Raw genomic sequence first — 144179 nt, 5'->3', positions numbered from 1 at the left:
ACCCTTTTCGGTTCTACCTGTAACCAAAAATGATTCTACCTGGAACCAAAAAAAGGTTCTCCTATGGGGACAGCTGAAGAACCCTTTTGGAACCTTTTTTTCTAAGAGTGTACATTTCATGAATATCCCAATGAATTGATCCATATGTTGAAGTCAACACTATTGGTTTCTGATGCAGCTGGAATCACTTAGTCACTTGTCAGTACACTTGTAAAAAATATAATATAAAACACAATTATATACATATGTACACTATCTAGCAATATCTATACCACAATGCAGTGTTGAGCATAATAGGCATTCATACTTATACTACAACATCAGTCCAATTGAATATGGATGTTGTGTTTGTTTAATGTTCCAGGCAGGTTCCAGAATGTTCTTCAGCTGGTGAACCTCTTCTTGTGTTGGGTAATGGCAGCTGGTTTAGCAGGCTTTGGCACTGTGGCGATGTTGGCAGGGATGTTGAGTTTGGGGAGCTGTGATTCAGGATCCTCGTAGACAAGCGTCCTTTCTGCACTCCATAACCAGGCGGACAAGCCTCTGGTACACTTTCTTCCCCACCCACTGCTTGGACCTCTTGCAGAAGATTTGTTTGTACTCTCTTGGAAAGACATGAAGACTGATCGCGAGGATGTGTAAAACATGAAGACTCATCACGAGGATGCGTAAAACATGAAGACTGATCACGAGGATGTGTAAAACATGAAGACTCATCACGAGGATGTGTAAAACATGAAGACTGATCACCAGGATGTGTAAAACATGAAGACTGATCACCAGGATGTGTAAAACATGAAGACTCATCACGAGGATGTGTAAAACATGAAGACTGATCACGAGGATGTGTAAAACATGAAGACTCATCACGAGGATGTGTAAAACATGAAGACTGATCACGAGGATGTGTAAAACATGAAGACTGATCACCAGGATGTGTAAAACATGAAGACTGATCACCAGGATGTGTAAAACATGAAGACTGATCACGAGGATGTGTAAAACATGAAGACTCATCACGAGGATGTGTAAAACATGAAGACTGATCACCAGGATGTGTAAAACATGAAGACTGATCACGAGGATGTGTAAAACATGAAGACTCATCACGAGGATGTGTAAAACATGAAGACTGATCACGAGGATGTGTAAAACATGAAGACTGATCGCAAGGATGTGTAAAACATGAAGACTCATCACGAGGATGTGTAAAACATGAAGACTGATCACGAGGATGTGTAAAACATGGAGACTGATCACGAGGATGTGTAAAACATGAAGACTGATCGCGAGGATGCGTAAAACATGAAGACTCATCACGATCACAATCATCACGATCACGATGCGTAACCATACAATCAACCATGTTCTTTAAACAAAAGAAGGTACAGTAGACTGGCATTTGTTTTGCTACACAATGGAGCATTGAGATGGGCTGTTAGCAAAGATGTGAAAAGTTTGAGGGGGGCTTGAGTTGTAGACAGTATAGTCATGCATTGCTGTGTAAGAGCACCTTCAGTTGTGCTGTTGAGAACACAAGCACTGCCAACTATACAGTGAAAGGCTAGAATAGTGTACTAACAGCCTCTCTCCCCTATGCCAAAGAACTGACTGCAAAGGTGGGAAAAGTTTGAGGAGCTCTTGTCTTGTTGACAGTTTAGTGTGTTGGTGATTTTGATTTCTCAAGAGGGTATTGCACTTTCATAAATACTGTTGGCTGTGCGGGTAGCCTAGTGGTTAGAGCATTGGGCCAGTAACCAAAAGGTTGCTGGATCTAATCCCTGAGCTGACAAGGTAAAAATCTGCCGTTCTGCCCCTGAGCAAGGCAGTTAACCCACTGTTTCCCAGGCGCCGAAGACGTGGATGTCGATTAAGGCAGCCCCCCCACACCTCACTGATTCAGAGGGGTTGGGTTAAATGCAGAAGACACATTTCAGTTGAAGGCGGTCAGTTGTACAACTAACTAGGTATCCTCCTTTCCCTGTCCTGGCTTGTTTAAAAGTCAGATGATGTTGTTCTTGAGCTTATTCCAGGCTGAAAGCTTTCATCCAATGGGTCTACAAGCTCTGTACTACTAACGCTGATGTCAAGATCATCATCAACAGCAGCAGGATTAGTAGTCGGTAATTAGCCAACATTTGACTACTTTGTCCCCATCAATACACACTCAAACAAGGTACTATATCCACCCACACCCCTCACTTTCACACGCAATACCCATTCCCAACAGACACCAGTCAGTCACCAACACCATCCCCTCCTCACTAATACCTCCCTTTCTCCAATTTAGACTACAAGCCTGGCAAGAACAGAGAAAACTACAAGTAGAAGTTGTAGCCTACTTGTAAACACACCAACCATGACAGCAAGACACGGACCATGTTTATGCCTAGCTCCAGTATAATGATTTGCTCATCATGGAAATATTTAGTAGATTTTAGTAAGATTTTAGAAAGTGTCTTACACTAGTCACTGGTGCTGAGCTTGATGTTGATGGGATAGGGCACTAAATAGAACACATAGTCACGTTGACCTCTGCGGTAGGTAGTTAGCTAGTTTGCTAACGGTTCGCTAACGTAATCTAACAAAGCTCACGCTAGCTTGCAAATTTACAATTCACATCGCCAGATAGCAGCTGACGAGGTACATTGATATGCTTTTGAATGTCTAGCCAGCATATTATGAAAGCTAGCTAGCTAGATTTTGGTTCAGCTAGACAAATGTAGTTTGCTAGCTAGTTATCTATGTAAAGTTACCTTCGCTTGACTTATTTTCTGCTGTTCTGATGCCTTCCTCTTTGAAGTGAAGGGGAAAATCTATGGGATAGCATCACTTTTCAACATTTGACGACATGGCAACCCCATCAGTTGAGACAGCCCCATCTGTTTTGAAATCCTCTGGCTGACAGTGCTGGCTACACACACAGACATTTTGATATTTCTCGCATCAACTGGATACACAGCCATGGGGCGGTACTATGTCCTGAAATCGCTATGAATTCTGGATATTGTGGTATGCCTATAACCTGGAAATATAACTGTCCCATTTCTGCTGGTGAAATGCAGGAACGCTCGTATTTGCATGTTGTGAGGAAAATTCTACATTTTTGTGACACATATGATATGTTAATAACATATTAATGGGTAAATATAGTGGAATAGAGCAGCGGTGAAATTTCCCTTTAAGCCAATCACAGTCTCACCAATTGCAGTCCGACCGTGGATCGCCAGTGGGGTCATCTGTACATATGCTAGCCTGCCCTGTTGCCTTATGGGTAGATGAATGTGCTCAACTCCAGGAGGTGTGGCTCAGCCAACACGCCGAGTCATCACTCTAACATGGCTGGTCTCTATGGAGGTGTGTGTGTGCACGTGTGAGCGTGCAGGCATGTGCGTGTTCTTTGTGCCTATCAAAATCTGTGTCAGTCTGTCGATATCTGAGGATGATGCCTTTCCTTCACATGATGTGTATGATTTTGTCATTTGGGTTTGTGCTGTGTGCTGATACTATGAACATGTAAGTGTGTGTGTGTCCTGGCAGGGCAGTGGCTAGCAGGGCCGGAGTGATTGAGATATAGAGCATTAGCTGGTGTCAGGAGTAAATGAGGGGCCAGATCTGTTTTATAATCAGAGCACAAGCAGCGTGTTAGAGGAATTAGGGCGACAGCTGCTGGGAGCTTTTTATTCCTCTCTCTCTCTCTCTCTCTCTCTCTCTCTCTCTCTCTCTCTCTCGCATCTCTCTCTCTCGCTCTCTTGCTCTCTCTAGCTCTCTCTCTCTCTTGCTCTCTCTCTCTCTCTCTCAGCCAGGGACAGGCAGAGCCCAGCTCAGGACCACCTCTTTACTGGAGCCACCTGTCATCACAACGGAGTGTGTGTGTGTGTGTGTCTGTGTTCCACTCCCATTTGCATGCACACACTCTACACATGCACGTATGGTTACACACACACACACACACACACACACACACACACACACACACACACACACACACACACACACACACACACACACACACACATATTAGTAGTTAGAAGCTAGCGCATGTGCATGGACGTACACACACCATGCCGATATGCATAAACGTGCGAAAACACCCACATACACCGTCTGCTGGTACACTGACCTCCCTCCAGCTCTTACATTAATGACAGTGCAGGTTTGGTGTGTGTGAACCCATTGGTTAGTTTATGTTTTATGTACAGTATGTGTGAAAGGACCTGGTTCAATTTCAACATGGTAGTGTAGTGCGCGACCTTGCACATGTCGGTTTACTATGCAGATCAGGACATAATGCAATGTGAAATTTGCTATGGTTTTATACTGCTCTATGGGGCATTTGATATTGGCATCATCCCTCTGCGTGCCTTGCTGCCCACTCACTCTTGTGGAAGCCCTTACTGTCCGTGTCCAATCAGGGGAAGCATGCAAGAATGCCTGCTCTGATTCCCTCCAATGACAGAACGTAGAGATGCAGTGACTGAGAGAGGCGCCTCAAAGTGACCAGGTGGAACTGTAAGGAGGTAAACTCCTGGCCCCATGCACACATGCACACACATAACCTAACATACCCTAATCTGTCTCATTTCTTTCTTTCCTTCTCTCTCTGCCTCTCTCCCTCCCCACCCCATGTCTCTCTTTTGCACATCCCACACACATGCCCGGCCACACACTCATTCATACACACATCTACAATCAGAGGCCTGGAGAGGAGCCAGGTCTGCAGCAGCTCAGGAGTTAAATTATTAACACCAACAGGGAGAGAGACAAAGAGAGGAGAGAAGCAGGGAGGAGATGAGAGCAGAGGAGGAGAGGCAGGGAGGGAGAAGAAGAGAGGAGGAGGAGAAGACGGGACATATAGGCAGAAGATGAGTGAGAAAAAAAGAGAAAAGAGGATTGATTCATAAAAGGGGGTGATTAAAAGAAGAGAGAGAAGAGAAGAGAAGAGAGAGAGGGGTGTAAAGATGAAGAGAATGTGGGGATGTTGGTTCTGATCCAGAGAGTTAATGTTGCGATCACTGATGGATAGAGTGCCAGCCGCGAGGCTCCTTACCCACACAAGATGGATGGAAGACCAGCCTCTCTGTCTCTCTTTCTCTCTGTCTCTCTCTCTCTCTCTCTCTCTCTCTCTCTCTCTCTCTCTCTCTCTCTCTCTCTCTCTCTCTCTCTGTCTCTCTGTCTCTCTTTCTCTCTCTCTCCACCCCGGCCCTACCAAATCTAAATAACAGAAAGAAGATCCAGATCAAAATCAAAACCTCAATCACAAATCACACTCAAATCCTTCTCGTGGACAACACCAAGTGCAGCATTTGTGTGCATGCTTCGTGCAGCTTTGCAAAATGGAGTCATGTATTCTGTCTGTTTCACTGTTTTACTGTGTTCTGTGTGCGTGCGTGTGTGTGTTTGCGTGAGAGACTGTGTGTAAGAAAGAGAGAGTGAAAGCTTGAGAATTTTGTACGTGTGTGCCCCCCCCAGCACCCCTCATTTCTGGCGGGGGCATCAGGGGTGAAGTGATCTGTGCGAAAGCCTCCTGTTCTGCTGCAGCGTGGGGCTAAGGCAGAGGGGGATTGTGGGTAGCTGTCTGCGGGGGATGGGGGGGGGCGAGGTTGCAGCAGATGGCATGCCACACTGTGAGGGCCGTCGGCTGGCATCCAGAGGAGGGGGAGGGGGGCACAGGGATTGGAGGGGCACTGCTTCCAAAGTGCCAGCAGGCATCAGGAGAGAGAGAGGCAGAGAGAGAGAGAGAGAGGCGAGAGGATTGGTGGGAGATAGAGTGACAAAGAGACAGACAGACAGACAGAGATTGAGCGGGAAGCGGGTGACAGCAGCAGGAAGCTGAACCCTGAAATGAGGGATTTACTAGAGCTTCAGTGGAGGATTTCAGGGCTAATTGCCTCCACTGAAGGAGAACAGAACGACAGATCTGATCTGCCTGGAATCCAAACTCACCAGTGACTTTTGACCTTCTCAGCTCCGTACAGAAAGTCAGGTGTCTTAAACCCCCACAGAACAAGTGATTTACATACCCACGTACCAGATTGGGAGAGAGGAGGGGTGGTGGTGGGTGCTCTGGCATAGGATTGATATAGGACTGCCATTAAGGGGGCACGAGGTTGGCGTGTGTGTGGCATAGGGATGGCATGTGGAGGGTATGGATTTGACACTGGGTTTGTTTGGCAGAGGTCTGGTGTTGAGGTGGCATAAGATTTGCCCAGAGTTGGCACAGGGTTAGTGTGTGTGTGTGTGTGTGTGTGTGTGTGTGTGTGTGTGTGTGTGTGTGTGTGTGTGTGTGTGAACTCTCCCTGTCACTTGTCACTCAGGAGACAGCACACACAACAGCAGCTGAATATTTCATGGTTAAAACTTTGCCTGTAATTTCACATACAGATGTGAACTCACGTACGCACACATCTATCGTTGCGTCTCTCACCCACTCTAGCTCACACACACACACACACAAATAGACTTACACACTACCGCACTTATGTGTTGAACAGTTGATTTAGGCTAAGAAATGAGATAATCAGTCAAGACATCGAAAATAACTACAGGTTCTGGTCTGATGTCTGTCAATGGGGTTGTGGACTCTGTTACAGAGGTGATCCCAGTGTCGTGGTGTTGAATGGTACTGTTTGTATTCTCTTGGTGTGTCTGAGAAGCACTACAGATTACCTGGTGTTATTGTTGAAAATGAGTCTCTGTCTACCTCTCATTAAAGATCCGGTATCAGAACGCAGAACACACACACACAAACGCACACACATACACACACACACACACACACACACACACAAATGACCAGCTCCTACTACCGAGCTCAGCAGAACAGATGTTGAGGAATTTAATATGCAAACGGCAACTGGGACTCTCCCTCCCTCTCCACCATCTCTCCCCACCCCACGTCTCACACATACATACATGCACAACATTATCATACATACATAACACAGAAAGCACGCAGATGCACACGGTCCGTCTCTCATAAACACAAGCACGCACGCACGCACACACACACACACGCCCCTCACCCCTCTCCAGACTGGCCCTGCTCATGGGGGCACCATGTGGCACTCCATTCCCCCCTGGCACCATGCTCCCACTCTTCCAGCTTTTCATTGTCCTCTGCCGACTGGAGAGCAGGCACCCAAATCAGGCCTTCTCTACTCCACTGTTATTTTCCTCCCTCTCTCTCTCTTTCGCCTTCTCTCTCGATCTCTCTCTCGTTTCCCTTTCCCTTACCGAGATGGATGGCTGTGGCTTGCTTTTGGTCTCTGAAGTGCAAAAAGTTTAGATATATATGCGTGCGTTACTATGTGCTGTTGGGGAATCTTGTTCCCATGACGATGATGCCAGTAGCTCATTGTTTCTTTTGTTTTTTATTTTCCCAAACGGCCAAAATGAATCTCTGCACTTCCTCACATAATTGATATGTATGTCTCTATTAGTACAATTCAATACTATACCAACATTACACCAATATTTACTTTATTGTGAGCTGACATACTCAACTGATTCATTAGGATAGACAAAAAGAGGACATTTTCAAAGTTATTTATGCTGGTTTGTTCATTGAGGTAACAAGAGCAAAAATAGAAACGTTTTGGTTGTTCGGTCATCATCGGTGTGTATGCCTACTCAACTGACATTGGGCCAAATCACATTGAATCACAACTTGAAATGCACTCACTCACATAACCTGAATTTATGTGCAAATATCCCACTGACATTAATGTTCCGTAGGACAATACAATTCTTCAGCCAATGGTGCTGGCTTGGGTCAAAGAAACCAGGACCAGTCTGAAAGAGCAAGAGAACGCAATGGAGAGAAACTGACAATAAGGCACCAAAGTTCCCATGATAGTAATGCATTGAGAATGAAGGCTGTTGGTTCCCTGCTACCCTGGAGAGTAAAGGGGACATGCTCTATCCCATCACAGATGTCGCTGTGCAGAGAGGGTCCATGGGGCTCGGGGTAGTTTAGCTAGTTTAGCTCTCTGTGTCTGGGTGAGAATTAGCCAGCTTTACCACTTCGCCTTGCTCTCTAATCTCTTAATCTGGCCTTCTGAAGAAGAGAAGGGCTGCAGGGAGATGGGGTGTCAATCCTCGTCTCCACATCATTCTCTCAACCCATTTCTCTTCCCTGTCCTGGCTGGCAGTAGAGACACAATGGAGGGAGGAAAGTTTACAGAGAGAGAGGGGAGGGAAGATCCAGGTTGTGCCCTGTTTTTATTTACAGAGAGAGAGAGGGGAGGGAAGATCCAGGTTGTCCCTGTTTTTATTTACAGAGAGAGAGGGGAGGGAAGATCCAGGTTGTGCCCTGTTTTTATTTACAGAGAGAGAGGGGAGGGAAGTTCCAGGTTGTGCCCTGTTTTTATTTACAGAGAGAGAGGGGAGGGAAGATCCAGGTTGTGCCCTGTTTTTATTTACAGAGAGAGAGGGGAGGGAAGATCCAGGTTGTGCCCTGTTTTTATTTACAGAGAGAGAGGGGAGGGAAGATCCAGGTTGTGCCCTGTTTTTATTTACAGAGAGAGAGGGGAGGGAAGATCCAGGTTGTGCCCTGTTTTTATTTACAGAGAGAGAGGGGAGGGAAGATCCAGGTTGTGCCCTGTTTTTATTTACAGAGAGAGAGAGGGGAGGGAAGTTCCAGGTTGTGCCCTGTTTTTATTTACAGAGAGAGGGGAGGGAAGATCCAGGTTGTGCCCTGTTTTTATTTACAGAGAGAGAGGGGAGGGAAGATCCAGGTTGTGCCCTGTTTTTATTTACAGAGAGAGAGGGGAGGGAAGATCCAGGTTGTGCCCTGTTTTTATTTACAGAGAGAGAGGGGAGGGAAGATCCAGGTTGTGCCCTGTTTTTATTTACAGAGAGAGAGGGGAGGGAAGATCCAGGTTGTGCCCTGTTTTTATTTACAGAGAGGGAAGGGAGGGAAGTTCCAGGTTGTGCCCTGTTTTTATTTACAGAGGGGAGGGAAGTTCCAGGTTGTGCCCTGTTTTTATTTACAGAGAGAGAGGGGAGGGAAGATCCAGGTTGTGCCCTGTTTTTATTTACAGAGAGAGAGGGGAGGGAAGTTCCAGGTTGTGCCCTGTTTTTATTTACAGAGAGAGAGGGGGGAAGTTCCAGGTTGTGCCCTGTTTTTATTTACAGAGAGAGAGGGGAGGGAAGTTCCAGGTTGTGCCCTGTTTTTATTTACAGAGAGAGAGTGGGAGGTGTGTGAGTGTGTGGGTGGGGTGAGAAGAGAGCAAGAGGGAACAAGTATTCATTGGTGCCTTGCTTGTCTTCTTTAATATTACCCCAACACACATTAGGTGTATTAACATGTTACGATGGTCGTTGGATTCTTGAAGTTTGCCACTGTGAAGTCTTAACCCTTTTAATCTAATCACTTTAATCCTTTAATCTAGAAATGTGATCAGGTAAGGACTATAAACGCCTATTATATTTAGGGCTGTGAAGATACTAGTATTGCAAGATTTGTTCCATGGCAAAAATTAAAAACACCAAGCAGACCAAACCCTTTGGTCCTTTACAAACCTGCTGGAGACTAGAGCTACCGCTTTCGAGCAGGACACTAATCCATACGCTTAGAAGTTATCCCACTACGAATGACCACCGACACTGTGGCAGCGCTTGCCTACTATCACGGATTATGAAGGGAAACTCAGCCGCGAGCTGCCCAGTGATGCGAGCCTACCAGACAAGCTAAATGCCTTCTATAATCGCTTCAAGGTAAGCAACACTGAACCATGCATGAGAACACCAGCTGTTCCGGATGACTGTGTGATCTCACTTTTTATAGCCGATGTGAGTAAGACCTTTAAACAGGTTAACATTCACAAGGCCGCAGGGCCAGACGGATTACCAGGATGTGTACTCCGAGCATGCACTGACCAGCTGGCAAGTGTCTTCACTGGGATTTTCAACCTCCATGGCCCATTCTGTAATACCAACATGTTTCCAGCAAACCACCACAATCTCTGTGCCCAACAATGTCAAGGTAACCTGTCTAAATGACTAACGCCCCGTAGCACTCACATCTGTAGTCATGAAATGGATACGCCCACTCCAATTCGCATGCCGCCCAACAGATCCAAAGATGATGCAATCTCTATTGCACTCCACAATGCCCTCTCCCAACTGGACAAGAGGAACATTTACGCTGCATTTGAGGAGGCAGGTAGCCTAGTGGTTAGAGTGTTAGACAAGTAACTGAAAGGTTGCAAGATCGAATCCCCGAGCTGACAAGGTAGAAATCTGTTGGTCTGCCCCTGAACAAGGAGGGTTAACCCACTGTTCCCAGGCTGTCATTGAAAATAAGAATTTGTTCTTAACTGACTTGCCTAGTTTAAAAAAATGTTTAAATAAAAAATTTGGAAAGTATTCAGACCCCTTCCCCTTTTCCACATTTAGTTACGTTACAGCCTTATTCTAAAATGTATTAAATATATAACAATTCCTCATAATTCTACACACAATACCCCATAATGACATAGTAAAAACAGATTTTATAATTTTTTGCAAATGTATTAAAAATAAAAAATATAAATTAAATATATATATAAATATAAAACCTTATTCAGACCCTTTCCTATGAGACTCGAAATTGAGCTGCATCCTGTTTCCATTCATCATCCATGAGATGCTTCTTCAACTTGATTGGAGTCCACCTGTAGTAAATTCAACTGATTGAACATGATTTGGAAAAGGACACACCTGTCTATATAAGGCCCCACAGTTGACAGTGCATGTAGGAGCAAAAACAAGGCCAAGAGGTCGAAGGAATGGTCCGTAGGGCTCCAAGACAGGATTGTGTCGAGTCACAGATCTGGGGAAGGGTACCCAAACATTTCTGGCCAGATGGAAGCCACTCCTCAGTAAAAGGCACATGACAGCCCCTTTGTAGTTTTTCAAAAGGCACCTACAGGACTCTCAGACCATGAGAAACAAGATTCTCTGGGCTGATGAAACCAAGATTGAACTCTTTGGCCTGAATGCCGAGTGTCACGTCTGGAGGAACCATTGCACTATTCTGTGGGGACGTTTTTCAGTGGCAGGGACAGGGAGACGAGTCAGGATCGAGGGAAAGATGGGACATGTCCAATGGGACAACGTCCCTAAGCACACAACCAAGACAACGCAGGAGTGGCTTCGGGACAAGTATCTGAATGCCCTTGAGTGGCACAGCCAGAGCCTGGACTTGAACTCGATCTAACATTTCTGAAGAGACCTGAAAATAGCTGTGCAGAAACGTTCCCCATCATACCTCACAAAGCTTGTGAGGATCTGCAGAGAAGAATGGGAGAAACTACCCAAATACAGTTGTGCCAAGCTTGTAGCGTCATATCCAAGAAGACACAGCTGTAATTGCTGCCAAAGGTGCTTCAACAAAGTACTGAGTATAGGGTCTGAATACTTACAGTTGAAGTCGGAAGTTTACATACACTTAGGTTGGAGTCAATAAAACTCGTTTTTCAACCACTCCACAAATTTCTTGTTAACAAACTATAGTTTTGGCAAGTCGGTTAGGACATCTACTTTGTGCATGACACAAGTAATTTCCCAACAATTGTTTACAGAGAGATTATTTCAATTATAATTCATCGTATCACAATTCCACTCGTTTAGAAGTTCACATACACTAAGTTGACTGTGCCATTAAACAGCATGGAAAATTCCAGAAAATGATGTGATGGCTTTAGAATCTTCTGATAGGCTAATTGACATAATTTCAGTCAATTGTAGGTGTATCTGTGGATGTATTTCAAGGCCTACCTTCAAACTCAGTGCCTCTTTGCTTGATATCATGGGGAAACAAAAGAAATCAGCCAAGACCTCAGAAAAAAATTGTAGACCTCCACAAGTCTGGTTCATCCTTGGGAGCAATTTCCAAATGCCTGGAGGTACCACGTTCATCTGTACAAACAATAGTACGCAAGTATAAACACCATGGGACCACGCAGCCATCATACCGCTCAGGAAGGAGATGTGTTCTGTCTCCTAGAGATGCACCTACTTTGGTGTGAAAAGTGCAAATCAATCCCAGAACAACAGCAAAGGACCTTGTGAAGATGATGGAGGAAACAAGTACAAAAGTGTCTATTTCCACAGTAAAACGAGTCCTATATCAACATAACCTGAAAGGCCGCTCAGCAAGGAAGAAGCCACTGCTCCAAAACCGCCATAAAAAAAGCCAGACTACGGTTTGCAACTGCACATGGGGACAAAGATGGTACATTTTGGAGAAATGTCCTCTGGTTCAATGGAAAGAAAATAGAACCATTTGGCCATAATGACCATTGCTATGTTTGGAGGAAAAAGGGGTAGGCTTGCATGCCGAAGAACACCATCCCAACCGTGAATCACGGGGGTGGCAACATCATGTTGTGGGGGTGCTTTGCTGCAGGAGGGACTGGTGCACTTCACAAAATAGCTGGCATCATGAGGGAGGAAAATGATGTGGCTATATTGAAGCAACATCTCAAGACATCAGTCAGGAACTTAAAGCTTGGTCTCAAATGGGTCTTCCAAATGGACAATGTCCCCAAGCAAACTTCCAAAGTTGTGGCAAAATGGCTTAGGGACATCCAAGTCAAGGTATTGGAGTGGCCATCACAAAGCCCTGACCTCAATCCTATAGAAAATGTGTGGGCAGAATTGAAAAAGCGTGAGCGAGCAAGGAGGCCTACCAACCTGACTCAGTTACACCAGCTCTGTCAGCAAGAATGGGCCAAGATTCACCTAACTTATTGTGTGTGGGAAGCTTGTGGAAGGCTACCTGAAATGTTTGACCCAAGTTCAACAATTTAAAGGCAATGCTACCAAATATTTATTGAGTGTATGTAAACTTCTGACCCACTGGGAATGTGATGAAAGAAATGAAAGATGAAATAAATAATTCTCTCTACAATTATTCTGACATTTCACATTCTTAAAATAAAGTGGTGATCCTAACTGACCTAAGACAGGGCATTTTTACTAGGATTAAATGTCAGGAATTGTGAAGAACTAATTTTAAATGTATTTGGCTAAGGTGTATGTAGACTTCAGACTTCAACTGTACATAGTATTGTTTTTTGTTGTTGAATAAATTGATAAATGCTAAAATATCTAAAAAACTGTTTTTGCTTTGTCATTATGGGCTATTGTGTGTAGATTGATAAGGAATAAAAACTATGTAATCGATTTTAGAATAAGGCTGTAACGTAACAAAATGTAGAAAATGTCAAGGGGTCTGAATACTTTCCAAATACACTATATGTGAGAACGCTGTTCAGCTCAGCATTCAACACCATAATGGCCTCCAAGCTCGTCACTAAGCTCTGAGGTTGAACACCTCTGCCTGCAACTGGATCCTGGACTTCTTGACGGGCTGCCCCCAGGTGGTGAGGGTAGGTAACAACACATCCGCCATGCTGACCGTCAACACAGGGGCCCCTCAGGGGTACGTGCTTAGTACCCTCCTGTACTCCCTGTTAACCCACTTGTGGCCACACACGACTCCAACACCATTGTTAAGTTTGCTGACAACACCATGTGGTTGGCCTGATCACCGGCGACGATGAGACAGCCCATAGGGATGAGGTCAGTGGCCTGGCAGTGTGGTGCCAGGACAACAACATCTCCCTCAATGTCAGCAAGACAAATGAGCTGATCGTGGACTACAGGAAACCGAGGGCCGAACAGGCCCCCATTCACATCGGCGGGTTGTAGTGAAACGGGTCGAGAGCTTCAAGTTCCTCGAAGTCAACATCACTAAGGAATTTTCATGGTCCACACACACCAACATAGTCATGAAGAAGGCACGACAATGCCTCTTTTGGCATGGGCCCTCTGATCCTCAAAATGTTCTACAGCTGCACCATTGACAGTATCTTGACTGGTTGCATCACCACTTCATATGGCAACTATTTGGCATCTGACTGCAAGGCTCTACAGAGCTCCCTGCCATCCAGGACATCTATACCATTTGGTGTCAGAGGAGGACCTTAAAATTGGTCAACTTCAGGGCCTACCGGGTGGCGCAATGTGCCACCAGAGACTCTGGGTTCGAGCCCAGGCTCTGTCGCAGCCGGCCGCGACCGGGAGGTCCATGGGGCAAATGCACAATTGGCCTAGCATCGTCCGTGTTAGGGAGGGTTTGGCCGATAGGGATATCCTTGTCTCATCGCGCACTAGCAACTCCTGTGGCGGGCCGGGCGCAGTGCACGCTAACCAGGTCGCCAGGAGCACGGTGTTTACTCCGACACACTGGTGCGCCTGGCTTCCAGGTTGGATGCACGCTGTGTTCAGAAGCAGTGCGGCTGGGGCGGAGCTAGCATGTTGGAGTGAACGGCTGTGTGTGAGAGGCTCCTGCAACTTTTTTGTTGCTATAGCTGAGGATCTTAAGGCCACTATTGCTGAACTGGACACCAAAAAGAGCATCATTCGAACGGTCGCTTCGCATGGCCAGAGTATTGTGGACCTTGAGCAAGCTTCTGAATTCAACGCTGGTAGGATCGACGAGTTAGAGAAGCTATGCACGTCATTGCAGGATAGTGTGCAGAGGCAATCTGTGAAAGTGGTGGACTTGAAGGGCCGATCCAGACGTAATAACCTTTGCGTTGTTGGTCTGGCAGAGGGGGTGGAGGCGGGCTCTCGCCCCACCGACTTCTTCGCCAAGGTATTGAAGGATGCAATGGGATCGGATGTGTTGGCTTCGAATCCCCAGCTGGACCGTGCACATCGCTCCCTTGTCCCAGTGCCTGGACCGGGCCAACGTCCTCGCCCAGTAATCATCTGTTGTCACAGTTTCAAGACCAAGGATCTTCTCCTGCGTGAAGCTCGAATGAGGGGCAACCTGTCGGATAAAGGGCATCCATTCCGTGTCTATGAGGATTATGCACCCGATGTGGCAAAGCATCACGCCGGCTACAGAGATGTCATGACCAAACTCCTTCTTCGCCCAGCCTTGCTCTTCCATGCAAGACTAAGAATTACCCCGCCTTCCGGTGAGAAGATTTGGCTCTCCTCGGTTTTGGACGCAGAGAAGTTTATCCGGGAATATACGCCAATTCCCCATACAGGTTAGAGTGCCTTGTCATTGTGTGTTAGGGTCTGCTCATGGACTCGAATCCATACTATACCATAATGGGTGAAACCGTATTAAACGGGCTCAACGAGGGCTATCGTACATGTAAGACGCTGAGCCGGCCAATAGATGGCGGTCAGAGCTCTCATTTAACGTTAAATTCACTTTCATCCCGGTTGTGCTCAGAGCGATGCATATTTTTACTTCCAGGTTTGATCACTGACACCTTCGAATGGATATACTTATATTCCTCCATTTTTGTTTTGTTTCGTTATTTATTTTACAATACTTACATTATTCTTATTATCATACCATTTATTTATTGCTTGCAGGGGACTGGGGGTGATGAATGGGAAGGGGCAGACGCAGACACCTGGTTAGCAAGTTGATGTTTTGTGCCGTTCTGCCTTTGTCTAGCCGTGGGCCGCTCTCCCGACTAGATTCCCACTAGCCCCCTGTAGTGCTTGTGTCTGTGTAGGTGTGCGTACATATAATTACTATTTGTACTTTATTACTACTTTCTCTTAGCATTTTAGTATTATGTATGTGTATATTTTAAATCAGTGTAGATTGTTATTCTGGGGTATGAATGTTTGTATGTGTGTATATGTATATGTGCATATGAATGTATATACATATTTTTTAAATATATATTTTTATATATGCATTTTTTTTGTGTGTGTGTGTGTGTATGTATGTGTGTGTGTGGGGGTGTGTGTGGATGTGTATGTATGTGTGTATATGTATGTATATAATGTGTATATATATAAATATATATATATATATATATATATATATATACACTGCTCAAAAATATAAAGGGAACACTAAAATAACACATCCTAGATCTGAATGAATGAAATATTCTTATTAAATACTTTTTTCTTTACATAGTTGAATGTGCCGACAACAAAATCACACAAAAATGATCAATGGAAATCAAATTTATCAACCCAATGGAGGTCTGGATTTGGAGTCACACTCCAAATTAAAGTGGAAAACCACACTACAGGCTGATCCAACTTTGATGTAATGTCCTTAAAACAAGTCAAAATGAGGCTCAGTAGTTTGTGTGGCCTCCACGTGCCTGTATGACCTCCCTACGACGACTGGGCATGCTCCTGATGAGGTGGCGGATGGTCTCCTAAGGGATCTCCTCCCAGACCTGGACTAAAGCATCCGCCAACTCCTGGACAGTCTGTGGTGCAACGTGGTGTTGGTGGATGGAGCGAGACATGATGTCCCAGATGTGCTCAATTAGATTCAGGTCTGGGAAACGGGCGGTCCATAGCATCAATGCCTTCCTCTTGCAGGAACTGCTGACACACTCCAGCCACATGAGGTCTAGCATTGTCTTGCATTAGGAGGAATGCAGGGCCAACCACACCAGCATATGGTCTCACAAGGGGTCTGAGGATCTCATCTCGGTACCTAATGGCAGTCAGGCTACCTCTGGCGAGCACATGGCTGTGCGGCCCCCCAAAGAAATGCCACCCCACACCATGACTTTCTGTCCAAAAATGATGCAGAAAAATTAATCCATGCTTTTGTCACTTCTAGGTTAGACTACTGCAATGCTCTATTTTCCGGCTACCCGGATAAAGCACTAAATAAACTTCAGTTAGTGCTAAATACGGCTGCTAGAATCCTGACTAGAACCAAAAAATTTGATCATATTACTCCAGTGCTAGCCTCTCTACACTGGCTTCCTGTCAAAGCAAGGGCTGATTTCAAGGTTTTACTGCTAACCTACAAAGCATTACATGGGCTTGCTCCTACCTATCTCTCTGATTTGGTCCTGCCGTACATACCTACACGTACGCTACGGTCACAAGACGCAGGCCTCCTAATTGTCCCTAGAATTTCTAAGCAAACAGCTGGAGGCAGGGCTTTCTCCTATAGAGCTCCATTTTTATGGAACGGTCTCCCTACCCATGTCAGAGACGCAAACTCGGTCTCAACCTTTAAGTCTTTACTGAAGACTCATCTCTTCAGTGGGTCATATGATTGAGTGTAGTCTGGCCCAGGAGTGGGAAGGTGAACGGAAAGGCTCTGGAGCAACGAACCGCCCTTGCTGTCTCTGCCTGGCCGGTTCCCCTCTTTCCACTGGGATTCTCTGCCTCTAACCCTATTACAGGGGCTGGGTCACTGGCTTACTGGGGCTCTCTCATGCCGTCCCTGGAGGGTGCGTCACCTGAGTGGGTTGATTCACTGTTGTGGTCATCCTGTCTGGGTTGGCGCCCCCTTGGGTTGTGCCGTGGCGGAGATCTTTGTGGGCTATACTCAGCCTTGTCTCAGGATGGTAAGTTGGTGGTTGAAGATATCCCTCTAGTGGTGTGGGGGCTGTGCTTTGGCAAAGTGGGTGGGGTTATATCCTTCCTGTTTGGCCCTGTCCGGGGTGACCTCGGATGGGGCCACAGTGTCTCCTGACCCCTCCTGTCTCAGCCTCCAGTATTTATGCTGCAGTAGTTTATGTGTCGGGGGCTGGGGTCAGTTTGTTATATCTGGAGTACTTCTCCTGTCCTATTCGGTGTCCTGTTTGAATCTAAGTGTGCGTTCTCTAATTCTCTCCTTCTCTCTTTCTTTTCTCTCTCTCGGAGGACCTGAGCCCTAGGACCTGAGCTCCAGGACTACCTGACATGATGACTCCTTGCTGTCCCCAGTCCACCTGGCCATGCTGCTGTTCCAGTTTCAACTGACCTGAGCCCTAGGACCATGCCCCAGGACTACCTGACATGATGACTCCTTGCTGTCCCCAGTCCACCTGGCCATGCTGCTGCTCCAGTTTCAACTTCCACCTGACTGTTCTGCCTTATTATTATTCGACCATGCTGGTCATTTATGAACATTTGATCATCTTGGCCATGTTCTGTTATAATCTCCACCCGGCACAGCCAGAAGAGGACTGGCCACCCCACATAGCCTGGTTCCTCTCTAGGTTTCTTCCTAGGTTTTGGCCTTTCTAGGGAGTTTTTCCTAGCCACCGTGCTTCTACACCTGCATTGCTTGCTGTTTGGGGTTTTAGGCTGGGTTTCTGTACAGCACTTTGAGATATCAGCTGATGTACGAAGGGCTATATAAATAAATTTGATTTGATTTGATTTGATTTGATGACTGACCCACTGCCAAACGGTCATGCTGGAGGATGTTTCAGGCAGCAGAACGTTCTCCACGGCGTCTCCAGACTCTGTCACGTCTGTCACATGTGCTCAGTGTGAACCTGCTTTCATCTGTGAAGAGCACAGGGCGCCAGTGGCGAATTTGCCAATCTTGGTGTTCTCTGGCAAATGCCAAACGTCCAGCACGGTGTTGGGCTGTAAGCACAATCCCCACCTGTGGACGTCGGGCCCTCATACCACCCTCATGGAGTCTGTTTCTGACCATTTGAGCAGACACATGCACATTTGTGGCCTGCTGGAGGTCATTTTGCAAGGCTCTGGCAGTGCTCCTCCTTGCACAAAGGCGGAGGTAGCGGTCCTGCTACTAGGTTGTTGCCCTCCTACGGCCTCCTCCACGTCTCCTGATGTACTGGCCTGTCTCCTGGTATCACCTCCATGCTCTGGACATTACGCTGACAGACACAGAAAACCTTCTTGCCACAGCTCGCATTGATGTGCCATCCTGGATGAGCTGCACTACCTGAGTCACTTTTGTGGGTTGTAGACTTCGTCTCATGCTACCACTAGAGTGAAAGCACCGCCAACATTCAAAAGTGACCAAAACATCAGCCAGGAAGCATAGGAACTGAGAAGTGGTCTGTGGTCACCACCTGCAGAACCACTCCTTTATTGGGGGTGTCTTGCTAATTGCCTATCATTTCCACCTGTTGTCTATTCCATTTGCACAACAGCATGTGAAATTTATTGTCAATCAGTGTTGCTTCCTAAGCGGACAGTTTGATTTCACAGAAGTGTGATTGACTTGGAGTTACATTGTGTTGTTTAAGTGTTCCCTTTATTTTTTTGAGCAGTGTATATATGTATGTGTATGTATGTATATATATATATATATATATATAAAATATTTTATTTTATTTATTTAATCTTAAAAAGGAAAGAAAATGTTTATGTATGTATATATATATATATATATATTTTTTTTTTTGGTGTGTTTTTTTTTAATTTTTTGTTTCTCCTGACCCACAGTATGTAAAGATACGGCTGTCTTGTTTGCGGATGGTTTATGTTTTGACCGGCATTTCTTAGCAATATATCTTGCTTATCTCTGGGATTTACCCAGGATGACGCTTAAGCGCAATAAAGTTGCAACTTATTCTGTTTAGGTTTATTAGATGCTATCTGAACACTTTCTCCTGAGCCCTCAGTTCAGTTCTAGGATAGTGAGAGGTGAAGATAGTTGAGATTTTATTTTTATTTTACCTCTTGTTTGAGGTCATGTCTTCTTTGGCATCGGCCACACAATGTGTTTATTATTTTTATTTTGTATTTTTCTCTCTCCTGTTTGTGCATGCCTGTTAAATGTGGGTTGATGGGGGGGTGTAAGTGTTGGGGAAATTAGGGAATATGGTGGGAAGTAAAGGTGCTTGCAGGGGGAGGGGTGGGTTGGATACTGCTCGGGTGTAGGTGCTACATATGCTGATCGTGTTGGCTTGGTGCGCTTTCTTACCTGTTTATCAAGTTACATGTTATGCAGGCCACCATAGGAACTAAAAACGAGAGGAGGGCGGGGCTTGCATTCCCTTCCTGGAATGTCAAGGGTTTAAACGAACCAATTAAGAGAGGCAAGGTCCTAGCCCAATTGAAAGCACTCTCGTCTGATATTATATTTTTGCAAGAAACCCATCTGAAAAATTACTCTCATAGCAGACATAATTGTAGGTGGGTGGGGCAAGTGTATCACTCTAACTTCTCTGCCAAAACGAGAGGCACAGCGATTCTGGTACGGAAAGGAATTCCCTTTCTACATAAAACCACTATTGCGGATAAAGAGGGTCGGTATGTGATCGTAATAGGAGAAATCCACTCTACTTCAGTAACTCAGTAATATCTATTGATAACCCCTCTTTTTTCAAAAGAGTCCTTGCCCTGATTCCAGATATCTCCCATACTAACCTGGTCATTGGAGGGGACCTTAACTGTGTGCTAGACCAATATTTGGATAGATCCTCTACCCGGCGAACCCCTACCTCCTATTCAAGCGAATTCTTGAATACCTACATAAAAAAATTCTAACTTATTTGATATATGGAGGATCGTTAACCCTACGGGTAGGGAATACTCCTTTTACTCTCATGTTCACAATGTTTACACTCGAATTGACTACTTTTTGGTGGATGCTAGACTACTCCCCTATACCTGTAATGTATCATGATATTATAATCTCGGACCACAGTCCACTCACCTTCTCCCTGAGATTGGGTGACATTGTACCAATGTTGGAAAAGGAGGGAAGCGCCCTCTACCAAATTATGGCTCAGTGAATTGGCAAACACTGTACACTTAGAAAGAATTAGATATATTCTGAACAATAAATGATCAACATTTGATCAAATCTGGCAAATCTGGCAAATCTGTATTATTTGTTTTGTACCCAGAACTCTGGGTCTTGTTGTTCCTGTATGCTCTTTTATGTTTAGATAAGAATTGTATACCTGTCTTGTATACCTATACACCATTCTTGTGTGAGTTCAATAAAAATATTTGAAACAGAAAAATAAAATAAAAAAAAGAAGCAGGCTTGGTTGGGTTGTGTTTCAGAGGACGCATGGCTTTCGACCTTCATCTCTCCTGAGCCCATACGGGAGTTGTAGCGATGAGACAAAGATAGTAACTACTAACAATTGGATACCACAAAATTGGGGAGAAAAAGGGGGTAAAAAAAGAAAGAAACATTGGTCAAGTCAGATTGTTCTCTCTTCTGCCGCACGGCAAGCAATACGGATGCACCAAGTCTGGAACCAACAGGACCCTGAACAGCTTCTGTCTCCAAGCCATAAGAATACTAAATAGTTACCTGGACTATCTGCATCGATCCTTTTTGCATTAACCCTTTTGACTCATCACATATGCGGCTGCTGCAGTTTACTACCATGTAGGACGACAACATAATGATGTTTATTTCCAACATTATGGCTGTTTTCCTAAAGAAGTTAAATCTGCTTCCTGTTTTGTTTCCTTGCCACAGTACTAATGAGTATCGTGATACTGGTATCGTCCCGGCCCTAATTATTGTCCTTTAAGGGTACTACCTGTATCATAACCCCTCTTCTTCTTCTTCATCACCTTCTTCATCATCTTCTTCTTCTTCATCTCTCTCATGTTGTCTCTCTTTCTCTCACTCTCTCCGTTCCTCCTTCTCTGAGACACATGTGACATATTGAGTGCCTGCAGCGAGATTCTTCCCCTTGAGCGACATTCCAGAGCAGGCCATCCCATGGGAGGAGGAGAGTGGGACTGGACAGGGGGGGGAGGCTCCTTAGAGTAGATGGGGCCTGAGTGGAGGGAGAGAACCCCATTGATGTACCCCATCATTACAGACACACACACACACACATGGGTACGTGCACGTACACATACATAGGCACGCGCACACACACACACATAGGCAAGCGCGCACATACACACACACTGTCAGTGAGTGTGTTCTGGACCAAGCTAGGGAAAGATGTCCCAACTCCCACAGTGTTTGTCTGGTATGGTTGGTGCTTGCATCAGCCTCAGTCATGCCAAGCAGGCCTCTCTCCAGTCCCCCAGTCTGCAGAGGGAACATCAATTGAAACAGATCCTATCCACCTATAGGAAAGGCCTGTAGCTGGAAGAAGTAGGTAGGAGAGGCCCAGTTCATTGTAGTGTCTCTCTGTTGAGCATCAGTCACATGTAAATTAGTGTGAATATGAATGATCATGTGAAAGCAAATCAAGAACACAGACTGTATTTTAGTATTTTCCGTCCTTTGTTCTGTTTCAGTCCACGCTGGCCTGTTTTCACCACAAACCGTAGTGTATGTCCTGACTCATCACATCATACTGCTCATATGGGAGTGTGTTAGGGTGACTTCTGGATTTGTCAGACTCTGTTCCTTGCTTAATTCAGTTAGAACAGGGACTTTGAGTGTGCGTGGCCATGCTTATCCGCGTTTGTGTGTGTGCATTTTTGTCACATATTATCTTATCATGTCTCTCGTTCTTTCCTTTCGTCCTCGCCTCTTTCTTCATTCTTTCTGTCTGCCTCTAAATATTTAATTTGCTGTGCAGTAGAGGCAGGCTGCTACATTAACCAGAGGTGCCAATTGAGCTCTCTGCTTGTGGCTCGCTGTATAAAAATAAACACACTCTACTTGTAATGAACAGATGTCACAGAATTTAAACGTGCACTCACCCCATCCTCTCCCTCTTCCTCCCCACTTCCTGCACATGCACATGTACACACAGCATACATACAGATACACTGGTGCAATCACACACACACACACACACTCACTCTTACGCACATAGCGCAACTCGGTAGCCATATTCACATGAACACTGTCTGAAACACACACATGTACGCACACGCGTACACTGACAGGCAAATGTAGAGCACACACACACACCTACTCCCATGTGCACTTTGCTTGGCACAAGACTTGGTATGATTCTGCCAGCTATGTCTCCCCTCTTCTCTCTCTCTCTCTCTCTCTCTCTCTCTCTCTCTCTCTCTCTCTCTCTCTCTCTCTCTCAGAAGGTAACACAGCATGTGGGCCTGTTGTTGAGTTATTGCATCCGCACTGTTTTCCTGTGGTCCTCCCATCTCTCTCCCAGGGCCAGCCAGCCAACCCAGAATCCCTAGCGACAGCATCGGCTCCCATGTCTGTGCTGAGGGGAAGGGTTGCGTGTGTGTTTCCCGACCCCCTGTTGTTCCCACCCTTTTCCCAGGGAGTGTGTGCCAACTCTCCATGTTTTCTGGCTGATAAGAGTGAAGGAGAGACTTGCTACGTACCTGTAGACTCCCGGCTGCCAAGCCTGGGCATGGCTTCCTCTAGCTGGGGATGAGCCTTGAGACTGCTCATAGCAAACCTTCACGACCTGTCTGTATTCAGAGAGCTGAGACGTCGGTATTGGTCCAGTAATACATGGAACATTAATTTCACGTTGTTTAAATTATTGTTAGTGACCTACATGTAACTGAACACTAAGGAGTGGAGAGGTGGTAGAGGACTAGGAGGAGAGTTGAGATGGTAGAGCCGAGGAGAGGAGTGGAACGGACAGGTGGTGAAGGCTAGGAGAAGATAGGAAAGGGAGGAGACGAGAGGAGGAGAAGACAGGAGATGAAAGGAGAGGTGCTGGAGGACAGGGGGGATGGAGACGAGAGAAGAGGAAGATAGTGGAGAGGTCGTCAGGGGGGTGATCAGTGAGGTGGATGGGATGCTGTCTGACAGGTCCAGCTGGGAGACTGCCCGCCCCCCAGCACTGCAAACTGGTCAATATGGAGGCCAATTACTGCTGCCCATGTGACCGAGGCATCATCCAACCCTATCACACACACACACACAAACACACACACACACACACACACACAAACACACAAGCAAGCAAGAGCACACTCCTATAACACATGCCATCTGTGCAGACCAGCAACAACCCACAGCTACCCCTCTGATCCAGCAGTGTCCCCATGCACACTCCTACTTAACCTCCTAAACATGGTTCAAACACGCCCATCTCAGGAGGGTCTCACTGGTGACCAGCCAGAACATAGCTACACTGCCCTCGACAGAGATGACTGACAGTTGTCAGATGGAAGCATCCATCTGCAGAGAGTAAACAATAAACTATAGTTACCAAGCCATTGTCCCCTATAGGCCTCACCCTCCCTGGTGTCTTCCTAATCTCCACCCCTGCCTGCATTGTCCCCAAAAGCGCAAAACCCCAATACATGGCAACCCCAAAACCTCTAAACCTATGTGGCAAGTGGCAACCCCCCCAAGGTTCCAAACCTACCTGGCACCCCTCCTAATCTCCACCCCTGTCTGTCACCCTTCCTGTGTCCCCCTCGTTCCTCCCCTGGCATTCAATCCAACAGTAGCAGATTCTCCGTTTAGCTTCTGCCTCGCCTGCCCCCGTCGCCCGTGCCCCACCGCCGTGCCCCATTGTGCGATAACTAACAGATGTTGTGGAATTTCCATGGAATCGGCCTGCCAGTGACAGCCTTGCCTCCTTGTCTGGCGTACAGTCTGGCACTGGGGTTGAGCAGTGCATGCATGGGGCTTGCTGTGTCGGATTGTGTGCTTGCTTGTATTCACTATGTGAGGCAAGATATTTAAAGTAAGCTTACTCTCTCTCCCTCTCTTTTGTGTGTGTGTGTGTGTGTGTGTGTGTGTGTGTGTGTGTGTGTGTGTGTGTGTGTGTGTGTGTGTGTGTGTGTGTGTGTGTGTGTGTGTGTGTGTGTGTGTGTGTGTGTGTGTTTGTTCAATGGCACTAGATATGACCTGATGTTGATTTACTTTACTTACCGTCGGCATCATGGTCTCTTCTAAAAAAAAAGCCCTCTCCTGTAGCTTTTATGATAATGACATAAAACAATGATTTATATGTACATTTGTATTTTATTGATACACACTGTATTATAAGTTTAAATGTTTCCTGTTTAATTTGCATTTCTAATATTTAGACATGTTAATTGGAATTCACACCAGTTAAGGATACTTGTGACATTTTGATAATCGCACTACATTGACTGTTATGTCGGACAAACACTTTTCTTTGATATCTTCCACCAAGTTTAGCGAGAAAAGAGTGGGCACACACGATAATTTAAACAGCGAGATGTATTCTCTCACTTTGCAGAGGGCACGGGAGTACTGTGCGTTTGGTATGTGAAGTTCGTAGCCTTCAATACGATCTCTATTTCATTTCTGTTGCACTGACTCCCTCCATCTCTCAGAGCTGAGGATTGTGCTGCTGGTGGTCAACAATAAACACCATCCTGGGCAGAGAGGAGTTACTGTAAGTCCACAGTTTACGTTGGCCTTAATATTTTCATACATCATTAAAAAAAGATTGTAATGCAAAGTTTTAGCCAGATACCACATTCGTTAACAATCCCAACATATAAATTCATGCTATGTCAATTGATAAAAACACAGCATGAATAAGTTTTCACCAGTCGAGCAAATCCCAGAGGATTTGTTCAGCATTTACTCAGTGTGTGTGTTTGTGTGTGTGTGTGTGTTTTGAAGTCAGACTAAGAACTTTCGTTTTAAACGTGCTGGATAATGAACAGATGCCCTGAAATTAGGAAAGAAATACAGACTCCTCCCAGCAGCGCCACTTTGGCCGGGCAAACTGGCACGAGGCAGCGGCGAGGCGCGCGGGTGTCCTCTCCAGAGCTCGTGCTGGTGCCGGGGAACATTAAGGAACTTGGCACGCACAGCTCTGCACGGCTGCCAACTTCCGCCTCTGGAAAGCGCGCACCTCTCGCCGGACGAGGGAATATTTTGATAGATGCCCTCTCCCACTGGCTCGAGCCTGCTCCTCCGCCTGCACTGACTCTAGAAACATACCAGCAAACTTGGGTTTTTGCTGATTTGCCTAAAAATGCATTTTAAAGAATAGACTACGCCTATAGCATTATCATACGCTATTTAACCTTGTTTTATGCAATACATCATGCGGAACTAAACTTTCTGCACATAACTTTTTATTCAATGTGTCAAGATAGCCTAAATCGTTCCGGTAGTTCTATTATCCCAAAGTGAGTGAAGGCACAATTTAGTCACATCACAATCACGTGTAAGGGAATGCATCAATGACCACGTAGCCTAGACTTGAGTTTATTTCACATCCTCTCGCATAATGAAACGCTCGAGTGAATGGTGCTCAGTGTTCAGTTTGAAACGAGAGAAAGGAATAGACTAGCCTAAAAAATAGCCTAGATGTTTTTAGTCACATATACTGTATAAGCAAACTCAAGTATTACTGAGATAAATGCATGGATTGAGCCTAGACTAATTCCTATTTCATCCACCTGAAAATCTCTTGCGTGCAAAATAGCCTGCTTTTGGGATTAAGTAAAATTGTGTTTATTTTTATAGGCTGATGTCCGATAAGTAGTTATGTTCGTTTTTATATTTAGTCTATTGATGTAAAATGTAGCTAAATGTTCAATTTTTTTGTCAAACTTTCAATTTAGATTGCTGTCCAAATGTCACACCAGTTTTAGTTTAGCCTCTAATGCAAATGGCCAACAATAAACTGGGGCTACAAAATGAATTTCGTCCATATATATGTTGTTTTATTTATTATATTTTTAACAAGGCTGTTCTCAATTTATACTTTCGGCTTTGCTGGCCTACATTGCTGCCGGTCATCATCACTCCACGGTCCAAGCCCAGCTCCATTTCTTCTGTGAGCCGGAGTGTCCTCAGCTAATCGCACCCTGGACATTTTGAGGAACATATGGGTCCCGGGGCAGCGCTCCAAACCAAGCCGGGGTGGCATCGTCTCGTGTACAATGGAGGGCAACTGCTGCCCCTTGCATTGTGCGCCTAGAAGGCTTGCCTCAAAATCATACGTGTGTGTTCAAGAATAATACAAATGAATGTAATTATTTTTTTCTTCTTCACGTTTATCATGGCATTGAATAAGCTTCATGAAGAGTTCAAGAGTTGCGACGACAATATTAGACCGCCCGAGCTGCCTGACACGATCATATTGGGACTAAGGCCTGTTGTCTCTTAAATTACATTTTATTTTCTCATTCCGATATTTACATTGCAGCACATGTCCGTGTGTTTTTAATTATAGTTGATAGTCAGGAAGTAATCCCCTCGGTGAATTTAGTCGATGTCTTATATGCTCCATGAAATCTTGAGAGATATTATCCATGAAATCCCTAGAGATAGTATCTAGTGGTGGAGACATGTGAATTTAAAAATATATCTATTTAGGAATATGAATGTTTTACTGTTGTTAATGTGCTTATGCTATAAACTAAAATGTATAAATATTTGAGTGCAGTCCCGCACGGGAGGCCATTCAACTAGTTGATAGTACATTTTGAAAAGCAAGTTTGCACATTCATAGACACGTTCATTCAGTGCATTTTTAATCAAAATCCCCCCATTTTGGTCATAAGAATGCACCATATACATATTTTAAAAGTGTCAAATCAGGTTAGTGTAGAGATTCGTTAAAAACAAATCATTTCAGTTGAAACAATAATCCTACTGTATTTTCAGACAAACAAAAATCCGACGAAAAAAGTTTAGCATCAAGGGAATTACAATCACACAATACACTTTTGATTAAAGTAAAAACCTGTAACTGTGACCTAGAGAATTAGCTACGCCTGGCAAAATAAATTATAAAATTCAAGCAAAATTGAAATCTCTCTCTCTCAATTCAATTTAAGGGATTTATTGGCATGGCAAACATGTGTTAACATTGCCAAAGCAAGTGAACTAGAGAATAAACAAAAGTGTAATAAACAATACAAATTAACAGTAAACATTACACTCACAAAAGTTCAAAAATAATAAAGACATTTCAAATGTCACATTATCTGCAAATAGTTAAAGTACAAAAGGGAAAATATATAAACATAAATATGGGTTGTATTTACAAAGGTGTTTGCTCTTCACTGGTTGCCCTTTTCTTGTGGCAACAGGTCACAAATCTTGCTGCGATGACCCAATAGATATGTGAGTTTATCATTATTGGGTTTGTTTTCGAATTCTTTGTGTATCTCTGTATTGAAGGAAATAAGTGTCTCTAATATGGTCATACATTTGGCAGGAGGTTAGGAAGTGCCGCTCAGTTTCCACCTTATTTTGTGGGCAGTGTGCACATAGCCTGTCTTCTCTTGAGAGCCAGGTCTGCCTACAGCGGCCTTTTTCAATAGCAAGGCTATACGCGCTGAGTCTGTACATAGTCAAAGCTTTCCTTAAGTTTGGGTCAGTCACAGTGGTCAGGTATTCTGCCACTGTGTACTCTCTGTTTAGGCCCAAATGTCATTCTAGTTTGCTCTCTTTTTTTTTTGTTAATTCTTTCCAATGTGTCAACTAATTATATTTTTGTTTTCTCATGATTGGGTCTAATTGTATTGCTGTCCTAGGGCTCTGTGGGGTCTGTTTGTGTTTGTGAACAGAGCCCCAGGATCAGCTTGCTTAGGGGGGAATCTTCTATAGGTGCATCGCTCTGCATGTGATGGCTTTGTTATGGAAGGTTTGGGAATCTCATACATCTTTATCCAAATAGCTGACGAGAAAACACATTGAATTGCATGTGCAAGGCAAGCAAATTGTAGAATTGAATATCTATTTTCTGGATTTTGATAATTAGCGGGTATCGGCCTGATTCTGCTCTGCGTGCATTATTTGGTGTTTTACGTTGTACACGGAGGATATTTTTGCTGAATTCTCTCTCTCGCTCTGAATTCAATTCAATTCAACGGGCTTTAGTGGCATGTGAAACATATGTTAACATTGTCAAAGCAAGTGAAATAGATAATAAACAAAAGTGAAATAAACAATATAAAATTAACAGTAAACATCGCACTCACAAACGTTTATTTCTCTCTCTCTCTCGGTGTGTGTATGTGTGCGTGTGAGAGTTATGGATGTTATGACGAGTTATGATAAGTTATGATGTCCTGCTTATTCCATCGGGGTAGGCTACCTGTGGAGAAATACAGGTGGGATTGAAGAGAAGCGCTGTGGAAAATACATGACCGTCACTGTCAATGTCCATTGAGCCAATGAGCCTGAAGTCAAGGTTGTCATTCCAATATGGAGTACATGGGCTGGATTAAGGTCCTCTGCTGCCCGCAATATTTGAGCCTCTTTCCAATGCCGTGTTTTAATTACAAATGATATCTTTGCTAGTTAGGGATCCCTTATGTTTCGTGCTTTTTTGGGGCTACAATTATCGATGATGTAATGTCAGCGAATAGGGCTATAGTCTCTGTATTTCTTCCGCGTTTCAAAAATCATCTCATATACACCGGTTTGTCTCTATCGCTCTATCTCGTGCATTGTGATCCTTGTGTCCGTTCGAGTCAAGTTTACCTTTGATGCCATGAATATTCTGGCATGCGCTCAAATGGAGCAGGAGCACGGTTGCTTGTATGTACAGCCAAAAAAGTAGCCCGAAAAAAAAACACACTCATGATCTAGATCCGGGGATGGGCAACCATTGATCATCAGACCGCAAAACTGCAAACATTTGTCATCACCCCATGGAATAATATTTGCAGCTAACTTGCTTTAAAACAGCAACATTTTTTCTACCCGCCTGGCAAAATGTGTAAAATTGCAGGAAATGAACTCTAAAACGTCAAGTGTTTCTCTTCGCTTGACAAATGTATTGCTCGCAAGGTGGGAGGGCCCCCAAAAGAATTCGACCGGCTCTGACTGCATCTGGGTATGGATGTGGGTACGCAGACCCGCGAGCCACTGCGGCCCCTCATGATGAGTTCCGATGTTTTGTGGCCCTACCCACATCAAAGTTGCACACCCCTGATCTAGAAGTTAGTTGTCATAGCAGGCCCTCTCTTCAAAGGAATTCGTTAGGCTTATAACGGCTCCCATAACATTTGAACATCCTAGAAATCCCCGAAAGCTTCAGACAGGCCCTTTGGTAACTGTTAGGGATTTTGGCTCGCCTGCAGAACCGGGGGGCCTTTTCCCAATCTGTCCAGATCCTGCTGTTCAACTCATTAGAGTCCATTGCAGGGCTTCTTTGTTGACACGTTTGTCTTTGTAATATGTTCGTTGTGTTCCGGAAAGATGGTGTTGGCCTGTTGATTAGATCCTAGAATTCCCGTTTGTGCCTCTATGCCGAATCATTAGAAATGTTTTATCGTCTCCCACAAGTGGAAGTCTTTCGAATATGGCTTTCGAACTCATTCTACAACACTTTTTTTGCGGGCTCAATTGAAGAATGTGATTTACTGCAACATATTGACATAGCTTATAAATCTGCTATATTAAACCTGTTAGAGTCACGTGTCAAGGGATGCTACTTCTTCCAATAGCCTGACGCACTTCCCGAAAGCAGAGCGATATGGGGATGTTTGATGTTAAACCCATCCCTTTCCAGGCCACACTGAATCACCATGTCATAGAGCATTTCCAATGATACGAATAATCATAGGAAGAATATAATATAGCCCTTACATAGTTGATGATCATACTGATAACTTAACCATCGAGACAGCCGATACTTTTTTAACATTATGTAATGGTTCTGGATTTCAACGAGAAAGGACAACGTTTACCGAGTCACAACTTGGATATAGGTTTAAAATGAAATGATGTAGCACAATTTAATGGATTATCCTTTTATTTTACCACACACACACACACACATTGTTTAAATACAAAGTTTTCATTTTCGCTTTCAATGAAAAATGCAACACATGTTGACGACTCGGGGGACCCTTAGTGGAAATATTTGCATTGATTTAGTTAGTATAGACAAAATGATGCATGGAATAATACTGTTTGTAAATAATAATAACGATAACCATCCTGTCATTTCAGTGCAATATATCGACCTTCTGATATAACTTCGACTATTTCGAAATTGAGTGCTAAATCCTGGCCCTTGCACTTTTAGAAATAGGCCTATTCAACAAGTCAATGTGTTCGATTGATTAGAAAGTTACTTGACTTGCCGTATTTATTCCTGTGGCATGACATGAAATATTGTGTTAATTTTATTTTCGGCATATCCGATTCTTCGTTCCGTCACTGACATGATTGTAGATGTACAAAAGCCAAGGGCTATTGGCTTACATTAAACCCTTTTCAATTGCATTTTAATGACATCTAAAACATAGTGCAAACTTGCAAATCCATGAAAGGTAGCCTAATCTAATGAACGTAAACACTATCGAATCGTTTACATAAGAAGGACTTGACCAGCCGGAGCTGGTAGCCCAATATCTGCTTCTTTAGAATCACTCATTTTAAATGTTGGCTTTAGCCTTATAGGCCTAATCTGCCAAATATTCTTTGCTTTTCCTTTGCTTTTCCTTATCCATTGGTGATATTCTAGGGCTCGAAAATTGTATTCTCTGTGTCATTATGGTGAGGACATAACGTTCCCACTTGAATCTATGTCCCTCAATAAAATAAACAAATAGACGTCAAGCAATTCCTCCCGTGTGTGTTATGGTAAGTCAGAATAGGGGCCGAGAAGCAATGAAATGATATTGTTGAGAAGTGTTCAATTCATTTAATGTAATTTAATTTAATGTACACTATTTTAGATATAGCCTGTAATTGGTCCTTGTATAATTGTTTGGCGTAGGCTATTTCTTGCATAGAGGTGAAATATGTTTAATGTTCTGACATAGCTGTTGCCATTTGTCGACATTTGAAAATATATATCTTCCTATCTCTTCGACATGCTTGCTTTTAAGTGCACTGCTTGCTTCTTAATTGAATCCTCTATTTCCAAATTAGTTACAGCATCATCGGTTGTTACAATGTTATAAACGTGACTATGGGGTTGCATTTTAACTCTGTTTAACTAGCTATTTCAATAATAATCCATACGTCAATCACCGTCAAATCTGTACACATTCCATTTCAAATGCAACATTTTCACAGCATCCCATCGTCACAGAATAGATACAAAATAAATACAATTATATAAAAGGACATAGAAAAACAATAAATAAAACGTTTTTTCCACAATGATCCGTGTCTGGTGTCATAGTCCTTTGGGACTAAGTTTTAGGGGAGGGGGTGTGACCGTGCACGCGCCTTGCCAAAGGTGGGCAACTAATTGATTGTTGATTGCAAGAAGACTCCCACGCATGGCAAAATTACTGCTGTTTCAGTTGTGGAAAAACGCATTGAGTTCATCGTACACGGGGACGGGGGCCCTTTCGTGGTGCAGGTGCATGTCGTGGTAAGGCGATACGTTTTCGGAGTGGATGCTGCTCCGCACCCCTGAAGAACCGTATATGTGGCCAGCAGTGGGGCGAGAGCCGGCCAGGCCGGAGTAATGCATAGAGTAATGATAGCCTTTCTCGGCTACCTCGGGGGACGTAGTGCCCTGGTGCTTCAGAGAAAAGTTGCCATTGATGCACACGGGAGGGGAGATGGGCCCCTCATACTCTGGGCTGTTGTATTCTGGAGATCCACTGCCACCGTACAGCGAATCGTAGGCTGAGCAGTACCCGTGTGTCCGTAAGGGATGCGAGTTGGAACCAGACTGGTACTGAGGGCTGGAGAGGCGGGAGCACTGGTAGGGGTAAGGATGCATGGAGAAGGAGTTGGAGCTGGGATACCGTCCCCCCTCCGGACACTGCTCCGTTAGGAAGTTTCGGGAGTTGAGCTGCAGACAACCCGCAACCAGGTTGGTCGTGGGTTGGGACAGTCCTTTACACAGCGTCTGCACGTAAGACACAAGATCAGGCTTCTTCCCGGAGCGCAGGATCTCAGAGAGGGCCCAGATATAGTTCTTGGCCAAACGGAGAGTCTCAATTTTGGAGAGCTTCTGCGTTTTTGAGTAACAGGGCACGACTTTACGCAGATTGTCGAGCGCAGAGTTCAGGTCGTGCATGCGTGTCCTCTCCCGTGAGTTTGCCTTTTGACGACGCAACTTGGATCGCTCGATACGCGCAGGTGTCATTTTACGCTTCTTAGGGCCCCGTTTTTTGGGCCCGTCCCCCTCTGCACCGTCCTCTCCTTCGTCCTCATCCGCCTCGTCGTCGTCCTCGTCTTCACCGCCGATCTCAGAATGTGCCCGGCTGCTTCTCAGGTCGGGGACATCCATGTCGTCATCGCCCACGCGGCAGTGATCCTCATCATCCTTGGTCTTCGAGTCCTCGCTCTCGCTGTCCTCTGCCCAGGCCGAATACTTATGCATGTCGGGAAGCAGCGACGGGTCACTGAACAGCCTAGTCAACATTGCGGCACTGAAAGAGATAAAGAAAGTTGTCTGAGGAGTGAGGACATTTCAAATCAGAAAAGGGCTGAAGGAAAAAACAAGAACGTAATGAAATGCATTCAACAACAATGGGATAATTCTCAATCAAGTTTGGATTAATATCTCTTCATGATAAAGGCAGAGGACATGAGTAGCATAATAAGACTGAAATTAGACGTGTTTGGGAGGAACTAAAACAGCATGCCATCAGAAACATTTCAGTGAACACCCGGGTCTATCGCCCAACCGGTCCCTTATTTAATTCCCTGCTGTTGTCCATGTGCCCCCCCCCCTCCTGCCCTCGCGCAGCGGGTCTCAACAGCACAGGCCACATTACAGATCCCGTGGGGCGCACTGTGAAGCAACGTGCCCCTACTTTCACTCCCCCCGACGCTCACATACTTCTGGCTACATTCCAGCACTATTCCACCGCTCCACCCACCTCCACAAAAAGCACGGCAAGAGGACATGCACATTTATACTCTTGATTTTAGTTTCTCTACCTTGGTGTTGCTCATCGTGTCAGAAGGTGATCACAAAATATTGTGTGTGGATATCGGAAGTTATTTTAATTAATAGGCTATCCTATTTTTGGTCACATTTGACATTGAGATGACTTCTACCACACCTGCAGAGCCACTGTTGTCTTAACACGCTCAGCCTTATAGCCTATCAGGTACTATAGGATCACATGGGTTAATATTATCCACAAAGATCCATTTTGATAGCCAATAAATAATAATAATAATAATAATGATAGTAATAAAAAAGAATGTACATTGTTATTATGGCACTCAACAAAGATTTAATTTGTAAATATCTTACCCAAACACCAATTAGAATATCATCCAAATGTTATAATCCTAAAATACGAAGTTGATTGAGCGAGGCCTTTTTGAAAATAGCATCAATTATCCGAAAAGGAGAAACGAGATGGTATTTGAATGTAAATAGCCAGTGCAAAGATATGATAGATGGACAGTTTAAACCATCTCAAATCAGTAACATATTGTCACCCTAAATCACTGTAAATCTCTTGTATCTCTGGTAGGCTGGAGAACTGTGGTTGGGCTACGTGATGTGTGTGGACCCAAAGTCAACCAGGAGGAATACGGTGCTAATTATCTCGAGGGTGTGCCAGAGGCAAAATCTCGTTTGGAAATTTCAGGCTCAGGAGATTTGCTCAATTAAAAAAAAACGAAAAAAACGTTTAATTAACAGACCATGTAGACTACCTTACAAGAAAAACATTTCACACATAATTCAGTATGCACGACTGAGCGATTCCAAACCCCTTTTAGTTGGAGAGGTTTGCATTTACAGACGGAAATGGCTTTGTATCCTTTTAGCAGTCCTTAAAAAATATATAAAAAAATGCATTTCAGAAAACTATTACTATTATTTAATTGCAACAATAAGCTCCTCTTGCATGGCCGGTGCTTGCGTGATTTAGGGAAGCCATCGATGTATTTGGAATGTAACATGTTGAAAGAATAATTGTGGAAGATAAAACTACACAAACACAAATAAATAATGTCCGCATTAGCCTACTGTACATTCGCTTTCAATAACGCCCCATCCACCCTTTCCTTTTCTCCAAGATGAACACTCAGATAAAATCATCGATAAATCTTCTATCTAAGCCATGAGACGCAGAAATAATTAGCTGACAGTGAATAAGAATTCTGCCTCCCCTCTCTCTCCCTCTGTATCTCTCTTTCTATTAATCTCTCTGTTTCTCATGTTTCCATGTATTTTTCACTAATCAAATGAATGCCTTATACTGTCTGACTATTGAAATTAATTAAATTCCGGAGGAAGGTTGTCTATTTTTTTTCCGATTGTCCACAGAGATAGGCTGTAGACTAGAGCTTGCCTTTGTGCATAGCTGTTTTCTGAACAAAATAAGCAAGAAATATTATATTGCACTCCTAGCCTATAATTAACACACAGAATGGAGGTCCGCGCTGTTAAAAGTTGAAGGACAAATGGAGTATAACATCGTGCCAAACGAAGAACCATAGCTACACCATAATCCAAATGTTCAAAAATGGCATTTAGCTGAGTGAACTCAAAACAGACGTTTACAAGGAGGCACAAACATCCACCAAAAAACGGTCACGAATTATCCTTGCATTATTAATCTCGATTTATTAAATTAATTACTTTCCATATTGGGAAGGTCACTCGTCGATTTGTTTACACTCCAACTTACCTCCGCGAGAGCTCTTGAAGGGGTGGAAAGCGCGTGAGTTCAGACCATCTTCTGGGACCGCGAGCAAACGCTCCTATAGGTGCGGCAGGGTGCTCAGTGTGCTATCCGCGCGCGCGCTCTGAGACAGTGTGGGCATCGCTACTAGGCAGGGTTACATACCAGCTATGATGCCAGGCCATATGGTTGGCACGTCACTGGCAAGAGCCATCACATGAGAGCCGGTGATTGACATGCGCCCGCATTCGGAGAGATTGTCTTCCCGAGGGAAGAGGGCCCCGCCATCTGTCACTGCGCTCACGCTCACACAGCCAGAAAAAGAGAGAAACTGAGACGAGGCAATACGAGTGAAAGAGAGGGAACAGAAAAATGGGCGAACAAAAATGTTTGTTGTAGACAACGGATATTATTGGTGTATTTGCCTTTATTATTATTTTTTACATTTAACCTAAGGGTTAAGTTAAACGATAGCATGCATAAAACAACGGTGATCAAGGAGAGGGGGTTGGGATGCATTTGCAGACCTGGGAACAGAAAGCGATATTGTTTATCTATTTATGTACCTAATTGAATAGCATTATAGTGATCTATTCAGGGGGAAAACAATCCAAACAAATAGCATTGCGCGCAGACTCTACGGGCAGAACGATCAATGACACTCACTCTCAATAAACACGGATAGACAGATACATTTCGGCTATTGAGACCCTATTGATTGTTTGTTGTTTTACAGGTGCTCGTGAGATGAGATTAGACGTGGGCACAGGTAGGAGGGATGACGAGATTGCTTGAGCGCTGGTGTTTTCAGAGTGAGACGCTGAGGGGTGCCTGCGGGGCGAGCAAGCGCCAGTCCTCCTGCACAGCAACAACGATGGGGGCCCAGGTGTGCAACCCCACCAGGGACGGGATAAGGGCGGGGGTCCGTGAGGGAGGGGATCGGGGGTGGTTGGAGCTGGCATCTGTGCGGTTGCCCAGAGTGGGAGGAGCGTTGGCACACTAACCAAATCAATGGCGATATAAAGAAGAGTGCTGCAAGCCAGCGAATTCCTGCTTTCCTCTTCCCCACTTCCTGTGTCATCGGTATCCCTGAGTTATCTCTATTCCAAGTTCCAACTCCAATATCTCACCATTAGGCAGGCATTAGTGAAGTTAATCTGGAAAACGAGCTCTGTGACCACCAGGTCCAAGTTGGCATGCATGTGTCTGTCCTTTGGCACAGCAATGACAGACAATTGAGAGGCAAAGGGACATTTTGAAGCAGGGAAATAGCACCGTGGGTTCATGTCCTTGGGCCAGGTTCTCCTCCAACTCCCCAGAGATCCCAGTCAGACAGTCACCAGGGGAGGGTCACCTGCGGGGTCAGCAGTAGTGTGGCAACAGCTGTGGCTATGGGGGTCATGATTCTGCACATTCAGTAATGTGTCCCATCCAGTCCCCGGCGGGCTGAGAGAGAGGATGGCATCCTGGCACCCCTCCAAATGTGGGGGATGGAAGGCATCACGTCAAGCCCTGCTGCCAGCCAAATTGGTGCCCTACCTCAGCAGTACTGGGCACTGGGGAGGCGGGAATGGAGGACGCTGGGCACGGGTTGCCTTACCCGTGCATTTCAACAAGTCCCAATCATCCTTCAAATCACCTTGCCAAAATAAATGGCAAATGTCAACAGCATCGTTTTGGCCAATGACAGGCTAAAGGAGACAACAAACATGGCGGCTGTAGACTGGAATTAGAATACTGAGAAGAGTTTATGCAAAATGATGCGCTTGTGTGTGTGTGTATGGATTTTGCCAGATCAAATCAAATCAAATTTTATTGGTCACATACACATGGTTAGCAGATGTTATTGCGAGTGTAGCGAAATGCTTGTGCTTCTAGTTCTGACAGTGCAACAACATCTAACATCGAACAATTCCACAACAACTACCTAATACACACAAATCTAAGTAAAGAAATGGAGTAAGAATATATACGTAGACATTTTTTTTAACCTTTATTTAACTAGGCAAGTAAGTTAAGAACAAATTATTATTTTCAATGACAGCCTAGTAGGTTAACTGCCTGTTCAGGGGCAGAATGACAGATTTGTACCTTGTCAGCTCAGGGTTTGAACTTGCAACCTTTGGTTACTAGTCCAACACTCTAACCACTAGGCTACCCTGCTGCCCCTGATGAATGACGACCAAGCGGCATAGGCAAGATGCAATACACGGTATAAAAAACAGTATATACAGTGGGGCAAAAAAGTATTTAGTCAGCCACCAATTGTGCAAGTTTTCCCACTTAAAAAGATGAGAGAGGCCTGTAATTTTAATCATAGGTACACTTCAACTATGACAGACAAAATTAGAAAAAAAATCCAGAAAATCACATTGTAGGATTTTTAATGAATTTATTTGCAAATTATGGTGGAAAATAAGTATTTGGTCACCTACAAACAAGCAAGATTTCTGGCTCTCACAGACCTTTAACTTCTTTCTTTAAGAGGCTCCTCTCTCCTCCACTCGTTACCTGTATTAATGGCACCTGTTTGAACTTGTTATCAGTATAAAAGACACCTGTCCACAACCTCAAACAGTCACACTCCAAACTCCACTATGGCCAAGACCAAAGAGCTGTCAAAGGACACCAGAAACAAAATTGTAGACCTGCACCAGGCTGGGAAGACTGAATCTGCAATAGGTAAGCAGCTTGGTTTGAAGAAATCAACTGTGGGAGCAATTATTAGGAAATGGAAGACATGCAAGACCACTGATAATCTCCCTCGATCTGGGGCTCCACGCAAGTTCTCACCCCGTGGGGTCAAAATGATCACAAGAAGGGTGAGAAAAAATCCCAGAACCACATGGGGGGACCTAGTGAATGACCTGCAGAGAGCTGGGACCAAAGTAACAAAGCCTACCATCAGTAACACACTACACCGCCAGGGACTCAAATCCTGCAGTGCCAGACGTGTCCCCCTGCTTAAGCCAGTACATGTCCAGGCCCCTCTGAAGTTTGCTAGTGAGCATTTGGATGATCCAGAATAAGGTATATGGTCAGATGGTCAGATGAAACCAAAATATAACTTTTTGGTAAAAACTCAACTCGTCGTGTTTGGAGGACAAAGAATGCTGAGTTGCATCCAAAGAACACCATACCTACTGTGAAGCATGGGGGTGGAAACATCATGCTTTGGGGGCTGTTTTTCTGCAAAGGAACCAGGACGACTGATCCGTGTAAAGGAAAGAATGAATGGGGCGAATTAATGGAGTGAAAACCTCCTTCCATCAGCAAGGGCATTGAAGATAAAACGTGGCTGAGTCTTTCAGCATGACAATGATCCCAAACACACCGCCCGGGAAACGAAGGAGTGGCTTCGTAAGAAGCATTTCAAGGTCCTGAAGTGGCCTAGCCCGTCTCCAGATCTCAACCCCATAGAAAATCTTTGGAGGGAGTTGAAAGTCCGTGTTGCCCAGCAACAGCCCCAAAACATCACTGCTCTAGAGGAGATCTGCATGGAGGAATGGGCCAAAATACCAGCAACAGTGTGTGAAAACCTTGTGAAGACTTACAGAAAACGTTTGACCTCTGTCATTGCCAACAAACGGTATATAACAAAGTATTGAGATAAACTTTTGTTATTGACCAATTACTTATTTTCCACCATAATTTGCAAATAAATTCATAAAAAATCCTACAATGTGATTTTCTGGATTTCTTTCTCTAATTTTGTCTGTCATAGTTGAAGTGTACCTATGATGAAAATTACAGGCCTCTCTCATCTTTTTAAGTGGGAGAACTTGCACAATTGGTGGCTGACTAAATACTTTTTTTGCCAAACTGTACATGTGAGATGAGTAATGCAAAATATGTAAACATTATTAAAGTGGCATTATTAAAGTGACTAGTGATCTATTTATTAAAGTGGCCAATGATTTCAAGTCTGTATATAGGCAGCAGCCTCTCTGTGTTAGTGATGGCTGTTTAACAGTCTGATGGCCTTCAGATAGAAGCTGTTTTGCAGTCTCTCGTTCCCAGCTTTGATGCACCTGTACTGACCTCGCCTTCTGGATGGTAGCAGAGTGAACAGGCAGTGGCTTGGGTGGTTGTTGTCCTTGATGATCTTTTTGGCCTTCCTGTGACAATGGGTGCTGTAGGTGTCCTGGAGGGCAGGTAGTTTGCCCCCGGTGATGCGTTGTGTAGACCGCACCACCCTCTGGAGAGCCTTGCGGTTGTGGGCGGTGCAGTTGCTGTACCAGGCGACGATACAGCCCGAGAGGATGCTCTCAATTGTGCATCTGTACGTGATGTGTACGCCGAGGAACACCTTCTCCACTGCTGTCCCGTCGATGTGGATAGGGCGGGTGCTCCCTCTGCTGTTTCCTGGAGTCCACGGTCATCTCCTTTGTTTTGTTGACGTTGAGTGAGAAGTTGTTTTCCTGACACCACACTCCGAGTGCCCTCACCTCCTCCCTGTAGGCTGTCTCGTTGTTGTTGATAATCAAGTCTATTACTGTTGTGTCATCTGCAAACTTGATGATTGAGTTGGAGGCATGCATGGCCACGCAGTCGTGGGTGAACAGGGTGTACGGGAGGGGGCTGAGAACGCACCCTTGTGGGGCCCCAGTGTTGAGGATCAGCAAAGTGGAGATGTTGTTTCCTACCTTCACCACCTGGGGGGCGGCCCGTCAGGATGTCCAGGACCCAATTGCACAGGGCGGGGTTCAGACCCAGGGCCTCAAGCTTAATGATGAGTTTGGAGGGTACTATGGTGTTGAATGCTGAGCTGTAGTCAATGAACAGCATTCTTACATAGGTATACCTCTTGTCTAGTTGGGATAGGGCAGTGTTCTGTGTGATGGTGATTGCATCGTCTGTGGACCTATTGGGGCGGTAAGAAAATTGAAGTGGGTCTAGGGTGACAGGTAAGGTGGAGGTGATACGATCCTTGACTTGTGACTAAAAAGCACTTCATGATGACAGAAGTGAATTGCCATGGGGCAATAGTCCTTTAGTTCAGTAACCTTTGCCTTCTTGGGTACAGGAATAATGGTGGCCATCTTGAACCGGGGGACAGCAGACTGGGATAAGGAGAGATTGAATATGTGCGTAAACACACCTGCCAGCTAATCTGCGCATGCTGTGAGGACCCGGCTAGGGATGCCGTCTGGGCCGGCAGCTTTGCGAGGGTTAACGCGTTTAAATGTCTTACTCACGTCAGCCACGGAGAAGACCTTGGTACCGGGCCTCAAAGCGGGTGAAGAAGGTGTTTAGCAAGAAGTTGGTGTCGGTGACGTGGCTGGTTTTCCTGTTGTAGTCCGTGATTGTCTGTAGACAATGCCACATACACCTAGTTTCTGAGCCGTTGACTTGCGACTCCACTTTGTCTCTAAACTGACATTTCACCTGTTTGATTGCCTTGCGGAGGGAATAACTACACTGTTTGTATTCGGCCATATTCCCAGTCACCTTTCCATGGTTAAGTGCGGTGGTTCTCAAGTATGAACCACCTGGGTGTTATCCTTGTCTGTTGACAACCACCCAATATAAACTATAATTTAGAGACCCTTCAATGGCGTAGTCCTTTAGGTGCAACACTCACATGTACATCAACACTGTGACTCTCATTGGCTGCAGTGGATTGGTTGGTCAGATTGTCTACCACAGGGGTGTCAAAGTCTTTTTGCCTCACCCCTGTACCTGTCACCTCCCAGCGTCCCACACTACCACGATTCTGACCAGATTACACGTATTTACACACACACATACACACACACACACACACACACACACACACACACACACACACACACACACACACACACACACACACACACACACACACACACACACACACACACACACACACACACACACACACCCTCCCCCACCAGACTCGCAGACCCCATCTGCACTCTCCTCTCTCCAGCCTCCTAATTGCATATGCACAAATGCAAATGCCTATTAATTAATTACTTGACTAATTAGTGCAGTGGTATTAGAGAGCGATAAATCAAGTGGAGATGGGGCCGAGGATGAAGGGGCAGGAGGAGGTCTGTGTGCAGCCAGCATCCACAATGAACACACACCAGGGGGAGTGCTGCTACTGCTCATCTGTGTGTGTATGTGTATGTGTTTCTATGTGGCCATAAGAGTGTGTGTGCACTGGAGCTTCGTAAAAATCATTACAAGATTGAAGAAGTGAAGAGAAAAGAGCAAGTTCATGAATACAGTCAGTTTGTGGTTCAGCTCATGTATCAGGTTTGAAGCTAATGGCAATGTAGCCTAGTTGAGAGGCAAACAGCAGCCCTGGCAGCTCTGTCTGTGTTTGTGTGTTTGTAGGTCTGCCAGGACACATCATAGGTGCCCATAGAGATCTCTGGTCTGAAATATTCATCCCTGTGCGCTCTCCGCTCACCAAGACAGTGTGGTCCTAATTGCAGCATCAGACAGCTCCACCTCTCTGTCTCTGTGCTGCCTGGCTCTGGCTGCCGTGGATACCAGCCACATTGGTCTGTGTGTGGGTCCATGTGTGTGTGTGTGTCTGTATGGAGGTGGAGAAAGGTACTCACACTACTTTGTGCTTTGCTTACGTGTCTCCCAATCTGTCTGTTTATCTGTCTGTCTGTTTGTCTGTCTAGTTAGACTGCCTGACTAACTGGGAGTCTGTGTGTGTGTGTCTCTGTGTGTGTGTGTGTCTGTGTGTGTGTGGCTACAGGGTGTGCGTGGCTCAGGGATTCTTCATCAGTTCCCGTGCCAGACCATGCCCGGCCAAGCTGAACCATCTTGTGGGATTTCTGCCTTTTAATTATAGTAACGATAGAGGATTAATTGTGGCAGTGGAAACAAGGGCCCATATATTATTGATGATATGAGTGAGGGGCTTGGGGGTGTAGAGGGAGGGAGGGAGGGAGAGATATTTCAAGAGAAAGAAGGAAAGAGAGAAAAAGAGAAGAAGAGAGAGAGAATGAGAGAAAGGGGAGAGACAGAGGGAGAGATAGAGAGGGAGAGAGAGGTAGGTAGAGAGAAAGAGAGAGGGAGAGAGAGGTAGGTAGAGAGAAAGAGAGAGAGAGAAAAAGAGGAGAGAGAGAAAGAGAGAAGGACAGAAAGAGGGTGATAAAGAGGGAGTGAGAGAGGTAGAGAGAAAGAGAGAGAGAGAAGGGTAGAGAGAAAGAGAGAGAGAGAGAGAGAGAGAAAGAGAGAGCGAGAGAGAGAGAGAGGCCTAAATAAATCACTGCCCTAGTCATAGCTACCTCCTCTCCTGTCATAATGTCCTTCATCTGCTACAGTACCATGTTTAGATGTCAGTGTCAGGGGATTATTCACATGATAAAATATGAGGCAAGATCGACATCTATAGGATATTAAGTGACACTGCATCCCGGCATGCTTTCTGTTTGTTTCATTGCTGCATCTCCTTTTCTACCAGTAGATGGTGGACTTTGGACACAAAGAGTTCCTACCATGGATCTTTTCATCACTTCTTCCCCCTGCCTCTTCTGTAATCCACCTCTCACAGTGGACCTGGTCCATGTCAACATGTGCTTTGTGATTCTCTCTTTTTCCCTACTCTGTTCCTCTCTCTCTCTCTTTTTCTCCATCTCCCAGGGATTATCCCATCATTTGGTGAGTGTGCCTGTTGTCCTAACACATTCCAGATGGATGTAGGTCCAGGCCAGAGCCAGAGTACTCACTTTCTCAGTATGCTCAGTGTCTGGCATTGTCATCATCATAGTCCTTATGGTACAATAATCTCTCTCTCTCTCTCTCTCTCTCTCTCTCTCTCTCTCTCTCTGTCTCTCCCTCCCTCTTTCTCTCGCTCTGTCTCTCTCGCTCTCTCACTCTGTCTCTCTCTCTCTCTCTCGCTCTCTCTCGCTCTCTCTCGCTCTGTCTTTCTCTCTGTCTCTCTCTCTCTCCTTCTGTCTCTCTCTCCCTCTTTCTCTCGCTCTGTCTCTCTCTCTCTCTCCCTCTCGCTTGTCTCTCTCTCTCTCGCACGCTCTCTCTCTCTCTCAACCTCTCTTTCTGTGCGTGTGTTTCTACTTGCACGCATGACCGTATGCATATTCATCTGGTTCCCACAGTGCCATCCCATACCCTATAACCACTACATGACCAGAATCATTGTATGATGTGAACACATAGTTAGTATTTGCCAGCTGTGATGTGTCAGCGAGGTAACGCAGGTGGAGAGCGGAGGGATGAGTGAAGTGAGGACTGATAAACACTCTCTTTCTGTGTGACCTGCTATGAATTACGAGAACACCTGCTGTCCTGGGACAAAGCCTCTCTGTGATCCTTATAAATGAATGATTTCACATTTTACGTTGCTTTTGACGTCCAAACCCCAGATGCTTCAGCTTATTACCAACAGAACACTTGGCTGGCGCTCATGAGGAATTAGGGTGGGGCAGGATTGGACCCGACTGAGTGGGGGTGTGGATTATAGTTTCAATGGTCCATTACCTTTCCAAAGCCTTGCCATCTCCATGTACGTAGGCACCTACGTTTCTTTACATAGTATGATCGTCTCTGTAAATAGGACCAGCCACAGAGGTTCTATAGTTGACTATTACAGTGTCTTGCACAGTATTCACCCCTTGGTGTTTTTCCTATTTTGTTGCATTACAACCTGTAAGTTAAATGGATTTTTATTTGGAGTTTACAAAATAGTCCAAATTGGTGAAGTGAAATGAAAAAAAAAACTTGTTTCAGAAAATATATATATATTTTTTAAATATGGAAAAGTGGTGCGTGCTTAAACTCAGCAATAAAAAAAAGTAATCTCACTGTCAACTGCGTTTATTTTCAGCAAACTTAACATATGTAAATATTTGTATGAACATAACAAGATTCAACAACTGAGACATAAACTGAACAAGTTCCAAAGACATGTGACTAACAGAAATGGAATACTGTGCCCCTGAACAAAGGGGGGGGGGGTCAAAATCAAAAGTAACAGTCAGCATCTGGTGTGGCCACCAGCTGCATTAAGTACTGCAGTGCATCTCCTCCTCATGGACTGCACCAGATTTGCCAGTTCTTGCTGTGAGATGTTACCCCACTCTTCCACCAAGGCACCTGCACGGACATTTCTGGGGGGAATGGCCCTAGCCCTCACCCTCCGATCCAACAGGTCCCAGACATGCTCAATGGGATTGAGATCCGGGCTCTTCGCTGGCCATGGCAGAACACTGAAATTCCTGTCTTTCAGGAAATCACGCACAGAACGAGCAGTATGGCTGGTGGCATTGTCATGCTAGAGGGTCATGTCGGGATGAGCCTGCAGGAAGGGTACCACATGAGGGAGTATGATGTCTTCCTTGTAACGCACAATGTTAAAATTGCCTGCAATGACAACAAGCTCAGTCCAATGATGATGTGACACACCGTCCCAGACCATGTCGGACCCTCCACCTCCAAATCGATCCCGCTCCAGAGTACAGTCCTCGGTGTAACGCTCATTCCTTCGACGATAAATGCGAATCTGACCATCACCCCTGGTGAGACAAAACCCCGATTTGTCAGAGAGGAGCACTTTTTGCCAGTCCTGTCTGGTCCAGCGACGGTGGGTTTGTGCCCATAGGCGAAGTTGTTGCCGGTAATGTCTGGTGAGGACCTGCCTTACAACATGCCTACAAGCCCTTAGTCCAGCCTTTCTCAGCCTATTGCGGACAGTCTGAGTGCTGATGGAGGGATTGTGTGTTCCTGGTGTAACTTGGTCGGTCAGTTGTTTTTGCCATCTTGTACCTGCCCTGCAGGTGTGATTTTCGGATGTACCGATCCTGTGCAGGTGTTGTTACACATGTCTGCCACTGAGAGGATGATCAGCTGTTCTGTCTCCCTGTATCGCTGTCTTATGCGTCTCACAGTACGGACATTGCAATTTATTGCCCTGGCCACATCTGCAGTCCTCATGCCTCCTTGCAGCATGCCTAAGGCACATTCACGCAGATGAGCAGGGACTCTGGGCATCTTTTTTTGTGTGTGTTTTTTAGAGTCAGTAGAAATGCCTCTTTAGTGTCCTATGTTTTCATAACTGTGACCTTAATTGCCTACCGTCTGTAAGCTGTTAGTGTGACTGTGACCTTAAGGACTGTTCCACAGGTGCATCTTCATTCATTGTTTATGGGTCATTGAACAAGCATGGGAAACAGTGTTAAAACCCTTTACAAATGAAGCTCTGTGAAGTTATTTGGATTTTTACAGATTATCTTTGAAAGACAGGGTCCTGAAAAAGGGCCGTTTCTTTTTTTGCTGAGTTTATGAATTCACCCCCTTTGCTATGAAACTCCTAACTAAGATCTGTTGCAACCAATTACCTTCAGAAGTCACATAATTAGTTAAATCAAGTCCACCTGTGTGCAATCTAAGTGTCACATGATCTGTCATATGATTTCAGTATGTATACACCTGTTCTGAAAGGCCCCAGAATCTGAAACAATAAGCAAGGGGCACCACCAAGCAAGCGGCACCATGAAGACCAAGGAGCTCTAAAACAGGTCAAGGACAAAGTTGTGGAGAAGTACAGATCAGGGTTGGGTTATACATTTATTTTCAAAACTTTGAACATCCCACGGAGCACCATTAAATCCATTATTAAAAAATGGAACGAATATAGCACCACAGCAGACCTGCCAAGAGAGGGCTGCCCACCAAAAGTCACAGACCAGGCAAGGAGGTTATTAATCAGAGAGGCAACAAAGAGACCAAAGATAACCCTGAAGGAGCTGCATAGATGGGAGTATCTGTCCATAGGACTACTTTAAGCCATACACTCCACAGAGCTGGGATTTACGGAAGAGTGGCCAGAAAAAGCCATTGCTTAAAGAAAAGAAATAAGCAAACACATTTGGTGATCACTAAAAGTCATGTGGGAGACTTCCCAAACATATGGAAGAAGGTACACTGGTCAGATGAGACTAAAAGTGAGCTTTTTGGCCCTCAAGGAAAACGCTATGTCTGGTGCAAACCCAACACCTCTCATCACCCTGAGAGCACCATCCCCACAGTGAAGCATGGTGGTGGAAGCATCATGCTGTGGGGATGTTTTGTATCGGCAGGGACTGGGAAGCTGGTCAGAATTGAAGGAATGATGGATGGCGCTAAATACGCCAAATTAATGCTTGAGGGAAACCTTTTTCAGTCTTCCAGAGATTTGAGACTGGGATGGCGGTTCACTGTCCAGCAGGACAATGACCCTAAGCATACTGCTAAAGCAACACTCGAGTGGTTTAAGGGGAAACATTTAAATGTCTTGGAATGGCCTAGTCAAAGCCCAGACCTCAATCCAATTGAGCATCTGTGGTATGACTTAAAGATTGATGTACACCAGCCGAATCCATCTAACTTGAAGGAGCTGGAGCAGTTTTGCCTTGAAGAATGGACAAAAATCCCTGTGGCTAGATGTGCCAAGCTTATAGAGACATATACCCCAAGAGACATGCAGCTGTAATTGCTGCAAAAGGTGGCTCTACAAAGTATTGACTTTTGGGGGGGGTGAATAGTTATGCACGCTCAAGTTCAGTTTTTTTGTCTTATTTCTTGTTTGTTTCACAATAAAAAAATATTTAGCATCTTCAAAGTCATAGGCATATTGTGTAAATCAAATGATACAACCCCCCCAAAAAAATCAATTTTAATTCCAGGTTGTAAGGCAACAAAATAGGAAAAATGTCAAGGAGACTGAATACTTTCGCACGCCACTGTATGTCATTCTATGGGACCAGCTTTCAAACTCTGCTTAGTCTGAGCTCATTGAGCCAGAGCAGATCTGAGCCCGGGCTGAACTTGCCTCTGGGGGGCTGTAATAACTTTGGGGAGAAGCCCTGTCAACCCCTGCCCTTTTGACTGTCACATGGACAGAGATGCCCCATTTAGGAGAGGTTAGAGTTACATACTCCAGTCTGTCATAGGAGATGCAGTCTTCTCTCTCTGTGTGTGTTTATGTGTGTGCCCTGCAGCTGCCAGAGTCAATTCCAGGAGTTTTATGGCGTGTTTCTGTTGATGTATTCTCTTTCCAGGATGTCTGGCTCTTATTCTTCCAAGAGCCCCAGGCTTTTTCACTCTTTCACTGACACAGGAGGTAGATGTGTGCAGAGAAGGCGATGAAGCCAAACCCTCTAAAGCCATGCTTCTCAACTTGTTTCGCCTCGGGACCCAAATTGAATCAGGTTCTCAGTTGGACCCCAATATTCGCTTCACGAAAAATAATCATCAAAATACAACCTGGAAAATGATTTGTAATGCTATATTGATAGTAATGTAGCAATTATATGACATGGGAATAACGTTCCCACCTCTTTCATTGCCAATAATACAAGTTTGCTGATATTCTTGATGAAGAATGTTAATCAACTCAGGGCCGGAGTAATGCAGGGGCTCACCGGGGCTGAAGCCCCTGGGCCAAGGCCTGTGAAGCAGCAACAACTAAACTTCAGCCATTGAAGGGAAGTGGGACAACATTCCAAAGGCCACAATCAACAGCCTGATAAACTCTATGCAAAGGAGATGCATGAGGCAAATGGTGGTCACACCACATGCTGTCTGGTTTTCTGTTCCACGGCGCCACCTTTCTTTCAAGGTATCTGTGACCAACAGATGCATATCTGTATTTCCAGTCATGTGAAATCCATAGATTAGGGCCTCATTTATTTATTGCAATTGACTGATTTCCTTATATGAAGTGTAACTCAGTAATATCGTTTTATATTTTTGGTCAGTATTTGTACAGTATATATATTTCTATTTTCCCTTTCCCTGACCCACCAGTTGAGAATCGCTTCTCTAAAGCCCACTGATGAACTCCCGATCTGTCCTCCCACATGTAAGCAAGTCAGAGTGAATAACACGGCTGGCAGGCTTCCCCCTCCTCTGACCAGCCTGCCTGCGGGATAAACATTCTCCCTGCTGTTTAAAGTTTGCCCCTCCCCCTTTCACCTAGTTGCACTCCTCCTCCACCAACCGCTGTGCTGTCTCCCTCATCACAGCCACACTCCCAGCCCAATAAAGCCAAAGCCCTTCCCTGACCAGGGGCCAAATCCATCCAACTCGACTCTCCACTTTCCAAAGCCCCTCCTGCCTTGCGAGTGAAATTGCAGAATGGCCCTACAAATAACCCTGGGCCAGACTGGGACTGCCCCCTCTCCCTCCTTTAATTTTGTTTTCCTCTCTCTCTCTCTCTCTCTCTCTCTCTCTCTCTCTGTTCCTGTCCTATGTGTCTCTTTGGCTTCAAGTTCCTCTCCTCTCCCCCACTCTGTCTATTTCCCTTTCTCCTCTTGGGCACTGGAACAGCTGTTTTTGTTTACATGCTGTGATTGCGACCTTTTACCAAGCGCCAGCCTCGTCTTGTTGTTGCTGCTTCCCCTGATACTAAGTCCTCTAATGCACTTTAAGTTCCAGCCCACTCACCACTCACCGCTCTAGACTTGCCTGTAACTGTCAGAACTTTATGGTATCGAATGGAGTATGTGCAATACCATATATACAGTAAAGGCGTGTCGTTCTGTGGTTCATATTTACACTATTTGTTCTGTTCCTAATTAGATTGTTCTCCCCGTGCTGTATGCTGATGTGTCCGGGTTGTTGTACATTGCTCTCCGGTACTCTTTTTTATGTGTCGGCTTTTGCGCAGTATACATCATCCCAAATCTAGCTCCAAGACATTGGCAATCTGAAAGAACCATTTACCGGCACATTGAACCATGTTGCACGCTGTAGTTGAAGAACTCTGTGGACCAAGTGCTAAAAACAATGGCGCAATATCGGAATTCCTCCCATCTTTATGCACCTTCGCCATGGAACCATCTCTGCGCTTGATTCTCAGCTCTCTGTGGAACAGAACGGGAAGGAGACTGTTGACATTTTCCCTGCACCCTAAGATGTTGTTCTTCATCATCAGATGAGTACCCAGCATGCCCTGAGTCACCATCAGATATACAGTGCAGGAGCTGTTTACTAAATTAGCCAGCCGATCATAGCACATGCCTCTCTGCCTCCATGCCTGATGCTGATTCTACTGCATCTATCATTATTTATTCCTAGGTTTGTCCGGTCACCCCTCTGTTTTTCCGTCTTTTCTTTCTTCCTTTCCACTCTCTATATCCCGTTGTCTCTCTATTTCTCCCTGTTTGCCCCCCTGCTCTCTCTCTTTCTCTCCCCCTCTCCTCCCCACAAATCTCTCATTCACAAACAGAGGCCAAAAGAGGCTCAGCTGATGGGATGAGATTATCTTTTTTTTCTGATTACAAATCAACCTCAGCTTTAATATATACAAAAACACAACTCCTCTCCCTCCAGTCCATCCCTCCCCCTCTCTCTCCCCTCCCTCACTCTAGCTTCCCCCGCCCCCTCCCTGCCTCTGTCCCACCCCCTTCTCTCTCTCTCTCTCTCTCTGCCAGCTTCAAGGACGTGTCTGAATTACTCTTGTTGCACAGGTTGTGAGCGAGGGTGAGAGAGGGAGGAGAGATAGAGAGATAAACACACTCCACCTAGAACGTCAAACACGAGTAAGTGTCAGACAGAAACAGGCAGAGAGGAAGAAGGGAGGGAACAGGGGAGATAAAGGATAGTAGAAATAGCTGACCGTGAGTGAAAGAGGAGAGGGACAAAGATAAACAAAGAGAAGTTCATCTGTTTTGTTTTTGAAGGGAGACAGTGGCAGAGAGGTATATATAGAGAGAGGTAGACCCAGCAGAAGCAGGACTACTGTACAGTGTGTTGTGTTGGGACCTTCCTCCAGGGAGCCTAGTGGAGCAGAGCTTGGTGCCTGGTGAGAGAGTGACCTCCCTGGGACACAAACACAGCCATGGATCCCTCTGCGTTGGATGAGGTTGGAGACGAGTGCAAGGAGAGCAGGAAGATCCACTTTGCTGTGCAGTCCTCGGCACCCACCCAACTGGACCCCCGGCAAGTAGAGATGGTAAGTGAGAGAACTGGTATATGTGTTTAGCTTGTCCTCAGTTACCTATGTGTGCGAGCGTGCAAGTTCATCGTGTTCTGTGTATGTTGCGTCTGACCTGTGTGTCTAGTGTGTTTTCCTGTGTGCATCTCAGTTTCTCGTGTTACGCACATGTGCTACAGATGTTCGACCTTACAGCCAAGCTGCGGGATATAACTTCTAGTTGATCATGGTCACTGTCAGGGTTGGAACTTGGGGTTTACCAGACTGGGACAAACCTCGCCATATTGGACCGTCAGTCTCAGCTGTAGTGTGACTTCTCTTTTTTGTTGTTGTATCTTGATCTGTGGCCTGATCCTCTCTGTCTTTTTCTGATACATGGTTGAGAATACAGTGTTGTTGTATCTCCTTCTCGGCTGTTTCTGATACTTTATTCTTTGGCCTATTTAACTACGTGTCCCGTTGTCGCTGAATGTTGTCACTCTGGCCAGTTAAACCGTATAAAAGTCAACCATGGTTTGTGATATCGTTGTAGTCACAGAACTATAGTGAATGATTATACGAGTGACTAATATTTGTCTTGGTCTGACAGATTTTCTTTTGGACTGCTAGCCCTTCTCACTTCACTTCTTCTATTCACTACTCAGTTTGTAGAGTCTGTTTCCCTGTCTTGCCTGGTTCTTTTCTACTGTTTGCCTGTAGTCATATATAAATGGAACGGGACAATTCTGGTTCTTCTCCTTGGCCCTGCAGCCTGTCGACAGTGTGTTTTATTTTAGTCCGGGAGAAAGTGGGTCAAAGTAGGAGTTGGTTGGCTGCTGTGTGAGATCCAGGCCAGTGGCTCAGCCCCAAAAGATGCAGAGAGAGAGAGAGCAAGAGAGAGAGAGAGAGAGAGAGAGGAGATAGAGAAATAGAGAGCGAGGAAGACAAGAACGCTATACGATGGAGAAGTGCAGAGAAAAAGGCACAACCTGTTTTCTCTCTCTTTCACCTGTCTGGTGTCAGATCCCTGAGCTGCTGTCCCTGTTACAGAGCTCTATCTCACATCAGCTAATAGTTTGGCATGGCACTGTCTCCATGCTTTAGCCTGATTGAATCACTTACCGTGTGCAGTCTCTGACTCAAGGACACGACTGCAGCACTCAAACATCTTGGGACGTGAACCCATGACCCTCTCCTCTCCCTGTCCAACAGCCTTCTCTGCTTCAGCCCTGAAACCCTCGCTCTCTCTCTCTCTCTCTCTTAAAGAAGTGTTAAAACTCTTAGTCAACATTTTTCTGTTCTGTTCACGGCTCTCTTTCTTCCTTTTTCTCTGTGGAACTGTTGCTCAATCTCCCCTTACATCAGATGTTGTGAGCAGCTGCAGGCAGGCTCCCCCCCTCCCACCCTCCATGGGGCATCGTGTCTGGCTGGCGCCCCCATCCGGATAGCAGAGGCTGGGTTCATCTGGTTTATTTGAAAGCAGTTCAGATAGTTTACAGTGAAGTCCACAGTAACGTTCTACAGAGAGGTGCAGGTTAAATGGTGCTGACTGTACTCTCCTCTGGGAGAGGCTCCATGAAGGGACTGCTGTCTGTGAGTTGTGTTGTTTGTGTGCGTGCGTGTGTGTGTGATTTAATGTAAGTACCCATGTGTACGAGCTAACTTGTGTGTTTTGTGGGCAAGTATTGAGGTGTGTGTAGCTGCCATACCACACAAGCATACTGTCACAGGAACGACAAAAAGGGAGTGTGGGGAGAGTGGAGGATGTTTCACAGCTGTGTGTGTATGTGTGTGTGTGTGTGGTTGTGTGCGTGTGTGTGTGTGGGCATGTGTGTGTATTACAGAAGATATAATCTAGCAGTGGTTATTTTGGGTCCCCAGGGACACTGGGGTGGGCATAGTTAATGACTACGACTCACTTTTAGGAGACCCTCATTATCCCACAGCATTACACATACCCACACATGTATACAAACACACTCAAGGCCAGTGTTTACTACACAAATCACTTCAATTATGTTAGCGCCACAGTTTTAATGACAGCTTTCAACTCTAACTACGTAGACTGCAGTACAGTTAGTATACTAATCTAGCAGAGGCCCATAGGAGTCATTTACCCAGAAGCACAGCTAACATGATTTAATAAACAGCACCGTCACAATGACCAATATAATACCACAGGGTTGTTTCCATGACGACCGGCCGCACAGCGAACGTTCCACAGCCTCCGTCACAGATCACATCTGAAAGGTCACTGTTTTAATGGAGAAATGTCTCTTTGTGTCTGGGTCGTTTGCATAGGCACTAGCTTGCACATGTGTAAATGTATGAGTGCGTTCAGGATCCTGATTTCTGCCCTGGGGGGTTTTAATGTGAGCGCGGCTCCCATAGCTGACACCTAGTGTGCCCTGGACCTGACTCAGAGAGAGAGAGAGAGAGAGAGGGAGAGCGAGAGCACGGAAACATGCCCCACGGTAAGGTGACCAGATTTTGGATATGAAAATCGGGTACATTTTTGTTGTGGCTAGCGGCGCCCAAAAATTATAAAAACAATGTCATGGAACTATATTTAATACATTTTCGCTATAGTCCTTTCAAATAGTTGATGTAATTATAACACATAAATGGATTACCCATGCTAGACTATCTAGTAATTTTAAAGTTTGGTGCAGTGGTTAAAATGTTTCACTCATCAAATGTTTGCCTGAACATTCTCATAAAAGGGCTGTGGCGAAGCCCTGGGAGCAAACAAGTTTGGTACAGGGACAGATAACATTTTTACATGCAAATCTGGTTGGATACAGCGTTGGATTATTGAAATATCAGACTCAATTTAACTCCAAAGTTGCTTTTCTCTTTCTGAGGGCTAATCGGGGACATATCTGGGGACATTTCTGGGGACAGCTCTAGCCGGGGACAGCTCACCAAAATCGGGGGACTGTCCCCAGAAATCAGGGACATCTGATCGCCCTACCCCATGGCCTCATTCACACTTAACACTTCGACCAACTAGACAAGACCCCAGCACGTCCACTGGCTTGGTACACGTGTAGGCTATGACCACTCAACATCTGTTTCAGGAAAACGTCATGCAGATCAGATTTGTGTTTCTTGACAGCCGTTTCAACATTCGATGTGTTCCTCCATGCTCTAAGATTTTCCCAAAGGACATGTACGATTTTAATAGGGAAAAATGTAATGCAACTCTTGTGTCACAAAAGTAATTGTGGTGGCCTACAGTACTGGATCAACAGCACATGGCAGCGTGTGTTTAACCTCCGTATTCCCCCATGTCATGCTCTGGGAGGGACTGGTGTGGGGTAATGTTCATAATGGACACAGATTAGGGTCATCGTTCAGACCGAGAGGCTCCAGTTGATTCACTCACAGTGAGTCGGCCCGCCCCATCCGTCTATGGACTAAACACACAACAACGAGCCCTCTCCATACTAATCCCAATGTAAATCCACCTCTGATCCTATGGATTGATAGAGAAACTCAGGGGACCAAGGGTATCAAAGTACACCAAAGGGCAACAACCACCCAGTCACCTATTTTAGGTCCAATCTAAATGAATCCAGTAAATGGAATAGAGAGCTTCTGTTGTGGTGAAAAGGGGTGAACACCCTCACCCTACCTCACTCTCCTAGGTTACGTGCCCTTCCTCTGGCTGGGCGTCACACAGCAACCTTTGGTTCAGCGAGTGTTTGTGTGGTAACACTGTGGATCTGACGGACTGTCAATATGCACTCCTAGCCAGAGCTTCTCAGCGTGGGGCCCAGAGCACAGAGCATGCTGGGTTGGTAAGACATCAGGATCATTTAGGCTGCATGTGTGTGTCATGTCACCGGACTGGGTTCTAATCCAGAGGTGATTCGTTGATGCAGTCTATCTGCCAATGGGATGATTCTAACGATGTGTATTCCAGGAAATTAAAATAGTGGAATATTTTATGCTTATTTAGGTGTTCGATTAGTTATAGCTCACTCACAACAAAAGACAGTGCCTTTTTTCCCCCCTCTCTAAGGTCATCACCAGAGCTCTTTGTTGATGAGTGTCTTGTTATCAATAACAGCATCAGTGGAATTGATTGGGCTGGTGTAATCAAAGCACTATGGATGACCTTACAAAGTAACAGCTGTTAATTAAATAAAAAGACAGTTAACCATTGTCCGACAGTAACATTAAAAAAAAGGTAGAAAACAATGGCTTAATCATGCACATAACAATAAGGACTTATTTTTTTAAACTTGCACCATTTTGTTTTGTTGTGTTCATTTGAGAGAAGCGTGTGTCTGTGTGACTACCTTAAAGAACAACTGCCCCTTAGGCTAATATCTAAATGAGAAGTTGTTTTCTATGTGGCATCAATATGAGTCAGAAACAGTTATTCTACTGTCAAAACTGACCACGCTACAAAGTGTAAATAGGAGTTTTGTGAGTTTTGTGAGACTTGTGGCCTTGACTGCATCACAATGTAAATGAAGGTTGGGTTTGTTTCAATCCTGCCCACAGCTGGCAGCACACAAGTCATCATCAATTCGGAGTGTAGCTGCAGGTGACCCGATCGTGGTAAATTTGGGTTAGCTTTGGATATCAGTATGGGGCTAGATAGGGAGCATCGGTAAATTTAACAATGTACATACGACAATATATTGAATTCCAATAGCTCCAAATTTCAATGACTTAAAACCTCAAACCAACTATAAATAAATAAATTCATGTACAAATATTGAAAGCATTTCATGAGAAAACTACAAGGAAAATATTGTCTAATTTACATTGTGTAATTTATCGACGGTCCCTAACTAGTCCTGGATATAGGCTATCCAAAGTAAAACCAATTTTGCTACGATTGCACACCAGCCGGCTGAAGCTAATTGGCTAAATTATTTGCCTAACTCTTCCAATCTGCGACACACACACAAGACAATTCAGTCATGGCACCTAGAATTTCCTTATTAACCAAATATAAAGTGAGGCCTAATCACGAAGTGCGGTCGTCCTTTAAATAGATCAGGAGGAAGTGGCTTTGCGACTCCCCTCCACAGTGACCACGTAATTTGGTTGTATTGTGGTTGTGTGTCTGTTGTTACAACTGTCAAGTTTTCCTCAGCATGTGTGTGTTTACTTTGCAGTATGTGTGCGCAGGTGTTTGTGCAAGCGTGTATGGGGTGTTGCGTGCACACTGCTGTGATCAGGGCTGGCTAGATTACTTTTAAAATTTAATCCATTACAGTTACTAGTTACCTGTCCAAAATTGTTACTTTTGGATTACCCAAACTCAGTAACGTAATCAGATTACTTTAAGATTACTTTTAGATTACTTTCCCTTTAAGAGGCATTAGAAGAAGACCAAAAGGATCCATCAAACACATTATTTTGGTGTGTCATCATAGTGACTTGTGGTCACGCTCGCTCAGATGGAACAAACTTAAACTTGTGCCATTTTTCAATGCTGAATTAATTGTCATTGAGAAAACAGAAAGGTGTCAAAATGTAATTTTTCGCCAACATCCTTTCAGAATTTAAAAGTAATCCAAGAAGTAATCATCTATTTTTTCAAAAAGTATCTGTAATCTGATTACATGTAACTGACTACATGTTATCAGTTACTCCCCAACCCTGGTTGTAAGGGTAAGGGTGTACATTTGCATATCTAGATAAGATCTTGTTCTATTAGGAAAGCGAATCCCAAACTAATACTGCTCCTCTTTTTAATTGAATCATATTGATAGACTATGAATAAACCCAGGCTTTACATGCTTCCTATGATCAATGTTTTCCATGTGGCTTCTCTCTCTCATTATTTAACTGTAGTCAATATGAATGTTTCTCTCTTGTGTAGTGTAGAAGACCTATTCCTTTTGTGTAACTGTATGTGCTCATACATGTGCGTACCTGTCCTCTGTGAGTCTGCAGGTGTTGTATAAACAGGTAAAGCAAAAATATTGAAAGTAGGCAGAGTGATTTGTGGTGTGATGACACTGTAGGCAGTCATCATAAGATCAACCAGAGAGCACTTCAAGAGCATGGGGGCTTATTATGATGTAACATGTGTGTGTTTGTGTGTGTGTGTGTGCGCTGCTAAAATGCTACCACCCAACCCCGGTGTTATGATAAACGAGTTGCCTGTTGGCTTTGGTTACACACATATACAGCACTGCAACAGCGCTCTCCATAAATCACACCTAGCACGGCCTACCTAAATGTCAACTCCATAGGAATTAACATTATATCTTGTGAAATGATTACCCCATGCTATGAATATAATTTCAGTAAAATGCATTCATTTACATAATTTCAGACCCTATTCTAAACATGCACATCCACATAGTAGGTAGTCTTGCACATGTGCACTCTTGTACTCCAGCCAGTCAGCCAGCCAGCCAGTCAGCCATCCAGTCAGCCAGTCAGCCAGCCAGCCAGTCCGCCAGTCAGCCAGCCAGTCAGCCAGCCAGTCAGCCAGCCAGTCAGCCAGCCAGTTAGCCAGCCAGCCAGTCAGCCTGTGAGCTACAGGCTCTCAGCAGTGCACCCTGCTGCTGTGACAATAACAGCAGTACCATTTCCGATGAGGGGAGAAAGAGGAAGGATTCCGATCTTACAGCTCTGTTGCAAACAACAGTGGTTGGGGTTCTGGATCTGTCATGCTAGCTGATCCTATCAGGAGTGGACCAGAGGGTTGGGTCAGTACCAGGACCAAGAACTTCCCACATGGGTCTGGGTTTACAGTGGCAAGAAAAAGTATGTGAACCCTTTGGAAATACCTGGATTTCTGCATAAATTGGTCATACAATTTGACCACAACAGGTCACAACAGTAAACAAACACAGTCTGCTGAAACTAATAGCACATAAACAATTATACGTTTTCATGTCTTCATTGAACACACCGTGTAAACATTCACAGTGTAGGGTGGGAAAAGTATGTGAACCCTTGGATTTAATAACTGGTTGACCCTGCTTTGGCAGCAATAACCTCAACCAAATGTGTTCTGTAGTTGCGGATCAGACCTGCACAACGGTCAGGAGGAATTTTGGACCATTCCTCTTTACAAAACTATTTCAGTTCAGCAATATTCTTGGGATGTCTGGTGTGACCTACTATCTTGAGGTCATGCCACAGCATCTCAATCGGATTGAGGTCAGGACTCTGACTGGGCCACTCCAGAAGGTCAGTACTCTGACTGGGCCACTCCAGAAGGTCAGTACTCTGACTGGGCCACTCCAGAAGGTCAGTACTCTGACTGGGCCACTCCAGAAGGTGTATTTTCTTCTGTTAAAGCCATTCTGTGGTGATTTACTTCTGTGTTTTGGGTCGTTATCCTGTTGCATCACTCAACTTCCGTTGAGCTTCAATTGGCGGACAGATAGCCTAACATTCTCCTGCAAAATGTCTTGATAAACTTGGGAATACATTTTTCCGTCGATGATAGCAAGCTGTCCAGGCCCTGAGGCAGCAAAGCAGCTCCAAACCATGATGCTCCCTCCACCATACTTTACAGTTGGGATGAGGTTTTGATGTTGGTGTGCTGTGCCTTTTTTTCTCAACATATAGTGTTGTGTGTTCCTTCCAAACAACTCAACTGTAGTTTCATCTGTAGTTTCATCCACAGAATACTTTGCCAGTGGTGCTGTGGAACATCCAGGTGCACTTTTGCAAACTTCAGAAGTGCAGAATTGTTTATTTTGGACAGCAGTGGCTTCTTCCGCTGTGTCCTGCCATGAACACCATTCTTGTTTAGTGTTTTATATATCGTAGACTTGTAAAACAGAGATGTTAGCATGTTCCAGAGATTTCTGTAAGTCTTTAGCTGACACTCTAGGATTCGTCTTAACCTCATTGAGCATTCTACGCTTTGCTCTTGCAGTCATCTTTGCAGGACGGCCACTCCTATGGAGAGTAGCGACAGTGCTGAACTTTCTCCATTTATAGACAATTTGTCTTACCGTGGACTGATGAACATCAAGACTTTTAGAGATACTTTTGTAACCCTTTCCAGCTTTATGCAATTCTTAATCTTAGGTCTTCTGAGATCTCTTTTGTTCGAGGCGTGGCCTTGTCCCTGACCTGCTGTTTTCGACTCTCTCTCTCTCTCTCTACCACACCTGCTGTCTCTAACACTGAATGCTCGGCTATGAAAGCCAACTGACATTTACTCCTGAGGTGCTGACCCGTTGCACCCTCTACAACCACTGTGCTTATTATAATAATTTTTTGGACCCTGCTAGTCATTTATGAACGTTTGAACATCTTGGCCATGTACTGTTATAATCTCCACCCGGCACAGCCAGAAGAGGACTGGCCACCCCTCAGAGCCTGGTTCCTCTCTTGGTTTCTTCCTAGGTTCCTGCCTTTCTAGAGAGTTTTTCCTAGCCACCGTTCAACTACACCTGCATTGCTTGCTGTTTGGGGTTTTAGCCTGGGTTTCTGTATAACACTTTGTGACATGGGCTGATGTAAAAAGGGCTTCATAAATACATTTGATTGCTTGATTGATCCACGGTATAGCGCGATTGGAATTTAAAGGCAATGTTCCCGATGCATATGTCAGCTTAATCTGAAATAACCCTTACATTTCAACCGCACTATACTGCGGATCTACCGCGATGCGGATTGAATCGACCCCTTAGTGTATGTATAAGAAAGGACGAAGGTGGAACAGTCCTGTGTTTGTATTCGACTGACTCTTGACCGATGGCTAATTAACTGAGCAGTGGGGTAGTATAGTGGGCAGGTGGGTGAGGATGGGTACTGGGGTAGGTGTGACATCATACTGCCAGTAGCTATAATTACTTCCTGTATGTGTGGTCAGTGGAGAAGCTGCTTCCTCATAGTACCAATCTGTTGACGCAGTTAACCATTAGTGGGGTCAAAGGTCTCTTCTGATGTTTGCTGGTTACTCATCGAATCCCAGTGAATGGTGTCTGATATCATCATATATTCTACTGTGACACTGGGATGAGTGTGAGTGGATCTGACAGAGGTGTGACGTGATAGAGCTCCCGAGTGGCGCAGCTTTCTAAGGCACTGCATCTCAGTGCAAGAGGTGTCACAACAGTCCCTGGTTTGAATCCAGGGTGTATCACATCCGGCTGTGATTGGGAGTCCCATAGGGCGGCGCACAATTGTCCCAGCGTCGTCCAGGTTGGGCCGGTGTAGGCCGTCATTGTAAATAAGAATTTGTTCCTTACTGACTGGCCTAGTTAAAAAAAAAAAAAAAAAATAGAGCTGTGTAGCTACTGTACTGTGTATGACTCTTAGATGTTAGAGAACCTAGAAAGAAAGGGGCTGAGGTTCCTATAGGTAGGTTTGTTAAGGTGCAAGAAGAGGTCCTGTACTTGGAGACAGTATGGGGATGCTGGTGTTTGTTTTATTTATTAGTGTCTCCATTACCCGGCGCCAATGGCAACAGCGAGTCTTACTGGGGTCCGACACATGACGAAAAATACATTTCAGACAAAATACTTTACAATGTATGTACATTTAAAAACATGAAACATTAATGACATCAAACACATCCAAGATGTGGTTTCCAGGTGGTTGATACCATTCCATTGACTCCATTCCAGCCATTATTATGAGCCATCCTCCCTTCAGCAGCCTCCACTGACATACATGTCAGTACATACACACAACAAGTAGGTCACATAGGGGAGAGGTGCCGTGAGGTGTTGTTTTATTTGTTTTTTGAAACCAGGTTTGCTGTTCACTTGCACTATTTAAGATGGAAGGGAGTTCCTTACACTCATGGCTCTGTATAATACTGTACGTTTCCTTCAATTGGTTCTGGACCTGGGGACTGTGAAAAGACCCCCGGTGGCATGTCTGGTGGGGTAAGTGTGTCACACCTGCTCCCGCTCCCCCTCTCTGGCATTGGACTCACCTGGACTCCTTCACGTGGTTGATTACCCCCTGTATATCTGTCTGTTCCTCGGTGGTGCTCCCTGTGTCCGCATGAATTGTTATGTGTTCCTGTCCAGACTCTGTTCCTGTTCCTGTTCCGTTCCATGTCCGTCAGCTATTAAACCTTCACTCCCTGTACCTGCTTCTCATATCCTGCGTCAATCCTTACAGAATGCAGACACCATTACAAGAAGCATTAGGGAGTTTTTTTAGGGTTTTCTTTTGTTGGTGACGTCGGACCCGGGGGCCACCGCCGATGGACCCGCCCAGCCTAAGCTGTCATGCCCTAGCTGGCTGAAGAGGTTTCCTTGCCCCGGTTGGCTCAGCAGGTTCCCATCTCACTTCATGCTTCAGTCAGCTCGTTGGGCTCACATTGCCTCAGCCAGCCCATAGTTATTCTTTTTTTTTTTTGGTGACGTTGGGCTTGGATTCTGCCCGCCGATGGAACTGGGGGTGCCTAAGCTGGCTCGTCGGGCTGTCACGCCCTAGCTAGCTCTTGAGGTTTCCTTGCCTTGGTTGGCTCGGCAGGTTCCCATCATGTCATGCTTCAGCCGGCCCATCGGGCTTTCACGCATCAGCTGGATCGTCAGGCTCCCACGCCTCAGCCGGCTCGCAAGGCTCACCCAGGTGCGACGCCGGGTGGCGCCCCTGGGGGTGGGTGGGGTACTGTCACGCCTGCTCCTTATCCCCCTCTCAGGCACTCGAGGGCGCCATGCTACCCTTTTTTTACACGTACCTGTCACCATCATTACGCGCAGCAGCACTCACTGGACTCACCTGGACTCCTTCACGTGGTTGATTACCTCCTGTATATCTGTCTGTTCCTTGGTGGTGTTCATGTGTCCGCATCAATTGTTATGTGTTCCTGTCCTGACACTGTTCCTGTTCCGTGTCATGTCCGTCAGCTATTAAGCCTTCACTCTCTGTACCTGCTTCTCGTCTCCTGCGTCAATCCTTACAAAGTGTGTGTGTGTCAGTGCAGGGTGTAAGTTGACTATGCAAACAATTTGGAATTTCCAACACCGCTCTGGCTGTAGGGATGCTCTGACCCCCTATTTCGGTTTGTTTACCCAAAGCTACAACCTGCTATCTTCGATCCACATGCAGCCCGCATGTGCTGTACGTCTCTTCCTTCAAACACGATGATCATCAATGTCTTTTTGTGTTTCACTTGTTTTTAGTTCATAAGCTCATAATACCAGCAGCATTCTGTTCAAGTAGGGAGAGAGATGTTCTTTATTTCTCTATTATATTTTGTTATCTGCCACCAAAAGAATTTCATTACTTTTCGGTCTGTGCTGAGTTTCCAAACCACGTCAGCACCACCAGGCTTTTGATTTAAACCTTTTGATGTTTTTGTTCTTGACAGAAGTGTTGCAGGGTTGCTAATACCTCTTAATAGAAACAGAATCGCAGTGCACAAAGGGAAGGATTACTTTTCACTTTATTGTGTCGTTGCCTTTAGCACTTAGTGCGACCTAAAGGTCCAACCATTTAATTTGTCTGGGCTCTCCCAGGGCCTGACACGGAGAGGAAGGGTGATACCACGGGAGAATTGAATAGAGTAAGTCCTGCTGCCTTAAGAGTTCAGGCAGACACAGAGCTGTGATAGCAGAGGGTGAATGAGGCTTTGCAGCTATGTGCTCTTAATCAGAGATGGACAGAGCAGAGATGAAGGGGTTAAAGAGAGAGGGGGGGACAGGGATGGAAGTGTGGATTAGAGAGCGAGAGAATAGTAGCAGATGGGATATTGATCTGCTTGTGTGAGAGAGAGAGAGATTTTAATGAGTTGTGTTTGACAGTGTTATGTTGGATGGGTGGTTAGTCACTCCTCAGTCGTGAGTGCGTGCCTGGTTGCACACATAAGTGTACTTTTAATTCCATAAAAGTTGCCATGCACATACGCAAACACTATTCCCGGTCGGTGTAGCTCATGAGTGTCTGTGTGAGGCCGGGCATCTTAATTGTACTGTATATCAATCACTTGTAAATCTATGTGCGTCTGAGTTAAATTATGGCCCAATGACGACAGTGAGAGAGACAAGGACGGACCGCCCCTTTATGGGACCTAAGTGCTGCCTCCACCTCTATCTCTGGGATCTGCCACACGCTGGGCTAATGAGATGGGCTAATGTAATGAAGAAGTACCTATACCTGGGGGACAGGACAGGACACCCCCTAGGGTTGACAGGGGATTCTAACATTTGGGAGTGTCTGTCATTGTGTTGTGTTGACATTGCAGGTGCCGGGTGGATATAGCGTCTCCCTTTAGAGATGGCTGGTATGACATAGTAGAGCTCTGCAGCAGCATTAGCTAGAGAGAGCCTCTCTCTCTGCTACGCAGGGTCCCCTGGGGGGTCCTCAGATCTAGTTTACACTGTTCTAATGCTGTCTTTTAATAGGCTGGCCCGTTAGCTGGCCTATCTACGAGGACCACCTCTGGAGAGCAGACCCACATCAGCCAGACCTGCACCCCACTCAGCAATGCAAGGGGCGCTAACCCTCACACTCTCTCTTGTTCTATACACACACATGCATGCACACACATATGCACACACACACACACACACACACAAATCAAATTTGATTTGATTTGACACACACACACACACACACACAGTACTAGTGAAAAGTTTGGACACACCAACTCATTCAAGGGTTTTTCTTTAGTGTACTCTTTTCTACATTGTAGAATAATAGTGAAGACATCAAAACTATGAAACAACACATATGGAATCATGTCGTTACCAAAAAAGTGTTAAACAAATCAAAATATATTTTAGATTCTTCAAAGTAGACATCCTTTGCCTTGATGACAGCTTTGCACACTCTTGGCATTCTCTCAACCAGTTCACCTGAAATGCTTTTCCAACAGTCTTGAAGGAGGTCCCACTTATGCTGAGCACTTGTTGGCTGCTTTTCCTTCACTCTGTGGTCCAACTCTTCCCTAATCATCTAAATTGGGTTGAGGTCAGGTGATTGGGGTGGCCAAGTCATCTGATGCAGCACTCCATCACTCTCCTTCTTGGTAAAATAGCCCTTACACAGCCTGGAGGTGTGTTGGGTTATTGTCCTGTTGAAAAACAAATGACAGTCTCACTTAGCGCAAACCAGATGGGATGGCGTATCGTTGCAGAATGCTGTGGTAGCCATGCTGGTTAAGTGTGCCTTGAATTCTAAATAAATCACAGACAGTGTCACCAGCAAAGCACCCCCACACCATCACCCCTCCTCCTCCATGCTTCACGGTCGGAACAACACATGCGGACATCATCCGTTCACCTACTCTGTGACTCACAAAGACACGGCAGTTGGAACCAAAAATCTCAAATTTGGACTCATCAGACCAAAGGACAGATTTCCACTGATCTAATGTCCATTGCTCGTGTTTCTTGGCCCAAGCAAGTCTCTTCTTCTTATTGGTGTCCTTTAGTAGTGGTTTCTTTGCAGCAATTCAACCATGAAGCCCTGATTCACGCAGTCTCCTCTGAACAGTTAATGTTGAGATGTTTCTGTTACTTGAACTCTATGAAGCATTTATTTGGGATGCAATTTCTGAGGCTGGTAACTCTAATGAACTTATCCTTTGCAGCAGAGGTAACTCTGGGTCTTCCTTTCCTTTGGCGGTCCTAATGAGAGCCAGTTTCAACATAGCGCTTGATGGTTTTTGCGACTACAAATCAATTTTTTTCCGCAATGACTGACCTTTGTGTCTTAAAGTAATGATGGACTGTCATTTCTCTTTGCTCATTTGAGCTGTTCTTGCCATAATATGGACTTGGTCTTTTGCCAAATAGGGCTACCTTCTGTATACCACCCCTACCTTGTCACAACACAACTGATTGGCTCAAACACTTTGGGTACTTTGAAGAATCTCACATATGAAATATATGTTGATTTGTTTAACACTTTTTTTTGTTACTACATGATTCCATATGTGTTATTTCATATGTAGAAAATAGTACAAATAAAGAAAACCCTTGAATAAGTAGGTGTGTCCAAACGTTTGACTGGTACTATACATGCATGGACATGCACACATGCACACACACAAGGAAACACACACAATGTCAACCATTGAACCATGTCATATGAATCCCACCTGAGTCATTGTCACACATTATTGAATGCAGGAGTGAAGAGCAGAGAAGGGTTGTTGTGTCCAGAGCAGGTTTGACTTGGTCCGACCAGCTCAGTTTAATCTTCCATACCCCTATGCTACTGATTAAAATACCATCGCTGAGTCGACTCACACAGCCCATTAGTGCCAACGGTTTTATATATAGGAGAACGAAAGAAGGAGAAAGAGAAACATCCAAGGGGGAGGTGTGAAAGTCCCATAAATCAAAGTAGGTTCAAAACAAATCTCTTTTTCCGCTCACCATCACTACAGTTCTACACGCACACACACACACACACACACACACCACACACACAGCAGCTGAGGGGAGGATGGCTTATAATAATGGCTGGAATGGAGTCAATATGTGACCCACCATCTGTTAAAATAAGGTCTCCTTTTGATTTAACCTTAGTGTAACCAGGTGAGTCAAGCACCTTCTTATTGATAATGACGGCCTGGCTCTCTTGAAGCTTGAGAGCTGTAATATTTCCCCTGTGCTTGTAGGCTCAGTGGGGGACAGGGAGTCCCGTGGGGAGACACATAACGGCTGCAGCCCCACCTGTGGAGCCCATGAGTGGCCCTGTGACAGCTCATCAACAGCCCACGTCTGGGGCCCAAATGGCAGCCTATTCTAATATAGTGGACTACCTTTGACCAGGGCCCGCCCCCGGTGCGCTATATATGGAATAGGGTGCCATTTGGGATGCATTCCTGCTCTTACAGAGCTGCTGAGAGGGCAGAAACACTGGGACTGATACTTAAGGATACTGAACAATGGCTGCAACTGAGGAGAGTGGGAGTGGGGGGGTAGTGGGGGGTAAAGTATAGCAGGAGTAATCTCACATGCTGTGCCCCTGTATAAAAGCGTCCATGTGAAAGTCACAGACGATCTTATGTAACGACAGAAGTGGGGCGATTGAAAGACTGGAAAATTACAAGTGGCTGTGTGTTATGTCATCTGGCCTGTCCCACCGTCATCCACCCTGCTGCCACCGTCACCCAGCCGGATGTGTGTGTGTGTGTGTGTGTGTACGAGAAATGCCAGCTGTGTGCCTGTGTGTTGACCCGTAAACACGGTGCATATTATTTTTGGAAATGGCATGTGTGCATAATCACTGTGCATTGATGCCTGTCACAATAGCTGTTACTCACCCTGACCCCTCTATGCGTTTATAGCTGTATATACTCACCTTCTCTATAATCGAGGGTGACCTTTTCCTGGAAGCAACTTGACGCCATTCATTGGTCCATTACACGAAGTCCCGAATCACTCTAGCAGCCCTAATAGTCTACAGGTAGTAGTGGCGGTAAAGAGGTTTAGGGTTAAACATTATCGTCTCTTCATTAACACGGGGAGGCCAGTTGTGATGTTAGTAAGAGCTGAGTCACTCATCACACACACACTCTCTGAGGGTCCATACACACACACATACTGTATAAATCATTTTGTTATACCACAATGACCTTAATTATCCAGCAACACCCTTTCAGCTCTAGGGCAAAAACACATACGCTTGCTCTGTCCCCCCTGTCTCTCGCTCGCTCGCTCTCTCTCTCTCTCTCGTTCACGCTCTCTCTCTCTCGTTCACGCTCTCTCTCTCTTGTTCACCCTCTCTCTCTCTCTCTCGTTCACCCTCTCTCTCTCTCTCGTTCACCCTCTCTCTCTCTCTCTCATTCACCCTCTCTCTCTCTCTCTCTCATTCTCTCCTCTCTCTCTCTCTCTCTCTCTCTCTCTCTCTCTCTCTCTCTCTACCTTTTTGAGCTCCCTTGACATTTGTTATTTTAATTTATCTTGCTCCGTCTGCCTCTCTCTTCTTCTCTCTCTCATCTCTCTTCCTCTAAAGAACAACGGCATCTCAGAGCTCACAACCAGAGCCCCAGGAAGATCAGTCCTCGACATATCTGGATTGGTAGTACGTATAAGACCAAGACGCATCCCAGTATAGTAGCTGTGACATGGGCCTGGCTAGCATCTGGTCTGCTGTGCTCTGTCTTACCCACTCTTCCACCACCACCTCAGGCAGGCGAGGGGGTTGGTTTTATCCAGCAGAGGTATCAGGTGTCAGACAGGCTGACCAGCAGCAACAGTCACAGCAACAACCAGGGCCCCTCGCCAGGTCAGTGGAGAGAGATGGAGACGTAGGGGGTCACACAGTGAGGGGGCCCTGCTGGGATGTCTCCCACTGAGGGAGAAGAGAGACGGCATTCAAGCTGAGCGCCATGATGAGATTACAGAACCCGGCGGGCACAGCCCGGGGATGTGGGGCAGGGGAAGAGTGATGGGCGAGAGAGAAAGAGGAAAACGATAGGAGAGGGAGGGGGAGGTTGAGAGAGAAGGTTGTAAAGAAACAGAGGAAGGGGATTGAGGACATTGTCATGTCACTGTCAAGGAATGAAGAATGATATGTGGGGTGAACAGGGTAAAGGGGGGAGAGGATGAAGTGGAATTGGAAGTGGGGGATGAGAGGGAGAGAGAGAGAGGGGAAGTGAGGAGAAATACAGAACCTTCATGAGGAGATTAGGATGTGTTGTGTGGCCCACCAAGCCTGTGCTTTGGCAACAGTGACCTGCTTGCTCTGACGCACAGCTCCCAGACCCAGGAGGTTTTCCAAATGGAACCCTATTCCCTCGATAGTGCACTACTTTTGACCAGAGTTTTGACCGGGACACATGGGTCTCTGGTCAAACGTAGTACTCTACTGTATGTAGGGAATATGGTGCAATTTGGGATGCAGACTCTGTTTGCCCTAGTTAACTAGAGGAATGAGATCCACTAGGTCAAACACAAACACATCCAGAGAGCAACTTCACGGAAAATAGAGAAGTGCTACTGATGTTGTGTGAGACCATAAACAGAGAGGAGCAAAGGTTCAGGCTATGGCCAAGGTTGGCTGGTCTAGATCTAGAGAGAACCCGCTGGTTACAAACAGGTTAAATCAACATTGTTTCAACTTCATTTGTCAACGTATTGTGTGACCTGTTGTCTACGTGGAAAATAAATTAGATTTGGAAAAAAAGTCATCAGCGTAAACTGTTGTTTTGAAGGTCAAATTTCAACCACAGATTTATGTGATCATGGTAACCAATATTCAACACAGACAAACCTTGTATGAAATATGTTTAATTTTCACCTTTGAAATGACGTCATTTGCGATGTATTATCCACTCTAAGAAAAGTAGTCTGGGCAGCACCTCCTACTGGAGAACACCTTAGAGTCCCTATATACTGTACATACACTTGAAATCACTGGCCACTTTAACAAAGGAACACTAGTCACTTTAATAATGTTTACATATTTTGCATTACTCATCTCATATGTATATACTGTATTCTATTCTATCTCAGTCTATGCCACTCTGACATTGCTCGTCCATATATTTATATATTCTTAATTACATTTTTACTTTAGATTGGTGTGTATTGTTGTGAAATTGTTAGATATTACTTGTAAGATATTGCTGCACTGTTGGAGCTGGAAACACAAGCGTTTCACTACACCCGCAATAACACCTGCTAAACACTTCTACAATGGGGAGAACAAGTATTTGATACACTGACGATTTTGCAGGTTTTCCTACTTACAAACCATGTAGCGGTCTGTAATTTTTTATCATAGGTACATTTTTATCATAGGCCACATTTTGAGGTTACTGTAACAACACATGTCTTATGTAATCATAGAAAGCATGCATGTTCAGGTTAGCAGGTCTGTGGAAATGTTCACAATTGCTATAATAATCTGCATAGAATCTAAAACAGCATTGATCCCTTGCACCATGTACTTTAATGTAATCTCAACTAACTGCAATCTAGCTCATTTGAACATGTTGCTTGATCAAACACAGTGATACCACATTAATTTAAGTATAAATCAAGTATGAAGTACTTTAAGTAGAAATAAACAAAACATCTGACATTGTATTCCCATTTGAACTTGTATGTGCTTTTAAATAGTTGAAAGCCCAGTGATAACACATTGAAGTGACAACTAAACCAAATATCAGGCATTGATCTTTTCATTGGAATTTGGTTGTAATTTTAGATCAGGGGTTCTCAAACCTTTTGGGGCCGGGGACCCCTTTTGTGTTAGCAAATTCATCAGAGACCATTCATAATCAGAACACAACTCGAGTGCTTTAACAATAGCCTACAAGGAGTTTTACTATGACGTCTGCAGTACGCGGCTTGGATGAAGTCTCGGGCCCGGGGAAAGAACATTTAAAGGCCTCCTGGCATCAGAGAGAACATTTAAAGGCCTCCTGGCACCAGAGAGAACATTTAAAGGCCTCCTGGCATCAGAGAGAACATTTAAAGGCCTCCTGGCATCAGAGAGAACATTTAAAGGCCTCCTGGCACCAGAGAGAACATTTAAAGGCCTCCTGGCACCAGAGAGAACATTTAAAGGCCTCCTGGCACCAGAGAGAACATTTAAAGGCCTCCTGGCATCAGAGAGAACATTTAAAGGCCTCCTGGCACCAGAGAGAACATTTAAAGGCCTCCTGGCACCAGAGAGAACATTTAAAGGCCTCCTGGCACCAGAGAGAACATTTAAAGGCCTCCTGGCATCAGAGAGAACATTTAAAGGCCTCCTGGCACCAGAGAGAACATTTAAAGGCCTCCTGGCACCAGAGAGAACATTTAAAGGCCTCCTGGCATCAGAGAGGACATTTAGCAGTTTTCAATCAAATTTCCTTGTAATTCTACACATTTTGTCATGGGGAAAGAAATCTTTTTTTACTGTTGCTGCTTTGAAGCTGATATCCTGCCATTCAACACCGAGAGAAAACTTTGCCGTTTTAAAGCTTCAATTACAGTGCATTTATGTTAAATAAAAAAAACATAGAAAAATGTATAATTGGAGGACTGTAGATACCAATATCCCTGTGAGCCTCCCAGGCTCGTGTTGCCCAGGATTAAGAACATACATTGTAAGCATTTCACAGTTAGTCTACACCTGTTGTTTACGATGCATATGAAATTGGATTTGATTTGATTGTAAATGAATAATTTTACAGTGTATTTTTTTTACACACTATTAACTTATTCCACAGATACTTGGCCAAAAGTCTTTTAATCTGTTGAGAGTAATATTATCCCCAAAAAATGTATGTTAAAAAAAGTATATTTAAAAACAAAAATGTAGATCTGGAGGTGGACCCCAATTTGACAACCCCTGTTTAGATGGTTAAAAATAATATTGTTAACACATTGGGAATTCAACAAACCTTTGGCTGTTTTTTTGAATGGGGGGGAAATAGGTTGGACTCTCGTTGATCAACTTACTAAATATTACCCAATTGTGTGCCCAGTGAGGAGACTTGTCATGACCTTTTTGTTTGACTTTCCAGGCTTCCATCCATATTGTACTGCACTATTCATCTCACCTGAATACATGTATCCAAAACAACTTACCACACCTAGTTTGCAAACTGTTTTATGCTTGATCTATTTACACTGTTGGAGACTGTGTGCTTGTTGCCAAACCCTCACAGTGGGGTCTACCTGGAATTAAAACTACAGAACAGAAGGCCCCATAAACCGTTCTCCTTGACCCTCTCTCTGCATTCCTTCCATTGTCAAATGAATGAACCTGTCTGTCGCATACTGTGAGCACCTAGTTAGAGTGGGTAGCAGGTTACCCATTGGAACAGAGCGTGTGTACTACAGTATATATAGTAAACAGGAAGCCCAAGGGGAGTGAGCTCCAGTCTGCCTGCCACTGGTCTAGAGAGGCTGGAGAGAGGAGGGGAGAGAGGAGGGGAAAGAGGAGGAGAGAGGAGGGCAGTAACACTAACCTGATGCTGGGGTTAGATTCCGCCAATCTCCCCCCTCCATATCCCTCAAGTCTTTGACGGGGAAAAAGGTATACAGTCCCCATACCATGCACACATTAACTGGAGATTGCATCAACGCACACATGTAATACAGTACACTTGCATGTACTGTAGGTATGCAGGGCCCTCACTGGGAAAATCAATTAGCCACGTGTTTTTGTTTCGCACATATGCAGACATGAATGCACGCTCACAGACTTGTTTGCTTGGGTGACATAGTTTTGCATCAAACTACTGTTCTGCAGTGAATACCCACAGGCACATCCATACTGATTGGTAAACTATGTTTGTACCATATAATGTATATACAGTGCCTTGCGAAAGTATTCGGCCCCCTTGAACTTTGCGACCTTTTGCCACATTTCAGGCTTCAAACATAAAAATATAAAACTGTATTTTTTTGTGAAGAATCAACAACAAGTGGGACACAATCATGAAGTGGAACGACATTTATTGGATATTTCAAACTTTTTTAACAAATCAAAAACTGAAAAATTGGGCGTGTAAAATTATTCAGCCCCTTTACTTTCAGTGCAGCAAACTCTCTCCAGAAGTTCAGTGAGGATCTCTGAATGATCCAATGTTGACCTAAATGACTAATGATGATAAATACAATCCACCTGTGTGTAATCAAGTCTCCGTATAAATGCACCTGCACTGTGATAGTCTCAGAGGTCCGTTAAAAGCGCAGAGAGCATCATGAAGAACAAGGAACACACCAGGCAGGTCCGAGATACTGTTGTGAAGAAGTTTAAAGCCGGATTTGGATACAAAAAGATTTCCCAAGCTTTAAACATCCCAAGGAGCACTGTGCAAGCGACACTATTGAAATGGAAGGAGTATCAGACCACTGCAAATCTACCAAGACCTGGCCGTCCCTCTAAACTTTCAGCTCATACAAGGAGAAGACTGATCAGAGATGCAGCCAAGAGGCCCATGATCACTCTGGATGAACTGCAGAGATCTACAGCTGAGGTGGGAGACTCTGTCCATAGGACAACAATCAGTCGTATATTGCACAAATCTGGCCTTTATGAAAGAGTGGCAAGAAGAAAGCCATTTCTTAAAGATATCCATAAAAAGTGTTGTTTAAAGTTTGCCACAAGCCACCTGGGAGACACACCAAACATGTGGAAGAAGGTGCTCTGGTCAGATGAAACCAAAATTGAACTTTTTGGCAACAATGCAAAACGTTATGTTTGGCGTAAAAGCACCACACCATCCCCACTGTCAAACATGGTGGTGGCAGCATCATGGTTTGGGCCTGCTTTTCTTCAGCAGGGACAGGGAAGATGGTTAAAATTGATGGGAAGATGGATGGAGCCAAATACAGGACCATTCTGGAAGAAAACCTGATGGAGTCTGCAAAAGACCTGAGACTGGGACGGAGATTTGTCTTCCAAACAAGACAATGATCCAAAACATAAAGCAAAATCTACAATGGAATGGTTCAAAAATAAACATATCCAGGTGTTAGAATGGCCAAGTCAAAGTCCAGACCTGAATCCAATCGAGAATCTGTGGAAAGAACTGCTGTTCACAAATGCTCTCCATCCAACCTCACTGAGCTCGAGCTGTTTTGCAAGGAGGAATGGGAAAAAATTTCAGTCTCTCGATGTGCAAAACTGATAGAGACATACCCCAAGCGACTTACAGCTGTAATCGCAGCAAAAGGTGTCGCTACAAAGTATTAACTTAAGGGGGCTGAATAATTTTGCACCCCCAATTTTTCAGTTTTTGATTTGTTAAAAAAGTTTGAAATATCCAATAAATGTCGTTCCACTTCATGATTGTGTCCCACTTGTTGTTGATTCTTCACAAAAAAATACAGTTTTATATCTTTATGTTTGAAGGCTGAAATGTGGCAAAAGGTCGCAAAGTTCAAGGGGGCCGAATACTTTCGCAAGGCACTGTATCAACTATGTACTAAGTACAGTGTATGTAATGACTAAAGTAGAGTTCAGAGTGATACTGATTTCTCCCGGGGATTTGTTCTGTTAAGTGGGCTAAATCTACTTTCAAACAAAAGTATACACCTCACACACATGGTTATGGGCTTAAGAAAATGAAGATATTTGTACCATGTCAGATATATAGTTGAAATGTATTCAATTTTGAGTTTCCGTCACAATATTACACTATATACATCACAGAAGACTGAAACATAACAAAACCATTTGACATAGAAACACAGGATTTTTATGTGGGGAAAAAGTGTATTCATTATGAAATTATGAAAAATACTAATAACATTGCACACAAGGCCACTAGAGGGCGCTTTGGTCATTCGACTGCAGGAAAGGGATCTACGTGACATAATTGGATGTCCTCTGTTCTGATGACCAATTGTTGATCCCTAACCTCTGACCCCTGACCTGTCCCGACAATACTCAGACTTGACTCCTCCTCTGGAGTCAAATTAGGAGAACTGGACACATTACAAGCCCTGATGAGATGGCTGGCACCCAAAATACCGAATTGCTATTTGCATGTTAGAAACGTTCTACACAGAGACTTGATTTGTGAGGTTTTAACACTTCATCAAGAGCTTCGTAAGTCACTCAGGGTATTGGTGACAACGTTGGCTGGGACTTTGTTGTTGTTTACTCTTCAGCACAGCCTCACACAGAAATAAACAATGTTGATGATTCTCTACTTCTCTCTTGTGCGTGTCTAGATCCGGCGCCGGCGGCCCACACCTGCAACACTGTTCAGAGTGGCAGACCAGTGTTCCCCTGAGGATGATCAGTCCAGCCACCAGGTAACAGAGCGCCCCCTAGTGCCTCAGAAGATAACTGCATGTCGCCCTATAGTCACGTGAATGGTTGCGTTATTTCAAAATTGCAGGCCACATTCAACTTGTTCTTCCTTCCACAGTGGATTGTAGGAGAGAATGGGGTACTCAAGCCCAAGCGAGTCAACCCAAATGTGTATCAGCCACCATCCCTGAAAGGTAAGAGTATAACTGACTGAGTAAGTAGTGTATACATGTCCTCTGTACGGTGAATTCTCCCTGTGTTGATACTGTGTCTACCGTGCTTTACTGTTCTGTTGCCTCCTGATTATGTTCTTTGTCAAATGAGGGCAGTGGGGTAAGATGGGGCGGCAGCGTAGCCTAGTGGTTAGAGCGTTGGACTAGTAACCGGAAGGTTGTGAGTTCAAACCCCCGAGCTGACAAGGTACACATCTGTCGTTCTGCTCCTGAACAGGCAGTTAACCCACTTTTCCCAGGCCGTCATTGAAAATAAGAATTTGTTCTTAACTGACTTGCCTAGTACCTGATACATGTCAATCAGTTGGAGCATCTTCATAAGAGTAGGTACTATACTGTATATACGTGCAAGAGGGATTTCCTCTATGGAAATATATGTTTTGAAACATGTTTTGTTTCTATGCACATAATGAGAGAGAGAGAGCAGTAGGGAGAGAGAGAGAGCAGTAGGGAGAGAGAGAGAGCAGTAGGGAGAGAGAGAGAGCAGTAGGGAGAGAGAGAGAGCAGTAGGAGAGAGAGAGCAGTAGAGAGAGAGCAGTAGGGAGAGAGAGCAGTAGGGAGAGAGAGCAGAGAGAGAGAGCAGTAGGGAGAGAGAAGTCGGGAGAGAGAGAGAGCAGTAGAGAGAGAGAGAGAGAGAGAGCAGTAGAGAGAGAGAGAGAGAGAAAGGGAGAGTGATAGATTAGAGAGTGTGACAGCTGTGAGACACTGAGTGTGAGTCTGTGCAGCTCTGTATCATCCAGGATTACCAAAGGAGTGTATACAGCTGCAGATAGACACACACACACTTCTAAATGTTGCTTTATACATATTGTTGCACACAGAGCCATAAACGTAAAGCATTGGAGGCTTGTCAATAGATGTTAATTAAAGGGGATTGCTGTATGTGTGTAGGGTGTTATTATAATAACCCACACTGTGTTCCTGTATACCATCCTTCATTAGTTCAGCCAGGCTGAGAGAGAGAGAGAGAGAGAGAGAGAGAGAGAGAGAGAGAGAGAGAGAGAGAGAGAGAGAGAGAGAGAGAGAGAGAGAGAGAGAGAGAGAGAGAGAGAGAGAGAGAGAGAGAGAGAGAGAGAGAGAGAGAGAGAGAGAGAGAGAGAGAGAGAGAGAGAGAGAGAGAGAGAGAGAGAGAGAGAGAGAGAGAGAGAGAGAGAGAGAGAGAGAAAAGAAAACAGGGGACCAGGCAGGGGAAATGAAAGGATAAAAACAAATGCAGGAAAGAGAAAAGGACACAAATGTATAATCCCAGTCCATTACAAACTACAAGACATGGAAGTGCTGGCTATTCTGCCCCTCAATTTGTCTGTCTGGTTGGCTGGCTGCTTATCTGTCTGTCTGGCATGCATCTGAAAGCCCGTATGAAGCATGATAACGTTGACAGTGTTGAAGCCTGGTAAACCCAAAACAACCTATCCCTCTCTCCCGTTATCCCTGTGTTTGTCCCTGTGTGTGTTCCTGTGTATCCTGTGTATGTGTGCGTCCAGCCGTCCAGAAGATGGCTGAGGCACACATGCAGAACCTGGGTGTCTACCCCCCCTTGGAAGACCCCTTTGAAGGGGAGGAGTATGACGACTACCCCTGTCATGAGGAGAGGGAGGAGAGATTCCCCACCAAAGCTGCTGGTGAGATAGGGATTCCATACACTGTCAAGCAGTACCATATACACTCACTCATGTAATCGCATTGATGCTTTGACCAATGGTGTGACCAGCTTACATATTTAGCTGTGTGTATAGCCATTGTTATTCAGTGCCCACTTTTCAGTCAGATGGGCTGAATGTTGCACTATGCCGTGTTCAAAACAGCAGGGCCTCAGATAAACTCCTCTCTGCAGACAAGTAGCTGTGCTATTATATTAGCACATATTAGCATCACTCCACCAAATCTATCAGAGAGCCCAGCAGACCTCCCTGTGCTGCCATCCTGCCCTGTGCCAGTCAGGGGGCCAGAGATGCCTAGCCACAGCTAACAGGCTAACAGTCTGCTCTCTCTGTAGCATCAGTACTGATGCTGGGCTGCCAGCCCAGAGGGCAGAGCTTCCGAGTGAAATCCCTCCTGTAGCATCGTTAAACGCTGTTTCATTGGCTACTACTGTCATCCTTTTTCTGTAAATCTGTCGTTTGAACGCAACATGGCTGCAGGGTGGCTGTAGTGTCACACATCGCGAGACAGGGACTCTTAAAGATACATTGAAGTAGACTGTGATTATCCTCACTAGAGCAACTGCCTAATTATGCCTGCATACACGTGCAGTAGTCACTTTCATATGTACTGGTATGATTCAGACTTGTATACCATGTTTCACACACATGTATTTCGACACACACACACTCACAGGAGGCACATGCCTGACCAGGAAATGACAAGTAGAACCAGATTACCATAGACTGGTTTGGGAGTAGAGTTATTATGAATTGATTAACCTCTTTCCCTAGTGCTGTTTGTTTACCTTCCCTGCATGTATTTTATGCAACGTCGAAATCCACAAATCTAAGCGGTCTTCAAGCTTACTTGTGTAGAAGGTAAGTGGTTTGATTGGAAGGAGACCAGTGTGTGCTGCTGTTCTTTGACGTCACCTCTTTGTCTCCATAGACCCCCAAGCGACCAGCACCACAGACCCATCAGAGAAGCCGGATGAAGAGGAAGAGGGGGAAGAGAAAGAGAAAGAAGAGGAGAAAGAGGAGGAAACAACAGAAGAAAAGACAGAGGAGAAGGCAAAGAAAGTGCGCAAAAGTGTACAATTTTAACTCTACTTTGAAGGGAACAAATGAAGGGAGAGGGATGGTGGCAGATGTGTGAACGACTGAGTGAATGAATGAGTGACTTTAATGTGTGAACGTGTGAGTGAGAAAGAGAGCTTCTAAGTTTGAATGGTAAGTATTCAAATTAAATGAATGAATGAATGTAGGTACTGTCTGCAAACCTGTGAGCAAAAAAATCTGGAAAGGGAGAGAATGTATAATAGATATGGCCCTTGTGAAGAGGTGAGGAGTGTCTCCTTAGAACAAATGAGATGAGTGGATAGGGCAAGGTCACCGTGACCTTTGAGGTCCCCCTCACTGCAAAGCTAGTCTTCTGTTCCATGTCAGGGGAACCATTCATTCACTTCTCACTTTCTTACTTTGCTCTTTAATGTTACAAAGCAATGGAATAATGGCTAGAAATAATTACACGGCACTCAAAATAACTGCAAACAGACAAACAGCTTGATGATCAGCTTCAGTATAGAGCACACACACACACACAGAGGAGATATCTTCTCACTGTCAGTTCAGACTATATTCTAAAGCTGCTCCATTACTGTGCAGATATGATAATACAGACTCCCATATGGGTTCCTTTCAAAATCACAAAAGACCTGTATAATGTGTACCAAATTTCACTCGGGCCTAGATTGGATATCTGCAGCATAATCATATTGAGATTTTGTTCTTGGAAGAAGTGAGCAGCTGCTGCCATCTTGTGGCAAGATAGGGGATGTAGAATTACCAGAGCGCGTGTATTGACATGGATTTACATACAATAAACTGTGCACTGCATAGGCCTTCAGATAATATGCATCTATATAATTGAAATGATCTAGATTTGCAATGTATTTGAAACATTTATTTGTGATGCATTTGAAGTTATTTTTGGTGTCCATCAAAGCTATGTGTGTCAATGATGTACTCTGGGTGTATGTGAGGATGCCATGCTTTTGTAAAAGTAGTCCAATTTAGTTTTTTTTGTGAGGAAAAAAAATGTATTCATTTTGTATGCAGAATCAGATTCGTTTTGTTTGTTTGATTAAATAATTTCCTGTGTAAAGATGCATTAATCAACTTAGCTGTATATGGTCTCTCTGTTGAACAATTGTCACAACATTTAGTAACCTTTTAGTCATGACTTGGATAACTGTGTTTTTCATATTCTCATGGAAAACAACACAGACAATACAATACATAGTGACTCTCTTTCTCTTCCTGCTGAAATGGAATGACACATTTGAATATTAAAATATTCACCCTCAGAATGTCATTATCATCATATACTCATTGATAATGTCAGTCTAATTAAACAGTTTTCTTTCATTTCCATCACATCTGTTCTCCAACTGCAGGATTGCTTGAGTCAGCGGAATACATTTTGATAGTGGCACAGCTGAATGTCTCAATCTGTACCAAACTGCTAATATATTGTAATTGTTTTGATTCTCTTTTTGTTGGACAATTGAACATTTGTATGCTCTTTTCTCTTGCCTGGGTGTATGGGCTGGGCAGCCCTTTAAAGTGTTGAGACATATGGCACCTACTCCCTCCATTCTCTCACTGTCTGGCTGGAGTGAGCATCCTCTCCTTCTCCAAGTCTCTCTATCCTCCACGGTCAATAGGCGAGTGCCATGGCAAGAATGAACTCGAATCGATAATATTCTTCTTTATTTCATTCTTTTTTTCTGTTCTTGTTAAAGATGTAGACATTTCAATGTGAGCCACAATAACAATATCTATTAAAACACATTTTCCTGATTTGAAATTACTTTTTGTGTGTGTGTGTGTGTGTGTGTGTGTTCATGCTTGCAATCCTTGTGTGTATGTGTGTCTGTGATGAAGGACACGGTTTGGATGAAGGAATTCGATTTGTTCTGATGTGTGAAACTAATCCTAAAACTTTTAAAATATGCTTTTTAAAATAACATATATGACCTTAATTATAGTTACTACTGCACGCGCAAAATGATTAAAACAAGTGGCCAGTATTTCACAGCCTATGAAGGAATGAATGAACATTACCCACATTCCAGAAGGCATTCTGATACTTGGAATGCTGTCTGGTTGCTTCTCAGATGGTATGTTCATGAAGTGCAGTATGTCCGTCAAGTGGAGTATGTCAGAAAACACCCGCATGGAAAACAAAACTGAAAAGTCAGCTGACAAAATAAAAAATAGGCTTCCTAGAAAATATGCTAATTAATTTATTTGGACTGATAAGTTATTGCAACAACAGACAAATATAATGATAGGTCCTTTAATATTGCATTTGTATATTAAGTAGCCTAATGCTACTGTTGTCAGATTAAAAACAAATAGCTAACATCGTACCACCATAGACATTAAAACCAGATTACCACAAATCTAAACCGGAAGTGAAATAGTGACCCCTTTCATGTAAAAGGTATTCCCGGAAGATACGTTTCGTCGATGATGAAGTACTAAAAAGGTGAGTTAAAGGCTCAGGACTACAGTTTTCCTTATACAATTCAAACCAATTTCGCGTGGTCATTGTTCAGATGTGACATTTGTGTCCTATTTATTTATGTTTAATTGCAATATATTCATGAGAATGGGGTGTATACTGTGGCTATGTTGTTAGCTCGCTAATGGTAATGCTAAAGCCAGCGCTAGCACTGTTGTTTTCTCCACTTGTAATGCAAGCCTAAATCAATTAAATATCACCCCCAGTATTATATACTAATTGTACATGTGTGTACGTAAACGGAACCTGCATGTATTGCTAAACCAGTTGTAGCTTGCCAGTTTCAGTTTAGCTGTCAGCTAGCTAGCTGGTTAGCTATCTACTGTTGCTAGTTAGCTATGTAAGTTACCTAGTTATTGCACCGTTTTCGTACCATTTCTAATGCAGTGATTTGTGTCGACTGGTTGGTCAAGTTGGTCACTTATGTAATGTGGCTTGCGGTACACAGGCCAGATCTCAGGGTTAAGTTGTTTGTCTGTAGGAGGGTAAATTTAGCCTAATGTGTTCAGTCTTCAACCCCAATACTAATTGATGCATTCTAAGCTAATCAATACTCTAAATAGGCCTTCTCAGAATCAGATAAATCAACAGCATTTATTGTTATCTCTAACAGTTCAAAGTAACTTGTGTTTACTTTATTAGAGGGTGGGCCGGCCATCACAGTGAATATCAAGTCTTTGTTGATTGACATCTATCATCTTTGCCCTTTCCGTGCATGTATGCCTTTTTACTGAAAACACTGTTGTGTTAAGTTTTCCTTGTGAGGTATTTACATTTTAATTCAATCACTTTTTGACAGGACCCCTTTTGATTTGAACAAAACCTATACATATTTGCCCATGGTAGAAGTGGTCAGGACATGCCTTTTTGGACCTGAATGCCAAAACATCCAACATCCAAAGGTGCTCAAAGTTGACCCATTTTTGCATACCCCACCATACCATTAGACATCCATATCTTCATCACTGGAAAAGATAAACAGTTGAGATTGATATAATTTAAAAGCTTAAAAACAGGGTATTGGGAAATTCTGAAGATAATCAGGCAATCATTTTGAATGATCTATTGTCTAGAATAGGACGTCATTATTGATGATGATCAAATGTTATTGGTCGCCTATACACATAATTGTGTATAGGGGATGAAATACCTCATCCCCATATTATTATTTATCTTCTTGCTCTTTTGCATCCCAGTATCTCTACTTGCAAATTGTAATTATTTTGCCTCTATGGCCTATTTATTGCCTTACCTCCCTAATCTTCTACATTTGCACGCACGGTACATAGATTTTTCTATTGTGTTATTGACTATATGTTTTGTTTATGTGTAACTCTGTGTTGTTGTTTTTGTCGCACTGCTTTGCTTTATCTTGGCCAGGTCGCAGTAGTAAATGAGAACTTGTTCTCAACTGGCCTACCTGGTTAAATACAGGTGAAATAAACAAATCAAATTTATTTGTCACATACACATGGTTAGCAGATGTTAATGCGAGTGTAAAGGGATAAAGAATATGTAAATAAAGATATATGAATGAGTGATGGTACAGAACGGCATAGGCAAGATGGAGTAGATGGTATAGAGTACAGTATATTCATATGAGATGAGTAATGTAGGGTATGTAAACAAAGTGGCATAGTTTAAAGTGGCTAGTGATACATGTATTACATAAAGATGCAGTAGATGATATAAAGTACAGTATATTCATATGAGATGAGTAATGCAGGGTATGTAAACATTATATTAATTAGCATTGTTTAAAGTTACTAGTGATATATTTTTACATCAATTTCCATTATTAAAGTGGCTGGAGTTGAGTCAGTGTGTTGGCAGCAGCCACTCAATGTTAGTGGGGGCTGTTTAATCTGATGGCCTTGAGATAGAAGCTGTTTTTCAGTCTCTGGGTCCCTGCTTTGATGCCCCTGTACTGACCTCATCTTCTGGATGATAGCGGGGTGAACAGGCAGTGGGTCGGGTGGTTGTTGTCCTTGATGATCTTTATGGCCTTCCTGTGACATCAGGGTGCTGTAGGTGTCCTGGAGGGCAGGTAGTGATGATGCGTTGTGCAGACCTCACTACCCTCTGGAGAGCCTTACGATTGTGGGCGGAGCAGTTGCGGTACCAGGCGGTAATACAACCCGACAGGATGCTCTCGATTGTGCATCTGTAGAAGTTTGTGAGTGCTTTTGGTGACAAGCCAAATTTCTTCAGCCTCGTGAGGTTGAAGAGGCGCTACTGCGCCTTCTTCACGACGCTGTCTGTGGGTGGACCAATTCAGTTTGTCTGTGATGTGTACACCGAGTAACTTAACTTACTACCCTCTCCACTACTGACCATCGATGTGGATAGGGGAGTGCTCCCTCTGCTGTTTCCTGAAGTCCACAATCATCTCCTTTGTTTTGTTGACGTTGAGTGTGAGGTTATTTTCCTGACACCACACTCCGAGGGCCCTCACCTCCCTGTAGGCCGTCTCGTCGTTGTTGGTAATCAAGCCTACCACTGTAGTGTCGTCCACAAACTTGATGATTGAGTTGGAGGCGTGCATGGCCACGCAGTCATGGGTGAACAGGGAGTACAGGAGAGGGCTCAGAACGCACCCTTGTGGGGCCCCAGTGTTGAGGATCAGCGGGGTGGAGATGTTGTTACCTACCCTCACCACCTTGGGGCGGCCCGTCAGGAAGTCCAGTACCCAGTTGCACAGGGCGGGATCGAGACCCAGGGTCTCGAGCTTGGTTATAGTTTTGGAGGGTACTATGGTGTTAAATGCTGAGCTGTAGTCGATGAACAGCATTCTCACATAGGTATTCCTCTTGTCCAGATGGGTTAGGGCAGTGTGGTTGCGATTGCATCGTCTGTGGACCTATTTGGGCGGTAAGCAAATTGGAGTGGGTCTAGGGTGTCAGGTAGGGTGGAGGCGATATGGTCCTTGACTTGTCTCTCAAAGCACTTCATGATGACGGAAGTGAGCGCTACGGGGCGGTATTCGTTTAGCTCAGTTACCTTAGCTTTCTTGGGAACAGGGACAATGGTGGCCCTCTTGAAGCATGTGGGAACAGCAGACTGTGATAATGATTGATTGAATATGTCCGTAAATACCAGCCAGCCAGCTGGTCTGCGCATGCTCTGAGTTCCTAGCTCCAACAGTGCTGTAATATCTAACAATACACACAACAAGCAAATCTAAAAGTAAAAGAATGGAATTAAGAAATATAGACATTAGATCAAGCCATGTCTGAGTCCGGAGTAAAATATTGTGCATGTGTGTGATGTATATGGATAGAAAATGTAGTATATCTGAAGAATACATAGGATACAATAGTATATGTACAGCAATAGTTGAATAGGATGGCCTTGACTAGAATACAGTACTGTGCATTCGGAAAGTATTCAAAGTATTCAGACCCCTTGACTATTTCCACATTTTGTTACATTACAGCCTTGCTCTAAAATTGATTAAATACATTTTTTCCCCTCATCAGTCTACACACAATACCCCACAATTACAAAGCAAAAAGATTTTTAGAAAATTTTGCAAATGTATTAAAACAGAAATACCTTATTTACATAAGTATTCAAACCCTTTGCTATGAGACTTGAAATTGAGCTCATGTGCATCATGTTTACATTGATCATCCTTCAGATGTTTCTACAACTTGGAGTCCACCGGACACCCTTTAAAATGAGTGGATTCAGCTATTTCAGCCATACCCGTTGCTGACAGGTGTATAAAATTGAGCACAAAGCCACACAATCTCAATAGAAAAACATTGACAATAGAATGGCCTTATTGAAGAGCTCGGTGACTTTCAACATGACACCGTCATAGGATGCCACCTTTCCAACAAGTCAGTTTGTAAAATTTCTGCCCCGCTAGAGCTGCCCCAGTCAACTATAAGTGCTGTTATTGTGAAGTGTAAACGTCTAGGAGCAACAACGGCTCAGCCGCAAAGTGGTAGGCCACACAAGCTCACAGAACGTGACCGCCGAGTGCTGAAGCGCGTAAAATCGTCTGTCCTTGGTTGCAACACACAAGCCTAAGATCACCATGCACAATGCCAAGCGTCAGCTGGAGTGGTGTAATGCTCGCCATTGGACTCTGGAGAAGTGGAAACGCGTTCTCTTGAGTGATGAATCGCGCTTCACTGTCTGACGGACGAATCTGGGTTTGGCGGATGCCAGGAAAACACTACCTGCCCCAATGCATAGTGCCAACTGTAAAGTTTGGTGGATGAGGAATAATGGTCTGAGGCTGTTTTGCAGTGTTCGGGCTAGGGCCCTTAGTTCCAGTGAAGGTAAATCTTAACGCTACTGCATACAATGATATTGTAGACGATTCTGTGCTTGCAACAGTCTGAGGAAGGCCCTTTCCTGTTATGCCCCCCGCACACAAAGCGAGGTCCATACAGAAATGGTTTGTCGAGATCGGTGTGGAAGAACTTGACTGGCCTGCACAGAGCCCTGACCTCAACCCTATCGAACACCTTTGTGATGATTGGAATGCTGACTGTGAGCCAGGTCAAATGATTAAGCCTCTCTAACGCTCTTGTGGCTTAATGGAAGCAAGTCCCATCAGCAATGATTCAACATCTGGTGGAAAGCTTTCCCAGATATTCTGTTATAGCAGCAAAGGGGGGGACCAACTCTATATTAATGCCCATAATTTTGGAATGAGATGTTCGACGAACAGTTGTCCACATACTCTTGACCATGTAGTGTATGAGAATATGAAAAAAATCTGCATTTATGTTAAAGGTTTAAAAAATAACATTTTATTTAACATTTTTTTTCAAGAAATAGTCAAATAGTTCAACTCTAAAGCTTTTAAATTATAGCAAACTCCACCGCTTCTGGCAGACCAGCCCAACATGAGTTCCCCCTTATCCTTGCACTTTTACTGGCCACACCTCACCATTACTCCCTCGCTCTCTGTCGCAGGTGGATTGGCCCCTCTCTCAGTAGGAATGCCGGGCGGAGTGGACTATGGGCAGTTTGGGGGGAGCCTTCCTGCCATCGCCTCTCTGAATGCGTCCTACTCCACCACTGTATCCCTCCCCTCCCCCCACTACCTGATGGTGCCCCCTGGGGAGAAGAAGGTCATCTCGGACGTCCGTCGCACATTTTGCCTCTTTGTCACCTTTGACCTCCTCTTCATCTCACTGCTGTGGATCATCGAGCTCAATGTGAGTTCACTCATTGTCAATCTATTTCTACTCTCTCAATTGATTTTATATAACCTTTATTTATCTAGGCAAATCAGTTAAGAACTCATTCTTATTTACAATGACAGCCTACCCCCTCTTAGACCGCTGTGAAACAGCCTGGAATGGAACCAGGGTTTGTAGTCGCCTCTACCACTGAGATGCAGTATCTTAGACCGCTCGGGGGCACGTATTGTTGCTTTCTCTTATGTGTCTCACCTGTTGGTCTCTGCCCCTTGTTTTTGACTATTTTTCTCAGTGTCGCCCTCCATACTTATGTTCACTGTTCTACATTATGCCAATTGTGTATATTGTGTGTGTGTACCACTGAGTATACCACACATTAAGATCCCATTCCTCTACAAAGTGTCCAAAGCGTTCAACTGTTGATTGTGAAAATCCCAGCAGTGTTGTAGTTCTTGACACAAACTGGTACGCCTGTTCAAAGTAGGGCTGGGCAGTATACCGTATTTTACTATATACCAGTATTTATGCACGGACGTTTGGGTTTTTACTTTACCTTTTATAAAGCTATTTGAATGTTTGGTTTGTTAAATGTGATACGCCGTGTGTAACGTCCATTTTTATAGTTTACTCTTCTACTTGAGTCACCCTTCTCCGCTCTCTCTCTCTCTCTCTCTCTCTCTCTCTCTCTCTCTCTCTCTCTCCATGCCGCTTTCAACACAGCCCTAGTCCCACCCCCTGCCACTCAAGGAGCGCATTTCTTGTTGCTTGACAACGAGACACTTTTTTTTCGTTCAGTCTGCATGGTCAATGCAGCACATGCAACAATGTTGTTTCCACTTTGATCTTAATATAAATCCACAAGCGTTCTATAATTACAACATCAGTTTGGGTTTCTTACATCTGCAAACAATTAGTTTGTATTTTCTTAGCAAGTTAAGCTAAATCGTGTTAGCCACTAATGCTAATAACTTGTTAGCTGGCTAACTAGCTAATAAAAGTACTGAGTCGGAGCAAACGTAGCTAGCTAATACAGCCTGATAGCAGTACTAGTGGAGGCCCAAATCAGCATGTTGTTTGTGCAACAGTATCTTCTAAATCAAAGAGAAATAGGCGAAGCATGAATATGTTGGCTATATGAAAAAATATGTAATGTAGCTAAAGACTAGGGTCCCCTAGGAAACACTGAATATCACTTTGGTTCCTACACTGTCACAATAACTCATCCATTGCATTTTCATTCGTTGTCATGTCAAACAACACTATTCAAAGTGCCCACTATTATTTATATTCTAACTACAGAATTATAATAAACAATCAATTTCCATGATTCCAAAAGTTCACCCGTGTTTTGATCTAAATCGCTATTGCAACATTTGGTTAAAAAAAATACAGCCTAGTATTTTTGCCCATATCGTGGCAGTGTGGAAATTCTCAAATGAGTGCAGGAAATTATTTTAGGTTGAAGTTGAATTCAAAAATATAAAACATTCAGAATGGAGAAAGACTCATTTGAAATCATTTAGAATATTTGTGTTGCCACCCTAGGGTCACGTACTACCCATAAAGCAAATTTAGAACCTTAGTTAATCAAAAACATAAAATACTGTAAAAAAAAAAGTGAAAAATACCATATGATATTTTGTCCATATCACCCAGCCCTAGTTCAAAGGCACTTAAATATTTTGTCTTGCCAATTCACCATCTGAATGGCATACATACACAATCCATGTCTCAATGCTTAAAAATCCTTCTTTAACCTGCCTCCTCCCATTCATCTACACTGATCTGAAGTGACCTCAATAAGGGATCGTAGCATTCATCTGGTCAGTCGGTCATGGAAAGAGCAGGTGTTCTTAATGTTTTGTACATCCAGTGTATTACTCTTATCACTTTACCACTTCCTTTAAAAATGTGAACAAGATTGTTAGATTCCCAGCAGAGCTGTTAACAGTTTACTTTCGGTTATTTTCTCTCAGTGTGTGTCAGTTATGTTGTCTCATTATGACAGCGTTCCCTAATGATGATTTATGTATGTTATAGGAAGAGCTTGCCTCTGGCTGCATGTTTTACAAATGGTTCTACTCTTGCTTTGTCCTGCTGCAGATCCAGAACTCCATTTGGCAGAGCCTTGAGCTGGAGGTTGTCAAGTACAGCTTCCAGTCCTCCTTCTTTGACATCTTTGTGAGTGTAAACGATCAAGTTATAATAATCGGTCCGAAAGTCATACGTTTGACTGAACGTACTGTCAAGGTTACTCGCATGCCGACCCTTGCCTTTACTAAAAGCTAAGTCAACATGGCCAGCTCTCATGATCACATGATCACAAAAGAGTAAAACTTCCAAGTTGTCTTTTTTTCTCCACCACAGCTCCTTGCCTTGTTTCGTTTCCTGTGTCTCCAGTTGGGCTATGCTGCTCTGCGTCTGAGGCACTGGTGGGTCATTGCGGTAAGAGCGCTCCTTGAGACAGACTGGTACCTAGATGGACTGATGGTCATATTTGATGTGCTGACTGCTCTCAACCAATACCAGCTGTTGTTTTTAACAGTGTTTCATTCTTTTAGATCACCACTCTAGTGACCAGCTCCTTCCTTGTAGTCAAAGTCATTCTCTCCAATGTGAGTGCCTCCCCCTCTCCTCTTACCAGAAACCGTTTGGACTGAGCTCCACACTTGTCTCTGTTCTGAGCCACTTCACATTTTCACTTCTCTATTCAATAAGAACATGAGTATATTGTCAGTTTGTCCGCAGTTGACCTTTACTGTGTAGTCAGCATGGTGGGGATTATACATTCAAATCTATTATGATCAGAGTTAAGCCTTCTGCCCTCTGTGTTGACGCGACGTGTCGACAGCCTGAAGCCACACCCCCTACCATCTCTTTGCTATTTATTCATAATGAAGGGGAACGAGACAAAGTGTTGCTTTTGTCAAGATACCTGCTCAGTGTCACGTCTCGAAAATGGCAGAAGCAGTAGTGCTTATTCAAATGCAATATGGCTTTCTACACATGTGTATGTTAGAGTACCAAATGCCACCCTTTCCTCCATAGTGCACTACTTTTGACCAGACCCTTTATGGGCCCTGGTCAAATGTAGTGTACTAAATAGGGAATAGGGTGCCATTTGGGATGTAGCCTATATATACACCACTTGTCTCAGACTGACATGTCATTCCTCACACAGCTGCTATCCCAGAATGCCTTTGGCTACGTGTTGCCCATCACATCCTTTGTGGTGGCGTGGCTGGAGACGTGGTTCCTGGACTTCAAGGTGCTCTCCATAGAGGCTGGTGATGAGAGAGGTGAGTCACAGAGACATGGATACATTTGAATGGTCCAGGACATTCCATTGACCATGTTTGTTCTGTCATTTTGCCAGATAGCACATGAATATGCTAAATAAGGTCTGGGCCCTCAGGAAATCCCCTCAGAAGCGGGAAGTGGGTTGTATTGGACAGACAAGTAGGATGGAATGATGAGATGGTTACATTTGCAATAATGGAATGAACAAAGAGAAGAGGAAGATGTGTGGTCTTTTACTTCTCCCTTTATGGTCTGTCTCCCTCAGCCTACCTAGCAGCAGTGAACGCAGCGTCGGAGCGAGCTCCCATGATCTACCCTCGCGCTGTGTCTGAAGGACAGTTCTACTCTCCACCTGAATCCCTCGCAGGTACCACACGACATCTTCCTTGTAATTCTCAATGTCTTTCTCAATCTTCCTTGTCTTATCTCTCTTTCTCTTTGTTTCACCTTTACGCTGTCTCTTACCTAACTGTAATATCCATTCTACCTGTCTGTGTGTGTTGTTGTATTATGATGGCCAGGGTCTGAGGAGGACCTGGATGAGGAGGGGCTGGGTCGCAGGGCAGTCTCCCCCCAGGAGAAGGCGCTGGTGAGGCAGGGTAAAGAGGCCATGGCCTTGGTGGAACAGATCCTGGCCCAGGAGGAGAACTGGAAGTTTGAGAAGAACAATGTGAGGGGCTCAAGTTCAGGGGACAAGTTAGTTAAGAACAAATTCTTGTTTACAATGACGGCCTAGGAACGGTGGGTTAACTGTCTTGTTCAGGGGCGGTTCGATCCAGCAACCTTTCGGTTACTGGCCCAATGCCACTAGGCTACCTGCTGCACTGAAGGGCCGAGTGTCTGCAGGTTTGTTTTTTCCCTTTCAATTTGTATCCGGTTAAGACCTAGACAACCGGGTGAGGGGAGTTCCTAACTAATCAGTGACCATCATTGGTCAATCAAGTACAAGGGAGGAGCAAAAAACCTGCAGACACTTGGCCCTCCATGGAATGAGTGACACCTGTGTTCCAGTTGCTTCTAGTTAGCTACCTGTTGTTGTACGCTGTTAGTTTCTGGGTTGGACACACAAGATGGTTTGATAGTGACAGATTTACTGGATGTTGCTAATATGTCGTTGTTTCTCCTTTTGTCAGGACGTGGGGGATTCTGTGTACACACTGGAGATCCCCTTCCATGGAAAGACCTTCATTCTCAAGGTACACTGTCATCACTGTTTATTTTTGTGTATGTATTTTTCTTTCATAATGTGTGGCTTGTCTGGTGTAAGTATTTAGTATATTGGGCTATATGCCTTTTGGAAAGTATTCTGACCCCTTGACTTTTTCCACATTTTGTTACGTTACAGCCTTAATCCATTTTAGAATAAATACATATTTTTCCTCAGCAATCTACACACAATACCCTATAATGACAAAGTGAAAACAGGTTGTTAGACATTTTTGCAAATGTATAAGGGAAAAAAAGAGAGAAATATGAGACTTGAAACTGAGCTCAGGTGCATCCTGTTTCCATTGATCGATCATCCTTGATGTTTCTACAACTTGATTGGAGTCCACCTGTGGTCAATTCAATTGATTGGAAATGATTTGGAAAGGCACACGCCTGTCTGTATAAGGTCCCACAGTTGACAGTGCATGTCAGAGCAAAAACCAAGCCATGAGGTCAAAGGAATTTACCATAGAGCTCCGAGACAGAATTATGTCAAGGACCTCAGACTGGGGCGAAGGTTCACCTTCCAACAGGACATCGGCCCTAAGCACACAGCCAGGACAAACAGGAGTAGCTTCAGGACAAGTCTCTGAATGTCCTTGAGTGGCCCAGCCAGAGCTCAGACTGGAACCTGATCAAACCTCTCTGGAGAGACCAGAAAATGTCTATGCAGCAACGCTCCCCATCCAACCTGACAGAGCTTGAGAGGATCTCCAGAGAAGAATGGGAGAAACTCCCCAAATACAGATGTTCCAAGCTTGTAGCGACATACCCAAGAAGACTCGAGGCTGTAATCACTGCTAAAGGTGCTTCAACAAAGTACTGAGTAAAAGGTCTGAATACTTATGTAAATATGATATTTCAGTAAAAAATAAATACATTGCTTTGTCATTGTGGGGTATTGTGTGTAGATTGATGAGGGGGAAAAAACGATTTAATCAATTTTAGAACAAGGCTGTAACAATGTGGAACAAGTCATGGGGTTTGAATACTTTCTGAAGGCACTGCATATCGTATATTCAAGGTCTTCCTAGACTGTTTGATAGGTTTTGTGTTTTGTCTGTCCCAGGCCTTCATGCAGTGTCCTGCAGAGCTGGTGTACCAGGAGGTGATCTTACAGCCAGAGAAGATGGCCCAGTGGAACAAAACCGTTTCTGGTTGCCAGGTAACCTGCACTATCCTCTCTCCTCTTTTTCTCATCAGACAAACAGGCTTAACCTAGTACAGTGAACCTACTGTGTAAACTGTTTTGTTTTGAGTCAGATCAGTTGTTGTGGCCCATACGATGCCAAAGGCTGACATTGCTCTCCATTTGTTCCTTTAGATCCTCCAGAGGGTGGATGACAACACCCTGGTGTCGTACGATATCTCTTCCGGGGCAGCAGGGGGGGTAGTGTCTGCCAGGTAACGCAACACAACATGGACTACCTTGAATATGGAGTCATCCTGTTCCCTATGTAGTGCACTAATTTGGACCAGGGCCCGCTTAGGACTCTGGTCAAAAGTAGTACATTCTATAGGGTGCCATTTTATATAGGGTGCCAGCCCTCGTTTTGTCCATGTTTTGAATGTAAAAGTAATTCATGTCCTTGTATCCCTCAGGGACTTTGTGAATGTGAGGCGGGTGGAACGCAAACGAGACTGCTACGTCTCCGCTGGCATGGCAACCGACCACGACGCCAAGCCTCCGCACAGTCGCTATGTCAGGTCTGGCCTTGCCTCTAGACAGCCTCATTTCACTGGGAACAACACTGAAAGCAGATCATGTCAACCAGACCATTCATGCTAGTTAATTAGCCAACGTGTGGTACTACCTTCCCTCTCCTCTAACTCTCTATTCTCCTCCCTACCATCCATCCCTCTCTCTCTTCTCTTCCCTAGAGGTGAGAATGGTCCAGGAGGGTTTGTGGTCCTGAAGTCCAGCAGTAACCCCTCGGTCTGTACCTTTATCTGGGTGCTCAACACAGACCTCAAGGTAAGAACAGACCGGTGAGGATGGTTTGTGTGTGCATGTTGCTTTGATGTATAGTCAGTGGGCTGGAGAAGCAGTATAACTTACATGTCTGATCTTGTTTTGTCTCAGGGTCGACTGCCCCGCTACCTTATCCACCAGAGTCTGGCTGCCACCATGTTTGAGTTTATGGCCCATCTACGCCAGCGCATCTGTGACCTACGGTCCACTCGCTAGATGCCCTCTCACTTACTTCCTGTCGGGAAGCTAGATGCTTGCAACCCACAGCGCCACTGCAGGTTTGGTGGTTTCACTGCAGATTTATGGGAACACCTACAGTTGGAAGTGCACTTGAGATTATGGTGGATATCAAACTTACTTAGACTAGAGGAAGGTCAACAGCATAGAGAATGGGAGACTGGTGTGTCTGTACTTTCACCTGTCTTTTAGACATGAGGAGGTCTGGGACTGTCAAGAGATGTTCCTCCTCTCCCATGGACTCCATGTTGTTTTTAAACATAGTTACACACGTTTTTATGTAACTTTTCCGCTGTTTCTCTCACTGATGCCAGTGCTGGCTGCATCTCCCTCCAACCAAGAAGTCTAACAGTATTGAACGTGTAATGGAGGGCAGACTAGGACTACACTTGATGAAGACCGCTAACTCTGAGCCTTATTCTACCGCACATTTATGTTAGCCATTGACTGGCTGTTATGCTTATTTCTTGTTGTTTTTCCACTGTCTTCACTGTCATTCTTTGGTAACCGGGGAAACCGCTACACATGACCACATCATAAACAAAAATGTAACTGTTGGAACACAATGAACCCACAGGGTGTCCCTTTTGTCCTCGTTGACCCTCACTGCACTGTGATCCATTGAAGCTGACTGTAGGAGTGCTGTAGTCCTCCAGCCACTAGGGGGCGAGACCACCACGGCTCTACTAACAATGGGAGACGACCTGCTTAATGGAGCTCAAGATGTGTGGTTGTGATGACTTATCAGTCGCTCATGGGTTCATAAAGAGTTTCAGATACTCTACTCTTCTGTGCCAAGCCTTTAGTGGCCTTTTTAGCTAGAGGGAATCCAACTGCCCTTAATGATGGTTGATCTAAATTGTAACTGTATTGGTAAGTGTATCGCAGCCTTCTGAGATAAGCCTTGACGGCAGACATACTGTAGATGGAGAAGTGGCAGTAAATGAATTATGTGATTCTTTATGTTAAACATTTATCATTGTGGTGGATGCAATATTGAAATTGGCTATAATCAGAGTTCTGATTCTCTGTATCTAATAAACACATGACAGTTCCTCAATGGCAAAGCATGCTGCTTTGCATATCACAACCTTCAGCTATCAGCCTGCTGTGTGCATGGCGATGCAGTACTGAATGTCTGGTGTGTCAGGTCATTGAACATTATGCTTGTGAGAACTCATGTTCCCCTCTAATGCCTTGCAGTCCTGTAAAAATACAAGTCGGACTTGTTCTGTTTTGGGCTCCACTCTATTTTAGGGCCCTAGTTATTAACAGGCTTAGCTACATCATTATTGTATCAGAACAGAAACAAAACATGTTGAACAAAGAAACAAAATGTTTTTTTTTAAATGTATGGGCTGTCTGAAAGTGAAAATATGGTCTTTGATTTCCATGATGAAGGAAAAAAAGTCTGAAGATAATTTGAACAGTTTGCCATCTGTGTGAGTGGGAGTTTCACACATAAACCAGTTCTGTAAATCTCTTAACTAATAATTGGGCTGAGAAAGCTGTTGGTTGGTTTGGTGCCTTTGTCACAGTGACAGAAATGGGCATATAGTGTCACTGTGACCACACTTTAACTGTTAGGACTTATCTATTACTAGAATATCACTTGTTTGCTAAAGGTATGTGTTGCAAAGGTTGCTTTATTTTCAGTTTGGTATGTTTTAATTTCTATGATTGTTCTAATGTTTTGAAATCATACAAACTACTGATCGTTTACAAAAAATGTGTCAATTTACGATCGTCTTCAAATATTTTACCAGGATACTGAATTGTATTTTTTTTTAACAGAAGATTAGCCCGCCTTGAATCTCTAATAAAATGTTGAAAATAGTTGTTGATGAAACATCCTGACTCCCATTTCTCAGCCTTTCCAGTAAACCAACCCTTCAACCCTGTAACAAACTGTCCAAGATGCCTGGTTGAGTAGGTTATCCTGTAGGCCTACATAGAAAAGCCTGATTTACAAAATGTACACTTGTGATATTAGGAGGGACTCCTCTGATAAGGAATATTTCACAGGGAACGTGACACAAACCACTGAGTGTTTGGTAACTGAGTAGATACAGGCAACACACAGGGTTTTGTCCATTAGGTGCCAAACTGAACAAAATGGACTGGAACATGGACTACCTGGACTTGTCCACAGCAACCTTAGGGTTGCTAGACGTTCACGTTATACGGCCGGGACAACCACACTACTTTTTTTGTTTGTTTTTTGCCTTAAGTAACCTTGGGTGTTATGTAACCATACCAAACGTAACACGTCATACTAATATGAGTATCCCGGATTTACGTTTACTATGTTACGCCTAGTCTATGAGACCAGGCTGTCCAATAAGAAACACTTATTGTTTTAAAAAGTTTCCTATTGCATTCCCTAATGAACATGGTCACGCTCCATTTCTCTTTCTCACCCTGTCTACCATTTGCATGGCTCTCTGCGCTCGTGCTTGAGGCTGTGTTTATATCATGATTATAACACTGACTAAAGTTGGCATCTCATGGGAGCTTTCCATTAACATTTACACTACAATCTACTATGTTGTCCTTTTTTTGCCTTTTGGATGAGTGTGGTATATAAGATACAGAATTTGGGTAGTAGAGAATTTTGTGAACCAAGTGTACCTTTTAGTCTAGGATTTTTATTTTTAAATAGGTCCATTCTGCGTGGATAGAATCTAGTCTTTTTATAATAGGAGCACTGATTATCTTGTTTACTGATGAAACTGTTCTCTGATATATTTGCTATTTTACCATTTCCACTACGTGTAGAATACATCCATGTTATTGGCCTAGGGGCGATGACATCTAGCAACAAATATTTTACTTTGAAGAAGCTTGTTTTGTTTAAATGCAATATGTAGCCTTTTTTCATCTGTAGAGTGTGTGGTTTTAAATGGATGGCTGAAGGAGATAAGTATGTGGGGGGTACAGTAGCTAGGGCCTTGCTATTGCTGCTGGGGGGCAGAGGATCTTTCAGCTCACATGACTGGGCTGTGACTGAGTTGGGTCTTGTGTGTGCATCTGGATCTGTGGTGATGAGTGAGAGGGGAGTGACTACTCAGTGCTCTCTTTGTGGCGAGACATTCCCTGGGTCATCCTCTCTTCCAGCTTCTCTGATCCAGGAGGAAAGTCTCTGGGCCAGGATTTGGAGACCTTAGCTGGCTACCTCTTCTGGACCTCAGTCATCGGGACCTGGAATGAGAAGAGGATTCCACACCAGTATATACAGCGTGGATGTCGGATGGAGATTGGAACCCATAGATCTGTAACTTTTGTATCTGGAAACTAGTTGTTGGAAATGACCTTGACTCTCTTTTAGAATGGTTTCTGTCTGAACGGGATCTTTTTCTTGAAACTCATTTTTGTCAGCGTGGAGGCAGGGTATCAACAGAGTGAGAATCGTGGGTGTTCACCAGCTCTGTGAGTGCTTGACAAACTTTTTCTCTTTACTCCTGTGGATATTGTTTTGGAATCAAACTCGGAGGGCGTGACCAGGGTTCCAGGTCCGAACCCTCATCCTACACCACTGGGTCACCTATCCTCAGCAGGGAACTGGTAGACAGAAAGAGGTGGATATAGTGCGTTGGACCAACTTCACCGGTTGGAGAGGACATTTTTTCCTTCTTACCTGTCCTGTAGCTGGATAGGACTTGAGAAACGGTACTGTATACCCTCTCTTGTTTGAAGAGTTTAACCATATCTGGACACCAGACCTTATCTGGACCTCTAACTGCTCTCACGCTATCTTCTACCGCTCTATTTCCCTCTCTCTCTCTATCAGAGATGGGGGCTGCCTTCAAGAGGTTCTGTGCTCGGTTCTGTTGCTGCTGCTGCTTTAGTGATGATGAAAGTGAGGAGGAGAAGGAGCCTTTAATCAGGTATGCAATCTGTGACACCGCGACACACTGACATACACACTTATCACCATGACAACCCATGACAACCCGATACGCTAACATACACACTTATCACCATGACAACCCATGACACCCCAACATACTGACATACACACTTATCACCATGACACCCGACACACTGACATATAGACTTATCAACATGACACCCCAACACACTGACATACACACTGACATATAGACTTATCATCATGACACCCCGACACACTGACATACACACTTATCACCATGACAACCCGACACTGACATACACACTTATCACCATGACACCCCGACATATAGACTTATCACCACGACACACCAACACACTGACATACACACTGACATATAGACTTATCACCATGACAACCCGACACACTGAAATACACACTTATCACCATGACAACCCGACACACTGAAATACACACTTATCACCATGACAACCCATGACACCCTGACCCACTGACATACACACTTATCACCATGACATATAGACTTATCACCATGACATCCCGACACACTGACATATAGACGTACAGTGGGGCAAAAAAGTATTTAGTCAGCCACCAATTGTGCAAGTTTTCCCACTTAAAAAGATGAGAGAGGCCTGTAATTTTCATCATAGGTACACTTCAACTATGACAGACAAAATGAGAAAAAAAATCCAGAAAATCAAATTGTAGGATTTTTAATGAATTTATTTGCAAATTATGGTGGAAAATAAGTATTTGGTCAATAACAAAAGTTTATCTCAATACTTTGTTATATACCCTTTGTTGGCAATGACAGAGGTCAAATGTTTTCTGTAAGTCTTCACAAGGTTTTCACACACTGTTGCTGGTATTTTGGCCCATTCCTCCATGCAGATCTTCTCTAGAGCGGTGATGTTTTGGGGCTGTTGCTGGGCAACACAGACGTTCAACTCCCTCCAAAGATTTTCTATGGGGTTGAGATCTGGAGACGGGCTAGGCCACTCCAGGACCTTGAAATGCTTCTTACGAAGCCACTCCTTCGTTGCCCGGGCGGTGTGTTTGGGATCATTGTCATGCTGAAAGACCCAGCCACGTTTCATCTTCAATGCCCTTGCTGATGGAAGGAGGTTTTCACTCAAAATCTCACTATACATGGCCCCATTCATTCTTTCCTTTACACGGATCAGTCGTCCTGGTCCCTTTGCAGAAAAACAGCCCCAAAGCATGATGTTTCCACCCCCATGCTTCACAGTAGGTATGGTGTTCTTTGGATGCAACTCAGCATTCTTTGTCCTCCAAACACGGCAAGTTTAATTTTTACCAAAAAGTTATATTTTGGTTTCATCTGACCATATGACATTCTCCCAATCTTCTTCTGGATCATCCAAATGCTCTCTAGCAAACTTCAGACGGGCCTGGACATGTACTGGCTTAAGCAGGGGGACACGTCTGGCACTGCAGGATTTGAGTCCCTGGCGGCATAGTGTTACACTGATGGTAGGCTTTGTTACTTTGGTCCCAGCTCTCTGCAGGTCATTCACTAGGTCCCCCCATGTGGTTCTGGGATTTTTGCTCACCGTTCTTGTGATCATTTTGACCCCACGGGGTGAGATCTTGCGTGGAGCCCCAGATCGAGGGAGATTATCAGTGGTCTTGTATGTCTTCCATTTCCTAATAATTGCTCCCACAGTTGATTTCTTCATACCAAGCTGCTTACCTATTGCAGATTCTGTCTTCCCAGCCTGGTGCATGTCTACAATTTTGTTTCTGGCGTCCTTTGACAGCTCTTTGGTCTTGGCCATAGTGGAGTTGGGAGTGTAACTGTTTGATGTTGTGGACAGGTGTCTTTTATACTGATAACAAGTTCAAACAGGTGCCATTAATACAGGTAACGAGTGGAGGAGAGAGGAGCCTCTTAACTTCTTGCGTCGAGCCATCCCGGATCCGGGATCGTGAATACAGCCTCAAGCTCATTACCATAACGCAATGTTAACTATTCATGAAAATCGCAAATGAAATGCAATTAATATGCTAGCTCTCAAGCTTAGCCTTTTGTTAACAACACTGTCATCTCAGATTTTCAAAATATGCTTCTCAACCATAGCAAAACAAGCATTTGTGTAACAGCTAGCGCAGCATTTAGCATTAGCATTAGCAGGCAACATTTTCACAAAAAACAGAATCATTCAAATAAAATCATTACCTTTGAAGAACTTCAGATGTTTTCAATGAGGAGACTCTCAGTTAGATAGCAAATGCTCAGTTTTTCCTGAAAGACTATTTGTTTAGGAGAAATTGCTCCGTTTGGTGCGTCACGTTTGGCTACCAAAAAAAAAACGAAAATTCAGTCTTCAAAACGCCAAACTTTTTTCCAAATTAACTCCATAATATCGACTGAAACATGGTAAACGTTGTTTAGAATCAAAATCCTCAAGGTGTTTTTCACATATCTCTTCATGATATATCGTTCGTTGAAAGCCTCCTCTCAATCACTGGATGACTGCGTGCAGCTTGTAGATTATGCACCAATTTAGACAAAGGACACCGGGCGGACCCCTGGTAAATGTAGTCTCTTATGGCCAATCTTCCAATGATATGCCTACAAATACGTCACAATGCTGCAGACACCTTGGAGAAACGATAGAAAGGGCAGGCTCATTCCCGGCGCATTCACAGCCATATAAGGAGACAATGGAAAACAGAGCTTCAAAAATTCTGCCCATTTCCTGGTTGAAGTTTCATCTTGGTTTCGCCTGTAGCATGAGTTCTGTGGCACTCACAGATAATATCTTTGCAGTTTTGGAAACCTTAGTGTTTTCTTTCCAAAGCTGCCAATTATATGCATAGTCGAGCATCTTTTCGTGACAAAATATTGCGCTTAAAACGGGCACGTTTTTTTATCCATAAATTAAAAGAGCGCCCCATATATCCAAGAAGTTAAAGAAAGGTCTGTGAGAGCCAGAAATCTTGCATGTTTGTAGGTGACCAAATACTTATTTTCCACCATAATTTGCATAATTTTGCACGCCCAATTTTTCAGTTTTTGATTAGTTAAAAAAGTTTGAAATATCCAATAAATGTCGTTCCACTTCATGATTGTGTCCCACATTGTCCATTTGGAAGACCCATTTGCGACTAAGCTTTAACTTCCTGACTGATGTCTTGAGATTTTGATGTCTTGAGATTTTGCTTCAATATATCCACTTAATTTTCCTCCCTCATATTGCCATCTATTTTGTGAAGTGCACCAGACCCTCCTGCAACAAAGCACCCCCACAACATGATGCTGCCACCCCAGTGCTTCACGGTTGGGATGGTGTTCTTCAGCTTGCAAGCCTCCCCCTTTTTCCTCCAAACATAACAATGGTCATTATGGCCAAACAGTTCTATTTTTGTTTCATCAGACCAGGGGACATTTCTCCAAAAAGTACCATCTTTGTCCCCATGTGCAGTTGCAAACTGTAGTCTGGATTTTTTTATGGTTGTTTTGGAGCAGTGGCTTCTTCCTTGCTGAGCAGCCTTTCAGGTTATGTCGATATAGGACTAATTTTACTCGTTTTGTACCCGTTTCATCCAGCATCTTCACAGGGTCCGTTGCTGTTGTTCTGGGATTGATTTGCACTTTTCGCACCAAAGTACATTCATCTCTAGGAGACAGAACGCGTCTGCATCTTGAGCGGTATCACGGTTGCATGGTCCCATGGTGTTTATAGTTGCATACTATTGTTTGTACAGGTGAATGTGGTACCTTCAGGCGTTTAGAAATTGCTCCCAAGGATGAACCAGACTTGTGGAGGTCTACACCTCCAATTTTGTCAGAGATTTTGGCTGACATCTTTTGATTTTCCCATGATGTCCTGCAATGAGGCACTGAGTTTTTGAAGGTAGGCCTTGAAATACATCCACAGGTCCACCTCCAAAAAACTCAAATGATGTCAATTAGCCTATCAGAAGTTTCTAAAGCCATGACATAATTTTCTGGAATTTTCCAAGCTGTTTAAAAGGCACAGTCAACTTAGTGTATGTAAACTTCTGATTTATAAGTGAAATAATCTGTCTGTAAACAATTATTGGAAAAAAATACTTGTGTCATGCACACAGTAGATGTCCTAACCGACTTGCCAAAACTATAGTTTGTTAACAAGAAATTTGTGGAGTGGTTGAAAAACCAGTTTTAATGACTCCAACCTAAGTGTATGTAAACGTCTGACTTCAACTGAATGTCATGCTCTCCATCCACAGCCCTCAGATTTAGTCACAGTAGTGTAATACACAGGTGTGGAACCAACCAACAATGATCCTCTCTATATCTATTGAATTGATAACAGCTTCACAGTCATCCCAATGTTCCCCTGATAGACCACGCGCGCCTGTGTTCGTTTGTGTGTGTGAGTGTCTTTGTTATTTTGGTCTATTTGTTTCAGTCCTGACACTTTGGAGTACTTTGACCGTGAGGCGAAGAAGCGAAGGGAGCAGGAGCAGAACCTATGGAGTGAGCCAGGCGACCCGAGCCACTCCGAGAGAGACGATGACCGGATCCTGTACAACCTCATCCAGAACAGGAACCAGACACGCAGGGGCTCGCTGGTACCAGAAGGGGGGCCCAGGGAAGGGGGACAGGGGACACTTACTGTATGACAACAGAGAGTTTGGGTTTTTAAGAGGAACCCACTGGGCACACAATGGTTGAATCAACGTTGTCTCCACGTAATTTCAATGGATTTTATGCGCTCTGATATAATGTAGGCCTACATTATCCAACTAGGTACCATGACTGTCAAATCAAATCCAATTTATTTATATAGCCCTTTGTACATCAGCTGATATCTCAAAGTGCTGTACAGAAATCCAGCCTAAAACCCCAAACAGCAAGCAATGCAGGTGTAGAAGCACAGTGGCTAGGAAAAACTCCCTAGAAAGGCCAAAACCTAGGAAGAAACCTAGAGAGGAACCAGGCTATGTGGGGTGGCCAGTCCTCTTCTGGCTGTGCCGGGTGGAGATTATAACAGAAAATGGCCAAGATGTTCAAATGTTCATAAATGACCAGCATGGTCGTATAATAATAAGGCAGAACAGTTGAAACTGGAGCAGCAGCACAGTCAGATGAACTGGGGACAGCAAGGAGTCATCATGTCAGGTAGTCCTGAGGCATGGTCCTAGGGCTCAGGTCCTCCGAAAGAAAGAGAGAAGGAGAGAATTAGAGAACGCACACTTAGATTCACACAGGACACCGAATAGGACAGGAGAAGTACTCCAGATATAACAAACTGACCCTAGCCCCCCGACACCAACTACTGCAGCATAAATACTGGAGGCTGAGACAGGAGGGGTCAGGAGACACTGTGGCCCCATCCGAGGACACCCCCGGACAGAGCCAACAGGAAGGATATAACCCCACCCACTTTGCCAAAGCACAGCCCCCACACCACTAGAGGGATATCTTCAACCACCAACTTACCATCCTGAGACAAGGCCGAGTATAGCCCACAAAGATGTCCGCCACGGCACAATCCAAGGGGTGGCGCCAACCCAGACAGGAAGATCACATCAGTGACTCAACCCACTCAAGTGACGCACCCCTCCCAGGGACGGTATGAAAGAGCCATAGTAAGCCAGTGACTCAGCCCCTGTAATAGGGTTGGAGGCAGAGAATCCCAGTGGAAAGAGGGGAACCGGCCAGGCAGAGACAGCAAGGGCGGTTCGTTGCTCCAGAGCCTTTCCGTTCACCTTCACACTCCTGGGCCAGACTACACTCAATCATATGACCCACTGAAGAGATGAGTCTTCAGCAAAGACTTAAAGGTTGAGACTATGTTTGCGTCTCTCACATGGGTAGGCAGACCATTTCATAAAAATGGAGCTCTATAGGAGAAAGCCCTGCCTCCAGCTGTTTGCTTAGAAATTCTAGGGACAATTAGGAAGCCTGCGTCTTGTGACCATAGCGTACGTGTAGGTATGTACAGCAGGACCAAATCAGAGCGATAGGTAGGAGCAAGCCTATGTAATGCTTTGTAGGTTAGCAGTAAAACCTTGAAATCAGCCCTTGCCTTGACAGGAAGCCAGTGTAAGGAGGCTAGCACTGGAGTAATATGATCAAATATTTTGGTTCTAGTCAGGATTCTAGCAGCCGTATTTAGCACTAACTGAAGTTTATTTAGTGCTTTATCCGGGTAGCCGGAAAGTAGAGCATTGCAGTGGTCTAACATAGAAGTGACAAAAGCATGGATACATTTTTCTGCATCATTTTTGGACAGAAAGTTTCTGATTTTTGCAATGTTACGTAGATGGAAAACAGTCTTGATATGTTCTTCAAAAGAGAGATCAGTGTCCAGAGTAACGCCGAGGTCCTTCACAGTTTTATTTGAGACGACTGTACAACCATTAAGATTAATTGTCAGATTCAACAGAAGATCTCTTTGTTTCTTGGGACCTAGAAAAAGCATCTCTGTTTTGTCCGAGTTTAAAAGTAGAAAGTTTGCAGCCATCCACTTCCTTATGTCTGAAACACAACAACAACGTTGTTGTCTTCTGTTTGTTGGGGGAATTGTGCTGCTATCTCACAGTAGGCTTACTCTAGTTGATTGACCTGTGTTTGTGGTGATAGTTGTGTACTAGGTTAATATTGTTTGTATGTAACCCTGCACCCTTTCTCTCTGTAGGCGCACCGGCGTCTGAGTGTGGACATTGAGGGTATGAGAGATCTGCGTCGGGAGGTCAGAGACAAGTGGAAGATGATCCTGGAGAATTTAGGTGAGAGAACAAATGGAAGGATAAAATGAGGGTGATAGAAAACAAATGGAAGGGTAAAATGAGGGTGATAGAAAACAAATGGAAGGGTAAAATGAGGTTGATAGAGAACAAATGGAAGGGTAAAATGAGGGTGATAGAGAACAAATGAAAGGGAAAAAGGAGAGGAAGACAAAATTGATAAAATCTCATCTCAGCAACCGTGAACTCTCATTGGCTCAGGATTCATGGCAGAGGCGGAGTCTCTGCTGACGGTGTCTGCCAGTGCGTCGTATGACCGTATGAAGAACGCCTCGGCGTCACGCACACTACTGCACACGCTCCACTCTGAGACATCCATCTTTAACACCCGAGAGGCCCCACCTGAGAGATACCTCTTCATCCTGGTGAGAACAGAAACTACCAGAGGGACATTTTGTATTATGGTTATGTCTTTCACTTCCTTCTCCAAATCACTTCCTGTTTGATGATGATGATGATGATGACTCTTATACCTCTCCTCTTCCTCTGTTTACTCTTTCTTCCTTCCTTCACTCTGTTTTTCACCCTCTCCATCTCCCTCTCTCTTTCCCTCCTCTCTCCGTCTTCCCCCCCCTCATATAGGATCGTCTCATATACCTGGATGCTGCTGAGGACTTCTTGGCGAAGGCTAGACGCTTCTACCCCAAGCGTGATACTGATGATGAAGATGAGGACAACCCATTAGCAGTCAACCTGCCGTTGCTACTGGCCAGAGTGAACCGCACCATGAACAGAGAAGGGAGCGATGATGAGGACAAGAGGCTGGATGAGGAAGATGGGAGCGGAAGAGAGGAGGACAACTTCTAGATGGAACAGGAGCTGCAATGACCTCAGACAGTAGACAGGGGGCAATAGTTCGTTGTTTATGTTGCAGAGTTGGCAGTATACAAGGACTAGGATGTCTGATTCTGAATATACTCTGTTGAAAATACTCTCCCAATTTGCACTAACACTAGGGGCTCTATTCAATCTGTGTTGCTGAAGTGTTACAGATTGTGCGATAGAAATGTTGAGGTAATTTCTGACTGAACAGACATATGCCGTGTTTACCGTGTATGCAGTCTCTGCTAACACGGGAACATTGCCTTCACATTTCAATCACGCTGTAACGCTGAACTTCCGCCATACAAACTGAATAGAGCCCGAGGTTTGAACAAAAAATATACAGCTTTCCTTTCACCTCATCAGAACCGTGATCCAATATGATTCTGTTTTTCTGTTTAGGCAGACTTAGCTGGGTCTCAGGTATATTAGGGAGAGTTTGAGGTTATCACCCTGCCATTTTTTTAAATCCACCCTGACAGTGTTAGTTACCCAACTCCCTGGGTCTGTTCATTATTGGTCTCCGCCAGGGAACACAGTGGACACAGTTAAACACAGCACTGAAACCCGTAGGGCACAGCTGTCCTGTTCCACATCAGCACTTTGTCTCATGATTATCAGCACTTGTTTTATCGAGTCACAAGACAGTCTTTTAAAACCAGTAGTTAAGATTACCTTGGAATAAATGTGTGTTAAACCAATTAAATCATTTGGAGTTGTCCATTTATTTAACGGACCATGCTTATCAAGAGGTACTAGTGTATTTTTTGTTCATGAAGTTTACAGAGATGAGTTTAGTAACAAAATGACAACTTTGAATGAGTCTGTGTGAACAGTGGAGGTTGCAGTATGTGGGTATCTAATGGTCACTTTAAGTACATGTCAAGATTGTGAGAGTGTTTGGGATGTTTTGGTGAGTTGAAGGGGATGCAGCATGTGTCTTGTGTTCTATTGTAAAGTTGATATGGAAAATAAAGTGGCAACCTGATACTGCAGGCCAAGTTATGTGTGTGTGTTTGGCAGGGTTAATGTGTCCACGGGGAGCTCTAAACTCCCTGTCACATGTCGGCATGGTGTGGTCACAGCTCCAACACTGTGGCTCACCCATGCCTGCTGTGAGCCACGCCCCACAGAGATAGCCTCTGACCTGGCCCAATCTGGCCTGTCCTGGGCGTGCTCGTCCCTTTGGGTCCACAGGGGGTGTGTGGATGAGGATGTTGATGGGTTGATGGTCAGCTGTCTATAATGTTTCTGGTGAAGGTACATCTCACAACAGGGCAGCAGCATGTTTCTTAGAAAATAGACAGTGGCATCATTCCCATAGGGGGAACAAAGGCACACTCCCTCAGATTTGTCCTGTTTTAAAAATTTTCAGATGTTAAATTACTCAACTTCATTTTTAAGTCCACATTTTATAATTATTTATTTGAACAGTGAGAGACAGAATAACAACAAAAACATCCATGTCAAAAATGTTATACATTTATTTGCATTTTAATGAGGGAAATAAGTATTTGACCCTTTCTCAACCAGAAAGATTTCTGGCTCCCAGGTGTCTTTTATACAGGTAACGACCTGAGATTAGGAGCACACTCTTAAAGGGAGTGCTCCTAATCTCAGTTTGTTACCTGTATAAAAGACACCTGTCCACAGAAGCAATCGATCAATCAGATTCCAAACTCTCCACAATGGCCAAGACCAAAGAGCTCTCCAAGGATGTCAGGGACAAGATTGTAGACCTACACAAGGCTGGAATGGGCTACAAGACCATCGCCAAGCAGCTTGGTGAGAAGGTGACAACAGTTGGTGCGATTATACGCAAATGGAAGAAACACAAAAGAACTGTCAATCTCCCCCGGCCTGTGGCTCCATGCAAGATCTCACCTCGTGGAGTGGCAATGATCATGAGAACGGTGAGGAATCAGCTCAGAACTACACGGGAGGATCGTGTCAATGATCTCAAGGCAGCTGGGACCATAGTCACCAAGAAAACAATTGGTAACACACTACGCCGTGAAGGACTGAAATCCTGCAGCGCCCGCAAGGTACCCCTGCTCAAGAAAGAACATATACGTGCCCGTCTGAAGTTTGCCAATGAACATCTCAATGATTCAGAGGACAACTGGGTTAAAGTGTTGTGGTCAGATGAGACCAAAATGGAGCTCTTTGGCATCAACTGAACTCACCGTGTTTGGAGGAGGAGGAATTCTCTCTATGACCCCAAGATCACCGTCAAACATGGAGGTGGAAACATTATGCTTTGGGGGTGTTTTTCTGCTAAGGGGACAGGACAACTTTACCGAATCAAAGGGACAATGGACGGGGCCATGTACCGTCAAATCTTGGGTGAGAACCTCCTTCCCTCAGCCAGGGCATTGAAAATGGGTCGTGGATGGGTATTCCAGCATGACAATGACCCAAAACACACAGCCAAAGCAACAAAGGAGTGGCTCAAGAAGAAGCACATTAAGGTCCTGGTGTAGCCTAGCCAGTCTCCAGACCTTAATCCCATAGAAAATCTGTGGAGGGAGCTGAAGGTTCGAGTGGCCAAACGTCAGCCTCGAAACCTTAATGACTTGAAGATCTGCAAAGAGGAGTGGGACAAAATCCCTCCTGAGATGTGTGCAAACCTGGGGGCCAACTACAAGAAACGTCTGACATCTGATTGCCAAAAAGGGTTTTGCCACCAAGTACTAAGTCATATTTTGTAGAGGGGTCAAATACTTATTTCCCTCATTAAAATGCAAATCCATTTTTGACATGCGTTTTTCTGGATTCTTTTGTTGTTATTCTGTCTCTCACTGTTCAAATAAACCTACCATTAAAATTGTAGACTGATCCTTTCTTTGTCAGTGGGCAAACGTACAAAATCAGCATATTGTGAAGGGGACACACTGACTGGACCAGGCAAAGAGTACCCCCCCTCTATTCCCCCAAGTAAGTGGTTCTAAGTTGCACAGAGCAAAGAGATGCCTAGACAAGATGCTAGATATTCTAGAGTCTAATAGTTGCAGTATTGTCAGAGGAGAGAGAGCGTAGAGTGACACTGGATTTTAGCTGCCAGTAATGGGCAGGAGGTATGTTTGCAAATTAATTTAATCAAGCTATGTAGCCTATTGATTCTTTTTTGATGAATAAATAAAACAAATGTTTTTCTGTTTCTCTGTAATACTTCATTTGATTTACTCTTTCGATGTTGATCATTTTCTTGCACAGCAGGAAAGGCTTCTAAAGTTCGTAATTTCCACTTAGAAATTTCAGACATGACTTGCCCTAATGAAAAACGATTCAACCCCTAATCCACATAATCATTTACATTTCATGTTGCTCAGGCCTATATTCCTGCTGTAGCAAACTGGTTCAAATTAAGACCCTACCTCCATAGCCACTTATCAATTTTATGAAGTTGGAAATTCATAGACAGAGCTATACATGCAAAGATTGACAGACATTTAGATTGTTCTTTAAAAAAATCTAATGACCATAAATAGATACACAATTGACTAAAATGTATTTAATTCTTGGCTTATGACACTATATACCAGTGTGCCAGTTGTACTTAACTCCTAAGGCATAAAAGTTCTTAAAGAATCAATGTCCATCGTTCATTTAAATGACAATTGAACCGGTATAGATATATTTAAAAGCTGTTCTCTCTCTCTCTCTCTCTCTCTCTCTCTCTCTCTCAGCTGAGGCTGACTGTATAGTTATGTAACAGAGAGATATCACCTTGGCACTCTGTAGGGGGCTGCCAGGGGAAGGAATGATTATCCTGCCAGGATCACCTTATCACGGCTCTCCCTTAGGAAACTTCTACACCGAAGGCCTCATTAAAATAGTGATGTGACAATAAATCTATGAACAGAGGAACTTTGAGTACCCATGCGGGTGCCTATCACACTTACTGTCAGGCAGCTGCGTCCCCGCCAGACATGTGACTTGTGTTGTTGTTGTGTGCTTAAAGGCCCAATGCGGCCATTTTTATTTCAATATCTAAGCATTTCTGGGATACAATTAAGTAACTTGCTGTGATTGTTTTCAATTCAAATGGAAGTATGTTGTACATTTTCACAATTCTTAGTACAAAACTCAAAACAGATCATCAAGTAAGTCAGTTGATTCAAGCTCTAAGCGCATTTTCAATTGACTAAGTACAACACATAAAATCACACGGTCACTTTTTCACCAAACTGAATTGTTTCCCATTGCAATACATGTTCGTATATAGTAATTGCCTTTCACAATGCAATGCTCACACTACTTTTGATATGATTCTTTACATTTTACATGTCAATTGGTTTGTCTACAGATTTTGAGGGCTACATCATGAAAACGTATGGCTGTAAAGTAGAAACATAAAAAGTGTGATATATTTAAGCAATAAGGTCAGAGGGGGTGTGATATATGGCCAATAGTCCACGGCTAAGGGCTGTTCTTATGCCCGACGCAACGCCATGCTCTTATGAACTGAGCCACATACAGGACCACTACAATACATACGTTCAATTCAATACTGTAAAATACAATACACAATTGCAATACAGGTGGAAGATGTATGATTGCCATCCCCACGAGCGTACCACACTCCTTCATGCCATGGATGAGGCATACAATGATTTCAATCCAGACCTATGTCATGCTTGGATTCACCATGCCAAAATGTTTTTCCTCAGGTTCATAAACAATGAGGATATTTACTGCGATTTTGATGAGAACCTATGGCCAAATGTTCCAGGCAGGCTTGATGCAAACTACTGCCTGCTAAACATGATGTTTATTTAATTTCTTTCATTTGATTACATTGTGACATATGTCTTCAATGATCACACCTTTGATCACACATGGGATAGAAATGATGAAAATTTGATGTTCAGTCAATTTCTATGGGTGGTACAACTGTATTGCCTCATGTGAAAACAATATAATGTACTGTAATTTACACTGCTGTGACATACATGTTTCAAAATTGCCCTTTGAATGTAGTATCATACATTTCTTTCTATTGGATTCACTGGTAGTTAAAATAACTACATTGAGAAGATATCATTATGTTGTGTTTAGGTGATTAAACTAATGTACTCATTATATTTCACAGTAAACTTATATTTTGGATCAAATGGCTGTGTGGTGAAAGAAGTCTCCAAACAAAATGAACGCACAATGAAAGGTTTTGAATGTAAGACTGGCTGCGTTAAAAATGTTACAAATGCCACTAGTGTGAGAACCTTTCTTCAAGTCCTATAACCACTTGATGTGAATTGGCCTTAAGTGTTATGACTTTGACACCACAATAGAGTTTCAGAAATTATTTTGTACGTTGAGACTTGGGGTGTCACGCCTGCCCCCGCTCCCCCACCCTGCCGCTCCCCATCATTACGCACTCCTGCCACCATCATTACGCACACCTGCCTTCCCCCATCACGCAATTATTGCACTCACCTGGACTCAGTAAACTGCGTCCTTACCTCCCTTATATCTGTCTGGTTCCCGGCTCTAGTCCCGGCTTCAGCATTAATTGTCGTTTGTCGTTGTTTACCCGTGTGCTGATGCTGTTTCTGTTTTGTTACCTGTCTGTTCCTGAATAAATGCTGACTCCCCGTACCTGCTTCTCATGTCCAGCGTCGGTCATTACAGAATGCTGAAGCCATCATACAAAGCATTGGGGAGTGCTGGCGTTCCGGGTGGTGGTGATGTTGGGTCCGGGGTCCACCACCGATGGAACTGGGGGTACCTAAGCCAGCTTGTCGGGCTGTCACGCCCTAGCTGGCTCGAGAGGTTCATGCCCCGGTTGGCTCGGAAGGTGCCCATCCCACATCTGGCCTCAGCCAGATTGTCAGGTTTTTACGCCCAGCCGCCTCATCAGTTTTTTTACGCCCAGCCGGCTCGTCAGGCTGCTACGCCTCTGCCGGATCATCGGGCTTCCACGCCTCAGCGGGATCGTCAGGCTTTCACACCCCAGCCAGATTGTCGGGCTCCCATGCCTCAGCCGGCTCGCCAGGCCCCCCCATGCCTCAGCCGGCTCGCCAGGCCTCAGCCGGCTCGCCAGGCCCCCATGCCTCAGCCGGCTCGCCAGGCCCCCATGCCTCAGCCGGCTCGCCAGGCTGCCTCAGCCGGTTTGTCTGGAGTTTACGCCCAGCCGGCTTGTCCAGTGCCTGTGACCCGGCCGGCCCGTCAGGCTCGCCCAGGTGGGACACCGGTTGGTGCCCCTAGAGGGGGGGGGGGTACTGTCATGCTTGCTCCCACTCCCCCTCCCTGGCGCCAGACTCCCTAGCATTTCGCACTCCTGCCACCATCATACCGGTCTGTTCCTGATTAAATGTTGACTCCCTATACCTGCTTCTCATCTCCAGCGTCGGTCATAGGGAGTTCTTCTATCCCATAAATGATAATAGTCCAAATGTGGATGTGTTAAGTATGGTTGAGACAAGTGTTCAGGCTATGGATGACGCAATAGAAAATGACGTGTCCCACAGAACGAATACCCCTTTTCGAGACAAATACACCTTTTGTCTGCCAAGATACAGAAATCCCTCACAAGAAACATACTACAGATTGGTGGAAAAAGATGTGTCAGAGTCTACAACAACCTCCCTAAAGAATTATTTTTTGAAATGATTCCACTTTGATAGGGTGTAATGCTGATGAGTGGAGCTGTGGTGATGTTAAACAGTGATGACTATGTGAATGAGATCCGGGGACAATTGAACACCACCACTTTCTATCAGAAATTGTCACGTGACCCCACACCACTGTTCAAAGATGAGATTCACTGCAAGCTGAAGTCTCTTGTGGAAAGTGGAGACATTATGCAAAAAGAATATGAGTTCATGAAAGTAGACAATCCAATCAAGAGCGTTATTCATGCCTTACCAAAAATCCACAAACGTTTGGATAAGCCACCAGGGGAGACCTATTGTGGCCTCCATTGGCTCATTGACTGAAAATATTGCTTGTTTGTAGATTTCTTTCTAAAACCCAGTGTGGTGTCACTCCCTGCATATGTACGCGATTCTAAAGACATGATTAACACTAAAAAAATGCACAATATGAATGGGGAGATGCTTATGGCTTGCTCTGATGTTTAATCCCTGCATACTCCATCAGGGAGGCCTAGAAGCCATGGCACACTGTCTTAGTCAACGACCCGATGGCACACTGTCTTAGTCAACGACCCGATGGCACACTGTCTTAGTCAACGACCCGATGGCACACTGTCTTAGTCAACGACCCGCTGGCACACTGTCTTAGTCAACGACCCGCTGGCACACTGTCTTAGTCAACGACCCAATGGCACACTGTCTTAGTCAACCCGATGGCACACTGTCCGCTGGCACCCTGTCTTAGTCAACGGCCCGCTGGCACCCTGTCTTAGTCAACGGCCCACTGGCACACTGTCATAGTCAACGGCCCACTGGCACACTGTCTTAGTCAACGGCCCACTGGCACACTGTCTTAGTCAACGACCCACTGGCACATTGTCTTAGTCAACAACCCACTGGTACACTCCCTCGCACGAACTATATTGTTGAACTGGCTGAGATTGTTCTGACTAAGAACCTTTTCATGTTTGAAAATGACATGTTCATTCAACAGAAGGGAAGAGCTATGGGTAGTGAAAATGGCACCAAATTATGCCAATCTGTATGTGGGGCTGTATGACGAACGCTATTTTTTCAGCCCTAACATTTCAATCTTGCACCACATCAGGCTCTGGAAATGCTCCATTGATGACGTATTCCTTACATTCCTGGATCGATTACGCTCTTTCATCAATACAACTAGTGAACATTTGAAATTCGCCCTCACCTTTGATGCACATGAAACAAGTTTTCTTAACATTCTGATTAACCTCTACAGGACCGGTGGGTCCCCCCACAGGATGGTTGAGCTAACGTATGCTAATGCGATTAGCATTAGGTTGTAAGTAACAAGAACATTTCCCAGGACATAGACATATCTGATATTGTCAAAAAGCTTAAATTCTTATAAATCTAACTGCACTGTCAAATTTTAGTTATGAACTTGAAAAGTTATTAATGAACCAATTAGGCACATTAGGGCAGTCTTGATACAACATTTTGAACATCATTGCAATGGTTCATTGGATCAGTCTAAAACTTTGCACATACACTGCTGTCATCTAGAGCCCAAAATCTAAATTGTGCCTGGGCTGGAATAATACATTATGGCCTTTCTCTTGCATTTCAAAGACGATGGTAAAAAGAAAAATGCATGTTTTTTTCTTTGTGTTATCTTTTACCAGATCTAATGTATTATATTCTCCTACATTCATTTCACATTTCCACAAACTTCAAAGTGTTTCCTTTCAAATGGTATCAAGAATATGCATATCCTAGCTTCAGGTCCTGAGCTACAGGCAGTTCGATTTGGGTATGTCATTATAGGCTAAAATTGGGAAAAAAAGGGTGGATCCTTTTAGTTAAGAGGGGGGTGGCTTTAGCACGGACCTATACAGGAAGATGACGGAGAGGAATTCCCTGTTACGCGGAGACAGCTTTCACCCTACACGCCTAAAAAAGAGCCTCCATACCCCTTCAGCCAATACAGTTGCATATGCAGGATTTGAAGTACACAGGGTGACTATGACAAACAAGCCGACTGTCTGGATGAGCGTATCAGACAACGGGGTTACCCAGAGGAATGGCTGCATGACGCAAGGGATTGTTATAAAAATATGACCCAAGATGACAGCCTCATGCCCAAACCACCCCGTTCAATGCCTCCTTCAGTGCTCCTCACTTGGTAAACAGTTCGACCACATGATTAAAAAACACTGGGACATCTTGAGCACTGATCCACAACGGGAAAAGACGTTTAAAGAACCCCCGCAGGCAGTCTTCAGACGCGCCCCCAACATCAGTCAAATGGTGGTGAGGTCGGATCTTCCACCAGTGCCACGTAGTACATTCTTAGACAACGTGCCGGACGGTAATTATAGATGTGGCCGATGTACCCAGTGTAACTTTACGAACAACTGCACAATGTTCAATCACCATATAACGGGCAAGGCCATTAAGAATAAGGGCGTCATTAGGGTACTAGACCCCCTAAGAACAATGTCTAATTGCTGACACAAGAAAGCAACGTTTGGTAGGAAAAAAAAAATCGACCTCCACACAGTACCCCATAATGTCTAATTTCTAAGTTTATTACAAATAAAAAAAGCAAAATACCTTAACATAAATATTCAGACTCTTTCCTATGAGACACAAAATTAAGCTCAGTTGCATCCTGTTTGTCACGCCCTGACCTTAGAGAGCCTTTTAATGTCTCTATTTGGTTTGGTCAGGGTGTGATTTGGGGTGGGCATTCTATGTTTTGTTTCCTATGATTTTGTGTTTCTATGTTTTGGCTGGGTATGGTTCTCAATCAGGGACAGCTGTCTATCATTGTCTCTGATTGGGAACCATACTTTGGTAGACCTTTTTTCCTCCTTTCGTTGTGGGTAGTTATCTTTGTTAGGGGCACTATAGCCCTCTTAAGCTTCACGGTCGTTTTGTATTGTTTTTGTTTGTGACATTATCCAAATAAAATAATGTAATGTACACTCACCACACTGCGCTTTGGTCTTCCTTCAACGACGGCCGTGACACTGTTTCCATTGACATCCTTGAGATGTTTCTAACACTTGATTGGAGTTGATTGGAGTTGATTGGAGAAGGAAGTTGACCAAGGGAGGTGGTAAGGGAGGCTACCAAGAACCCGATGGTCACTCTAACAGAGCTCCAGAGTTCCTCTGTGGAGATGGGAGAACCTTCCAGAAGGACAATCATCTCTGCAGCAATCCACCAATCAGGCCTTTATCGTAGAGTGGCCAGACCGAAGGCATTCCTCGTTAAAAAGGCACATGACAGCCCACTTGGAGTTTGCCAAAATGACCTAAAGCACTCTCAGACCATGAGAAACAAGATTCTCTGGTCTGATGAAACAAAGATTGAGCTCTTTGGCCTGAATGCCAAGTGTCACGTCTGGAAGAAACCTGGCACCATCCCTACGGTGATGCATGGTGGAGGCAGCATCATGCTGTGGGGATGTCTCTCAGTGGCAGGGAGACAAGTCAGGATCGAGGGAAAGATGAACGGAGCAAAGTACAGAGAGATCCTTGATGAAAACCTAATCCAAAGTGCTCAGGCCCTCATACTAGGGCGAAGAATCACCTTCCAACAGGACAACGACCCTAAGCACACAGCCAAGACAAAGCAGGAGTGGCTTCGGGACAAGTCTCTGAATGTCTTTGAGTGGCCCAGTCAGAGCCCGGACTTGAGCCCAAATAAACATCTCTGTTGATACCTGAAAATAGATGTGAAGCAACACTCCCAATCCAACCTGACAGAGCTTGAAAGGATCTGCAGAGAAGAATGGGAGAAACTAGGTGCGCCAAGCATGTAGTGTCATATCCAAGAAGACTCGAGGCTGTAATCCCTGCCAAAGGTGCTTCAACAAAGTACTAAGTAACGGGTCTGAATACTTATGTAAATGTGATAAACATTTGCTCAAATATCTAAAAACCTGTTTTTCCTTGTTCATTATGGGGTATTTAAGCATCAGCTGTCTGAGCAGCTTACCAATCACTGTACCTGTACACAGCCCATCTGTAAATAGCATTTGCACACACTGTACATATACTTTTTTTTCTATTGTGTTAAGTGACTGTACGTTTGTTTATCCCATGTGTAACTCTGTGTTGTTGTTTTTGTCACACTGCTTTGCTTTATCTTGGCCAAGTTGCAGTTGTAAATGACAACTTGTTCTCAACCGGCCTACCTGGTTAAATAAAGGTGAAATAACTAAATAAATAAATAAAAGTATTGTGTGTAGATTGTTGAGGGGAAAAAGCAGTTAGTCAATTTTAGAATAAGCCTTTAACATAACAAAATGTGTAAAAAGTCAAGGGGTCTGAATACTTTCCGAATGCAATGTAGGTCACAAAAAAAACCTATCTCAATTCAAATTGGAGCATGATCCACATCCTGCATTGCTCACACCTAATCCAGTCCCCACCTGTGACTGAAAACAGGGAGATAGAGTTTTCCAATGGGCATCTCTCTTAAAAACATAAGTAGCTATCTAGCTATATGACATAAAATGCGGTGTAAAATAGCTAAAAGGCTACTTTGTAACATTAACTGTACAGCTATCCATCCCTAGTGGAAACATTTACAACTGCAATTAAGTTACTTAATCTATTTAATGTATTTTACCTCAGACCATCTGGTAATAAGGTTGCAAGCTAGCACTCCAAGCAGCTTATGCTACTAGCTTGCTGACTAGCATATACTGCTAGTGAAGTTGCTAGCTAGCAAATTAGCATAAACTAGTGCTAACTGTGCCAGTCATTGTCTAAATGACAGGTAGAAACACATTCATAACCATAAAGGGTTAACTAGCCCCCAGGGGCCAGTTACCCCCTAGTAGGGGTGGCGAGTTGCCCCCAACACACTCATCCAACATATTACTAATTATTTATCTTAAGGCTTTCCTACTTCTATATTTAAAAATCAATTATTGATCTAACTTCATCTACAATTTTCAAAATTAACTTTTTACAAAATCAACTTACCACAGTAAATGTTAGCGTAAGCTGCTAGGATTGCTAGTTAGCAACCTTATTACCAGATCGTCTGAGGTAAAATACATTAAAAAGGTCATGTAAAAATGAAACAAGCTCTGAAAACAAGAATAGCATAACACTGGAGTATTATCAGAACCCTTGACCAGAGAAACCCTGTGGCTGTGCATATCATGGAGGCTCGTCACAACATTAGCTCTCTGAGATACATTGGTATCGTACATGGTAAGACTCCAAGGAGGGGTGGAGATACTGATCATCTATTATTGAGAAGAGAATTGTACTCGACTCACAATTTGTGTACCATGTCTCCTAGAGGTCTGAACCAAGAGTTTGATATCAGACCATTTCTTACTTGAATATGTCACTTCGATTTGTCTTGCCTTCTGGGTCTCTCCTACTTTTTATTTTCTGTTACTACTACATGTACCCATCTCATTGATATCGAATTATTAGAGATACACAAATAGTTTTTGCACCCACTGTGCATCAAGTGCTTAGTGGTCATGTGAGGTGAAATTTGTATATTTTGGGATGTGAGCGTTCGGTTTGTTTGTTTGTCCTGATGAAGATCTGTTTCGGGTCGAAACGTTGTCAATAAAAGCGATGAATTGGGAGCTTTAACAGTGTGCAGGCCTTCTTGTTCTTTACTTGCATTACAAATGTTACCAGTTTGGTGTTTTGTAATAACAGTTTTTCAAATTCACCATATATTAGTGAATATAGCACCATAGCGATAAAAAAAAGCTGTAACACTGACTCATATGACAGTCACTAATGTACTGTATGTGCTAGGTGAATGAGTGTAAAAAAATAATGATTATCTTATCAAATGTCTAAACAGAAACTGAGTGATTATCTTATCAAATGTATAAACAGATACTGAGTGATTATCGTATCAAATGTCTAAACAGATACTGAGTGATTATCTTATTAAATGTCAAAATGTGTTTAGTTCTGTTTTTTGAAAAGGAGAATGATCTCATTGCATAAGTATGCCTCGAGACGTACTAGGTTTCTGCAATTGGAATCCTGAACTGAAGTGACATTTTATGGTTGTCATGGCTGCATAACACATAGTGTGTGAGTGCGTGTGTGCGTCTGCAATGTGATATCTTACATACATTGTGTCATTACAGTACATGTCTTAGACATGAGAATAGGAATATATTGCTGTACTTAGGGGACATTTTTACAAGATTTTATTTGAGGACATTTAAACTAAATGATGTACATGAATATATTAATTGAAACAAATAACTCATAATTAATGTATTAGATCAAGTTGAGGGAGAGGAACGAATCCAATACTTAATAATTGTTTGTATTATCCGATAACTGTGCAGCTGTGTAAAATAGTGTACATTGAAGAATAGATTAATATCTAGTTTCAATATTAATTTGAAAGCAAAAGATACATGTATTCTTGCTATGCAAGTGTTATATATTGGATGACATCAGTGCCTGATGCGGAAGAGTTAGTCATTGAAAGAGTGGCTGGTAGTGACACCTAGGCAACATTTCATGTGTGCGTGTGTGTGTATGTGTGTACGTGTATTGTTTGTGTGCGTTTTGTGTGTGTGCGTGAGAGAGAAATCTTTAAGGCTGTAACCTGAGAGACTCTTGGCTGGAGTGGGTCTCTGTCATCAGACTAATAAATCAGAGATAGAAGTCACAGTCCATGACTGAAGAAACACTGTTACAACACAGCTAATAAGGTAGATAACAGATTCACAAGGTACTGTACTCCAGTCAAATAAAACTGACTTGTGTTCTACTTACCGTAGTTAATACAAAACAAGAGTTGGTCCCTTGGTCAATGCCTTAGCCTGGTATCTGTTCTGTAGCACGTATCGCCTTGCTTTATCCAAAACAGACTGACCACCTGCCTACAGAACATCACCTTTGATCTTGAGTCTCTAAAAGGAACTTTTACCCCAAATATAGCCAGGCCGTACATGCCAGGGCTCTCCAGGGTTACAGGAAGAGACAACCCTAAGCCCTGCAGTTTCACACTGCTAACTACCAAGGTAACTGTCAGTTTCACACAGCTAACTACCAAGGTAACTGTCAGTTTCACACAGCTAACTACCAAGGTAACTGTCAGTTTCACACAGCTAACTACCAAGGTAACTGTCAGTTTCACACAGCTAACTACCAAAATAACTGTCAGTTTCACACTGCTAGCTACCAAGATAACTGTCAGTTTCACACTGCTAGCTATCAAGATAACTGTTAGTTTCACACTGCTAGCTATCAAGACAACTGTCAGTTTCACACTGCTAGCTACCAAGATAACTGTTAGTTTCACACTGCTAACTATCAAGACAACTGTCAGTTTCACACTGCTAGCTATCAAGATAACTGTTAGTTTCACACTGCTAGCTATCAAGACAACTGTCAGTTTCACACTGCTAGCTACCAAGGTAACTGTTAGTTTCACACTGCTAACTACCAAGATAACTGTTAGTTTCACACTGCTAGCTATCAAGACAACTGTCAGTTTCACACTGCTAGCTACCAAGGTAACTGTTAGTTTCACACTGCTAACTACAAAGATAACTGTTAGTTTCACACTGCTAGCTATCAAGATAACTGTCAGTTTCAAAATCTGTTTGTATGTTTATGTACAGTATATGTACACTGAGTATACCAAACATGCCTTATGCCTTCAGAACGGCCTCAATTCATCCGGGCATTGACTCTACAAGGTGTCGAAAGCATTCCACAGGGATGCTGGTCCATGTTGACTCCAATGCTTCCCACAGTTGTGTCAAGTTGGCTGGATGTCCTTTGGGTGGTGGACCATTCTTGATACACACGGTAAACTGTTGAGTTTGAAAAACTAAGCAGTGTTGCAGTTCTTGACACAAACCAGTGCGCCTGGCACCTGCTACCATACCCTGTTCAAAGGTACTTACATTTTTTGTCTTGCCCATTCACCTTTCGAATGGCACATACACAATCCATGTCCAATTGTATCAAAGTTTAAACATCCTTCTTTAAACTGCCTCCTCCCCTTCATCTACACTGATCGAAGTGATTTAACAGGTGACATCAATAAGGGATCATAGCTTTCATCTGTATTCACCTATGTCATGGAAAGAGTTCTTAATGTTTTCTATGCTCAATCTATGTATTCTCTTTTGAGGCAATAGAGTTTCCCCTCAGCGCCCAGCATTATTAGCATGGGCTGATCTCTTTCCACATTAGTGTTCTGCCACCGGTTGCTATATGTACATCAAGACCTAAGCGCTATTCAGATGCCAGCTCTCAGAAGCCTCACCCCTGTGTGCTCGTGTGTGTTTACATGTCTCTGAACACTGGGTCTGATAGTGCTCTTAAGAGGGAAATTTGCCACTTCATTTGATAACCGGATGCCCCTCAATTTAGCATGTTAGGTCAGGGTGATTATAGAGGGGATTGGGGGTATAATTTGGGGATCAGGGGATTCTGAGTACAATTACCGGTAACACACCCACTCCCATTTCTTTACCGCACTCTCTTTCTCTCTCCCCCAGCCACCTCCCTCTCTCTCTCTTCCTCTCTCCCCCATCCACCCTTCTCTCTTCCTCTGTCCCCCAGCCACCTCTCTCTCTCTCTCTCTCTCCCTCTCTTCCTCTCTCCCCCAGCCACCTCCCTCTCTCTTCCTCTCTCCCCCAGCCACCTCATTCTCTCTCTCTTCCTCAACAGCTGCCCTGAGTCAGTCAGTTCTAACTCCCGGGACAAAGTCAGGGACGGGCCGCTCTTGGTGTCAGGTGTCAGCACACACTAGCTGTGGAGTGACAACATGGTTTAGAAATAGCAGGCAGGGCTTCTATAAAGGAGATAGACGGGCATGTTCCCAGACACAGACAGCAGAGACCACCAGACCATCACCATCACCACAGAGGCAAGAGAGAGGAGAGAGCTGCCTGAACCATCACAGATTACCTTGGCTAGCAACTACAGACAGACAGATAATCCAGAGAGAAGAACACCGAACACAGAGACACCAAGACAGACAGATAGATAGAGGAGTCCTAGAAGCTAACGGAGGTGATAAAAACCGATATAAGGACAGAACTTCACCCACACAGAACCGTGATAATGCAGGTGTGTACCGTTGTTGAGAAGCGTGCTGGGGCCGTGGTGGGGGCTGAGCTGGCCTGCAGCGTACATGAAGAGAACCAGGCTCAGAGGGAGAGCTACAAAGCTGACTGGAACAGTGTTAATATGAAGACCCGGGCCATGGACAGGTGAGACACAGCCTTTTGACAAACTGTATTAATTACTTCTGGTAGATAGAACATATTGAACAACATTAAGTAATTTCTTCTTATATAAAATATCCAATAACAATAAAGCAAGACGTTCTCCTATATTACCTTGTGAGTCATCATCCTCAAGATTAGCCTACTGTATAATGTATCTTAGTTATAATAACTGTCAGGCTAATCTATCAGCTGACTGTAAAATGCAATGATTTTAATTTTGCTGGTAGGATTCTCAGCTTGATACTGAGAGAGATTAGAGTTTGAAAATCACTGAGCAATGTCCAACTGTTCATTCCTAACTGTGTCGGTCTCATCTCTCCACAGGCAGACAATGAACATGAACGATGACTCTCGTAGGGAGACCTACACTCGTCAGTGGGAGGCTCGCTCTTTGGCCCAGGCCTGTCCCTCAGGGGTGTACAGAGTGGGCACCGTGGAGAGGGGTGTGAGAGAGCACCAGCTTCTGCCCAAGAGGAACACCCTGCCGCTGCCCATCTTCACCCCTGCACAGCTGGGCATCCGGCTGGGTCGCGGAGCACCACACACCCAGGAGGACCTCCGTCCCTTCCCCATCTCCGACGGTGTCTGCCCTGGCAAGAGGGCCGTGGTTGAGATCACACAGGACCTGCCTCCCGCCAAGCCACTCAGGATGGAGTTCGCCAAGGCGCCCAAAGCACTGGGCCGCTCCGTGTCACAGGAGGCCCAGAGAGGGTGAAGGAAGAGGAGAGGAACAATGGACGTTAGAGTGAAAGGTTAACTTTGGGGCTCAGCCCATCAGATAACAGCATGGAGGGATGTATATAGATTTATTCCTAGTGACATTTATTCCATCCCTATTCCCTAGTAGTGCCGTCACACAGTGTATACCTTTCCTGTTTCATTTAGTATTACATGTATACTAGGGACATGTCCAATTTCATACTGTTTGTTATACAAGGTATTATTTGCTTAGAGATCTGATGGCATCTTTTGATTGACAGAAAGGTGTGTTTCAGCTGTGCCATCAACTAATCTCCCTGTTGACTGGAAAAGACCAGACTGTCCTTGTCACGTCTACACACTGAATGAACTGCCCCTGCCCCCCTGCCTGGCTAAAGCCAGCTGTGGATAAGCCACACAGCATAGTATGGCATTCTGACCGCATTGTGTGCAGTGGTACATTCTGACAGCATTGTCATATTATGGCAATGACACCTCACAGTATTGAGACAGCAGGACATTTAATATGCTCAAACAATGTGCTTATGAGGATGTATTTTTTGATATATTCATGTGGAATGATGCACAGATGAGGGAGGTGAGGGAAGGGAAATATGAAGATATCAAAGACGCTTCAAAAGGGACAGAGTGGGAGAGAGCAGAAGAGAATTGGAACTGTAGAGAGGAACAAGAAAGTGGGCACGCAGGGAGGGATGGGCTCAACATACCTTGGCATCCATCCCTCTTCTTTTGTAAGAATGGAGAGCTGGTGAACCTCCAGACCTTCAGAAGTCCTTGACACACTCTAATCCTGGGTGAGAGGACAGAACGGTACAACATGATCCCACACTGGGAACCCAGACAAAGGAGCCACCTGGGCACAGACGTCAATTCACGTTGGTTCAATGTCATTTCGTTGAAATGATGTGGAAACAACGTTGATTCAACCAGTGTGTGCCCAGTGGGAGGTTTGTGTGTGCTGACATGTCTGGATGGTCCCGGGTCAGGACTCAAGTCATTGATATAGACTGACTACTTGTATGATCAAGACTTATTGTATATATTTAAAACAACGTGTCATTTGACAGTGTTTGAGCTGATCTGCCCACCTAGCTGTGTGATAATGTTGACATCTGAAGTACAGCATCTGATGTATCTGGTAGAGTTAGTGAACAGATCATACAGAATGATGTGAGTCTCTACTGTTGTAGAGGAAAGTGGGGTAAGTTGAGCCATTTCTTACATTCAGCATCACTCGGTCAAGGGAAATATAATATTCTTTCTAACAAAGATGTCAACATGTATTTCAGGATGTTGTGTATCCCTGGAAATAAATCGAATTCATGTAAACATTGTAATTTTCCCCAAAAAAAGGGGTCTCTTGGCACAACTTATTTGAGCCGGGGGCCGGGTAAGTTAAGCCATCTACAAATTTCAGTACTGAATGAAATATTACCACTAACTGTTTCCCAAACACAATTCAACACCACCACAATCACTTTTTGTTTGTCTTGTAATAATTTGAAGCATCTTTTAACACTTGTCATTGGCTCATATTGAAGCTTATAGAGACCCAAAATTATGTATAGAACCATTTTTACCCCACTGCCATTGGCTCAACTTACCCCAAGGCAAACATTTTGACTAAATCAGCCCACACAGCTACAAGGATGCACTTTCATGCTAGGTTTAGGACCTCATATTGAAGCTTATAGAGACCCAAAATTATGTATAATACCATTTTTCACAGACTCCATGAAATTATGACCTCTTCCTAAATATTTTGTCAAATTATTAATTTGGTGTATGGCTTCCAAGAAACAACTAACCCGTTTGGCTCAACTTATCCCACTCTCCACTATCTGTTTTCATGTGTTGGGTTTATATTTTTGTATAATAAAATCTGAAGTGCTTTTCACTTTATTTCTGTGTTAACCTGTTTAATACAACCATCACAAAGACCACACACACACACACACACACACACACACACACACACACACACACACACAGTAAATGGGGAGTGGTGATGATAGATTAATCTACGCCTGACTGATTATCAGCTGTAAACAACATGGCTAACTCATGACCTTGCACCTACAGGCTTCTGTTCAGGCAGCAACAGCTGAACTGGGGGCTTATATATCTTTTTTTGTATTGAAAATCAAGTCTGAAATTTCAAAGTGGAAATTTCAAACTTCAGAAGATTTGTCAAACTTCAAATACACTACAAGTTTTACATTTCCTGAAAGTTCCCCTGCAACAGGGTGATGCAATTAGTGCCTAACATCTTACCACAAGGATGGAAACGTAAAACTTGTAAACTGACTGAGCTGGACATCTCTACAGAATTCTTGTTTATACAGTGCATTTGGAATGTATTCAGACCTCTTGATTTTTCCACATTTTGTTACGTTACAGCCTCATAATGATATCTATTAAATTGTTTCCCACCCCCTTATCAATCTACACACAATACCCCATAATGAAAAAGCAAAAACAGGTTTTTAGAATTTTTTGCAAATTCATAAAAAAATTAATGAAAACAGAAATATCACATTTACATAAGTATTAAGACCTTTTACTCAGTACTTTGTTGAAACACCTTTGGCAGCGATTACATCCTTCAAGTCTTCTTGGGTATGATGTTACAAGCTTAGCACACATGCATTCAGAAACTTGTCCCGAAGTCATTCCTGCATTGTCCTGGCTGTGTGCTTAGAGTCATTCTAATGTTGGAAGGTGAACCTTCGCCGCAGACTGAGGTCCTGAGAGCTCTGGAGCAGGTTTTCATCAAGAATCTCTCTGTACTTTGCTCCATTCATCTTTCCCTCGATCCTGACTAGTCTCCCAGTCCCTGCCTCTAAAAAACATCCCCACAGCATGATGTTGCCTCCACCATGCTTCACCATGGGGATGGTGCTGGGTTTCCTCCAGACGTGACGCTTGGCATTCAGGCCAAAGAGTTCAATCTTGACTTCATCAGACTGGAAAATCTTGTTTCTCATGGTCTGAGAGTCCATTAGATACCTTTTGGCAAACTCCAAGCGGGATGTCATGTGCCTTTTACTGAGCAGTGGCTTCCGTCTGGCCACTCTACAGTAAAGGCCTGATTGGTGGAGTTCTGCAGAGATGGTTGTCCTTCTGGAAGGTTCTCCCATCTCCACAAAGGAACTCTGAAGCTCTGTCAGAGTGACCATCGGGTTCTTGGTCACCCCACCTGCCCAAGGCCCTTCTCCCCTGATTGCTGAGTTTGGCCAGGTGGCCAGCTCTAAACTTCTTCCATTAAAGAATAATGCAGGCCACTGATGGACACCACTGGGACCTTCAATGCTGCAGAAACTTATTGGTACCATTCCACAGATCTATGCCTCAACATAATCCTGTCTGAGCTTTACGGACAATTCCTTCAACCTCACGGCTTGGTTTTTCTGACATGCACTGGCAACTGTGGGACCTTATATGGACAGGTGTATGCCTTTCCAAATAATGTCCAATCAATGGAATTTACTACAGGTGGACTCTAATCAAGTTGTAGAAACATCTTAAGGATGATCCATGGAAACAGGATGCACCTGAGCTCAATTTCGACCCACATACTGTAACCTCTACTACTTTCTCTCCCCTGTCCCTTCATGTTTACTTTTTCTCCAACTGGGATTGTTCATTTTTTCACACTTCCCTTTCTTTCGGTCTTTCTCTCCATTTCTCCCATCATTTTCTCTGCCCACCCCTTGTCTCTCTGTTATGGTGTCTAGTATGGCTCTGTGTAGGGGTCTAGGTATTATTAGCAGGGTAAACATTGCTATCACTAAAGAGACAGAGAGACAGCCGTATCTGCCTGTTATTCTCCTCTGAGCTCTTAATCCCTCACTGTTTTATCAGATCTTTGGGTCATCTGGTCTGCTTCCTTTCCCCCCTTATCTAGAATATTACCCACTTCTACCACCCCCCTAAAACCTATCTGCCACACCCCAAACAGGCCGAGACAGAATCTACCATAGACGCTGCCAAGTCATGAAACTCCCCTCCAGTAGCCAAGGAATGTCAGTTGACACGGAGAGTGAAGTTCATGTGGAAAATCTCAACACAACACGGACTCCACTAGTCTCAGTCCATCAGATAGCCCTCATCCCATATCTCCTACTCCATCCACTAACTGTACATGCATTCTAGCACATATATCAATATTGTGTAACTAACTTGATTGAATTGATCCATCCATCCATTTTGTGAATTACCAGTATGTGCTGTAAGACTGACCCCAGATTTGGTTGTAATTCTTCATCACCTTCAGGGTTCATGGAGTCAATTTGCTTTTAATCTCCTGCCTTCCAACCCCCGTGTGTACTCATCACAGTACATTTAAACCCTCAGGGGTCATGGGAGGTCATACTGTGGTGAAGTACGGTAGAATGCAGAGTCACTGTGAACGCCTGTCAAAACATAAAAGTGTTCAATTCTCTTGTAATCTATCTACTTCACCCCTCTCACCAGGTGTATCCCATTTGTCCCTTATATCTCCTGTGTATTTACTGTAGACCTGCATTTTCTGTTTGTCTGTTGCCAGTTCGTCTTGTCCAGTCAAGTCCTACCAACGTTTTTTTCCCAATTTTTGAGTTTCCATAGTTGCTGTTTTCTAGTCCTCACGGTTTCCCCAACATTTTCAGACTACTAAACAGCTATTGACTTAGAACAACAGAGATAAAAACAGGGTGGAAGGTAGCCTAGTTCTTATTGGACTAGGCTGCAAGATCGAATCCACGAGCTGACAAGGTAAAAATCTGTCGCTCTGCCCCTGAATAAGGCAGTGTGTACTGTCATACAGTACACACTTTTAGTTTTTATTGTCCTAGACTACCGGTATAAAATGCTTGCTTGCTAGCCTAACTTACTTTCATAGACAATGATGCGCCAGCCATCTAGTTAACATTAGCATACTAAACTCAGCAAAAAAAGATATGTCCTCTCACGGTCAACTGCGTTTTGTTTTCAGCAAACTTAATGTGTAAATATTTGTATGAACATAAGATTCATCAACTGAGACAAACTGAACAAGTTCCACAGACATGTGACTAACAGAAATGGAATAATGTGTCCCTGAACAAAGGCAAGGTCATAATCAAAAGTAACAGTCAGTATCTGATGTGGCCACCAGCTGCATTAAGTACTGCAGTGCATCTCCTCCTCATGGACTGCACCGGATTTGCCAGTTCTTGTTGTGACCCCACTCTTCCACCAAGGCATCTGCAAGTTCCTGGACATTTCTGTTGGGGATTGGCCCTAGCCCTCACCCTCCAATCCAACAGGTCCCAGACGTGCTCAATGGGATTGAGATCAGGGCTCTTCGCTGGCCATGGCAGAACACTGACATTCCTGTCTTGCAGGAAATCACACACAGAACGAGCAGTATGGTTGGTGGCATTGTCATGCTGGAGGGTCATGTCAGGATGAGCCTGCAGGAGGGGTACCACATAAAGGAGGAGGATGTCTTCCCTGTAACACACAGATTTGAGATTGCCTGCAATGACAACAAGCTCAGTCGATGATGCTGTGACACACCGCCCCAGACCATGACGGACCCTCCACCTCCAAATTGTTACCGCTCCAGAGCACAGGCCTCGGTGTAACACTCATTCCTTCGACAATAAACGCAAATCTGACCATCACCCCTGGTGAGACAAAACCGTGACTCGTCAGTGAAGAGCACTTTTTGCCAGTCCTGTCTGGTCCAGCGATGGTGGGTTTGTGCCCATAGGCGACGTTGTTGCCGGTGATGTCTGGTGAGGACCTGCCTTACAACAGGCCTACAAGCACTCAGTCCAGCCTCTCTCAGCCTATTGCGGACAGTCTGAGCACTGATGGCGGGATTGTGCATTCCTGTTCTAACTTGGGCAGTTGTTGTTGCCATCCTGTACCTGTCCCACAGGTGTGGTGTTCAGATGTACCGATCCTGTTGTTACACGTGGTCTGCCACTGCGAGGACGATCAGCTGTCCATCCTGTCTCTCTGTAGCGCTGTCTTAGGAGTCTCACAGTATGGACGTTGCAATTTATTGCTCTGGCCAGATCTGCAGTCCTCATGCCTCCTTGCAGCATGCCTAAGGCACGTTCACGCTGGTGAGCAGGGACCCTGGGCATCTTTCTTTTGGTATTTGTCAGAGTCAGTAGAAAGGCCTCTTTAGTGTCCTAAGTTTTCATAACTGTGATCTTAATTGCCTGTCTTAATGACGTTCCACAGGTACATGTTTATTAATTGTTTATGGTTCATTGAACAAGCATGGGAAACAGTGTTAAAACCTTTATAATGAAGATCTGTGAAGTTATTTGGATATTTACGAATTATCTTTGAAAGACAGGGTACTGAAAAAGGGACGTTTTTTTCTGAGTTTACATCTAGCTACATGTTGAACTTCCATTCTCCCAGGCCAGGGGAACAATGTATGAATCTATGGTTGGATCAGAATCACCCTTATAATCATTGGCAAGTACAGAGAATTAAGTAAAACTACAGTCCATAATCCCTATCTTCATCCATGGCTAATTTAGGAAAGGACAATTTTAGCTAGCACCGGAGGACAATGACAAAGTGAGATGCAACAATTATTGTTTTTTTCTGTCAATGAAGTTTGGTTTCTGATGTGATGTGACTGATGTGAAGCCAAATCTAAACTGGCTTCCCTTGACACTTTTTTGGGGGGTGAGCCAGGACCATCTTCTTCTTTGGTATCATGGCAGTTGCACATTTTGTTTGTGCTTGCTGCCACCTACTGTGCGGTAGTGTCAATCACGTTCCATTTTTGATAGTAAAATAAAAACGAAAAAATGTTAAAAATCGCACCACCAACCAACCCTACACCTATAGTTGAAGTCTGAAGTTTACATACAATTAAGTTGGAGTCATTAAAACAGTTTTCAACCAATGCACACATTTCTTGTTAACAAACTATAGTTTTGGCAAGTCAGTTAGGACATCTACCTTGTGCATGACAAGTTATTTTTCCAACAATTGTTTACAGACAGATTATTTCACTTATAATTCACTGTATATCACAATTCCAGTGGTACCACGTTCATCTGTACAAACAATAGTACGCAACACCATGGGACCACACAGCCATCATAACGCTCAGAAAGGAGACACATTCTGTCTCCTAGAGATGAACGTACTTTAGTGCGAAAAGTGCAAATCAATCCCAGAACAACAGCAAAGGACCTTGTGAAGATGCTGCAGGAAACAGGTACAAAAGTATCTATATTCACAGTAAAACAAGTCCTATATCGACATATCTTGAAAGGCTGCTAAGCAAGGAAGAAGCCACTGTTCCAAATCCGCCATAAAAAGCCAGACTACGGTTTTCAACTGCACATGGGGACAAAGATCGTACTTTTTGGAGAAACGTCCTCTGGTCTGATGAAACAAAAATAGAACTGTTTGGCCATAATTATGTTATGTTTGGAGGAAAAAGGGGAGGCTTGCAAGCCGAAGAACAGCATCATGTTGTGGGGTGCTTTGCTGCAGGAGGGTCTGGTGCACTTCACAAAATAGATGGCAACATGAGGGAGGAGAATTATGTGGATATATTGAAGCACCAGCTCAAGACATCAGTAGGAAGTTAAAGCTTGGGTCTTCCAAATGGGTCTTCCAAATGGAAGCAAACTTCCAAAGTTGTGGAAAAATGGCTTAAGGACAACAAAGTCAAGGTATTGGAGTTGCCATCACAAAGTCCTGACCTCAATCCTATCGAAAATGTGTGGGCAGAACTGACAAAGCGTGTGCGAGCAAGGAGGCCTACAAATCTGACTCAGTTACACCAGCTCTGTCAGGAGGAATGGGCCAAAATTCACCCAAATTATTGTGGGAAGATTGTCGAAGGCTACCTGAAACATTTGACCCAAATTAAACAATTTAAAGTAACGCTACCAAATACTAATTGAGTGTATTTAAACTTCTGACCCACTGGGAATGTGATGAAAAAATCAACTCTGAAATAAATCATTATCTCTATTATTCTGACATTTCACTTTCTTAAAATAAAGTGGTGATCCTAACTGACCTAAGACAGGGAATTTTTACTAGGATTAAATGTCAGGAATTGTGAAAAACTGAGTTGAAATATATTTGGCTACGGTGTCTGTAAACTTCCGACTTCAACTGTATACCCCACTATTTCATACGCATTAAATACCTCAGAACATCTTATATCTGCAGTAAAATCTCATAAACCCAGGTACTTCTCTGCAGCTGCCACCTGCACCCATTAAAAACCCACTGCCCCATTCCACTACTTTGACCCCGTCTGCTCCTGCACCATGCCAATAGCATGAGAGGATGGGACACCCCCACTCAACACACCCTGTAACTCTTCTGATGACAGAACGCTAAGAAGCCAGCCTTACTGAAGCATACATCACTCGTTGGTCTATCCCTCTAAGCTGGCACAAATCTACTAATCACTGGGATCTCAGGATCCCTGACCCTTGACCCATCCTCCTCTACTTTCTTCACTGCCACAGCATACTACACCTCCTCCACTGCTCTGACTCTGGCTACTTCAACCTGCCCCTCTCGCACCAGACATTTTCCATCCCCAGCACTGATCTTGACCCAAGTTGCATGACTCAGAGCGCCTGTTCCCTCTGGTCAGAAGAAACACAAACAAATATCACAAGTCCACTACAGGTTACCTTCACTGATTCAATTGCACCCAACTCCTTTCTCACCCACCCTGTAACCACAAATGGATCCGCCAAAAGGCAAGGGTCCACTTTCTCCAAAAATGTCACTCCTACTGGACCAGATTCTTCTTTATTCATTGATGCCAGGCTCAGGTTCCGAGGTCTTCACCACACCTTCCACCTCACTTAACTTGCCCTCATTCACTTCCATTTTATCTCCAGAACTCAAGTCTGGCACACGGGTCACTCTGTTTGACACCAATCTTCTTCGACACCCCATCTCCATGTTTATCGCCATCTTCCTCAGATTCAAATCCAACCTCTGCTTTCCTCATACTCTTCAACGTCTTTGTCCACTTACTCCACCTCCATTCCTCCTCAGAAACTCACCTTTCTGTCTACCTGTTCCAAAATTCCTGTTCTTGGTCCATGATTCCTCCTACAACGGTTTACAAATGTTTGCTAGTGCTGTCAACGTTGTCTCTGTTGCTCTACGCTGATTGGCTATTATTATTATTATTTTTCAATTTCAAGGGAGGCCAAATGCTCGCTAGCTTTCCTTGCATTCAATGCTACGAGCGACAACCATGTCATACTCTTTTTGACCAGACAGCATCAGATAGATGGGCTACACGTACTGAGACAGAGGGCCTCTGTTTCTTTCACTCGGATGCTTTCTCCAGTGAGATACATTCAGCCTTTTGCGAATTGAAGGACATTTATGAAACACAGAGAGATGAAAGATAAAAGAAAATAACAAATTATTTTGTATCTTGTTAATTTTGTTTTGGGAAGCCTGGCTTCCCTTGGCATCCAAGAATACACGCCACTGCTACTCATTAATACATCCCTGTACGCACCCACTGCACACACACACACACACACGTACGCATGCACGCTCAAAGGCGTCATGCTCATAGGGGGCACAGTGGCCCCCTCAGATTTGTCCTGTTTGAAAAATATATAATTGTTGTTCATTTTGTTGTCTCTCTGTAATACTACTAGCCACCTAGCAACTTTATGAAGTTTGCTTTAGCCCAGATAGGTTCCTAATCTCCCATCCTCTTAACTAGCTACCAAGAAGTCAAGTCAGGCTATCAATCTTAGCTGGCATGCCTGCTGGTAAGATTGGTCAACTTTAGAAAAGCAAGCAATAACAAAATGTACTGAATAATTCACATTCCTTTCAATCTTTTAGCCAGATTTTAGCAGAGATGCAGAGAACCATATTTAATTTCTTTAAAAAAAATAACAACTCTTCTGGAGGATACAGACAGCTCAAGGAATATGCTTAGATATGCAATAAAATATGCATATTTTTGACATACTTCTGTATATTTAGTGTATGTGGACACCCCTTCAAATTAGTGAATTCTGCTATTTCAGCCACACCTGTTGGCAGTAGAATGCCACCTTTCCAACAAGTCAATACGCAAATGTCAGCCCTGCTGGAGCTGTCCTGGTCAATTGTAAGTGCTGTTATTGTGAAGTGGAAATATCTAGGAGCAACCACAGCTCAGCTGCAAAGTGGTAGGCTACACAAGCTCACAGAAAGGGACCATTGAGTGCTGAAGCGTGTAGCACGTAGAGATCGTCTGTCCTCAGTTGCAACACTCACTGCTGAGATCCAAACTGCCTCTGGAAGCAACGTCAGTACAAGAACTGTTCGTTGAGAGCTTCATGAAATTGGTTTCCATGGCCGAGCAGCTGCAGACAAGCCTAAGATCACTATACGCAATGCCAAGCGTCCGCTGGAGTGGTGCAAAGCTCGCCGTCATTCCTGTTTCAGCAAGACAATGCCACCGTACACAAAGAGAGGTCCATACAGAAATGATTTGTCGAGATCGGTCTGGAAGAAGTTGACTGGCCTGCACAGAGCCCTGACCTCAACCCAATTGAACACCTTTGGGATGAATTGGAATGCTGACTGTGAGCCAGGCCTAATCGCCCAACATCAGTGCCCGACCTCACTAATGCTCTTGTGGCTGAATGGAAGCAAGTTCCTGCAGCAATGTTCCAAAATCTAGTGGAAAGCCTTCCCAGAGGAGTGGAGGCTGTTATAGAAGCAAAGGGGAGACCAACTTCATATTAATGCCCATGATTTTGGGATGAGCTGTTTGACGAGCAGATGTCCACATACTTTTGGTCATGTAGTGTACATATGAACTTGCCAGAAACTCACTGAAATAACAAGTGACATGCTGATAGACATTAATATAAACAAGCAGCTTGACATTTATTGTCATGAATCTTGCTCTGTAGGCAAAACTGAGCAATTTCCGCAAGATGGGCCAGTTGCAAAGTCAAAATTGTCTAAATCGCAAACATGTATGAATACAAAAATTAGCTTTCTGGTCTTAATTTAAGGCTAGGCATTAGGGTTAGCAGTGTGGTTAATGTTAGGTTTAAAAACTGATTTTATGACTTTGTCTGTGTTAGCTTGTGACCTCTCTGCAGAGCTGCCTCCAGATCAAGATTCGTGACAATAAATGTCAACCTGCTAAAAACTAACTCACAATCACAGAAAAGCGCCCTCTGACTTTGTCATTACATAGATGATGCTGCACCCTGCTGGGTATTTTGTGTAATGCATGTAAAAAATAAGGCCAAAACGACTATAATATATGTCATTTAGCAGGCATATATCCAAAGCGACTTATGGTCATACATTTTATGTATGGTTGGTGTCGGGATTCAAACCCACAACCCTAGTGTTAGAAGTGCCATGCTCTACCAACTGAGCTACAGTACAAGTCTGGAAGTGAGCTTAAAAACATTGAACAATGCTGAACAATGATGATCTTGGCCTTTTCTTTACTTGAAATAACAAATCTAAAAAGACACACATTAAAACATGGAGAAATGAAATGTAGTTCTGTTTACTGTGACACGTTTAGAATGATTCCATCTTGTAAAAACAAGGCTAACGATGAATGGATGCTGTAGATTTCTGCTCTTCTTGTCACTGTCTTCTCTCCGCAGCATCATAGTAATCTACACATTCGCGAGGCAAAGAGAGACATGGAATGCATCTGATGAACACATTCCTCACAAGTGTTTAGTATAATCAGCCTCGTTATAACCCACAGTATCGCAATCAGCAGCACTGTCAGCACCCTCATCAGCATCATTATGATCCTCCACCAGCCAGCATCACAGAGCTCTCACATCATCTAACAGAGGGTGCTAATTGGGATGTTAGATCCATAGAATTAGGAATTAGTAGTAGTAGTAATTTAATAAGATATATATGGTTAGATCCTACATGTTAGAACACCGTTACACAGCCCCTTACGTTCCCAATAAGGCCTTTGAGACTTCCCCATCCCCCAGCTCAATGTTCTGTATGTACAGTACCACAGATTATTGAGTCATTCTATTTTTATGGTAACTCCCTCCCAATGTTTTATCTGCTGTTCTGCTATGGACACCCATGTGTTCACGCTAGTGCCGCGATATGTGTTCTACAGACATATAGCAGAGATGTACAGAGTGTTCCAGTTGTGTACCTGTTGCTGGAGGGACGTCAGCCCCCACAGTCCTGGTAGCGCTGGGTGGGGGAGGAGGTGGGACCGCCCTCCTGGATGACATCACACATGCGTATCATTGTTATCGCCGGCCCACATTGTGTCACAACATCAGTCTATGTAAGTGTGGGTACGGTAGGGGTTATGAATGGGGTTGTGTTGGGATTCACCTGGTGGTGTCTCTGTGTGGTGAGGGTGCTAGCTCTAGGGGTTCAGGGGTGTTGCGGTAGACCAGGCTAGGGTGAGGCAGGGGTGGAGGCAACCAGGTTGGGTAGGGCAGGTAGGCTGGTAATGGTAGTGGTACACCTCTGGATCCTCCTCCTGCAGTATTGAACCTTTATTTAACTAGGCAAGTCAGTCAAGAACAAATTCTTATTTACAATGACGTCCTAGCCCTGCCAAACCCTCCCCTAACCCCAGACGATACTGAGCCAATTGTGTGCTGCCCTATGGGACTCCCGATGACGGTCGGTTGTGATACAGCCCGGGATCAAACCAGGGTCTGTAGTGACACCTCTAGCACTGAGATGCGCCACTCAGGAGCTGTAAAAAAAAAAAAAAAAAAAAAAAAAAAAAATCACTGGGGGCCAGCTGGCCTGGAAGGGAGGATAAAAACAGCCTATTCAGACACAACATGTGTCAAATGGCACCCTATTCTGTATTAATATTTTTTTTTTAATAGTGCACTATATAGGGAATAGGGTGACATTTGGGGCACATCCTCACTCTCCACTTCAATGGGTTAGATGACCAACTGCTTATGGAGCCTCAACACAACCACTAAACTGACAAGGAACAGTGTGACCCAAAACAGACTCCAAAAATAACTTTTAGGTGCATTAGCTAATGTGAGGAGCCAATCTGACCTCGGTCTGTTTTCTTTTCTAGATTGTCATATCAGGTTAGGTATGTCTCTACCTACTGAAACACATGTTTTCAGATGAATAATGTAAGATGAGCGTGCTGCACACGGACAGGCTGGATGATAAGTTGGCACAGGTGACGAACAGTAAATGTACCTCAGTGGTGGAGAGTGGGGCCGGGAATAGCCAAATGACTGTACCTCAGAGGTAGACGGAGGGTGGAACTGGGAATGGCCAAATGAGCTGAGGGCTGACATGGTCATGTTGTTCATGATGACCTGGTGCATCTGAGCATTTTGGATCATCATCAGCTCCACCAGGTCTGGAGAATAGCAGAGAGCAACATTACACACACACACACACACACACACACACGGAAGCTAACTTCTATATGCCTGTTGTGCTGTCCTTTATCCTTTAAGTGACAATCAACCTGTTTCAACCCGCATGGTGTCCAATCACGAGTTCTAAATCAAATCTGACATCCTGAATGTTCTATCCTCTCCCTTCCTCAATTTCTGTCTGATATCCTTCCAGTAATATGAAAATACATATTTTTCCCCCTGGCTGCTTGTCAGGGTACTCTGGCGACAGCCTGATGCAACATTTAGCAAAACGACACTATATTATACAACTCTGTCAAAATGAGAGGAATCCAAACTACTCATTGAATAATATCAGAAAGAATGCCACTACTGAAATGAACCTCAATATAAGTGAGTTGAAAGTAAGAAGAGCAGAAAGGTCAGCCAGAAGGATGTCAGTCAGAGCAAACAATCACTGCCCTGGCCTGAGCGACCAACAGACAGACAATGAGGCTAGAGGGGGAGAAGGAGTGCCATAAAGAGCCTTGACCGCCATTATAGATGGTTGAGCTCTGGCCCTTAGGTCCAGCTGGCACCTGAAGTGACATTCACAGTTTCACAGACACACACACACACACACACACACACACACAGAGAGAGAACGAGTGAGGTGAGAAAATACACTGTATAATATTGCAGGCATGTGTTGGAGGCAGAAACCCATGTCAGGCAAGCTGAGAGACGTGGGCTCTGTCTGAAAAGTTATCTTGACAGCCTGCCATACGCACCCTGCTTAACGTGTCCTGGCCGGATGGAGTGAGTGGGAGATGACACAGCAGCAGGGAGCTGCTGGAGGATGGTTGTGGGCTGCTGGGAAGCCTGGGACGGAGACATGAGACTTTAATGAGGCTCGCTGACTGGAGGCATATAGCCAGGGAGAATATCTATCTCCCATATCTAATACTGCCATGGATGAACTACTGTTAAGAGGCAGGCAATATCAGCCCACTCTCTCAACATAGTTAACAGTAGCAATGCGTGATAAAACATCCAATTAAAACTACAAGGTAGTGAGCCGGAGATATGCATCAAGAAGATATGACTCATCAAGCTATTACAACAAAACTCATATCACAGCTGTTGGAAGCTAAAGATGCCTCCCTTAATGATGCTGCAAATGAAGTCAATGGCATATAGAGAGACAACTTTCTCTGTAAATGAGCGTGGGTGTTAAATATCACATAGAATTAGTCTCTATGATACGCCAAGTAAACAGGTCAACTGCATTTTTTTGCTATAGAAAAAATCCCTGTTGGCGACACTTACAGGCTGTTGAATTATCTGCACATTCTGTGCGTCCTGGTTCCACTGCTGAAACTGTGGGTCAGTATCATCTGTCCCTGCCATTGAGTTTCATATGTCGGTAAAAAAAAAAAATATTGAGCTGTAAACAGTGACTGAAGATAAACCTTGTTTTGATCCAACCCAGGCTTGGAGTATACACTCACCAGTTGGGTTGCCAAGGTTTCAAAGCGCAAACAACAAGTGCGAGAAATATGCGCAGGTTGTTGCGCACACATAGGCTGGTGCGTCACTTACTGTAATGATTATGCTGCTATGGGATATTTAAACTAGGACTAATTAGTCACTCTCTCTATCACATCTATTTTCTTAGCATTTAGGCCTGTATGATATAATCGAGTTCTAAACGTTTCTAAAAGAGCAAATGAGGTGGTCACACTTGAATTGATTTTGACAGCTGTGGCACAAAGGTAGCCTTCTTCCATATAGCGAAGTGAGTGAATTCACAAAAGTAGCCTATAATTGGGATTTCCCGCGCCTAGACAATAAGCTTGACAAATCCATATGGTCGCATGCATCAATGTTGACGGGAGGGGCAGGGAACAGGTGGGCCGCCGCTACGTAGGTCTCTCACTCTAAATTGAGTGGGCTAAATTACGGACACCTGGGATAAACCTGGGCCAGCTCTCTTTCACTTCATAGACCACTAATTACAGCTTTCATTTGACGAGTTTTTCGCTCTGACTCTCGCTATCTCCGTTCTCCTCCTCAGTGTTTCTCTCTTCTTTCCTTCTCCTATATGCTGTCACTGTCTCCCACGCGGATCCCATCCGCCCCCACCGCAGCATTTCAAACGGTGTAATTAATCAATGTGTGCGCCATCTCGGAATGATCGCCTCTATTTTTAAAAAGCCTTTTCACCAGGGCCGTTTCTAGCATTTTTGGGGCCCTAAGTGAGATTTATTTGTCCCCACCACGTCGGGGACAAAACATATGAGTGCCCCCCCTCTTGGAAGAGGATAGTAAAAAAATCGCAGCTTTAAAGTGAATGTTCTGCAATTCCAAAATAATGTGCCATGGGGCATAGAGACATTTCTTGCAGTTCTACACATTTTGTCATGGGATGGAGATCAAATGTTTCCGTTTGAAAGCGAATTCCTATAATTCTGAGTGAGAGTGACTAATATAATCAACGGGGCCCCCTGGAGGTCAGGGCCCCTGGACACCAGGATTGGGCTCAATTCGAATTGAAGGCAGTCAATTCAGGAAGTGATTTGAATTTTAAAAATCGAAAACAATTTTGAAATAAATAGCTTCTACTTTTCAGTTTATTGAGAAGTTGTTGAAACATTTAAAAATAGTGTATTATTGAATTGTGATTTTAGTTTACTTCCTAAATTGACTGCTGGGCATTTACCTTGAGATTTGGCCATGATTACTACAAGGTTTACATGGCTAGAAACATACCTAGCAATCTATAAAATGTTAGCTGACATGGGCTAATTGAGTGACTGTCAACGACTGACAGAGGAAACTGCTGATGGGTCTTTCTATAAACTAGGGAACCAGTTAGCATTTCTCTCTCTGTTTGGAGCTGTTACAAAGTCATTAATAATAATAATAATATGTTTTTTTTTCCCCAGGTGACCACATTAAGATATAAAGGGGGAACATAGATACATTCAATATAATGAATGAGTTGAAACCCTTTCTCATGCTTGGAGTCTTTACAGATTTGGCAAAAATCGTATTGATATTGCTGTCGGACTCTTCTTTTTAAAAGGAGGTCTCAGAAGTGCACTGTAACCGCTTAACATTTCGTATCTCCGTATCTCATGGTGTGAAAACAGTTTTTATGGGCACACATGTTCAAAATAATGCATGTGATTGCAAAATCTAATGCTTCAAACAGAAATAGTAGCTTTAATATGATTAATAAAACTAAAATAGATACTGTCATTTAGTGAGGTGTCACGCCTTGGTCTTAGTATTTAGTGTTTTCTTTATTTATTTGGTCAGGCCAGGGTGTGACAAGGGTTTATGTTGTGGTGTGTTTTTGTATTGGGGTTTTAGTAGGTATTGGGATTGTGGCTGAGTAGGGTTGTCTAGGAAAGTCTATGGCTGCCTGAGGCGGTTCTCAATCAGAGTCTGGTGATTATCATTGTCTCTGATTGAGAACCATATTTAGGTAGCCCGGGTTTCACTGTGTGTTTGTGGGTGATTGTTCCTGTCTCAGTGTTTGTTGTCACCAGATAGGCTCAGTCACTTTGGTTTTTCTTTTTTCATTGTTTTGGAAGAGAAAAGAACGAGCGCCATTCTCCTTGCGGAGATGGTGCTAAATCCATCAACACGGTCGGTCCCTGGGATTGGGCTGGCCAACACGATTCGGTTTGCTTGGAAGGAAAAGGAGTTGGAGCCTTTAGGACGGGAAACTTTTGGAAGGATAATATTGATGGGGATTCTAAAGCTGACGGTGAAGGACGTGTTTTGTTTCCAAGGCAACTCGTTGGAGGGAGCATACGACGTGGCACTATATACAGAGGAGAAACACGATGATATCCTGAGAAGGGCAAGAGCAGTGGGAGGTGAGAGGCCGATGAGCCACTATGAAATAACAAGCCTGGCGAAGAACAACTTTAGGGTTGTAACTGTCAACATTTACAACCCATACGTTAAGGGACGAAGAGGTGAGGGCCTTTCTGGGGAGATACATGGATAACGTCTCCTCAGCAAGGCACCTCAAAGACTCCCTTGGGTTTTGGAATGGGAGGAGAGGCTTCCAGGCCCTCCTCAGGGAGGACCCAAAGGGACATGGTGGCTACCTCCATCCTCCTGCTATGTTCTCCCTAGGGGCTGACAGGGGACGTTGTTTTATGCACGTCAGCCCCCATTTTGCAGGCGCTGTATGGCCTACGGCCACATATTCGCCTCGTGCAGCACAAGAAAATGCAGATTTTGTGGATCTGAGGAACACGAGGCGAGGGATTGTGACAAGCCTAAGGCGTGCCACGGGTGTGGCTCGTCTGCACACCTGTGGCGTGGGTGCCCGGCTCGTCAGAGGTCATATGCGTCTGCGGCTGGTGGGGGAGCAGGAGCGGGGGATGGGGGAAGAAGAGGAGCGGAAGGAAGCACGCCTCATGACCAGAGTACAGGTCCAGAGGGGAAGGCCGCAAGGAAGGAGGAGGAGCAAGAAGCGGCGGATGGAAGAGAGAAGGAAACAGAAGGCACGGGAGTAGGAGAACCAGGAAAAGCGGCGGAAGAAGGCAACCGAGTGGAGAAGCATGAGAGAGAAGAAAGCGAGGGAGGAGTGTTGGAGAAGAAGACGGTGGAAGAGCAAGTGGACTGGGGGGAAAGTGCCCTGGTGGAAGAGATGAGGGGTATGGTGGAGGAGCTGGCGGGGGGGGGAGGGTGGTATCTCTCCACTGCCGCCATCACCAAAGAAGAGAATGAAGAGGAGGGTGCGATTGGCCGACAGTGAGAGGGAGGGGATGGCCAAGAGAGTGATGGGGGTGGGAGAAACCTCTGGGTTGCTGCTGGTTTCCCCAGGCCCTCAACTTCTGTTGGGTGGGGACACACATAACAAGACTCAAGACTGGGTACAGGAGGAGGTGGGGAGTTTTTTGTTTGGGGACTCAGCCTCCCGATTTTTTTCCAAACCAGCTGCAGCACTGGGGAGGGGAGGAGTGTGGGGGTAGACCCAGGGTGCAGGGCACCCCGGAGCCAAACACTATTCCTGCATCCTGGGTTGATGAGATGGAGGAAGAGGGGGATGTCGGGAGTACAGATGGTGTTCTCACCGGTAGATATGGAGCAGGGGAGCATCGGGTGAGTCTCCTGTTTTTTTTTTTTTCTGTCTGGGTTTAGAATTTGAGTGTATTACATGATTTTATTTTATTTTTTCATGGCATCTAATTTTACTTTTGTTAGTTTAAATGTAAGGGGTTTAAGGGATTTTGTTAAGAGGAGGGCGGTTTTAGTTATTTGGAGGTTGTGGGGTTTGATTTTTGTTTTTTACAGGAGGTTCACCTGAGGGATGGAGGGGATGTTAGTAAGTTTAAGAGGGAGTGGGACAAGGGGGAGTCGGTTTGGGGTATTGGGGGGTGCACTCATCGGGGTAGGGATTTTGTGTGGGCACAGGGAGGTAAAAGTGGAGGATTCTTTTGTGGTAATGCAGGGGAGGGTTATAGGGGTGGATGTCACAATAAGGGATTGTAAATTTAGATTAGTGGTGGTGTATGGGCCACAGGTGGTGGCAGACAGGAGGGAGATGGTGGACTGTCTGACGCCCCTGTGTGTCACAAATAGGAAATTAGTGATAGGGGGATTTTAATACAGATTTAGGAATAGGGGGATAGCAGTGCAGGCGCCATTACCAGGCTAATGGCTTGCCATGGTCTGTTGATGGTGGTCTGCACACTACTCCGAAAATGGCCGGTCCTACATGGCGCAACTCCAGGGGGGTTGAGCGGAGGCTCGACTATATTTTTGTACCCAGGTCTTTGGGTAAGTTGTCTGGGCGGCTGTTGCCTGTTTTCTTTTCGGATCACGACGGGGTGCTCCTGCAGGTGGGGTCGCCAGTCTGCCTCTTTGGTAGGGGGTACTGGAAGTTAGATCGGGATGTGCTGGAGGAGCAGGCTTTTGTTGACGGGTTTTATGGTTTCTTTTGGAGGCTTGAAGGCCTCCGGTCCATGTGCGAGGGGGTGTTAGAGTGGTGGGAATTAGTTAAGGTGAGGATTAGGGCTTTTATAATAGGGTATTGCAAGAGGAAAAAAGGGAGGAGAGGAGGGAGGTGGATCGTATCCAAAGGTTAATTGAACTCGAGTACGAGGCAGGCAACCTCGGCGGGTCGTTTGACTGGGAGAGATCCGCTACCCTAAAGGCGCAGCTCAGGGAGTTGCAGGAGCGGAAGGCTCGAGCTTTCCTGGAGCGTGCGCATAGTGGCTTTCTAGAACACAATGAGACTTGTTCTGCTATGTTCTTTAAGTCGGTTAGGGCCAGACAGAGTAGGAAGGTAATGCATGGCGTTAGGGAAGAAAATGGTAGTATAGTTAGAGAACCAGAGGATATGGTCAGGGTGACAACTGATCATTTCCAAGGTTTATTTAAGGAAAGGGAAATAGATGTAGAGCAGGGAAATGTGTTTTAGAACACTTGTCCAGGCGGTTGCCGGAGGACATTAGAGAAGTGATGGAGGCCCAGATTTCACTAGAAGAGGTTGAGAGCGCTCTTAGGAGGATGGGAAAAGGGAAGGTGCCTGGGATGGATGGGCTGCCGGCTGAGTTTTATCTCAAGTTTTGGGGTATACTTGGACCAGTGGTCCTCGAAGTCTTGAAGGCCATCCTTGAGACGGGGGTCCCGGGGGGATCAATGGCTGTTGGTGTGCTGTCACTTTTATATAAGAAGGGGGAAGTAACAGACCTTGGCAACTGGCGGCCGTTGACCATGCTGTGTGTAGATTACAAGCTACTTGCAAAGGTTTTAGCAGACCGGTTGCGCACAGCCCTTCCCTACGTCGTCCATGAGGATCAGATGTGCGGGGTAGAGGGCCGCTCTATTAGATGGAACCTACAGTTAATCAGGGACTCCATCGCTTGGGTTGAAGATAGAGGACTGCCTTTAATGGTAGCAGCGCTAGATCAGGCGAAAGCCTTTGACCGCGTGAATAGATCCTTTTTATTCAGAGTGTTAGGTCGATTAGGATTTGGGGAGAAGTTCATAGGATGGATTCGTACATTATATGTCGGAGCGGGGTGCCGAGTTAGTGTAAATAGTCACTTGGGTGACGTTTTTGACCTCTCGTCTGGGGTCAGGCAGGGGTGCCCACTCTCGGCTCTCCTCTTCTTTCTGTACATGGAGCCTCTGGGGGCTGCCATTAGGGCAGACACAGGGGTGGAAGGCTTGTTGATCCCTGGAAGTGGTGGGCTGCGTGTTAAGATGACGCAGTACGCCGACGACACTTCCTTGCTGCTGTGCAAGGACTCGTGCCTGACAAGGTCCCTTGCCATCTTTGGGGATTTCACCCGAGCGTCGGGAGCGGTTCTGAACCATGCAAAGACTTCCGTCAAGTTTTTCGGTAGATGGCGCGGTAGAACGGATGTGCCTGGGGGGTTATCTCTCTGTGAGGGGGCCTGAGGATTCTCGGGGTCCATTTTGAGACCTCCGGCTCAGCGACGCTAAACTGGAACATGCGTATCGCAGTGGTACAGAGGAAGCTAGCAATGTGGAAGGCTAGGTATTTGTCTTTTATGGGCAAAGTCCTGGTCCTAATGGTGGATGTGTTGCCGTCTCTTTTGTATTTGGCGTACATCTACCCATTGCCGGCTTGTCTGAGGAGGCCTCTAGTGAGGCTTGTGTTTCAGTTCATGTGGAGTGGCAGGTGCGAGTGGGTCGCCAGGGCACGCATGCTCTGTCCCATCGGGGAGGGAGGTAGGGGGGTACCACATTTCCCCCTCAAGCTGGACGCAATTTTTGTTTCTTTCTTGTTAACGGAGCTTGCTCATCCAGTGATACACCCGTCCGGTTACCTCCTGCGGGTGTTCTTCTCGTATCAGGCGAGAAGCGTAATGGTGTGGTCTAACACGGGTCCTCGGGCGGAACAGCTGCCGTGGCACTTTGGTCATGCGGCCAAGTGGCTGCATTGCGCACCCTGAGGTTGAAGTTGCCCGAGTAGGTTTAGATCACAGGCACCTGTACGAGGAGGTCGGGAAGGCAGGGAGTCCGGCGCCTGTAGTGGGCATCTCGGAAGTGGTCTGGGAGGGAGTGCAGGCGCGGGGTCTGGACAACAGGCTCAAGGACCTGAATTGGTTGAGCCTCCATAAGTGCTTGCCGGTACGTTCCATCATGTACCGGTATAGTTTGGTGCAATCCCCCACCTGTCCAAGATCCTCTTGTGGCAGGGAGGAGACTGTGCGCCATGTCTTTTGGGACTGTGCCTCTGCCGGAGTAGTATGGGCTAGGGCACGGGTGTTGTTAGGTTTGGTAAGGGGGGATTTTGTATTGACGTGGGCCAGGTTAGAGAGAGGTGTAGGGAGAGCGAGAGGGACGGATAGGGACAGGTTTCTGCTCTGGCTTCTCATGAGTCTCTTTAAACGGGGGCTGTGGGAAGCCAGGCAGAACATGGTGAAGACAGGGAGAGATTGGGGGGTGGAAGGGATAGTGAGGAGGGTGGAAGGAGATTTGAGGGGGAGGATGAAGAGGGAGGAGAGGAAGTGGGGGCAGCATGCTGCTCGGGAGAGGTGGAAGGGGGGTTTAGGGCTGGGTGTCATTTAGATTTGAAAGGGGATAGATTAGGGACGGGGAGATAGGGAAAGGTATTTTGTAGGGTGACGGGGAGGGAAGATGCTCCCCTGAGGTTTTGTTTGGGGTTTTTGTTTAGTTAAATTAGTTAAATTAAAATACCATTATTTGAGTATGTATGAAAATTATGAGTTGTAAAGAATGAATGGTATTGAAGATAATAAATTATTTTTTATAAAAAAATAAAAAGACAGGCTGTATAGGTTTTCACATTTCCGTTTGTTGTTTTTTGTATTGTTCGTATTTATCGTCATTAAAGATGTCTCGATTTAACCACCCTGCATTTTGGTCCGACTCTCCTTCGACGGAAGAAAGCCGTAACAGAATCACCCACCACACCAGGACCAAGCAGCGTGGTGACAGGCAGCGACAGCAGAAGCAGCGAAAGGAGGAATGGACATGGGAAGACGTTTTGGATGGCAAGGGTTGTTACACTTGGGAGGAGATACTGGCTGGAAGAGATCGCCTCCCATGGGAACAGGTGGAGGCACTTAGGAGAGCAGAGGCAGCCGGAGAGAGGAGCCGACGATACGAGGGAACACGGTTGGCAAGGAAACCCGAAAGTCAGCCCCAAAAATGTATTGGGGGGGGGGGCTCAGGGAGAGTGTGGCAGAGTCAGGGTTCAGACCTGAGCCAACTCTCCCTGTTTTTCGTGAGGAGCAGCGATCACAGGACTTCTGGATTTGGGAGGAAATGTTGGACGGAAAAGGACCCTGGGCACAGCCTGGTGAATATCGACGCCCCAAAGAAGAACTGGAGGCGGCGAAAGCGGAGAGGCGCTGGTATGAAGAGGCAGCACGGCGACGCGGATGGAAGCCCGAGAGTCAGCCCCAAAAATGTATTGGGGGGGGGGGCTCACAGGGAGTATGGCTACGCCAGGTAGGAGACCTGCGCAAACTTCCTGTGCTTACCGGGGGGCTAAAAAGACCGGGCAGGCACCGTGTTATGCTGTGGAGCGCAAGGTGTCTCCAGTGTGGGTGCATAGCCCGGTGCGGTACATACCAGCTCTTCGTATTGGCCGGGCTAGAGTGGGCATCGAGCCAGGTAAGGTTGGGCAGGCTCGGTGCTCAAGAGCTCCAGTGCGCCTACACGGTCCGGTCTATCCAGTGCCACCTCCACACACCAGTCCTCCGGTGGCAGCTCCCCGCACCAGGCTTCCTGTGCATGTCCTCGACCCAGTGCCAGCACCACGCACCAGGCCTTCAGTGCGCCTCGCCTGTTCAGTGCTGCAGCTCCAGTCTCCCGCCTGAGCCAGAGCCTTCCTCCTCTCCAGCAATGCCGGAGTCTCCCGCCTGTTCAGCGCAGCCAGAGCCGTCCTCCTCTACAGCACTGTCGGAGTCTCCTGCCTGTCTAGTGCTATCAGAGTCTTCCTCCTCTCCAGCGCTGCCAGAGTCTCCTGCCTGTTCAGCGCAGCCAGAGCTGATAATCTGCATGGAGCACCCAGAGCTGCCAGTCTGCATGGAGCAGCCAGAGCTGCCAGTCTGCATGGAGCAGCCAGAGTGCCAGTCTGCATGGAGCAGCCAGAGCTGCCAGTCTGCATGGAGCAGCCAGAGCCGCCAGTCTGCATGGAGCAGCCAGAGCCGCCAGTCTGCATGGAGCAGCCAGAGAGCTGCATGGAGTCTGCATGGAGCAGCCAGAGCCGCCAGTCTGCATGGAGCAGCCAGAGCCGCCAGTCTGCATGGAGCAGCCAGAGCCGCCAGTCTGCATGGAGCAGCCAGAGCCGCCAGTCTGCATGGAGCAGCCAGAGCCGCCAGTCTGCATGGAGCAGCCAGAGCCGCCAGTCTGCATGGAGCAGCCAGGGCCGCCAGTCTGCATGGAGCAGCCAGAGCCGCCAGTCTGCATGGAGCAGCCAGAGCCGTCAGTCTGCATGGATCAGCCAGAGCAGTCAGTCTGCATGGAGCAGCCAGATATGTCAGTCTGCATGGAGCCGCCAGAGCTGCCAGTCTGCATGGAGCAGCCAGAAATGCCAGTCTGCATGGAGCAGCCAGAGCAGCCAGTCTGTATGGAGCAGCCAGAGCTGCCAGTCTGCATGGAGCAGCCAGAGCAGCCAGAGCCACCAGTCAGCCAGGATCCGCCAGTCAGCCATGATCTTCCAGATCCGCCAGTCAGCCAGGATTCGCCAGTCAGCCAGGATCTGCCAGAACCACCAGCTAGCCAGGATCTGCCAGAGCCTACTACCTGCCTGAGCTTTCTCTCAGTACTGGGCTTCCTCTCAGTACTGGGCTTCCTCTCAGTACTGAGCTTCCCCTCAGTGCCGAGCTTCCCCTCAGTGCCGAGCTTCCCCTCAGTCCCGAGCTTCCCCTCAGTCCCGAGCTTCCCCTCAGTCCCGAGCTTCCACCTCAGTCCAGCAGGGTCCTTGGTGAGGGTTATTAGGCCAAGGTCGGCGGCGAGGGTCGCCAATCAAAGGACGCGTTACAGGGGGACTAAGACTTGGTTGGAGTGGGGTCCACGTCCCGAGCCGGAGCCGCCACCGTGGACAGACGCCCACCCGGACCCTCCCCTATGGGTTTAGGTGTGCGGCCGAGAGTCCGCACCTTGGGGGGGGGGGGGCGGGGCTTCTGTCACGCCTTGGTCTTAGTATTTTGTGTTTTCTTTATTTATTTGGTCAGGCCAGGGTGTGACATGGGTTTATGTTGTGGTGTGTTTTTGTATTGGGGTTTTAGTAGGTATTGGGATTGTGGCTGAGTAGGGTTGTCTAGGAAAGTCTATGGCTGCCTGAGGCGGTTGTCAATCAAAGTCAGGTGATTATCATTGTCTCTGATTGAGAACCATATTTAGGTAGCCCGGGTTTCACTGTGTGTTTGTGGGTGATTGTTCCTGTCTCTGTGTTAGTTGTCACCAGATAGGCATTTCCGTTTGTTGTTTTTTGTATTGTTCGTGTTTATCGTCATTAAAGATGTCTCGATTTAACCACGCTGCATTTTGGTCCGACTCTCCTTCGACGGAAGAAAGCCGTAACATGAGGGTCTTTAATAATTATGCATAATAGATGTTTGATGTGCTTTTACAGCCTGGTCTCATAGACTAGACAAAACATAGTGAATGTAAATCCGGGACACTCAAATTAGTATGATACACTACATGGCCAAAAGTATGTGGACATCCCTTCAAATGAGTGGATTCTGCTATTTCAGTCAAACCCGTTGCTGACTAGTGTATATGCAAGTGCTGTAAGTGCTGTTAACGATAAGTCCTGTTATTGTGAAGTGGAAACGTAAAGGCGTAACAACGGCTCAGCCGCTAAGTGCTAGGCCACACAAGCTCACAGAACGGGACCGGCGAATGCTGAAGCAGGTACCGCGTAAAAATCGTCTGTCCTTGTTAGCAACACTCACTACCAAGTTCCAAACTTCCTCTGGAGCAACGTCAGCACAAGAACTGTTCATCGGGAGCTTCATGAAATGGGTTTCCGTAGCCGAGCAGCCGCAACACAAGCCTAAGGTCAATTTGGCGCAATAACAAACGTTGGCTGAAGCAGTGTAAAGCTCACCGCCATTGGGCTCTGGAGCAGTGGAAACACGTTCTCTGGAGTGATGAATCACGCTCCACCATCTGTCAGTCCAACAGACAAATCAGGGTTTGGCGGATGCCAGGTGAACGCTACCTTCCTCAATACATAGTGCCAACTTTAAAGTTTGGTGGAGGAGGAATAATGGTCTGGGGCTGTTTGTCATGGTTTGGGCTAGGCCCCTTAGTTATAGTGAAGGGAAATCTTAACGCTACAGCATACAATGACATTCTAGACGATTCTTTGCTTCCGAATTTGTGGCAACAGTTTGAGGAAGGCCCTTACTTGTTTCAGCATGACAATGACCCCGTGCACAAGGCAAGGTCCATTCAGAAATGGTTTGTTGAGATCGCTTTGAAAGAACTTGACTGGCCTGCACAGAGCCCTGACCTCAACCCCATCAAACACCTTTAGGATGAATTAGAACTCAGACTGCAGGCCAGGCCTAATTGCCCAACATCAGTGCCCGACCTCACTAATGCTCTTGTGGCTGGATGGAAGCAAGTCCCCACAGCAATGTTCCAACATCTAGTGGAAAGCCTTCCCAGAAGAGTGGAGGCTGTTAACGCAGGAAAAGGGTGGACCAACTCCATATTAATGCCTATTATTTTGGAATGAGATGTTTCAACGATTAGTTCATGTAGTGTATGTTACGTTTCGTATGGTTACGTTGGGGTTGATGGGTGTGCGTATAACACAAACGTCTAGCAAC

General features: G+C 44.7%; 6 protein-coding genes across 10 annotated transcripts; 4 read left to right on the top strand and 2 right to left on the bottom strand.

The window, feature by feature from the left end:
- Positions 1-31305: 31305 nt before the first annotated feature.
- On the bottom strand, positions 31306-35280 carry LOC112236135 (neurogenic differentiation factor 2-like). Its single transcript, XM_024404712.1, has 2 exons — positions 35155-35280; positions 31306-32928 (listed from the first exon to the last, which is right to left on the bottom strand). Exon 2 carries the CDS (start codon positions 32919-32921, stop codon positions 31842-31844), a length of 1080 nt encoding a protein of 359 aa, XP_024260480.1. The 5' UTR covers positions 32922-32928; positions 35155-35280; the 3' UTR covers positions 31306-31841.
- A 14245-nt stretch (positions 35281-49525) lies between these two features.
- On the top strand, positions 49526-77369 carry LOC112236132 (protein phosphatase 1 regulatory subunit 1B-like). 2 transcript variants are annotated; one of them, XM_042307301.1, is made up of 6 exons: positions 49526-49634; positions 49868-50047; positions 72550-72633; positions 72750-72825; positions 74349-74486; positions 75457-77369. In XM_042307301.1, the coding sequence occupies exons 2-6, from the start codon at positions 49934-49936 to the stop codon at positions 75609-75611; spliced, it is 567 nt and encodes a 188-aa protein (XP_042163235.1). In that variant the 5' UTR covers positions 49526-49634; positions 49868-49933; the 3' UTR covers positions 75612-77369. The 2 variants fall into 2 exon arrangements, with proteins under 2 accessions (XP_042163235.1, XP_024260477.2); XM_024404709.2 differs by lacking the exon at positions 49526-49634 and having other exon boundaries at positions 49641-50047.
- Positions 77370-77914: 545 nt separating this feature from the next.
- LOC112236133 (stAR-related lipid transfer protein 3) lies at positions 77915-91815 on the top strand. Its single transcript, XM_024404710.2, has 14 exons — positions 77915-78060; positions 83032-83276; positions 85365-85442; positions 85629-85706; positions 85823-85876; positions 86443-86560; positions 86827-86928; positions 87083-87231; positions 87695-87757; positions 88840-88935; positions 89095-89174; positions 89373-89477; positions 89652-89745; positions 89854-91815. Exons 2-14 carry the CDS (start codon positions 83058-83060, stop codon positions 89956-89958), a joined length of 1341 nt encoding a protein of 446 aa, XP_024260478.1. The 5' UTR covers positions 77915-78060; positions 83032-83057; the 3' UTR covers positions 89959-91815.
- A 97-nt stretch (positions 91816-91912) lies between these two features.
- LOC112236136 (melanoregulin) lies at positions 91913-102431 on the top strand. The gene is made up of 6 exons (XM_042307302.1): positions 91913-93648; positions 93770-93866; positions 98278-98440; positions 100513-100603; positions 100823-100986; positions 101204-102431. The coding sequence occupies exons 2-6, from the start codon at positions 93772-93774 to the stop codon at positions 101426-101428; spliced, it is 738 nt and encodes a 245-aa protein (XP_042163236.1). The 5' UTR covers positions 91913-93648; positions 93770-93771; the 3' UTR covers positions 101429-102431.
- Positions 102432-116862: 14431 nt separating this feature from the next.
- LOC112236134 (telethonin) lies at positions 116863-119911 on the top strand. Its single transcript, XM_024404711.2, has 2 exons — positions 116863-117271; positions 117614-119911. Exons 1-2 carry the CDS (start codon positions 117123-117125, stop codon positions 118002-118004), a joined length of 540 nt encoding a protein of 179 aa, XP_024260479.1. The 5' UTR covers positions 116863-117122; the 3' UTR covers positions 118005-119911.
- Positions 119912-128790: 8879 nt separating this feature from the next.
- Positions 128791-133489, bottom strand: LOC112236129 (proline-rich protein 29-like). 4 transcript variants are annotated; one of them, XR_006080127.1, is made up of 8 exons: positions 132870-133489; positions 132688-132761; positions 132150-132240; positions 131763-131957; positions 131257-131378; positions 130364-130514; positions 130176-130246; positions 128795-129660 (listed from the first exon to the last, which is right to left on the bottom strand). XR_006080127.1 is itself a non-coding variant. In XM_042307431.1 (4 exons), the coding sequence occupies exons 1-4, from the start codon at positions 132766-132768 to the stop codon at positions 130710-130712; spliced, it is 321 nt and encodes a 106-aa protein (XP_042163365.1). In that variant the 5' UTR covers positions 132769-133489; the 3' UTR covers positions 130690-130709. The 4 variants fall into 4 exon arrangements, 1 of the variants encoding a protein (XP_042163365.1); XR_002951171.2 differs by having other exon boundaries at positions 132688-133488; XR_006080126.1 differs by lacking the exon at positions 131763-131957 and having other exon boundaries at positions 128791-129660; positions 130176-130514; positions 132688-133487.
- Between the last annotated feature and the right edge of the window lie 10690 nt (positions 133490-144179).

This window comes from Oncorhynchus tshawytscha, linkage group LG27 (genome assembly GCF_018296145.1).
Source record: "Oncorhynchus tshawytscha isolate Ot180627B linkage group LG27, Otsh_v2.0, whole genome shotgun sequence".
Lineage (NCBI taxonomy): Eukaryota > Metazoa > Chordata > Actinopteri > Salmoniformes > Salmonidae > Oncorhynchus > Oncorhynchus tshawytscha.
Note: the sequence above shows the minus strand (reverse complement) of the source record. Positions and strands in the feature narration are given on the sequence as shown.

Bases quoted from the DNA above. Each gene is read 5' to 3' on its own strand.
- LOC112236133 (XM_024404710.2), top strand. From the start codon at position 83,058: ATGCCGGGCGGAGTGGACTATGGGCAGTTTGGGGGGAGCCTTCCTGCC. The intron at 86,561-86,826 runs GTGAGTCACAGA...TGTCTCCCTCAG, and splicing joins AGAGGCTGGTGATGAGAGAG to CCTACCTAGCAGCAGTGAAC. The intron at 89,175-89,372 runs GTAACGCAACAC...TGTATCCCTCAG, and splicing joins GGGGGGGTAGTGTCTGCCAG to GGACTTTGTGAATGTGAGGC.
- LOC112236132 (XM_042307301.1), top strand. From the start codon at position 49,934: ATGGATCCCTCTGCGTTGGATGAGGTTGGAGACGAGTGCAAGGAGAGC. The intron at 50,048-72,549 runs GTAAGTGAGAGA...GTGCGTGTCTAG, and splicing joins ACCCCCGGCAAGTAGAGATG to ATCCGGCGCCGGCGGCCCAC. The intron at 72,634-72,749 runs GTAACAGAGCGC...TTCCTTCCACAG, and splicing joins ATGATCAGTCCAGCCACCAG to TGGATTGTAGGAGAGAATGG.
- LOC112236136 (XM_042307302.1), top strand. From the start codon at position 93,772: ATGGGGGCTGCCTTCAAGAGGTTCTGTGCTCGGTTCTGTTGCTGCTGC. The intron at 93,867-98,277 runs GTATGCAATCTG...TATTTGTTTCAG, and splicing joins GAGAAGGAGCCTTTAATCAG to TCCTGACACTTTGGAGTACT. The intron at 98,441-100,512 runs GTACCAGAAGGG...TTCTCTCTGTAG, and splicing joins AGACACGCAGGGGCTCGCTG to GCGCACCGGCGTCTGAGTGT.
- LOC112236135 (XM_024404712.1), bottom strand. From the start codon at position 32,921: ATGTTGACTAGGCTGTTCAGTGACCCGTCGCTGCTTCCCGACATGCAT.
- LOC112236134 (XM_024404711.2), top strand. From the start codon at position 117,123: ATGCAGGTGTGTACCGTTGTTGAGAAGCGTGCTGGGGCCGTGGTGGGG. The intron at 117,272-117,613 runs GTGAGACACAGC...ATCTCTCCACAG, and splicing joins AAGACCCGGGCCATGGACAG to GCAGACAATGAACATGAACG.
- LOC112236129 (XM_042307431.1), bottom strand. From the start codon at position 132,768: ATGGCAGGGACAGATGATACTGACCCACAGTTTCAGCAGTGGAACCAG. The intron at 131,379-132,149 runs GTGCGTATGGCA...GCTATTCTCCAG, and splicing joins GCCAGGACACGTTAAGCAGG to ACCTGGTGGAGCTGATGATG. The intron at 130,737-131,256 runs GTACAGTCATTT...TTTTTTTTACAG, and splicing joins ACCCTCCGTCTACCTCTGAG to CTCCTGAGTGGCGCATCTCA.